This window comes from Emys orbicularis, chromosome 3 (genome assembly GCF_028017835.1).
Source record: "Emys orbicularis isolate rEmyOrb1 chromosome 3, rEmyOrb1.hap1, whole genome shotgun sequence".
In the NCBI taxonomy this organism is placed as follows: Eukaryota; Metazoa; Chordata; order Testudines; family Emydidae; genus Emys; species Emys orbicularis.
This window is the reverse complement of record NC_088685.1, coordinates 20,014,819-20,158,398: the sequence shown is the minus strand read 5'-3', so window position 1 is coordinate 20,158,398 and position 143,580 is coordinate 20,014,819. Positions and strand designations below refer to the sequence as shown.

Here is a 143,580-nt window from a genome sequence, read left to right as displayed (position 1 = left end):
TGCCATTTTGTTGCTCAGTCACCCAGTTTTGTGAGATCCCTTTGTAATTCTTCACAGTCAGCTTTGGACTTAACTATCTTGAGTAGTTTTGTATCATCTGCAAATTTTGCCACCTCACTGTTTACCCCTTTTTCCAGATCATTTATGAATATGTTAAATAGGAGTGGGCCCAGTACAGATCCCTGGGGGACACCACTATTTACCTCTCTCCATTCTGAAAACTGATAATTTATTCCTACCCTTTGTTTCCTATCTTTTAACTAGTTACCAATCCATGAGAGGACCTTTCTCCTTATCCCATGACTGCTTATGTTGCTCAAGAGCCTTTGGTAAGGGACCTTGTCAAAGGCTTTCTGAAACTCCAGGTACACTATATCAATTGGATTGCCCTTGACCACTTGCTTGTTGACACCCTCAAAGAATCCTAACAGATTGTTGAGGCATGATTTCCCTTTTCAAAAGCCAAGTGTCTGATAATTCTGTTCTTTACGGTAGTTTCAAGCAGTTGGCCATGTACTGAAGTTAGACTTACTGGTCTGTAATTGCCAGGATCACCTCTAGAACCTTTTTTAAAAATCAGCATTACATTAGCTGTCCTCCAGTCATCTGGTACAGAGTCTGATTTAAGTGATAGGTTACAGACTACAGTTAGTACTTTTGCAATTTCACATTTGAATTCCTTCAGAACTCTTGGGTGAATACTATCTGGTTCTGGTGACTTATTACTGTTTAATTTATCAATTTGTTCCTAAACTTCCTCTATTGACACCTTAATCTGAGACTGTTCCTCAGATTTGTCACCCTAAAAGGAATGGTTGCAGTGAAGACAGATGCATATAATTCATTTAGCTTCTCCACAACGCCCTTGTCATCCATTAGGGTCCTTTAGCATCTTGATTGTCCCGTGGCTGCTCTGATTTTTTGGCAGGATTCCTGCTTCTGTTGTGCTTAAAAAAAAAAAAAAAAATTTCTGGTAGGTTTGGTGTCTTTAGCTAGTTGCTGTTCAAATTCTTTTTTGGCCTGCCTGATTATACTTTTACACTTAACTTGCCAGAGTTTATGTTCCTTTCTATTTTCCTCAGTAGGATTTGACTTCCAATTTTTAAATGATGCCCTTTTATCTCGAATTGCCTCTTTTAGTATGCTTTTTAGCCATGGTGGCTTTTTTTGCTCCTTTTACTGTTTTGTTTTTGTTTTTGTTTTATTTGGGATATACATTTAGTTTGAGACTCTATTATGGTATTTTTTTAACAAATTTCTATGCAGCTTGCAGGCATTTAATTCTTGTGTCTGTCTCTTTCAATTTCCGTTTAACTACCGTCCTCATTTTTGTGTAGTTCTCCGTTTTGAAGTTAAATGCTACAGTGGTGGACTTTTTTGGTATTTCCCCCCCTACAAAGATGTTAAATTTAATTACATTATGGTCGCTATTACTTAGTGGTTCGGCTATATTCACCTCTTGGACCAGATTCTGTGCACCACTTAAAACTGAGGGCTTGTCTACAAACCACCACTTAAGTCGATGTAACTTACGTCACTCACAATGTGAAAAAGCCACCCCCACGAGTGACGTAAGTTACGTCGACTTAAAGCGGTGTCTACACTATGTCGGTGCTATGTCGGTGGGAGAGCTTCCGCCTCTCGTTGAGGTGGTGTAATTATGCCGCCAGGAGAGCGTTCTCCTGTTGGCATAGCATGTCTTCACTAGATGTGGTGCTGTGCCGACGTAGCACAGTAGTGCAGATTAGCCCTAAATCAAGAATTGCCTCTCCCCTTGTGGTTTCCAGGACTAGCTGCTCCAAAAAGTCATCATTAATTGTGTCTAGAAATGTTATCTCTGCATCCCGTTCTGAGGTGACATGTTCCCAGTCAATATGTGGATAGTTGAATCCCCCATTATTATTGGGTTCTCTGTTTTTGTAGCCATTCTAATCTCCCTGAGCATTTCACAATCATCATTACCCTCCTGGTCAGGTGGTCGATAGTATATTCCTGCTGCTATTCTCTTATTATTCAAGCATGGAATTTCTACCCATAGAGATTCTATGGTACTGTTTGATTCATTTAAGATTTTTTACTATATTTGACTCTATGCCTTCCTTCACATGTAGTGCCACTCCCCCACCAGCATGACCTACCTGTCATTCCTAAATATTTTGTACTCTGCTATTACTTTGTCTCTTTGACTCTCATAGTTTCACCAAGTTTCTGTGATGCTTATTATATCAATAGCCTCATTTAATACCAGGCTTTTAAGTTCACCCATCTTAGTATTTAGTCTTCTAGCATTGGTATAGAAGCACTTACAAAATTTGTCAATATTTAGTTGTCTGCCTTCATGTGATGTAATTGAATGGGACTCTTTCCTTTGACTGTTTCTTTTCGGTTCCTGCCTATACTTTATCAACTTCTATCCTCTCCTCCTTACTAGAATAAAGAGTATCCCCTTTAATAAATTCTCCCCTACGGGATGTCTGTCTGAACTGTTGTTCCTCTGCACCTGTCGGCTTTCCCTCAATTTTTAAAAAAAATTCTCTATGACCTTTTTAATTTTACATGCCAGGAATCTGATTCCATTTTGGTTTAGGAGGAACCCACTATTTCTGTATAGGTTCCTCTTTCCACAAAAGGTTTCCTGGGTTCCTAATAAGCCTGAATCCCTCCACCAAACACCATCGTCTCATCCACTCATTGAGACACTACAGTTCTGCCAGTCTAACTGCTCCTGTGTATTGAACTGGAAGCATTTCAGAGAATGCTACCATGGAGGTCCTTGACTTTAATCTCTTACCTAGCAGCCTAAATTTGGTCTCCAAGACCTCTCTCCTACCTTTCCCTGTGTCACTGGTGCCTGCGTGTACCTCAGTCACCGGCTTCTCCCCAGCACTGCACATAAGTCTATCTAGATGTCTGGAGAGGACTCCAACCTTCACACCTTGTGGACAATTCACGATGCGGTTCTCCCGGTCATCACAAACCCCACTACCTATATTTCTAATAATTGAATTCCCCATTACTATTACATGTCTGTTCCTAACAACTGGGGCCCGCCCCCGGCGGGATATCCTCACTGCGAGAGGATACTATGACATCATCTGGAAGGCGGGTTCCACTTGTGGAATAATTTCCCTCCGCTCCAGCTTCATGTTCTCCTTCCCTAAGGTTTCCATACTCCTCAACAGCACAGAGGAATGAATGAAGGGAGTGAGGTGACCAGACAAACCGGTTTGAGGAGGATGTTCCAAGCAGAAAGGGCAAAATGGAAGAAGGCATGGAAGCATTTGTGAGAGGAGACAAAAGGGTATCAAGGCAGGTTCCACTGGTGGAGAGGTGATAGCAAGGTGCGTGAAATGAGACCAAGTGATAGATTTAGGCTGGGGCTTCATATTGTAGGACTTTGAAAGCAAGGACAAATATTTGAACCTGATGCATATCAGTGTGCAGCGGCAGTCAAAAAAGCTAACAGAATGTTGGGAATCATTAAGAAAGGGATACATAATAAAACAGAAAATATCATATTGCCTCTATATAAATCCATGGTATGCCCACATCTTGAATACTGTGTGCAGATGTGGTTGCCTCATCTCAAAAAAGATATATTTACTCCTTCTCATAACACAAGAACTAAGGGTCAGCAAATGAAATTAATAGGCAGCAGGTTTAAAACAAACAAAAGGAAGTATTTCTTCACACAACACACAGTCACCCTGTGGAACTCTTTACCAGAGAATGTTGTGAAGGCCAAGACTATAGTAGGGTTCAAAAAAATCTAGATTAATTAATGGAGGCTATTAATCAGGATGGGCAGGGCAGCCTCTGTTTTCTAGAAGCTGGGAATGAGCAACAGGGGATGGATCACTTGATGATTACCTCTGGGGTCCCTGGCATTGGCCACTGTCGGAAGACAGGATGCTGAGCTATATGGACCTTTGGTCTGACCAAGTATGGCCGTTCTTATGTTCATAGTGAAGTCACTCAAAGAGGGGGTGATGTAGCTGAAGTGCTGGGCAGGACAATGAGCCCTTTAGAGGATACCCTTGGCTTCCACTTTTGTCTTCAACTCTTCCATTAATTCCCTACTTCTATGGAAGGCAGACATCCAAGCAAAATGTCTGTAGCCTTGTTCCAGTACTCCAATCAGAGACTCTTTGGAGAGTCCTTCAACCAGCTGGTGGTAGAAGCCTTTGAAAAACGGAAATCTCTTCCCTGGGCTAAAGAAACTGGGGCAAAACTAACAACCAGTACGTCTATAGCAGGGGTCGGCAGCCTTTCAGAAGTGGTGTGCCGAGCCTTCATTTATTCACTCTAATTTAAGGTTTTGCGTGCCAGTAATACATTTTAACCTTTTTAGAAGGTCTCTTTCTAGAAGTCTATAATATATAACTAAACTATTGTTGTATGTAAAGTAAATAAGGTTTTTAAAATGTGTAAGTAGCTTCATTTAAAATTAAATTAAAATGCCGAGCCCCCCGGACTAGTGGCCAGGACCCAGGCAGTGTGAGTGCCACTGAAAATCAGCTTGCGTGCCACCTTTGGCACGCGTGCCATAGGTTGCCTACCCCGGTCTATAGAAATAGACATTATTTTGGCACTACCCTTTACCCAGATACCAGAGGATAGTCAGGTTTCAGAAGAGGAACATGGAATAAGTGCAACAGATGAGAAAAATTCAGGGATGCTTTCAGTGGCTCGGCCTCCATCTTCAGGAAAGAATGTATAATTTATGGCCTCAGCTCTTCAGTGAATTTAAAGTGCTAACACAGTACAGAGGGCCCTAGAGAGACCTCCTGCACTTTGGTGGACATCCTGTTTCCCTTGTTATATATAAACCTTAATGTATTACTCTTTCTTAGTAATGTGTGCCATAAAATAGACAAGATACACAATTTGGAATTTCCTGGCTTGATCTTACAACCTCAGTGTTGCTTTAATGTTAGTTTTCTGCGTTCAGAAATAACGTCACCAAGTACTAAAATGTGGCCATCTCTAAGGTAGAGCACAGCAGAGGTTTAATAGTGCTCAGGAACATCGTACAACTGTAAAAGTAAGGTGGTAGAATTTAATAAGTCAAAGGTATCTTCAGAGCTGACGTCATGACAAACACTGTGGCATATACTGAAACAACTTTGTTACATAGTACAAAATCAACCTACTCATTTGTTCTGAAGGTTACGATAGACCAGGGGTGGGCAAACTTTTTGGCCCGAGGGCCACATCGGGGAATAGAAATTGTATGGTGGGCCATGAATGTTCACAAAATAGGGGTTGGGGTGCGGGAGGGGGTCCAGGCTCTGGGGTGGGGCTGGGGATGAGAGGTTTGGGGTGCACGAGGGTGCTCCGGGCTGGGATCGAGGGCTTTGGAGAGCAGGAGGAGGATCAGGGCTAGGGCAGGGGGTTGGGGCGTGGGGAGAGGCTGAGGGGTGCAGGCTCTGAGCGGGGTTTACCTCAAACGGCTCCCGGAAGCAGTGGCATGTCCCTTCTCCGGCTCCTACATGGAGGCACGGCCAGGCGGTTCTGCATGCTGCCCCATCTGCAGGCACCGCCCCTGCAGCTCCCATTGGAGTGCATAGGAGCCGGAGTGGGGCCATGCCGCGGCTTCCGGGAGCTGCATGGTGTGGCCCCCGACCCTGCGCCCCAGCTGGAGCGCCGGAACGGGGCTGAGCCACGTGGTGCGGCCCGGACCCAGTGCCCTGGCCGGAGTGGGGCCGAGCCACGTGGTGCGGCCCGGACCCAGTGCCCTGGCCGGAGCGGGGCCGAGCCACAGGGTGCGGCCCCGGACCCAGTGCCCTGGCCGGAGCGGGGCCGAGCCACAGGGTGCAGCCCTGACCTAGCGCCCCGGCCGGAGCACCGGAGCGGGGCCAAGCCACGTGGTGTGGCTCGCGGGCCAGCTTAAAATGGCTCGGCCCGCAGACCGTAGTTTGCCCACCCCTGCGATAGACAGTATCACAGGGAGCATCTGACTGTAAAACTGACATTTGTCATCTTCAGTTTGATTATTTGTTATATGCACACATAGGTAAATGTTCTGGCCGCATTTAGAAACTCCTGGGGAGTTTGGTTGGCTGCATTGTAAGAAAACTACCCTTTTAGTGTGTGCTGTGGCTTTTGACATGTTTTAATGCTGTTTCCAGCCCTGTTCAGGAGTGCCTAACATGGGTGGTTCAGAGAACCAATGGTTACTAAAGCTGAAATGTCCAAGGTCCCAGACAGAGTATGACCTGCAGACTCCAGAACAGGTGGGTGACAATTCTTTTCTTCAACCATAGTTTTCACCCTGCTAAACCCTAGAATGGGGCACCTGAAACCAACATCTATAATGGGGTACCCCAGGAGTTTTTACATGTACATGGCTTTGAAGAATATAAATACTAAGGGTGAGATTCTAACGGGTGCAGACTTGTAGAGGGCCAGCACAGAACTTACAGTCTGATCTTGCTACAGTCTGATCTTGAATGGTACATTGGGAATGGACATGGTAAACTAACTAGCATTATATGAATCTTGGCCAAGATCTTCGTAAGCCTGTGTTTCAAAACTGCTGAGTACCCTCAGCTCTCATTGGAGTCAACAGAGTAATGAGGCTTCATTGCAGCCAGAGTCTCTAAGATTAAAGTCTTTAAAGCTTCTGCAGCCAGAGGCTTTTCCATTGTTTTGGTCTTGGAGAGAGACTAGTATTTCCCGAGAGCCTGATTTACAAGAGCCTCATGCTTTTATTTTCTCTCTTAATGAGCTATCCTCCCTATCCATTTCCCTACTGGCTGAATCCTACTGCATTACCTGCACTGAAGGCAACAAATGTGCTCCCTCCCCTGCCCAGGGAGTAGTTTAAGCAGCTCCCGGATCCTAGCCAGCATGGTAGTTCTTTCTTCATGCTCATTGCCAATCAACAGAAGGGTTTCTCTGGTTACATCTGCAGCCTTAGCACCTTGTCTTGTGGAATATCTGGGACGCACCTAGTCAATACTTGGATGGGAGAACTCCAAGGAAAACATAGTGGACCAAATACACTAAAGCTAGAGCAGGAATCTATTTGGCCCAGCATGCTGCAGAAAGTGGTATTGTTGACTGAATCTTCCAGATCAACCAGCACCTTGGCTTGGTGTTGGGGCACTGTGCTGTTGGAAGAGATGTAAAACCGAAAACCCAGCCCTGTATGGACATTAAATATGCTGTGGCCATTTCTGCAGGAATAGGGGTGTTAGCCCTGGGGTCCTGCCAGATTTCAGTTTGGGTAATAAAATTCTGCCTAACTCTATTTGCGGCTGTTTCAGCTTGATAAGGTATTCTAAACTTCCTGTCCTAAACCATTGCTGTGCACTGCTAAACTGGTGCTGCAAGACAATTTGCACAGCGGTGGTTAGTGAAGTGTGTAAGGCACCTTGGGATCCTTTGGGGTGAAAAGTGCTATAGTTATGCCCCAGGTTGTAGAGGAATTGGAGTTTGGTACCTAGGTGGAAGGATGAGCAGTGTGATTTTTGTAAACCAAAACTGTATGCAGACTTTTTCCTTCTGTTAAATCTCTGCAGAGGGCCACCTCATCCCTGGCTAGGAGCAGATCCCCAAGCACTTTTGGCAGAAGTGCTTCTGAAAGGAAAAAAGCTTGTGAAGATTGGCTAACACAGAAGCGTTTTTCTCAAGTGCAGGTAGGACAGAAGCTGTATTTTTGCAGGGATGAGGAAAAAGTAATTAAGTGCAATGTCCTGTAAAATTTCTGCTGTATGGCCAATACGTAGTGGTTTGCCACCTTTGGGAAGAGTAACAAAAAGTTAACAAGTGAGAAGTGTTTTGGGGTGGAAAGGTAACTTACATAGTCAAAGCATCTAGTTTGAAATGGTTCCCTGCAGCCTGAGGCTCTGCACGATTCACTTGGCCCCATCATCATCCTGTGATAGATCCATTCAGTTCCATGCAGTCTCCTGTGTGTGGGTGTTTTGGATAAGACCTTAACAACTGGGGTCTTGTCTGCTTTTTTTAGGCATTTTTTTAATAAGAGACAGGAGTTTTCATAAAAGAAGTTTGTCATCCTTGGGCAACATTTTCCATCCCTTTACTGTTGTACAGTGTGAGTGTTAGTTGCTACCCTCCACACCAGAGGTAGCTGCATTTTAATGGTGCTATATGGCTATAATTAGTATTTGAATTGAAAAGAGCTCTGTAAGATATTGTTAAAGGTGGCCTGCAGTTATATAATACAGGTCTATCAGGTTTAGTGTAACATACTGAATGCCCCAAATAACCAAGGTAAAAGGGCCATTCAGCTTATTATGAAATATAGAGTTCTCCTTCTTTGGTTGCCTGTAGTTGCTGCTCCTTGGCTCTGGCTCCTGCTCCATGCATTGTTCTGCTGATATCACGTCAGTAAGAGAACCCTGCTGAAGCATGACACCCGTCTACAGGGGCGATGCAGATGTCTTTTTAAACTACATAGTGTGGTTTTGCAAAGTGAAAAATAAAGAAACAGATTTATACACATTGGGATATAAAATAATATAGAACTTTGCAGAATCATGGAAGGTGGGAGGCTCTTTCTTTACTTGCATAGGTCAGCTCCAAACACCAGCTGTGTTCCATCAATGATGTGGTACCATCAGCACATTAGGGGTAAACAAACATAACACAGGAAATTCTAAGTTAAGACTAAAACTTCATTCTTAAATGGTGCTATCGAGCATGGGGATTGCAATAGAGTTGGCTTGTGAAATCATCTGCAGTAGCAATGAAAGGCAGGAAGGGGAGTGAAGAATAACATTTCAGCCTCTCTCTGGCTTTGGTCTACACTCAAAGTGTTGTCCTGGAGTAACTACAATGCTTTAAAATTGATCAGGTTATACTGGTGCAAACCCTTAATGTAAATACGTTTAAACCTTGCGTATATCAGGTTAATTTAAGCCTTAAGTAGGTTGGTTTAAGCAAAGTCGATGTAAGTGAGGTTTCAATCAGTTTGTGTGTATCTACACTAGCTGTTTGCATCAATGAAATTGAATTGATTTTAAGTTGAGTTAATTACACTGGGGCAACTTGTCCAGTGTAGGCCAGCCTTTAGTGCCTTACCACAGCTATGGCCCTTACGTACAGAACCCTGTGCAGTTTGGGTCTGAAACTGACCAGTTCACTGAAATGCGAAACATTTATCATAGATTTTTAAAGGTGAAGTTTAAAGTTTGCTGTTAGAATCTTTCCTGTAAAATATAGAATTGCTTTCTCTTTTTAAATTAATTCAGTACTTGTAAAAGGTGATGGAGATTGACAGTCCTGGAGACCAGAGTCCTCTGTCTATCCCATAGCTTCCTCGCCTGTGTGTCTCAACCATGCTCTGGAGGGAGCACCTCTATGAGTGAGAGATTTGTTCAGTCTCTGTTGTGCGTTCATTCCTTGGTCTCAGTGCTGAGACTGCTAATAAGGGTACTTGCAGTGGTTGTGGTACTAGATTAGGCCTTAGGAACTCTTTATTTAAAAACTAGATTGAGAACATCAGTTCAATTGAAGGTTACAAATTTAAACTTTTTTTTTTAAAGTTTCCGGTGTGGTGTAATTGACAATGTGGTGATAACAGCTCCTCCCTGTTCTTATTTTCAAGGCTGTGGATTGAGTTTAGAGATGACGGGTGTTTAGTTGGGAGGTATGGAGGGAACTTTGTGTAAATAAATATTTGGGGTTTACAATACAGAGGGGTTAATAAGCTGGGAAGGGGAAAAGGAAATGCACTGTAAGATTAAATCTTCCTAGGAGGTTTTCTTCTCAGGAGGGAGTTCCCCCATATTCTTTCTCATACTTGAACTGATGCTATCTTTCCTCTTTTATCTTCTTATCTGCTTTTCCTTTCCATGTTCATCTGAGCATCTAAACACAATGCCTAAGAGTGCCCCCAGCCCTTCCATCTTTGCTGATCAAAGAACTTAATCTACTGTACTGATCCTTATTATTTTGAAATCAGAGTTAATTCTAATGACTATTTTTTATTCAGCAGTTTTACTTCCCAGTTTTGCTGGTATTTTGTTAGGCAGTATCTAATGAAGGCCAAGATATTATTGCTGCTATCCAGTCCATCTTGGATAGAGAAAATTATTTTGTAAAGGTAAGGAACATATATTTGTCCTTTTCACCATATCCTGATAACGACACAAGAAAACATGTGGGTGTAAAATCTCTCTGCCCATCAACAGTTGATGGTAAAACGTCAGTTGTTGATAGTAGCATAAGACGAGTTATCACAAGATATGTGACCTTTGAACCAAATTCTGCTCTCAAATATTCCACTGTGAATCAGAGTAAATAGATTTTCATCACTGTAATTTAGACCCCATATCTTTAGTTGAGGCCTTGTGTCTTTCTTTCCTTACTGGAAGAAAAGTGTAACTCATAGTGTCATTTTACCTACAGCTACCTGAGTTTTGATGTTATGACCCATGTCTTCCTCTGTGCTTCTTTCTCTATAGACTGCCAGGTTTTCATTTTTGCTGCTATAGATTTATCTGTCCTCTTGGTCACGCATAGCTCCTGCTGCTATGGTGCCAATCCCTAGCATTCCACAATCATGTTAGTCTCCCGGATCATAAGATTGGCTTAAAAACCATGAGATGTTTTTCACCTGCCCTCTGATTTTTCCACCTTTGGGGTGTGGGATCATTTCAGATTCAACATTTAAACTTAAATATGCATACAGAAATACAAGCCTGCCTTTTCACTGCTCAGAGAGGACTTTGCTCACCCTCCTCTATCCCTTTGGATGTGGGGTGCTGACATTTTATCCCCCAGCCGTAACTAGTCAGGGTGGGCATTCTTCCATGTCCCTGCCCACAGTCCTCCTGTCCCCCACTGAGTCTCTCTGTATTCACTTGCCCCCATATTTCTGGCTTTTCCCTTCTGTGCTACATCACAGTCCCTTGCACCTCATGTTGCCCTGCAGCCCCATACTCCGTGTGGCCTGATGCTCTAGGAAAGAGATTAAAACTTTATGGTAAATTACTGCTGTGCTTAATGCTGAATTTGCTATGGATTCCCAGCCTATTTGGCACCACCCTTTTCCCCTTCTGCTAGGCCACCACACAGGCCTCTGAAAGGAGGATGCACTGAAGATGGGACCCTAAATATGGGCTTACAACCAGTCTCTCGCTTAGAAGATCAACATTTATATTGGGTCTTTCTGTTTGGTCACTTAACTGCCCATTTCCACCTACCCTTCCGTTCACCCCACCACATCTGGACTCTGTTTTCTGTATAAACCTCTGATATCTCTGAAAGATGAGTGCTTAATAGGTTACCTAAATACATTAATATCCTCTGCCTCTCTGTCATGTAGGAGGTGGACAAGTATTTGAGACACAGAGATTTCTTAGAGCTGAGAAAGAAGGAGATCCAGTACAAGAAATGGCTGGAGCGTGTTTCAGAGCCGCTGCTGCAGAAAATTGAGGACAAAGTTGACAGCCAGTCAAGTGAAGAAATAGAGGAAAGGAAACGAAAGCAGCTCTCTCTATATTTAAACTACTGTAATAAGAAGGTATCCATAATGATTTTATAATTGTATGGGTTGCACATTGAGGGCTGCTGGCAAAAGCACCCATTGTTGACCTTTTAATTGATGCACTGTGGCACACCCATGCGATGCATTAGTCTTGTTTGTAACTGATTTTTTTTCTTGCGAACAACATAATTGTGGTTTAAACTAACAGCTATTGTGTTAAGGTAATATGGTAAAAAAAAATATATCTGAATGATTGGATTGTCCAGTGTACCAGATACATATGAAATGGTTCCAAACTGGATTTGCTGTAATGAGAAAATGGCGGGTTTTACTCAGTGGGCTGTGAAACGTTTAGCATGAAAACCATGTGCTAAACAAACCTCCACAGAAGAGGTCAAGGACTGAATGGGTCAACAGAGACTGAACTATACTCTCACCCCTCAAGAGTTTTTCCAGGATGGTTTTGCAGCACATTGTCAGAGCAGCATGGGGAAGCACTCACTTCTGTGTTCTACCTGTCCTGTGAAGCAGCAGGACCACAGGCTGAGGTGGTGCCAATGTAGTATCTTAACAGAATTTTCAAGGTAGAGTGACATTACCAATTACTTCAGGGTTGCACAGGGCTGAAAAAAACACTCAGTGACTTGGGTGCCTTGTTTCCAGTAGTTTAATACTCAAAACTAATTATGCTCAGGGTAGAAAATGTCATTCTTTTGTAAATTTCACACTGCTACTGGGCGCTTTGAACACACAGGACAGCTGCTGCTAGAGTTACACTTGAGTGTCTCTTAATAGAAAACTGCTAAAGCCATTCTCTGGTTCATGAACTGGATGTAATAGATGACAGATTTCTTCACCAAATAGTGACTGAACCAACAGGAAGTGATGCTATTTTAGACTTAATTTTGATAAGGACTGAGGACATCATAGAAGAGTTGGCTGTAGAAAATAACCTTGGATCAAGTGATCACAAATTAAGTCAGTTTAAATTAAAAGGAAGGATCATCAAAAACAGGTCAGTAACTAAGGTTTCTCAAGAGACTTTAAGAAACATAATTAGTAAAGTCAACTGGACTGAAGAGCTCAGGGATTTAAATGTGGAGAAGGCTTGGACTTTCTTAAAGTCAAAGGTGCAAAAACTATTTGGAATTTGAGTCCCAAGCAAGGGGAAAAAACTTGTAGGGCAGCACTCCAGACCTAACTGGATGAATAATCACCTCAAAAAGGATATTAGGAGTAAGCAAAGACCCTAAAAAAAATCGAAGAAAGGATTGATCAAAAAAGAAACTTACCGTATATACTCATTCATTAGCCCGTTTGTTTATAAGCCGACCCCCCAAGATGGTTAGGTAAAAATAGGAAACACTGTATGACCCTTTCATAAGCCAACCCTATATTTCAGAGGTTGGCAAACTTTGGCTCCTGGCCTGTTAGGGTAAGCCTCTAGCGGGCCTGGACGTTTTGTTTACCTGGCGCGTTCACAGGTACGGAGCCCCTCAGCTCCCTCTGGCCATGGTTTGCCGCTCCCATTGGCTGGGAACGGCGAATCACGGCCACAGCGAGCTGAGGGGCTCCATGCCTGCAGACGCTCCAGGTAAACAAAACAACAATGTATTAGATATTCAATTCAATGATTCCATAGAGTTTAAAATCCTCGAATTTTGGTGTAGACCCGTTTATAAGCCGACCCCCGCTCTTTGATGTGTCACTTTTTTTACCAAAAATATTCGGCTTATGAACGAGTATATACGGTATGTCTTGGTGGTCAAAAAGTGAAAGGATAAAGTGAGAATAGCCAAAAAGCAAGCGGAGTTAGAGCTTGCAAAAGGAATTAATACAAATGATGAAAGGTTCTTCGGACATAAAAATGAAAAGAGAACAAGAAAGGAAGAAATGGGCCTCTGTGCAGCGAGGATAGGGTGGAGATTAAGGATAATATACATATGGCACAAAATGATAATATAGAGCATTAGGGTGAAGGTAGAATGGCTGATGGGAATAAGTGTATAGAAATGGAAATTACCACATGAGAGATGAAAGCAAAACTTGTAAGAGTTTACTGCACTCATATCAGAGGAACTGGATAATTTCTATCCCAGAATACTGAAAAAACTGGCACATGAGGTTGCTAGTCGGATAGCAAAGATTTTTAATAAACCTATCAAATCTGGGTTGGTACCATATGACTGGAGAATAGCATATGTAATACGTATATTAAAGAAAGGGCAAAAAGGGACATTGTCAACTATAGACCAGTTAGTCTGACGTCAATAAGTATGCAAGGCATTAGAACAAATTCTGAAGGAAGGAGTAATTAAAGATATGGAGGTAAATGGAAAATGGAATAAAATTCAACATGGTTTTCCCAAAGATAGGATGTGCCACACTAACCAGATGTCTTTCTTGTGTAAGATAAATTATTTTTAAAAGAGCAAGGACATGTAGTAGATCTAATCTGTCTGGTCTTCAGTAAAGCATTTGATGCATACTACAATGGAAATTATTAATTAAAATGGAGAAGATGGGTAAGGAACTGGCTAAAATAAGATAACAATGGGTCGGGCTGAAAGGAGAACATAGGAACAGCCATACTGGGTCAGACCCGAGGTCCATCTACTCAATATCCTGTCTTCTGACAGTGGCCAATGCCAGGTGCCCCAGAGCGAATTAACAGAACAGGTAATCATTAAGTGATCCATCCCCCGTCACCCATTCCCAGCTTCTGGCAAACAGAGGCTGAGACACCATCCCTGTCCATCCTGGCTAATAGGTCCATCAATGGCTATCTTCCATGAACCTATCTAGTTCTTTTTTGAACCCTGTTATAGTCTTGGCCTTCACAACATCCTCTGGCAACATCCACAGACTGTGTTGTGTGGAAAAATACTTCCTTTTGTTTGTTTTAAACCTGCTGCCTATTAATTTCTTTTGGTGACCCCTAGTTCTTGTATTATGAGAAGGAGTAAATAACACTTCCTTATTTACTTTCTCCACACCAGTTATGGTTTTATAGACCTCTATCATATCCCCACTTAATCGTCTCTTTTCCAAGATGAAAAGTCCCAGTCTTATTAATCTTTCCTCATACGGAAGTCGTTCCATACCCCGAATCATTTTTGTTGCCCTTTTCTGAACCTTTTCCAATTCCAATATATCTTTTTTGAGATGGGGGCGATCACATTTGCATACAGTGTTCAAGATGTGCACGTGCCATGGAGAACTATTGGGCTGGAGGGAGGTTACTAGTGGAGTTCCTCAAGCGTCAATGGGTCTTGAGACCGATCTTATTTAATATTTGCTTTAATGACCTTGGCACAAGAAATAGGAGTGCACTAATGAAATTTGCTGATGACACAAAGTTGGGAAGCATTGTCAATACAGAGGAGTATTGCAAAATTGTACAGGAAGAATTGGATGACCTAGAGTAATAGAAATGGGATGAAATTAAAAAGTACAAAGTTCAAGGTAATGCATTTAGAGACTAATAAGCATTTCTGCTGTAAATTGGGGCATCAGTTAGAAACAACAGAGGCAGAGAAAGACCTGAGTGTATTAGTCAGTCACAGGATGACTATGAGCCACCAACATAATGTGGCCATAAGAAAGAGCCGTATTAATGGCATTGAACAAGGCATTGATAAGATCTCATCTGGAATAATGTGTATAGGTCTGGTCACTCATGTTCAAGAAAGATAAATTTAAATAGATGCAGAGAAGGAGTACGAGGATGGTCAGGGGAATGGGGAGCATATTTTATGAGAGCAGACTAAAAGAGATTGGCTTATGTAGACTAGCAAAATGAGGGCTCAGAGGGGATATGATTGTTCTCTATAAATACATCCAGGGGGTAAACGCCAAGGAGGGTAAAGAGCTATTTAAGCTAAAGGACAATGTTGACACAAGAACAAACGGATATAAACTGGCCATGAGTAAATTTAGGCTGGAAATTAGAAGAAGGTGTCTAACCATCAGAGGAGGAAGGTTCTGGTGCAGCCTCCCAGTAGGGGTGGTGGGGGCAAACAATGAGTATTAAGACACAGCTTGAGAAGTTTATGAACAGGATTAAATGACTGGGTTGCTTGCACAGCAGGATACTGGAATTTATGATCTATGGGGTTCCTTCCAGTCATCCTTCATACGTAACTTCGATGCACAAAACAGTTAGAACAGTCACATCATCTACCACTGGTGAAATAATCATTTATGCTTATAAAATGTCTTTTCGGTCAAAGGAAACAAGTCTTTTAGGAGCTCTACCCATACAACATCATGGGAATGTAGCCAGCTGGGTGTGAGAGCTGTAGGCAATAGGCACACTGTGCTATAGTAGTGAAACTTTGGTCATGGAGTTTGAGATGCATATGAAAAGTGACATGGAAGCTTTAAAAGTCCACACAGAGCAAACAGAACCTCAGTTTCTAAGGTTTAATCAGAACATCCCACACAGTAAACAGCATGGAACTCAGTTTATCTATTTTGGAAGGATGAAGGGCTTGGTCAGACTTTTTACTGAAGGCATGGGATTCAGAACCTCTGGGTTCAGGGATATACTGTAGATACCATATTCAGGTCTGCAGCCAGCCAACCTCAGACTGTGATCCAGTAGGATCTCACAAGTTGGGCTGGGTCAGTACTTGGATGGGACGCCTCCAAGGAACACCCAAGTGCTGCAGGAAGTGGTGTTTATTACTTGGTTGCTGGCACTTTTCTCGCTAAGTCATGGTGGCTCCAGTTCCCCATGCTGCTGAATGAGACCCTGGCTACTTGTGATTGTTAAAGATACCATGACCTTTTTCATAAAAACTAGAGTGTCTTAGCCAAATTCCAAGTGAGGTGATTCCACCCTGCCTACCTCTATTCCACCCTACAGTTTCAGCTATGTATAGTATTCTCCGTGCCTATAAACTGTGCTATATAGGGGGCTTCCTGGCAGTGGTGGGTGGAGTGAGGCTTATATAATCTGCTTTACCTTGTGGGGGGGTGTTTCTTGTAAAACACTGAGATCCTTGGAAGGAAAATACCAAGTGTGGTGGAAAAGCTGAGGCCCTGAGCCATTGCTCTGGGTAAGATGATGTAAGTAACCTGCCAACATATCATGACCCCCCAGGCTGGTATCACCATTTCACCACTTCCTGGAGTTCTCAGGGAATCCAGGGCACATTTTCCTCAGTGAAAAGCCCAGCTCCCCTCTTGTATCATGAATTTCGGGGCTTCAGCCTTACCATACAACCTGTGGCTGTGAACCCTCTAAAATCCTCCAATTCTTGGTTCCCTTGGTGCATGGCCATGTGTAGCACCTCCCCCCTCCCCGCCAGTCCATTTGTGAATCATTTTGAAGGACTGAGACATTTCTGTGGCATAGATAAAATCCCTGATGCTGGCTCACCTTAAAGCTTTCTTGTTCTGATATTTTCTCCCTTTTTGTCCATTTCTTTCTTCCTGCCTTTCTCTCCCTGCCATTAGCCTTCCCCTTCTCCTGGCCCCCCTGCCGCCCCACCTCACTGCCCCTCTGTCATCAACCCGATGCCCCTCTCCATCTCCATCCTTCTCCCTCCATTCTCCCGCTTCTTCCTCCAGGCTCCCCCACTCTTTCCCACCCCACTCATGCTTTCTCCCTTCCCTTTCACTCTTCTATCACTCTCCTATTCCCGCACACCATTTGTCCCCCCCTCTTGCCCATTCCATCCCTCTGTTCTCCCTCACTTCTATCAGTCACTCCCTCCCTTCCCCCCTTTCGTCCAGCCTCCCCCTCTCTTCCTCCGGTCTCTCCCCTCCCTGACCTTCCAAGTGCCCCCATCTCAGTCTTTCCCTCTCCCCAGATCTCTGCCGGCTCTCTCCCCACAGCTTCGCTCCTCCCTCCCCCCTCTGGCTCTACCAACGTTTCCCCCTCTCCCTGTCCCTCCACTGGCCCTCCAATCTCCTCCCCTCCTTCCCCCTATCCCATCCCGCCAGACAGCCTTCCCCTGACTTCCATTCTCCCCACTCTCTCACCTCCCCCCTCCCCGCCAGTCCCACAGCCAAGGCCATGGGTAGCAGATGAATGGCGACATGGCCAATCATGGCCCGAAGATAGAAGCGGCTCTGCTTCCATCAGGCCACTGATGGTTGGCTGAAGACAAGGGTCTGCTCAGCTGCACCAGGCCGGTATCAGGTGCTCCGTCTTTTCAAACCTCTCAGCTCTTCAGCAGCAGTGGATGTCACTTCCATCTTCTGCTGAACGGCTGAGCTACGGCCTGTGCGGGAGCTCCGCTGCACTTCATAACAGCGTGGCAGGGACATGGAGGGGACTGTGCACCGATGCTTCAGAGACTAGCATAGCCGTCAAACTATGCCTGTGCTTCCATTTACGCTTGTACGAGGGACTAGCCATGAAAGACTGTAAGCTGTCCAGGGCAGGGATGTAACTGGGTACGTGTTTGTACAGCACCTAGCACAATGCTGAGCCTGATCTGAGGCCTCCGTGCACCACTATGATATAAATATTAATTACAAAAAAAGGGATGGCACTAAACATTGCATGAGACTGCTGCTGAGGAGTTAGAGCTGCGTAAATAACAGACTCCTCCATCCACAGGACACTCTGTAAATGTAAATGTAACCTCTGCTAGCTAGGCCTCAGCACTGCTACCTCCAGTCACTGCATCAGCATCATCAGCCGTGACCTGAGCTATTGCTTGCTTCCCACACAGGGCAAGGTGGTTTTGGAAGATTATGATTCTTCAGAGTATGACCCTCTCTTCCTGAATACACATCCCACCTATTTGAAGGTACGGCTGACTGCCGCTTTTTGGCTTTTAGGTGCACCCTCTGATCAAGAAAAGTCTAATGGCTAATGAGACAGCCAGTGCATGTTGTTACTGATTTGTTGTTCTTAGGGTTAGTGATACTCAAGAAGGTCGTTCAGTTTCCACTAGTTTACAAAACTGAGTCCCAATCTTGCTGCCATTGAAATCAAGGAGAATTTGACAGTTGATTTCAGTGGAAGCAGGAGAGCAGGCCCCTGTTCCTTCCATATTAAACTCAGTAGTCAGCTGGGCTCTCAGCTGGGTGAGCTTAAATATTTCAGAAGAGTTTTTGTTTTACGGTACTCAAATTTACAAAGGTCACCTGGGCTAAAGTCCTTTGACCAGGGCTTGGTGTGTCTCACAGGAGGCCGGGTGTGTTTTGTTCCTAATACTGAATCACGCTGGTTTGGCTGACTTGCTGGGTGAATAATCCTACATTTCATGTGGCTTGTTTTTGGTGGGAATTTAGTTTCCTACAAAAAGCCTGATTGCTCCAGATGTAGTTGACTGTAGCCCACAGATATGGATACTGTTAGTGGGTGCAATAGCAGCACCCCCATGTCTAATGCTTTGGGCAGCCTGTAAAGACTCTGCCAAACTTGTGCAGAACATGGAACATGGGAGAGGTAATGAGAGGGTGCTTAGCGCAGGAGGCTGGGAATCTGACTATATTCTCAATTTACCATAGCATTGCTGGGTTGTTTACCACCTCGGAAAAGTAGGTTATTAACCAGTTTGTGCCTCAGTTTCCCATCCATAAAGTAGAGTTAATGACCCCTCCCTACTCACAGGGTGTTTTAAGATGTAACTTTTGTCTGTGCCATTCCGAACCCCTCAAATTAAGGTGTTTTTCTTGGTGCAAGCATATGAAATATTGTATTTATTATAGGTGTCAACTCCACCTTTACATGATCCGCTGTTAAAAGAGGTACAAGGAAGATTTCTTGAGGGCGGGCTTATCCAGCAATGTGAGACAGGTACTTAATATCATCCATATTCTTCAATTCGCGGAAGCATTTCACACAACAACGAGAGCCATTCTAGCTAGCAATAGTGCTGCTGTTCACATTAGTTACTGTTCACCTCCCCACAGGAAGAATATACTCGGCCAAAGAAATGAATGACCTATATAAGGAAAAGTTGCCATTGCTTCCTTTAGGCCGGCAAAATATGGATGCAGCTGATTGGCTGAAAATACCCCCAGGATATGTAGAAAGTGAGATTCGGCAGAGGAAGAGGTAAAGTCCAACAAATCTGCTGCGTGGCAGTAGATGCACCCCTGGTCCTGTCTGGTCATAGATCAAAGTGCTTGGAAGGGCAAATTCGGATGGTTTTACTGGTGGAGTCTGCTTATTTCTGTACATTTTGTGAGAAGTTAGTGCTGGTGAAAGGGGCTGGATTGCCTCCTGGAGAAGTGAGGGGTGTGTGAATCTATGTAACAAGTGTGGGGTGGGAACAGCATGGTTCTCCGTATGGCCCCACCTGGAATTCCTGTTCCAGTGTCTTAAGGGCAAGGGAGCTCTGAACTAGAGATGGGTTGTGCTGAGTCATTTCTTGCATTGCTCTGGGGCAGGCCTGGAGGCCAACGTGACAATTTAGCCTCTTCAGGATAGGGGAGGATGGATAGTCAGATGAGGATTTCATCTGGATGTGTCTGAAGGCTCTTAAAAGAGCTAGAGTTTTGCTGCTGTCACTAGTGTCAGGCTGTGTGAGCAAAGCAAGGCGTCTGATTTACAGCTGCTCACTCAGCTTGTTTTACATTTGATCATTATGTTGTGACAGTTTTGAGGTTTTTGCTTCTGGCAGCCCCCATCCCCAACCATGCATTGTCCCTTGTGATCCCAGTGACGGTATCCTGCACCAACAGGCTACATCACAGAGCCAGGAGGCTTTAAGAAAATATCACAGGCACTCTAGGAAAAGCATCAATTATGCTTAAAATGCCATAAGCAGGGAGATGGTTTAAAGTTCAGCTGATAAGTATCTGGTAGTGAAAGATGCAAAACAAAGAAAATTATTACAGCTCACCTATAATCTGTTGAAAACTTTGTAATGGGCGTGTGTCCTGGCCAAAGCAAATACTGCTAACCCTGAGCGGGAGGTGTGGAACCTGGGTGTCCTCTAGGATTCTAATTCAGGCTGCAGCTGGGTGTCGAGATACTAGGAGGGGGATGCGAACTTCATCATGCCCTAGTTTAGTGCTCCCAGTCTGTGGGCTGGGAATCAGGACAGAGTGCTCTGTGGGCTGGCAGATCATGTGAGGAGCCTTGTGCCGAAGGGAGTGGATCAGTACAGCTGCTGAGATATGTGGAAAAGGAAGTTTTCAGTAAGGGTTCTGACTCAGTTCTTTAAGCTCCCTGTTGGTGCTGGTTCACCACAGGCCTCTTAAGGAAAAACCTGCCCCTTATGTGCAATGATAGCAAAGCTGAACCAAGTGAGAGGTTTTATTCCTTGTCTCTGTGTGGGTTTGCATGGGCAACCCTTAGGACAATAGCTCCCCCACCCTCTTTGGGCTGGAGCCCCTCCCTGTGCGAGACTCTCATGTAGGCTCAGCCCTTGCTACATCTCACTTGATTGGTTTCTGCGCTGTTTGCTTTCCATTCCTCACTTTTTCTGCCTTCTCCCTTTTTTCCAGTTCTCTGCCACCCATCCCTTCTTCCCTCTTCACTTCCTTGGATTTAGGGACAGTGTCACCCGTCCTCTGGCCATAGAGACTTTGGTACTGGGCAGCACAGCACTTCTCCCATCAGTTCACGCTCTCAGTCATATGGGCTGTTACTGTACCTTTATTCTAGCATCCTGTTGAGAGAGAATTTGTGGGTAGTGGCAGGTTCATTCACTTTATCCAATTTTCCTGTTAAGAGAACATTTGTCAGAATGACTCAGTGCAGTAAATAGCTGGAGCAGAAGCATTGTTGATTTGGAGCAATCATTTGTATGTGACAAAATGTTAATGGCTGTTACCAATCTGATTTCTGTTAAAGGCGAAGAGTGAAGAGAAACCATAACGCTGGCACCCTGGACTTCAAGGCCTGGGCTGACAGCACGTGTCCTCCCACCCTTTGGAAAGAGGAGATGTATATCTACTAGAAAGTTAGATTTGGGATGTGTGCCCAGGACCTTCTGCCAAAGCAACTGACCACTTGCCAGTCATCTTGACAAAATGCAATAAAACCGGCTTGCTAACTAACCATTCCTTTCTGAAGTGCCAATTGCATAACAGTACAAAACCCAAAAAAATGCAAAATACTCTGCGCTACATGGATTTCCAGCCCCAGTAACAATACTGTACAGACTAAAAATCTGAGAAAGTTAAAATGGCAGGAGCTTCATTTAAAAATGTCACTGCATAGAGACAGATTACAATGCTAAAACACTGAAGTTTATCGCAATGCTGTGAAATATTTGTACTGAAAACAGAAATAACTCACCAACATTTTCCCTACTTTCCCAGCCATTATATAGCCTTTTTAACAATCCAGAGACTGCCTAACTAAACAGACAACAAGCAAGACAGGAAAAGGACATTTCTAGAATCTGCACATTACTACATAAGGTGCTCTATTAAGACTCCAGGTCTGATTTACTTCAGATATCAAAACGTGCAGTGAAAACGTGTTAGGGAAAGCAGGTCCCTGGGTTGTCCTTTTCATGACCCTGAAGGAGACCAACATTCACTTACTAGTTCCAGATCTTGTTTATTTTTCAGTAGGCTAGAACTTTGAGGATGGGGCACCTTGAGAATCTCAAAAACAAATCCTCTGTCTGAATAACGAGCAAATCAAAGTGTCTCTGGCCAGCCAACCTCAGTTTGATGGAGGAAGGTAAGTGTAGCTTCTATAGTAGTTAAACAACATTCTCAAGCAACTGTTTGAGCTGGTATTTACTTCACTGTTAAAACTTTGTAAGTGAAAATAAACATATGCGTGTGAAGTATAAAATAAGTTTGCTTACTAATATCATACCACGTTTGAAAGACTTTCTGCTGGAGACTTATAAGGTGCACAAACTGAGATGACTTAACAACAATGGTCCTAGAAAGACTGAGTTACCCCCACCAGGCATGGAAATAGAAGGTGCATATTCCTGGAAGACCAGTACTTACCATTCCAGCTGTATTAACTTCTGCCAATATTCTACAAATTGAATAGTTTCAATACCTTTAAAATATTGGGCCATTACCCCGTCTCACTAGGGGTAGGTTGCAATTAAATACAAAATGCAAAGGTTTGGCAATCACACCTTATTTTCTCACAACAAAATGCTGTCCCCTTAAGATGTATAAAACAAACATGATTCCCATCAATTAGATAGACACAATCTCTCAAAAGCTGCCAAGATATTTTTTTTTATTTAGGACTAGAAAAATTGAACCACAGAAAACTGTTAAAAGTAACAGAGGGTCTGACTTAAGTCCAGCAAAGAAAGGGCCTTCAGGCTGGTAATCAGGTTTGAAACTCTGTTAGGCATTATTAGGTATTGTAGCACCTGTGGGATACAAATTCACTCATTGTCTGGAACTGAATGCAATGCTTAAATGTCCACAAGGCAAATTCAGGATGCAATAACATGGTTACTATTTGTCAAACACTTTGAAAAACAAACCCCCTTTTACCATTCCTGATTTTCATGTGGGGAGGAAGATTTTGCTTGCAACAAATTTCAGTTCTACAAACCCCTACTGCACTAGCAGTTCCCATAGCAAACAAAATTTACATTTTAATAGTCTTTCCTTGAATTTAGTCCTTGTAAGTTACTTCCCGTTATTTCCCATTCACCTGTACAATAAAATATATTTTTTAAAAATCAATATGCATCAGTAAATATATGTAGACAAATTACATTAATAAACTTATATTTTTCACTCTGTATGTACATGTTGGCAATGACAAAGCATAAAGATGCACATCCCACGGAGATCTGCAAAACCAAGTAATTTTACACAAATAATTTAGGAAAATTAAAAGTTGAAAAATATTCTTCCACATTATTGTAGGTTGCACACAGTATTTAAAATAAATCATTTTTTTTACTTACTCTTTTTAACCACATTGTCTCTGCCAGAAATGATTAATACAACCGAACCAGAAAGAAAAATCAAGTTGCAATTTCTTATTCAGTGCAGAACTGTGTCAAGTAAAGAACTGCATTTGATTATTTTTTTTAAAAGAACATACAGCATTTTAGAGCCTCCTCAAGTGCAAAGGCTTCAGCATTTAATCCCTATAATTAACACCCTGAGAAGGGAATATTCCAGTGGATATAACTTTTCAGATTTCAAATGGAATGATTGTAGCCTTCAACTAAACCATTCCTCAGTCTATATGTTAGACTAAGCGGTAACATTATATATACATACATCTGATGCCAAGATACTATTTAATACTTTTTATGGCCCTGAAAACGGAAACATTGGCATCTGAACACAACAAAAATGTCAATATTAATCAACAAAAAGGCACTGAGCTACAGTATCTTATATACAGTATATTTTGCATTTGCATAGATCACCAGCAACTTAGGATGCAGCAAAGAAATCATATACAACGGATAATTAGGAAGATGATGATGCAACAGGAATTCTTGCTCAGTAACTGGCTTGGGCTGATGATTGATTTGTAAAATGCTTTCAGCTCTGGTGGAGGTGGCCAAGCTGTCAGCTTTGTCCTTTGTAAAATAAAAATGTTTTCTTAAAGGAGTGTTTTCTGCTCAAAGAGCTGCAAATCAAAGCGGACCCAAACCTCCCCGGTTGGAACCTCATGCAGCAGTAAATGTTTAGTTGTAGGTCCCTTGCTCTCCTGTTCTGTTCTGATTTTTGCTACTGGAACTTCGGTGCGACCCAAGAAATCTGTTGAACAAATGTAAGTGAACAGCATTAGCTATAAATCTTAGATTTGAAAACCTGAGCAAACAAGGCAAAGCACTAAGATTAGACAAGCATTTAGAACGGCTCAATAGGTCTATGTAATATAAAGATAAATGGACACCTATCACAGATGTCAGAGCTGAGAAAGACTTCTTGGATCATCACCTAGTGCTCAAGAGTTTCTCAAAGTGCCTAGTGCACTTTCCTTGGAATCCCCTAGCCATGACTACGTCCCACAGTAGACTAGATTAGTTTAGATTACCCCATGTTCTGGGAGTTCCTAAGCCTGTGACTGCCAGAAGCTGGGACTGGAAAACAGGGTATGGATCACTTGATAATTGCCCTGTTCTGTTCATTCCCTCTGATGTATCTGGCACTGGCCACTGCTGGAGACAGAATATTGGGCTAGATGGACCATTGGTCTGACCCAGTATGGCCATTCTTACGTTAGGCAATTGAGTTGTTCCAATTACTGTTGATGTATTTATCATACAAGGCTTGAATTTTTATGGGTGTAGTAACTCCCAGTCACAGGAAGTAAGAGAACGATACTAAAGAGTAACACCTCAGCAAGCACAAGTGCTCCTTCTCCAATCTTTACTCCCTGATTCAGACCTGTCCCTGCCTTACTCCTGAACAGGTCAGCCTGCTGCTTAGCCAGTACAATCATCCTGCACAATTGAGAAGACGAAAGGGACTTTTTGCTAGATAGATAGAGCTCTAGAAGCACAGAGCTAAAAAAAATATTAGAAATGATACTTTGCACTAATGTCTTTGATCTAAGGATCTCAAAATGCTTCACAAACATCAGTTCATTTCTGATACCATCCCTTTCAGATACAAATATTCTCATCTTACAGATGGAGACAGAGAAAAGCTAAGTGACTTGCCCAAGTTTTCACAATGAATCAGTTGCCGTGCCAAGAAGAAAACCAAGGGGTTTAACTGCCTTAATTCAGCCACTTTTAATTAGATTTATATATTTTATTCTCTCCATGAGGAATGATGATTCTGAACAACAGTCCGACAGGAGTGCTTACAAGGATACAGCTTTCATCCTGGCAACCTTATGCATACTGCTATATGTATAGCAGTAGTACTGCGTGTATAAAAGTAAGGTTCTACCTTGAAATGTCACTAAAAATGGCATTGGGAGGTCCCCTGTTTATTGTGAGTTAATGGTTTCAATATCAAATGTGCTCAGCTTACAGATAAAAAAATGTTTTTTCCAACTGCCAGCTCTGCCAATGTAACCTGGGATCTGAGACTCAAGCGGAATTCTTTCTCATGCATCACAACCAGCAATGAAGGGAACACATTCTGCCTTCAGTGACACCTCTGCAGCCCCATTTTCCTCCAGGGGCTTAGACAGGTGTAACTGACTGAAAAGAAACAATTCTGTTGTTGATGGACAAGACCGAATAGAATCCAGCTTGATCACCCAGAGCTGTGCTGACTTTGCAGGGCTAACATACCTATTGAGTAAGAAAGTGTCTTTTTCTCGGAGTGGGACCACACGTTAAGCCCTTGTGGCTATTTGGGAGGAAAACATGCAGCATAATCAAAATGATCAAAGAATTCTCCATGTCCTGAAAAAATGTTTACACCTACCATCAGGTGAGAACTGATCCCGGTCAAACATGGTGATACACAGCACATCCTGATAAAGGTCCTTAATGAAGAACTGACAATTGAAGTTCCACTTAGGGTTCAAAGTGTCCTGCAGCGTCCTGGTGGAATAGCTCTGCGACCCCATGCTGATTTCACAATACGGATTGCTTTTCCCTAAGCATAGAACAAACGGTGAAATGCTTTTCCCTAAGCGGATCTAGCACTGAAGAGTCTTTATTAATAGGAACACACAAAAGAGCCAGACCACAACCAAAGCTCTCTCACGTTTCTCTTGTTCTTCATCTTATTCTTCAAAGTAAAAGTCTTCCTCAGAGGCTGGATTTACACAAATGTACAGCCCAATACAAAAACCTCTCTCCTATTGTGACTGCTGTTTGAAGGTGCATTCTGTGCTGCCATCCCAAAAGCTTGGGTTAGGCAACAAGTATTAATGATCTGGAGGATGGCGTGGACTGCACTCTCAGCAAGTTTGCAGATGACACTAAACTGGAAGGAGTGGTAGATACGCTGGAGGGTAGGGATAGGATACAGAAGGACCTAGACAAATTAAAGGATTGGGCCAAAAGAAACCTGATGAGGTTCAACAAGGACAAGTGCAGAGTCCTGCACTTAGGACGGAAGAATCCCGTGTACTGCTACAGACTAGGGACTGAGTGGATAGGCAGCAGTTCTGCAGAAAAGGACCTAGGGGTTACAGTGGACAAGAAGCTGGATATGAGTCAACAGTGTGCCCTTGTTGCCAAGAAGGCTAACGGCATTTGGGGCTATATACGTAGGGGCATTGCCAGCAGATCGAGGGACGTGATCATTCCCCTCTATTCTACATTGGTGAGGCCTCATCTGGAGTACTGTGTCCAGTTTTGGGCCCCACACTACAAGAAGGATGTGGAAAAATTGGAGAGTCCAGCAGAGGGCAACAAAAATGATTAGAGGGCTGGAGCACATGACTTATGAGGAGAGGCTGAGGGAACTGAGACTGTTTAGTCTGCAGAAGAGAAGAATGAGGGGGGATTTGATAGCTGCTTTCAACTACCTGAAAGGGGGTTCCAAAGAGGATGGATCTAGACTGTTCTCAGTGGTACCAGATGACAGAACAAGGGGTAATGGTCTCAAGTTACAGTGGGGGAGGTTTAGGTTGGATATTAGGAAAAACTTTTTCACTAGGAGGGTGGTGAAACACTGGAATGGGTTATCTAGGGAGGTGGTGGAATCTCCTTCCTTAGAGGTTTTTAAGGTCAGGCTTGACAAAGCCCTGGCTGGGATGATTTAGTTGGGGTTGGTTCTGCTTTGAGCAGGGGGTTGGACTAGATGACCTCCTGAGGTCCCTTCCAACCCTGATATTCTATTATTCTATTCACTAGTACAGCAGAGACACGTTACCCCACTGCATCCCTGAGAGCCACCTGCAGAAGCTGTCACTGAAATCTGCACTTTTGCCTGACTCAATGAACTCTTAACCCTCCTCTTAGAATGTTCTAGCCTTCCACCCCTAAATTATTACCATTAGGTTTACAGGCTTTCAACTCTGTGGCTTCAATCACATGTACCATCAAGCGTCCTATTCCTGAGCTCTTCTGTGAGCGTGCTGGAAAAGAAAATCAGAATTAATAAACAGCTTGACAGTACAAATAAAACTGGCAACAATATTACCTTAATTTGTCCCATTTGGAACAGATGATGTAGTCAGTTGATATGTAGAGACCCTTTCTATTAAAATACAAGTTACACACTCAGCCATGCAATAGCACCTACACTCCCAGTCGAGAGTTAATCGTTTAGAAGAGGGACATTAGCTCAACCATCTTGGAAGCTGCTTCCTCAAGAGAAGACCCTGAAATCCTTCCAGGCACACGAGAGCCCTGCACCCTTTTCGGCCAGCGCCCACATTTTGTACCTTGATAAGCTTTTTCCCGTTTCTTCTTCTCGGTTTCGATATACTGCTCCGATGCTCCTTTGATCTTCTGGACCCAGGCCGTCCTGTGAAAATTAATCCCTGCAGAGTCATTTTGGAGCTAAGAATCTTGTCGTTATTCCAGCAACACTTAATAAATCTCTCTGTCTCTAATTCAAGTCAAATTTTTTTGTTCCCTTCTTTTGAGCTAACCTGATCTTAGGTCTCCTTGACCACGAGGGTCCACCCATCATCTATTCATTTGATGTAAAATTATGGCTAACTGTAAATGGATAACCCAGGAACAAAGACTGTAGCCAGTCCTTACAGGAAGGGGGATTCTATCCTGGGAAGCAGCAACTCTGAAAAAGATTTGGGGGTTGTATTGGATAATCAGCTGAACATGAGCTCCCAGTGTGACACTATGGCCGAAAAAGCTCATGTGATTCTGAGATGCATAAACGGGAATCTCAAGCACAAGTAGAGAGGTTATTTTACCTCTGTATTTGGCACTGGTGTGACTGCTGCTGGAATAGTGGTGCCCACAATTCAAGAAGGATGTTGATAAATTGGAGGGGGTTCAGAGAAGAACCATGAGAACGATTATGGGACTGGAAAACCTGCTTCATAGTGATATTCCAATTAGATTGAGCTCTTGGGAGTCTAACAAAGTGAAGGTTAGGATGTGCTCCCCCCTTTATGGGCTTTGTGAAGGTGCCTTTGTAGCCATCTTTGGAGTAAGGGGACCTAGCAGAAGCCTGGTCCATTGCCCCCAACTACCATGGGAAATCGTCAGAAAAATGGTCTCTTGCCTACCCGACCCAGTCCAGAGCAGTGGCACCAGCCACCTCCTTAGCTGGTAACGTGTGCTCTGGTACTGGTATGTGGTGTGAGTAGCGATGAGTGGGGTGAATCTCACACAGGCTGAGAATTTTGCAATCAATTTTATGGAGAACAACATTTTTAGTGTAATTTAAACCTTCTCCAAAGGGTGAATCAATTTTACACAATATGTTGGTCTAGACAAAGAGAAGCCTGTGCTAATTATGTATCAGGAAAAAGACATGAACTAAAAATTAGTCTGGCACATGTGGGTAGCCTATACATGGAATATTACACACAAAACCACTATGTTAAAAAAACATTATTAAGATTGCAAAGTCAAGCACTCAAGAGTTAAGAAATGCCACAATTAGGGATGCCCGTGCACCCTTAGTTCAGTCCCCGTGTGTGTCTACATTAGGATATGGTCTTTAACTACGTGATCACGTACTACTTTTTCCTCAGGACCTCTAACTTTTGAGTGGTTGACATTGCAGCCTTAAAAATGTTCTTTTAACGCAATTTTTTGTGTGTAATTTTCTAGGTTTTCAAAAAAGCAAACTGAAAAAAATGAATTCCACTAGCTGTATCATATTGATACACGGGTCATCAGCAGGATTGAAACCTTTAGATCCACCACACAGACCTCTTCCACTTCAGCTAATGGCGTTACGGATAGCTGTAATAAGTTGTCATCCTCTCTGTGGAACAGCACTAGAGGGAACTGCAGACACACTGCTAGTGGGTTACACATATATTTGCTGACAGCAGAGGTATGGTAAGACATCAGCCTTTCAGCACAGACAAAAATGTAGCTAAGAAGAGCTGATGGCTTATTACAAAGACCCTCCTCCCACACCAGCTTGTAATTCCACTGACTTCAAAGCAGTTCATCCTGATTAAGACCAGCATGATGAGGGCAAAACAGGCTCTCTCTGTGTACCTGCAGGTGAGAAAAGTATTTACAAGTTCCACTGTGTGTTCTGAGTCCAGAAGGAACCCCCCTGAATTGAGAGACAAATTTTTACAGACTTGATAGGGAGCCAGATCTTGGCTGAATGCTCACCATGGGTCTGATCTAACACTCAGTGAGTCAATGGAAAGCTTCCCCATGCCTTCCGCTTGTCCAGGTGTGTCTGAAGTGAGTTCTGCACGGTGTAAGCACTCCCACATTCGTGTACAGAGGAGTAATCTGGTAGAAGTTCTGCTGCCCTTAAACCGCAAAGAGCCACCGGAGTGTCTGGCTTAAATATTATTTTCTTCCATAGGGCTCACCCAGGCCTCAAAAGGCTCAGCATTTCCAGTACTCACCTCTCATTAATATTGTCTGTTTTTAGCGTGTAGACTCTGTCAATGTGGGAGATATGGAAAACTGGCTCATCACTTGAAGGGTCGGTTGGCAATTTCACTAGGACTTCATTAAGGAAAACAGGCTGAAAAACATGCAGGAAAGGCAAACCTCGCTGTGGCAAACTCACCGAGATGATAAGCAGAAACAAAACTATGATATTTAAATATGTCTTCTTTTGCTAAAAAAAGTGAACACCCCTCTCAGGACACCAGAAAAACAGACAGATCAATATTTAAAGATTTTAGCACCTCTTTCTAGGACTAAGAGATAAACCAGCGAATACAGGGCTAAAACACAACCTTACTACCTAAGAAAAGTGCTTTATGAAAGGGGAAGAGCTGTATAAGCAGAGACAGAGCATGGACTAAGGCAAGACTTGGAAACAGGAGTTTCTGCTTTTTACTCCCAACTTTATCACAGACTTAGTGTGTGGCTTTGGGCAAATCACTTAACCTCTCAGCATCTTTGGTTTCCCCATCGGAAAATGGGGCTACTTACCTACCCTCCTCAGGAGCACTGTGAGCACTCATTGGGAAGCATACAGGGGTTGGACACAGAGGCCCACATTTTCAAGAACAGGAGACTAAAGTAAGGGTCCCATGTCAACATTTAGGCTCCTAAGTAAGTGGCCTAATTTTCAAAAACACTGAGCACCATGCAGCTCTCCTTGTCTTCAAAATCAATGAATGAACGAATATTAATGTGGATTTAAGAGCCTCTCCTCAGGTTCCTGTTTCTGACCAGATTGGCCACAGAGTACTGTGGAGGTACTTGACTACGAAGCAGAAGGAGGCGTTTATAAAATCGATGCAAGGAGGGCTCTCTCTTCAGCATACTCACATTCCCTGCATAGGGGTTGTGTATCCACTGAGAGAATATCCCCACACAGTCAACGTTCAGTCCCAAAGACTGATAATGACACCCAATACAGTCGAGACTGTGCAATATTCAGTACAACCGTGACTAATCAAGCAGCACTAGATAATGCATCAACGCAGAGCGAGAGAGAGAACAGGATTCCTATGAAGAGATCAAGAACTACTGATCTGCTTTATAATTCACTCACCATTTTATACATTTTGAACTGAGAGTGGGACTTGGGGCTGAACAGTTTATCTGACCCTGAAGAAACAAACTGCTTGACCATGTAGGTAAGGAGCAGGAAGTCATTGAAGAGGAAGCCGTATAGTTCCTTATTGCTCTTTGTTTTGTAGAGCTTGCCGCTGTGCAGGAGCTTTCGGGGACCCAGGCAGTTTGTAATGGAGTTGAAAATCGGTTGCTAAGAGAGATATAATCAATATATGAGTAGCAGCAGTGCTGGGTATTATGTGCATCATTTCCTGATTGTCTTCAGAGTGATTATTGGTTATGACCCTCAAAATCCTACTCACTTTGTTTAATGCATGTAGAATTCTTGTGTATTTCCCCCAGTAGTTTACAGTACATGGGAAAGAATCCTAGCAAGTCTTAAGAGAAGTCAACTTCCTCATAAGCTGTAGTGGTTTCAGCCCTATTCTCAATGAAAAACATTAGTTTAAGGCTTTAAGACCACAAATGCAGGGGTTTGACTGGGCCAGTGAGCTGAAACGTTTCCCTAGTGGCTGCCATCTTGTGCTCGAGAATTAAGTTTAAAAATAGTTTCTAGACTCTTATTGTTGTGAAGAAAAACTTCAAAAATGTGGACAAAGAGTACTACCACATAGGAACATCTGCCTCAGTCTGCTGGCAGCTTAAGCAAAATCTGAAGAGTGAGAAATTGCTTCAATTAATATTAACTGAAGCTTAATGGTACCAGTTTAAAATGTCAGCAATTTCATTGTTGCTCAAAGCAGGCAAGAAAGGGGAGGGATAATCATATTATGGATATCCCCACAATCTACTGAGTGGCAGCTCCCTTTGAGATCACAAGTGGGTAGAGCTCAGGTAATGCTAGCAGGCAGAACATGCCACTCCCACTTATTTTTTCCTACTTGGTTTCTGTGTAAATTAATTTTAAAGGGCTCTACAATACAGCCCTCTATATACCAGCCACCCAAGCACTAGCTAAGCCAGTTACCTCAGCAAGTCCTTCACACTGTACATGGGACTGTATCCACTCCAGCCTGTCTGAGTTCTCTTTCTCACGCACGCCTTCATTAACTTGAGAACACAGCTCCTCTGCGCGTTCCAAGGCCAGTTTGAGATTACTGTGATCTGGGTGGTTTTCTGGGGTATTCTCCAGAATCTGGTTGGGATCAGAAGGGAGGAAACAGAAACAGACAGAGATAAAAACCCAGGTAAGGATAGGCACCAGATGTGAAACACTTATAAAGAAATCCTTATTACATGACAATGCTTTCTCTGTTTTTGCAACCGCAGTTATACTGCTACAGAAATCAAATTTAAAATGCTACAAGATTCAGAATTTTACAAACCCAGGATACTCACACTCTTTATGAGCAGAGGGTAGCGTGTAATCCTCTGCATAGGCTTCAGCAGGAAGCTGGAGAGCGGCATTCCTTTACAGCGAGGGTCAGAGGCTAGTTTCTATGGTGTAATCCAGAGACATTGCATTACTGATTAAGAAATAAAAGGAACTACTTGCATCGCTGCACTGAACAGTGCCTGATAGAATTAATCTTCCCAGTTACTGCAAGAAATCCTAGAGCTCATATAGGTGAAAAATCACAGTGCATTTACATTTAGAACTAATGGCAAAGAATTAGAGAACTGTCATTCTACCTGTCGAGGGTGAGAAGCCCCGGTGGGCCAGCCTCTATTCCACCCTGGTCCCGAGGCCCGCCGGCGATGTCAGTTGGCGGCTCCTTCATGGGGCCGTGAGCACGGGTGTGTACTTGGCGCAGTTTACCCCTGTCCCTGACACCTGTCCTTTCTGCGGCGTGAGGGAGACCCTGGCTCACATTTACTTAGAGTGTGCCAGGTTGCAGCCCCTACACCGGCTCCTCACCAACATTATGTTGCGTTTTTGGTTACACTTTTCCCCTCACCTTCTCATTTATGCACTCCCTATCCGTGGCCCCACAAAGTCACGGGACCTCCTGGTCAACTTCCTCTTGGCCCTGGCTAAACAGGCCATCTATAAAACCAGGGAGAGGGGGTTGGCCGATGGAGGTTCCTGTGACTGTGGGGCCTGTTTCCGATCCTCTGTCCGTTCGCGTATCCGGGCAGAGTTCCTCTGGGCGGCGACCACTGGCTCCCTTGACACCTTTGAGGAGCAGTGGGCCCTGTCCGGGGTTCTCTGCTCGGTGTCCCCGTCAGGTTCCCTTCTTTTGACCCTTTAATCGCACTCCTGTCCCTGTTTTTACATTAGTTGTCCCCCGTAATCATTTGGGTTTTAGGTCCTGTGGGTCCTCCCCTTAGGCTGGGGGGGGGATCCTTTAGCAGTGGGCGGGCGACCCAATAGGTACTGAGGGTATGTCTACTCTACCCTTCAATTAAAGCCCATGCTAGCTGGTCCTAGGGCTTGGGCTAAGGGGCTCTTTAATTGTGGTGTAGATGTTCGGGCTCGGGCTGGAGCCCAGGCTCTAGGACCATGCGAGGTGGGAGGGTCCCAGAGCTTGGGCTGCAGCCTGAGCCTGAACGTTTACACTGCCGTTAAACAGCCGCATAGCCCCAGTCCCATGAGCCCCAGGCAGCTGCCGCAAGCCAGCCACTGGTGACTAATTTCAGTGTAGACAAACCCTGAGACATTCTGCTGACATAAGCCAGGAAAGTGAAGCTCCTGTAGTCACCAAAAACCCTATCATTTAAAGCGGACTTAGTTTTTATTTTACATAAGGCTCCGGAAAAGTTTGTTAAAAAAAAACCAACCAAACTGTGTGTCAAATGTTTTGGCCTTTTCCCCTTCACAGCTGACTGCCCTTCATCAAAGACATCTCATCACCTGAGCTGCAGCAGCATTTCCTTACTCCTAGTTATTTTATGTAACCTTATGCTCACTGTTAGCCTCATGGCGCATGTCTCGCTTTTGTGAAGTCCTCGCACCTACTGAAATCACACAGTCCAAAACAGCACAATCCAGCAACAGCTCATTGATTTTGCAAGTTATGCAGGGTGTTTAAAACAACAAGCCTTGCAGTCCAAATCAATCAACTCCAACCTCTTTGGTAGCATGAATCTTGAAAGTAAGGCACACACAAGCACTGTAACTTGGAAGGTGCAGCATCTATGCTGGATTAATGTAAAGCAGTGGAATGGAAAATGGAATAAAACACTCGCAAGAGAACAAGACTGAAGAACAGGTTCTACAGCAACTGTCACTGCGTGTTAACACTATCAGCATATCAGATTCATAGGAAAGCAGAGGATTGTATCTATGCAGGAAGGATTCTGAAATCCTGGATTTTTCTGGACAAGTCTACCTTTGGTTGGACAGGCTTTTGAACATGCCCTGCCATCAGGGGAAAGGAGACTGGGATCCAGTATGGAAGCTAGTGAATAGAATACCTTTAAGAAGTCTTTGAACTCTGTTTCTTCATCTGTTTTCTGTTGCAGCAATGCAGCTCCATTGAGTTGGCAACTGCAGAATCTGATATAGGCCTGCATGTGAGAGAGCTCGGCAGCCAGGATGTCCCCAATCATCTGCACAGGCATTTTTTCTCCTCCTGTCTTCTTACGCACACGCAGGGCTCTGCAGAGGAGAGAATTTCACAGTTTGACTCTGTAATTCAGAAGTGGCCTAATCCTGGAGCCTCAGAATGTCCATCTGTCAGACAGGTGGATTCCTGATTCCACTCAGTATCATCGAGTTCCTACAGGAAAAAAACCTCCCTTCCAGCACTGTTAGGCCCCGGATGTATCACAAATCTGACTGAATGCTGGCACCGCGTGCTGTACGGACAGACTTGCTTAACAGATGTAGATTGCTGAGGAAGTGATATCTGAAACAGTGGGAATGCTTCTCCCTCCCCTTCAAGGTGTTTTTGGACAAACAGTGCAACCACTGGCCTCCACAGACTTTAAGGTCAGAAGGGACCATCATAATCATCTAGTCCAGGGGTTCTCAAAAAATATTTTGCTGGGACCCCCTTTAAAAATATTTCAGGCTGTGACGACCCCCCACAAAAAGTGGTGACTTCCCCCGCCTCCTGCCGTAGCATGCCACCTTTGCTTCTGTGCTGCGCCTGGCGGTGGTGCTGCCTTCAGAGCTGGGCGCCCAGCCAGCAGCTGCCACTCTGAAGACCCTTCTACAATAGCCTTGCAATCCCCTTTTAGGTCAGACCTCCAGTTTGAGAAATGCTGATCTAGTCTGATTTAACCCTGTACATGCATATAGCATCATCCCACCTTACAGTAAATAATTAATAGATTTGTCATTGCAAAAATTCACTCTCAGAAAACTCTGAAAAACATGTTTTATATATTTTCCTCACATATTCTTTATTTCTAAGGCCTTCTGTTAAAAGTTCATCTGCTCTCGTTGTTTGTTCCTTTCCCTCTCATAACCCTCTCTTTGTGACATTATACTTAAATGCTTTGAATTGACATAGCAGGATTATCAAGTGGGAAATAATCAGCAGGAACAGAAACACTGAGGGCTTGTCTACACTTAAAATGCTACAGTGGCACAGCTGCGCTGCTGTAGCGCTTCAGTGTAGACACTACCTACGCTGATAGGAGGAATTCTCCCGTCGACGTAGGTACCTCCCCGAGAGGTGGTAGTTAGGTTGATGGAAGAATTCTTCCATTGACCCAGCACCGTCTACACAGGAACTTAGGTCGGCATAACTGTGCCGCTCAGGGTTGTGGATTTTTCACACCCCTGAGTGACGTAGTTATGTCAACCTAATTTTCTAGTGTCGAGCAGGCCTTACAATAAAACCAGTTCCTGCAGAGTGGAGGGGGAGAATAAATTATTTTGGGGAAAGCTTAGACATTAGTGGTCTCTCATTTAGGAGGCACACATGCTAGCTGTACTCACTTATGTAACTTTGTATTAGACATTATGAGCTCCTTCCAGTTAACAAAGATCAATCCCATTTCTTCTTCTGTGAGACAGCCTGATTCAGCCATTCGTTTCTGGAAAACCTACAGTCAGAGAACAGACACGTGAGCAACTTCAAACACAGAGAAAGCAGAACATGGCCAGCTCTCTTTTCTTAAATTATTAATGGTTTGAAACTTAATGCACTGATGCATTCAGAACTTTGTGGTATCCACCCATTCATTTCTCCTGAGAATCACTGCAGACAAGCAAGCTCTTTAATGGAATTTTTTTCCAGATCACTTCCTACAGATGCTTCCTGTGTGTTCCTATGGTTGCCACTTCTTCCAACAGCAGTGTCCCATTCTGACACCAGCATCACCTCTTTGCTAAGTGGTAGCAGGTGTCAGGGCCCTGCAGTTGGGCTTCACCATGGCAAAGAAATCAGAGAGGCAGAGGCGGGGTATACTCAAACATAACTTCTTTTATTTATACATATACAGCCAGTCCTGGAACAGTGTCAGTTAACTAGCATGCAGGTGAAGCCCTTCTTTCAGGAGTCTCAGCCCAACACCAATGCCTGGTTTCCAGAGGGAAACTCTGCCTATCTAGATCTCTCTCTTAGGTACTTATATGGCTCCATATGGTCACACCGGAGGTTTATGGCAGAGCTGGGAACTGAGCCCAGCTTTTCCAAGTCCCAGGCTATCACCCTAACCACAGACCATCCTCGCTTCAAGAATTTAGTCTAATCAGAGCCCAAAGAGCAGAGTACACTCTGTTGGTGCTTGCACAGCTCCTGTCCAAGAACTCACCTGTGACGTTGCAGTCTATATGATTTTATAAAAAATTGACAATAAGTGAATATAATGTAACTGGGATATGTTTAATGCAAAAAGGTCTCTTGTAAGGTATCATTACAAAGCTTATAATCCACTGAGTGTGATCATCTTATTTGTATAAATGTACCACTTTTGTATCTGAAACTAGAAATATGAAATATAACTCTGAGGGCCTATTGTAATTATGCAAAGTGTGCGCCATTAATGGTGGTTTGGAATCTTGATGACTCCCATTAACCAGGACAACTGTCTGCAGATGGGTGTGTTTTACCTGTAAGTCTTCCTGTATACGTGTGTGCTGGCAAGTGGGCAATGAAGTCTTGCAGTGACATGTGATCATGTCACCTGAACTGGAATCCATCTTTAACCTGGTGTCTTTCCATTGAGAAGGAGGGGGTGGAAACCCAAAGAGGGACAAAGGATTCCCGCCTTATGCAAAAGATATATAAAGGGGTGGAACAAAACAAAAGGAGGAGGAGGAGCCATCATGAAGAATCCCCTAGCTACCACCTGAGCTGGAACAAGAGCTGTGCCAGGGGAAAGAATTCTGCCCAGGCCTGGAAGGTGTCCAGTCTGAGGAAAAACATTACTGAAGCAGCTCTGAGGGTGAGATTATCTGCATTCAGTTTGATTAGACATAGATTTGCGCATTTTATTTTATTTTGTTTCGTGACTTACTTTGTTCTGTCTGTTACTACTTGGAACCACTTAAATCCTGCTTTCTGTATTTAATAAAATCACTTTTTACTTATTTATTAACTCAGAGTATGTGTTAATACCTGGGGGAGCAAACAACTGTGCATATCTCTCTATCAGTGTTATAGAGGGCGAACAATTTATGAGTTTACCCTGCATAAGCTTTATACAGGGTACAACGGATTTATTTGGGTTTAGACCCCATTGGGAGTTGGGCATCTGAGTGTTAAAGACAGGAACACTTCTGTTATCTGCTTTCAGTGAAGCCTGCAGCTTTGGGGCAAGTAATTCAGACCCTGGGTCTTTGTTGGAGCAGACGGGAGTGTCTGGCTCAGCAAGACAGGGTGCTGGAGTCCTGAGCTGGCAGGGAAGGCGGGGTAGAAGTAGTCTTGGCACATCGGGTGGCAGCTCCCAAGAGGGTTTCTGTGACCCAACCCATCACACCACCACCTTTACACGAACTTCGCATAGCCCAAACTACCACCACCACAGCATGGCTTCCTAAGACTTAACTTTTGCTCACATGCTAAGAATGTTTAACTGTAATGTTTTTACCCTAAGAATAAATGTGATTGCTCAGAAAGGGCTGTGTGGTAAATTAACTGTGGGTAATTGTGTTGTTTATACCCTCTCAGGAGAAGGTTTGGTGAGCCAGTCTGTCTTGCTGGGCAACTCCCAGGGTAGGCAGGGAACAGTGGATCCTGGAAAAACCCCGGTCAGAAGGGAGGGAGAGACAGCTGGGGAGAAGCAGCCTAAGAGTTGGTGCCCTTGCTGGACCATGGAGGAGGAATACTGGTGCAGTTACCCTGAACTGTGATAGTTTCCCCTGCAGCCATGGGCATGTTGCTCAACCGCTGCTTCAGTTTCCCCCACTTATAAAATGTAGGCATTACTTACCTATCGCATGCTGATAGTATGTGAGAACTAGCTAACATTTATAAAGCACTTTGACCTCTATAGACTATTCTGTTCTATATAGGTACTTATACTGTGCTCATCACCATAATATTTGAGTGTCTCAGACCAACGTTGAAGGTAAAGGGTGATACATAAATACTAAATACTAAGTCAGAAGGTCCTTTAGGAGAAAAGAGTTACTCAAGTGAGAGAATATGCAGTACTTGCAAAAATATTTAAATGGTTTTTTTGCTTTAGGAACCACAACTGAGGGTAATGCCAGAGGGAAAGGGGTGTTTCTCTAGGAGAGGAAGATAAATACTGAAGCAGCAATGTAGTCCGAGAGCAAGCAATTCAGTAACTGGCTTGAATGAAATCTGTAAGGCACTGGGGATAGGCTGGCTTCCTTAAAATAGTCTGAAGGTAGTAGCAAAGGAGAACTTGCAGAGTTATTTAAAAGATGACTACAGACAATAGCTGTCTAAGGGCTTGTCTGTGCGGCATGGCATGCCAGAGAGGTGTGTTATGTAAAGTGCTCTAACTGCCCCACAGGACTACATTAATGTGAACTAGGTGCCTTTTACGCCACGCCGCAGGGTCTATATGGGATGGCTGGTCTAGCGAAAACCCGCTAAATCGATGGCAGAGCACTCTTCGGTCGACCCCGGTACTCCAGCTCTCCAAGCGTACGGGAAGTCAACCGGAGAGCGTCTCCCGTCGACGCAGTGCAGTGAAGACACCAGGGTTGACCTAAGCCACGTTGACTCCAGCTACGTTATTCACATAACTGGAGTAGCGTAACTTAGGTCGACTTACCCCCACAGTGAAGACAAGCCCTCAGACTTCATAGATTTACACAACTCAGCTATAAATCAAATGTCATAATGATCATCTGATAAAGAAGAGACATTGAAGATAAGAGACTTTGCTTTGACAGTTGTTTAAAACACCTTTTGTTTCCAAGTAACTCTCACCTCTAAGACAAGCTGAAGATCATCCATGTACCTCTCTTCAGTCTGGATCAACTCATGAATGTAGCCCTGTCTTTTCCTTTCCATTGGCTGCATAGTATCAAGAGTTTGGAGATCAGCACACCCTAGAAAAGTAAATATTTCAAGTCATTCAGGTCCTATTAAACTTGTAAGGGCTGATGCTCAGTTTATATAAATGGCTACAGTATCATGTACTTCAATGACGCTACAATCATTTACCCCAGCTGAGGCTTTAAGCCCATAATACGTATAAAATGAATGCGGTCAGTAATGCTTACTTTGCTAAACCTAATTACAGACTAGTTTAAACCCTGAAGCATGAGATTTTTATCCCCACCAAAACTCTTTTTTAGCATTAACTATGATAACTCTCTGGATAATCTTGTTATCCATAAAAGCATCCAATCCCTCTCTGAGCCTTACTAAATTCTTTCCCTCAACAACTTCCTGTGGCAATAAGTTTCACAATCTAATTAAGGCTTGAGTGAAAAAGCTTTGTTTATCAGTTTTGAATCGGCCACACTGAACGTCCCCTTGTTCTTATATGGTGAGACAGCTCCCGATCTCCTGTCTCTCTACCATTCATTATCTTATATATTTTTATCATAGCTCTGCTTAGTTGTCTCCTTTCTAAAGTAAACAATCCCAATCTTTTCAATCTCTATGAAGATAGGTTTCCATGTGCCTAATCATTCTTCTTGTCCTTCTTTGAAGCTAGCTAGCTCTGCAATGTTCTTTCTGAGGGCTTGTCCACGTGGGAACATGTCAAAATGCACTATGGAATTTTTATGGCACACTAGAAGAGTCCAGAGGGCCAGTGAGTACACTGCAAGCTAGTGGTCTGCGGATACCCTGGCTTGCCATGCACTAACTTGCCATGTAGACAAACCCTGAGATAGCGTGACCAGTACTGCATACAATATTCTAGATGAGGGTGTATATTTTTCCATCTCCATTCTGTGCCATAAGTGCTTTGCTGAATTGGACCCTTAATGGTTAGTTTACAGAAATAATCAATCTACAGTGAAGCCTCTGAGTTACCAGTACAAATCTGCAAAGTTCTGCTGCATATAGGGTGACCAGATGTCCCGATTTTATAGGGACAGTCCCGATATTTGGGGCTTTTTCTTACATAGGCTCCTATTACCCCCTCGCCCCGTCCTGATTTTTCACACTTGCTGTCTGGTCACCCTAGCTGCATAGTGCTGCAGCCACACGCCTTGGATGTTTGTAACTAATGTCTAAACTGAAAGCAAAGAGTAGAGGTATTTGTTTTTACACTGCAAATGGCTGAATGTCGGAGATGTATAAACAAACACATGAACATTTAGCTCTAGGCAAATAATTGTTAGCCAAAACGTTCTGTACGAACAAGAGTCCATCAAACTAACCCCGACCTTTAATTTTCCTTTTCTTTACAAATTTAATACATGCCATATTGACGGCGGCTTTTGAAAACAATCAAATCAAATCTAATCTAATATTTGCATCAAAAACTACAAGAAAAAAAATAAAGCAAACAGCTTTCCAATTAGATTGGAAAATCTACAGGCTGTTTAGATGGACAAAGAGCGTTTGAAAAGACAAATAGTCCAGACAACTTATGACAAACATCCAGATATCCACAAAAAACTTCTCCACGCACAGTATTTATAACTAAGTTCCGCAGAGTTATTATATAGTATATGTTTGGGGGTGGGGTTGTGAGTCAGCAAGAGAGAGAACGAATACCATTCGGAATAAGCCAGAAGCTCCTAATGTCTATGAGACCAAGAATATTGGAAGCAAGAGAGGAGTCTTCATTTATTGAATTTCCTAAAATCATCTTCAGGTTCCAGTTTTTGGGGATGGAATAATTTTGAATCGACAAACCTCAACTTCATCATAACCAAGCCATAACCAAAGACACATTTTAATAATGCTAATATTTATCTACTGTTCCATCCCTGGGCGTTATGACTTCTGAACAGTTACACAGAACCTGTGCTAACATTTGTTCTCCTGCTGTGGTTCCCCACCCAACAAAGAGGGAGAGGCCCTGCAAGTCAAATACTGCTTCCTGGCAATGTAAGCAGCTCTTATTTCCACGTTCAAAAAATGCTTCACAAGCCCAGTGACAACAGTGAAGGGAAGAAAATAAAAGACTTAGGGCAAAATTGACAAGTCTGATATATTTTCTACGTAAAGAGACAAGATCATGTTAAAACCCATCATTTTAAAAGGCCTATTTCTATATTTATATTGCAAATATTTTAACTTGGGGAGTTTTCAATCTTTTTCATACTGTGGACTCCATCTTTACAGAGAGAGATTGTCTCACAGACCCACCACCGTCATGCAACATCCTCATGACAATTAGAGCAATTACATAGATGAAAAATTAGTACTAGGAAAACAATACATTTTTAGCTTCCTTCAATGCAGTGTAATATATAGGAACAATGAGAAGGGGAATGGGGACAGAAGAGGACTATATCACCAGCCAGTTCTCTGCTGACCACCAGGAAGTTCTCCATGGACCTCAGTTTGGTAACTGATTAAGATAGAAATAAGTTTAAAAAAATCTACTTTGCTATTTACCACTGGTGCTCTTTCCTTTATACATTTTCTCAGCTTGGACAATTAAATTAGAAAAGCTAAATAAGCAGTATTATTATTATTAGCAGTGTTGCCAACTCTTGCCATAGTATTTTTTTTGATAGTCCCAGCTTCTGGAATCATGAGAATCTCAATTTTCATAAAAATCTTCTAGCCCTTGGGGTTGCAGGAAAAAAAGCTACAAAACAAGAACCCTAAAGACTTAACAACCTGAAGGCAAGTAATAAGAATCCAAAAGGTTTTTTTTCCTAAATAACTCACGCTTTTTAAGACAATGTAATGATTTTTTGGGGGCCTGACTTATGATTTTTGAATGCTTCTGGTTGGCAATACTCTATTAGGCTCTGATTTTGCAAACAAGCACATGCTTAATTTTACTTTTCCAATTTACTATGAAATCAATGGGACCTACTCATGGTAGTAAAGTTAAGCACATGCATAAAAGTGTACCAGATTTGGTTTGGCTTTAGCTGTTTGTCAAAGTTACAATCAAGCCAGAATTAAAGAGGAGGTGGAATCAAGATATTCATCAGATCAAAGTGAGTTTTAAAAGATCTGATGTTTCATAACCTACCAGGTCTCTAACTGATTGAAGTCTACCAATCTGAGATTTCAGCTCTTTCTTGTGGTTTGTGACGTTCAGTTCCAGCTCTGATGGGATACGAGATAAAGACCTTAGAGGAGTCAAAGGGTGTTCACACTGGTAGTGCCTTTTTGTCATTTGTCAGGACTTAGTAAGGCCCGGTCTACACTACAAAGTTAGGTCAACATAAGCTGTCTTTTGTCAACCTCGCTGTGCATGTGTCTACACTTAAATCTGTCTCCCACCGACGTGAGCTCTCCATTCCACCGACACAGTAACACCACCTCCCCGAGTGGCACTGAGCCATGGTCGATGTACTGCAGTCAACACAGTGTGAATGTAGTCACTGTGTTACCTATGTTGACCCTAACAGTCCTCCAGCTGTCCCACAATGCCCAACACTGACTGCTCTGGTCACAATTGTGAACTCTGCTGCCCAGGGCTCATGGAAACCAGAAGTCCCTCTCCCTTAAAACACCCTGCAAATTTTTGAAATGCCTTTTCCTGACTGTCCATCTTGGTGAGCACACCTAGCAGTTCTCCACTGTTACGTGGGACTGCCCAGATGACACTGCCGACAACACGCTCCAGATGTGCTCCCATCTGGAGTAGACAGGGATATTGGCTCTCCTGGGCTTGTGGGGAGAAGAAGTTCCGCAAGCACAGCTACAGACCAGCCAAAGAAATGTGGCCATCTACTAGCAGATTGCACGGGGGATGCAGAAGAAGGGGTACAACAGGGATCAGCAGCAGTGCTGAGTGAAAGCAAAGGAATTGCGACAGGCATATCAGAAGGCCGGGGAAGCCAACAGTTGATCTGGTGCCAAGCCACAGACCTGCCCCTTTACAAAGAGCTACATGCCGTACTTGGTGGAGACCCCACCACGCCATACACCACCATGGATACCTCCAAGGAACCCGAGTCACAGCCCCCCTGGCATGAAGAGCGAGGATGAAGAGGAGGATGCGGGACATGTGACTGGGGGGGGGGTTCCAGCTATGCCACAAGCCAGGACCTGTTTGAGACTACACTGCAGTCCAGTCAGTCAAACATGGACAAGCCCGATGCAGGGGAAGGAACCTCAGGTAAGTGTGTAATTGTATTTCCCATTTCGTTGATAGCTGTGTCCTGCTAAGTTGGGGATGCCATCAACTTTTCATTAATTTATTCATACGAGAAGAGGTAGCAGTACAACAAAGAGCGGTAGAATTATCTGCTTTTCATGGCCCTGTAGAGTTGGGCAGGGGAGGCCATGATGAGCAGTTTGTTTATGTTCACAGGGATCCTTGAATCCTCCTGAGAGATCTCAATGAAACTTTCACAGAGGTACATTTCAATTCTCTCCCAAAGGTTTCTGGGGTGGCAGCCTCATTTCTTCCTCCATGGTAGAATAGTTTCCCACACCAGTCGGTGATAACTTTGGCAGGCACCATTGCAATAAACAGACTAGCAGCATACGGGTCCAGGCGGCTTCGGGATGCCAGCAGCATGTATGCTCTCTGTGCCTTTGTTACCTGCAGGAGTGAGATATCAGCTACATTCACCACGGCTTCTGGAAAATGATGCCAGCATTCAGTGCCATTGCCCTATACTAAGAATTTCATATAACTGAGCAATTCCCTCCTCATTTCCCTTGCCCTTGGAGAACCAGTCCCTCCATGGCTGGTGCTGAGAGTGGTACCGTGCACAAGCACTCCAAAGCAGAAGTATTAATAAGCATGTCTTGTTTAAAACTTTAGGGGAGGAAGGGAGTTCTTAATCTTAACTTTGTGACTATACTGACAATGGTACCTCTGTGTGTTTTATCTGTAGCTGCTGCTGTTGCAGCCTTGAGGGGATCCCCCTCCCCACCCATGGAATACCTGAAACAGATAAGGAGGAAAAAGTGCTGCATCAGATGGCGAACTGAGGGCCTGGAGGATGAATGCTGCAGATTGTATGGAGAAGGAAAGAGTGGGCAGGAGAAAAGTGCAGTAAAAGGAGAGGGAGATTCACCAGGACATAATAGGGCATCTCCAGCAGCAAACAGGCTGCAAACTGTTCTGGACCTACAGGTTCAACAATCATGGACTTGCCTCCCTTTGCAGTCAATGGAGAACTCCTTACATCCCGCCCCCACCCCCAATGATCCAGGTGGCATCAGAGGCCACATCCCTTTCCCTACCACTCCACACCAGGGGACATTAAGGACAACCACAATTTCACATACACTTACCTGTAAGAACCACAGTTGATGTTTGTGTAGCTAAAATGGACATGAATGTTCCTACTCCTTCATTAAGCTCTGTTCCATAAATTTATTAAGGTTTTAATGTATTTGCTTTTAACTTGGACAGAATTTTTTTGGAAATGTTTTTGTTACTGAATAAAACTCTACTGTTTGGGAAATAATTCATCTTTATTAATTCCTAATATATGCCGCAGAATGCCTGACAGTAGTGAAAGCATCCACTTTGTTGTTGTTATACACTGTGACACAACTCATACGATCAGTGACAACTAGCATGTAATAACCATAGATGTACAGCAAGCACCACAAAATTAATAGGTGCACCGCCAGTGTTATATTCATAGATGTACACCAAGCACCACACAATTCCTATTGGGGCCCCAAACTGCAGAGACAGGTAGAGCACAGTACACTATAATACATTATTGTGGCTTGCTATTAAAGTACTCTTTCAAAACCTTCCTGAGTCATATAGCTCCGCATTGAGCTCTTCTGATAGCTGTTCAAAATGATCAGACAGCCGCTCCACCTCCGCCCTTCACCCCGGCAGCAACTTTTCCCCCTTCGCTTCACAGGTATTATGCAGGACACAACAGGCAGCTATAACCATTGGGATATTTTTCTCACTGAGATCCAATCTTGTGAGTAAACAACGCCAGCATCCCTTCAATCTACCAAAAGCCCATTCAACTTCATTCTGAGCTGCTGAGCCTGTAGAGGAATCTTCCGTTGATGCTGTCGAGGTAGCCAGTGCATGGCTTCATGAACCAGGGGAGCAAGGGGTAGGCTGGATCCCCCAAGATCACTATTGGCATTTCAATATCACCAATGGTAATCCACTGGTTGAGAACAAAGGCCCCTGCTTGTACCTTTCTGAAAAAGTCCTGTGTTCTTAAAGATGTGAGCTTCATGCTCCTTCCCTGACCAGCCAACACTGATGTTGGTGAAGCATCCCTGGTGATCCACCAGCACTTGCATGACCATAAAAAAATAGCCCTTTCAATTGATGTACTCTGTGGCAACGTGGTCTACTGAAAAAATAGGGATATGCTTGCCGTCTGTCACTCCACTGGCGTTCAGGAACCCCATCACTGAAAATCCATCATGTCCTGAACATGGCTGAGAGTCACAGTCCTGTGTAGCAGGAGACGATTACTGGCCTTGCACACTTGCATGACAGCATCCAAAGTGGATTTTCCAATTCCAAAATGATTTCCCACTCAGTGGTAGCAATCCAGGGCTGCAAGTTTTCACAGTGCAATCTCCACTCATTTCTCCACGGTCAGTGCAGCTCTCTTTTTGGCATTCCTGCACTAGAGGGTTGGAGTGAGCTCAGCACACGGATTCAGGAATGTGTTCTTGCCCATCTGAAAGTTCTGCAGCCACTGCTTGTCATCCCAAGCCTGCATCACAATGTGATCCCACCAGACAGTGCTCATTTCTGGAGTCCAGAAGCAGTGCTCCACCATTTGCCACTGCTCCATGAATGCCACCAGCAATCTTGAATTGGTTCTTGTTATGTCCCACAGCAATCCACTCTCCAGTAAATTGTCATATTCTCCATGGCTCTTCTTGCGGCTCTGCAAATACCAGAGGATCATGTGTCGTGTGCTTGCAGTGCTCATGACAATACTGCAGAGCTGTGCAGGCTCCATGCTTCTGTCAGAGATGGTGGACAGTGACAAGTTCCACGTGGGTTCATGGGATTTTCAAAATAGGAGTGAAAATTATGGGATACAGATGGCATTATGGGGTGGAGAAAGTTGCATAATGGGACCCTGACCCCACAGTTCCAGTCACACCTACACAACTTGTTTCTGCCCCACCGTGCATTGCCAAAACTTCCCCTAAGACAGCGTACTGGACAGTGGTGAGTTGCACTCTTGGATATCTACCCAGGATGCACTGCACATCAAAACAAGAGCTCCTGTTGAGTTGTGCAGCACTGACAAAAGGAGCCAAGTATGCGCAGACAAGCAATATACTAACCAGAGGTAACGTGTCAGTGGGTTGGCGGGCAGCAGAAGGGGCGGGGCCAGGGCCAGAGCAGAAGGGCGGGGCCAAAGCCTCTTCTGGCTGCACTGGGACACTGCTCAGTGCAGCACAGCAACTGCCTGGGAGACCGCCTGGCTGCAGCGCTGGCGGGCTGCTCCCAACCCAGGCTTGGCTTCCGGGGACAGTGGCCGAGCAAAAGCCAGAGCTCCCCCACCCTCCCGGCATGTTCAGTCCTTGTCCCCAGAAGCCACGCCTGGACAGGGAGCAGGCTGCCACTCCTCCCCAGCCAGGCTTTCTCCCAGGCAGCTGGCTAGGCTACACAGAGCAGTGACCAGGAGCGGCTCCATCCCGCTCCCCGCTCGGGCCTGGCTGCCAGGGAGAGCAGCTAAACATGCTGGGGGGCGGGGGGGGGGGCTGGTGCAGCAGGAGGGCAGAGTTCCTCCCCCTCGCAGGTAACATGGGGTGGGGGAAGATGGTGGGGAGAGTGCGAGGGCCCCAAGCTGGGGACGGGGCAGACACACATGGGGAGGTCACATGTCCTCCCCTTTAGCTGGTGCCCCCTCCCTCCCCCCAGTATGGGGAGGCACCAGTCGTCTATGATACTAACTGCGGCGGCTTTATGGCAACGAAACTTGCATTGGCAAAAGCTTGTGGTGTAGACATGCCCTAAGTCCCTGATCTTTGAGCAATGTAATTTTCTGTCCCTGTTGCATGTTATATCCCCTCAACAAGAGAAGCCAATGATTGTATTATCTTAGCTCATGCTGCTGTTTGCTTGTAACTACAATTGGTAGTAAAGTCCACATACTTGCTATGAAACTCAATGGCCAATGGAAGTGTTACTTACTTACGGTAAGATCAACTTTGGAAGGACAACATGTTTTTTTACATTGAATAAAATGTAGACGTAATTTGAAAGATAAACTGAATATTTTCAGATGTAAAACACATTTAGAAAGGGAGTTAACGTAATTGGATATAACATTTAGACTGCATGCTCTTCTAGTCGGGGGTGTCTACTATTGTGTTTATAGAGTGCCTAGTACAATGGGGCCCTGTTCTTGATTGGTCCTTATGCCCTACTCTAAAAAACCTCATTAATAATAGACATGGCAGAAGAATCTTTATAAGCTTTGCTTGAGAGTGCTACACAGAGCAGGAAGTCACAAATTGTTGCATACAAGATAAAAGTTCCAATTCATGAATGAAAAATCACGGAATCAGTTAGATTTCCAATATTTACCTCAAGTTCTGAGGTTTGGGTCAGTTAGCTGCATTAAGGCTCAGTGACAATAATTCACCTCTGATGAGCTAATCGGCCAGCAGACACTAATTGCTAGACCGACAGATACAAAAGATGACAATCCTGATTGCTTGAGAGGTGAGCAATAATAGCTTTATTCTGGACTGTAACTTCATCTCCCCTTTGGAAAGTTAATTCATCCTTTTAAAATTCATAGCCATAATAGATCAACTTATGAAGGAAACAATAAGTAGATACTGATTTCTGTTAAAACGAACATTAAGATTTGTCACTGTTCATACTTTGCTTCAGTAAATATCCACCTCACAAATCAGTGAACCTTGAAGTCAAGAGATCAAAATCTTATTATACTGGAACTTTCTAATGAAGTTTGTTTTACAATGATCAGACTGTTGGACAGATATTGCGTAGCTGGTGCATTCCATAATAGATTAAACAAAGACAAGGACACCAGAGTCAAACAAATTGGAAAGTTTATAAATAGATTTTAAAACGATTCCTTGTCCTCCAATTATCTCCCTTCCTCAAATGCACTTCTACGAGAAATACTGTCCTCTGCTAACACCACAACTAATCCTGTCTTTAAGACTACAGGGTAAGTTTCCCAGTCAAAAAGTCATCTATTCTGCCGTAGATTTGAGAATTGAAGGAGTAAAAGTATATTTCAAATAACTGATTTTTTGAAGCTGGCAGCAACAGTTTCAAAGGGAAGAACGGCACTTTGTAGAGAACAATCCTGCACTTGACTGGATGACAGAAGTCTTGTCCATCTCTAACTTTTGATCTATCTCCATATATTTCACCTCTTTGGGTTTTAAATATGATTGTATATTAATGTTATTTACTTAATGCCAGATGGTCAAAAATTTGTTGTGCTCCTGATGCATATCTGTTTTAGTTAAACAATATTTTCAAAATTCTGGGCAAATAATTAGATTCACAAGCCATTTTCGAAGCAGTTTCAGAGATGTTTGGGTAGGATTAAATGATTTGTTCATCTCCCAAAATTAGAAGAGTGAGTGGAGCTCTGAATACAGTCTGGTAAAGAAAATATTAAAAACAAGATCATGGGCCACTTCCATCTTGGAAAAAGGCAACAACACTCAAGCATGTGCTTAAGTGCTTTCCTGAAGGCCTGTTTGCATACAGCAATCGAATGTGGATAACTGGTTCACCCCCACAATGAGGGCCACTCACAGATTAAGATGCTAAATGTGAGTAAAAGGAGCAGAATCCAGCCTTTTATAAACATGCATTTACCGCACTGATTCCTTTTTTCCAGGTCCACTCTGGCAAAGGAGGACTGCAGGAGAGTATGAACAGTTACTTGACTTTCTCTCATCTTAAGCTTTTTGATTTGCTGAGACAGTACACCATTACAGTTGTAGTTTTAAAAGTTAAGTATGAGCCTGACGTTAATGTAGCATGTGAGCCAGAGCCACTGCATCAGACATTTTATTTTTTCATTTTTCAATCCTTGCTAGCCTGTGCTATGTACATTTCAAATAAGCTCAATCATCCATCACCACATGACTACTTGCAACGAGTAAAGTTTACTCACATGAATAAATGTGGGTTGGGGGTAGTGGGGGGAGGGAATCAGGCCTTTAGCAGAAAACTCTGTGGCAAGTTTAAATCCAACCCTCTCCGATCAAAGCTTTCAGTATACTCCCCTGCACTTTAAACAGAAGTAGGATAGGATTTAGTTTTCCAGATAAGAAAATTAGCTGGCATGGCTTAGCAATCTTTTAACAGAATTTTTTTTACTAGGCTATTTAAACAAAAAACAACACACACAATCTACATCTTTTATGTGTCCCTTTAATAAAATACATTTGCATAGTTATCTTACAGGTTTTTTTAAGAACAAAGATGAACAATTTTCTCATGCCAAGCATATCCTGCATTTGCATGATCTTAATGTGTATCCCCAACTATTAATACTACAGCTTGAAAAGAACAACAAAAATATTTCAAGGCAACACACACCATTATGTAACAGTTTAATGGTTCCATTACATTAAAGTGTCATTATGCTATAGCAGCAGTCAGCCCCGCTATGGGCAAGGGTCTGTCAGCATTCCTATAACAGACTCCTATTTACAAGAGTTTATAACCTCACTGGAAAAGTCACTTTGGGATCCACTTTGGTGAACAAAGCCTTGGGCTCAGGGAAATTATTCACTCATTGCTAGGGACAATTTCAATGTAGCCACTGAGATGCTAACATAGTTGTAAGCATCAAAATTAAACCCACATAAGCAAGGCAATTCACTTTTAAAGCTAAAATCTCTTTAGACTAAGCTGCTCCCATCTATATACCTGTATTGATACAGCAGGGTTCTTTAAAATCCTACCTTAAAATAAGTATTCTGCACAGCCTCTTCTTATCCGCAATCTAAAATGTGTATTAAAAAAATCCTTCTGTACCATTATGTGACCAGACCACATAGTTATCTGGTGCATCATGTCTAACCTGAAAAATCTCTGATATAGAAGATAAACACTGTGAGGGAGGGACTGTGGCCTTTTCCATTTTTTACAGTGCGGAGCTCACTGATGATGCTCAAATAACACTGCTCTATGCAGTGCAGTTGTAGCCGTGTCGGTCCCAGGATATTAGAGAGACAAGGTGGAAGAGGTGATATCTGTTTGTGAGAGAGAGAAGCTTTTGAACTCTTTGTGGCTCAAATGATTGTTTCTCTCACCAACAGAAGTTGGTCCAACAAAAGATATTATCTCACCCACCTTGACTCTCAAATAACACTACAACATTTAATTACAACAGAGAAAGCCCATGGCAGCATGTCTCTGAACTCAGTTCTAGCACCTGTAAGTTCAAACTGAATGCAGCTGTTTGTGTTTTAATTGTGAATGCTTACTTCCAGCTATGGGTTTACATGGGTCAAACCATACAGATATAGAACACTATCCCTAATATTCAACTGCAGCCGTGTATAAGTGGGAAAAGCATTATTTATTGCTGAAAAATACCATAATATTATTTCCCAGCACATACTAGACAGGGCATGACTTTATTTAATTATGTTTCTTTTTACTGAGGTCTTTTAGTAACTTGGCAATCAAGGCAACAATTTTATTGGCTATTAGGGAGTTACATCTGGCCCAAACTCTCTGGGTAAATAGCGCCTTGAATTTTGAATTTTTGAAAGCGGATGGGTCCCAAAGACACCCAGATATTAGCCTACAATAAGTGACAATTTGATATGACTATTGTACCATAGCAGCACACTTCTGCCTGTATTAAACAGATCTGCAAAATCAGAAAATTAAGAGAAGGCAATACAGGGCAATTAGCACATTTTAACAGAAACAGCTTTAGCTAAAAATCTAATTTCAACATGAAAAAGACATTAAGTCAGCTAGAACATTGCTATTTGAGCAATTAATTAGCAGATTCTTTGCCTCTAATTAAAGTTAATTCATTTGATAACAGAATATTAATTGAGATAAAATACAACTGGAATAAAAATCCATTTATAGTTTGATGTAGGCACCTTACTGTAATTTGTATTGCACAAAATATATCTCTCTGACCTAAGGGACACATATACATTACTTGATAAAGTATATTAAATACATAATATTTCACTCCTTTTATAGAACTTTTGGAAGAAGGCTTTTAAATCTCTGCAATTGTATTAACACTTTTTCCTGATAGTACCTCACAACATTCATATATATTGTAAACTTACAGTAGTTTGTAAACAATTTCAGATTGCATAATCCACATGTTTGTTATTTCAATCCCAAATTCAGGACGCAAACTGAATTTAATACTGCATCTACTAGAAATTCTCTTTGTGTTGTATGGATCATAGAACTGTTTTATTAGATGAATGGTCCGCCATTAAATAGACCCTTTCATTTTAAAAGCAACTAAAGGAAATCTATTTACTAGCTTTTTTTCCCTTTTAAAGTAGTCCCTGCTAAACGATGCAAGATTTATAGCTCTGGAGACAGAAGTCCTGATTTTATCCACATAACAGAGAGAGCATGGGCAGTACAAGTTTATCTACAACACTCTGCCACTCTGTCCTTCAAACTCTGACCTGGAAAAGCTACCTCTGAACCAGAAGCGCAGATGGTTCAGTTTCCAAGACCATTTAAATCCTTGGCCTTCCTCTTTCAGCTGACAAGGGTGTCTGTCTACCAGTGACTTTTCTGGTGGTGGCATATATTATTGTGAACACTTGTATAGGAGGAATTTTACTGAGACCACCAATTCATTTTGTAATAGGAACAAAAACAGCTTTCAGATGCCAAAGACTTTCATTCACTATTGACCTGGGCCAGATACGAACTGGTGTCCTAGAGATGAAAGGCTCTGTATCCAATTATCAGTCTTCAGAGCCATTCAGTCCTGTACCAGAACTCTTAATTAAATAAAAAAAAAAAAAAGAGGACAGATTGGTGAGTCTGACAGCACAGAGGCAGCATGGCACCCATTGTAGTAAGACTAGAGGATGCTGTTCACCAAAACTGATGATAAGTGTGTTACAATGGTAAAATGTTTGAGGGAAGGTGGTGGCCAAGGGATAGGACACATCCACCCAAAGCAACTTGCAGGCCAGCTCACAAATTATATTAGCCTAGTTTCCCTTTGCCTTGAGAAAATGCCCAATAGTGCTACTGTGATGAGATGAGAGAAGAAAACAAAATGAAAGCATTCCACCTCTAAACTCCTCTCCTCACAAAAAGGCCATTTGGAAGGCTGGACTGAATCAGACAAAACAGTTCTATGATCTAAAACCTAAACCCCATGGCATACTTGTAGTCACAGTGGCACTCTGTAATGTAGAAAGGTAGGCCAGGTTTTATTTTTTGGATGAATCATATACGTTGGTAATTTAAAAAGCTCACTGTGTACAGGATTAAACTAGTCTATCAGAGCAGTAATCAGCAAACATTTTAATTCTGCAAAGTATGCACAGGTTACAACATTACAAGAAGACATCTGCCCATATAAAACAGCTCAGCTAACTTGTGCAAATAGTGGGTCTTTGTGTGTCTGAAATCCCACCACACAGGGGATACCTTGATATGCATGCTAATGATCTATGATTATCAATAAGAAAAGGAAAAAAACACTAGAGGAAACCAGAGTGGACAGCAGTGAAAGCCACACAAAGACCCACTATCCTTTCTGGTTTTACAAATTATTTGTAACAGTAGATTATAAAATACAAAAAACTAATTCTCGTGTGGATCTAACATTCAAACGAAGCAAATGGATTGTGTCAGATATTTGAGCGGGGCTGTCCACCCTGCCTCCACGCTATAGTCAAACTTGGATAGTGGGTCTCTGAGGTGCTTTCACACTGGAAGACAACATTGGGTCCTAAAAAAAAAAAAAAAAAAAAAATGAAGGATAAAATGAACACAAACACAAATCTGAAGAGTGAAACATGAGTACTAAGGACAAAAGAAGACAGAATAACACTGAAAGGTTAGAAAGGAATGACTAACATTCAACTTTCCTAAAATAAAACATCATACCTTTCTATTCTCTATTATGTAAACATACATCAGCAATTATTTGTGCCTAAAAATAATTTTAACATCAACCAGCCATCACAGATGCTCACCAATACACTGCAGCTAATTCAATCACAAAAAACCCCAAAAACCCTTTCTCATGACAGATTTAAAGGTGCAGTACTAATTAAGATTTGTGGACCTATAACACAATGGGTGAAATCCGGGCTTCAATGAAGTCAATGGCAAAACTCCCACTGACTTCAAGGGAGCCAGGATTTTACCTACAAGATTAATAGCAAGAAATTACTGCTCCACTTTCTAAATGGTTTGGAAAACATTTGCTCAGATTTAGACATGGTTACAAATAAAATTAACTTGCCGATGCTGGTCAGTGGCCCATGTGAAATGAAACTTGGTTGCCTACTGAATACATGTCCATGTCACACAAAGTACCATTTCAATCTGCACAATTGTTGGAAGTCTCATTTTAGAATCCAAGGACTTCATGGGCATAAAGGATGTACTACTCTCACTCCCAGCTGATATGTTAAGCTTCCATGGGGAAATTATGAATTATTTAGTGTAAGAATACTACACACAAGCATGCCATTAAATATTATCATAAACAAAGGGTTGTGAATATTCCTTTAATTGTATCTATAAATACACTTATTTTAACTACATATTGAAAAATCCTCTTTACTGAAAGAAGATTCACTCTTCACCCAATTTAGATCAATTTTGTGCAAATATTAGGATGAGGGCTATTGAAATGTCATCACAATACAAGGAACTCCTCTACCACCACCACAATCGTCCTCAACTTGGCTCTCAAATATTTAATTCTGCAGGTCACTAAGGCCAGGTCTACACTACCGCGGTAGTTCGACAGCTGGCAATCAAACTTCCGGGTTCGATTTATCGCGTCTGGTCTGGACGCGATAAATCGATCCCGGAAGCGCTCGCCGTCGACTGCGGTACTCCAGCTCGGCGAGAAGAGTACCGCGGAGTCGACGGGGAGCCTGCCTGCCGCGTGTGGACCGCGTCTGAACCGCGGTAAGTTCGAATTAAGGTATGTCGACTTCAGCTACGTTATTCACGTAGCTGAAGTTGCGTACCTTAGTTCGAATTTGGGGGTTAGTGTAGACCAGGCCTAAGAATGGATCTGATTAGTAATGGTGGCCCATGGACCACAGTTTGAAAATCAGGGAGATAATACACTAGGATCTTCACCTGCTGCTGTAAAATGTCCTTTGTGTGTGTCAGATTTGCTTACCCACTTTCAAATACCATCACTTTCCACTGACTATAACAGACACCAGGAGAAAAATGAAAGGAAACATGCAGGTTACAATACTTAAGCTGGCAATTCAATTCCTAAATTTGTCTTTAAAATATATACTAGACTTCTCAAGCTGTGTTCACTTCTTTGAGGTTTTAATTTCCAAACAGGTCCTGGGCACACTGCATCAAACAAATTCTGTGGGAAGACTCCCCCACTGATTTCTACAGCACACTTATGCTAGTTTCTGCAGCCGATTTAAATAAGTAGCTTATTTTAAAGAAAGCCAATTATGCAGTTGGTAAATTATATGTATTTAAGACTGTTGTGATTTTCTTCATTTTTAATTCTCCCTCAGTGTTCTTCTTCCAATTACACACTACAGACATCAGGGGGTTGATATAGAATTCCCCTTCTTTGTACAGCCCTATGCAATTTTTATATAATTGAAATAGAACACTAACATGAAAAAAATAGCTGGATTTTCAAAATGAGGTTTGCACATATGCCTGCAAGTGTGTGTGCACTTAAGTTACCCATGCAATACCTGATGTGTGCAGGCACATTTGGTGGGTGCACACATAGCAAGTTAGATGCTTAGCTGACCACGTGTTTAAACACATGATTTGCATGGTCACATCAGGAATGTGTATGCTTAAGTTTAGACACATGATTCTTGACACCAGGGATTGAAATCTGGGTCTTTGCAGACAACCACTCAAGACAGAAAAAAATAAAGAGCGCATCCTAAGCAGGAATTTAGAAGAAGTTTTACCTCTCCTCAAGCCCTACTTCCTGTTTCACTTTCCCTTCCCACTTCACTTGGTTCTTTTTCAGACATTAGCACACTGTCAGGTCTATTTCCTTATGCTACCCGAGCAGGGAGTGTTCTTGTGACTATTGCCCTGCCCGGACATTTTGCACCATCCAGTAGTGGAAGAATTCGGAGATTGAAAGTAAACTTCCTAGTCATGGAGCATATGGATAAGGCTACATATTAGTCACAGGTATTTTTAGTAAAAGGTCACAGGCAGTAAACAAAAATTCACAGCCCGTGACCTGTCCATGACTTCTACTATACACCCCTGACTAAATCTTCAGGGGGGCGCCAGCCCGGGGGTGCCGCGGGTGCTTTGGTGGGGGGAGCAGTGGCGCGCAGCCCGGGACCCCTGCTGGTGCTGGGGTGGGAGTGTTGGCGAGTCCAGCAGGCTCCCTACCTGGCTCCGCGACTCCCCGGAAGCGGCAAGATCCCCCTCACTCAGCTCCTAGGTACAGGCATGGCCAGGCAGCTCTGCACACTGCCTCCACCCAGAGCTCCACGCAGCTCTCATTGGTAGGGAACCGCGGCCAATGGGAGCTGTGGGGGCAGTGCCTGCAGGCGGAGGCAGTGCGCAGAGCTGCCTGGCCTCACCTCCGCCTAGGAGCTGAGCGAGGGGGATGTCATCGCTTCCGGGGAGCCCTCCAGGTAGAGCACCACCCAGAGCCCACCTCACCCCATCCCGTGCCCCAACCGCCTGCCCCTTTCCACACCCAAACTCCTGCTGCTGGGGAACGGGGGTGCGGTGGCTCAAGACTGCCCCAGCAGCAGCTGGTGAGACTGATGCAGGGGCTGCCTGAGCTGCCACCAGGCCAGGCGCAATGGCCGCTAAAAGAAGTCACGGAGGTCGTGGAAAATTATGGAATCCGTGACCTCCGTGACAAACTCACAGCCTTAATTATGGAAGATGTAGTACATCTACACTTATGTCCACAAAAGTGAGAGTTTATAGTAAATATGATGCTATAACATTAATATTTGTTAAATATGCCCCTTCATGCTTCCCACTAAAAATCCCATTGAAGTTCCATTTCATGCATTTTCCCCTCCTACAAAGTTGGCTATGTCGTGTGGTATATAATGTCCAGCAAGTGGCTGTTACCCAACTCAGCTGAAACACATGAAATCACTTTAGCACCAAAAGACTTTGGCTGTAATTTCTGAACATGTACTTCATTCACTTACAGGATTAAGTTCCTGAACCTCAAAACATCAACAGGATTGCTTCTTGAATCAGAAACTTCTTGATACAGACAACTGGAACAACCAAGCACTAGTGAAAGTGTACACAGCTGATGGTTGCTGACTGCTATTGGTAGACCCTCTCTCATTCACCCACTTCCAAAAGAAAATTTTGTCCACGACTGGCAATTGTTTCTGTGGGGGATGCTGGTACTCAAGATCCACATTTGGGAGGAAGCCAACTTAGCGACATGGCAATGAGCAAAGAAGAACTGCTTATGTGTCTAATTATGACCCAATTTCAGGACTACTATTGTTGAAATTAATAACATGCAAAAAGATCTTGCACTTACTTCAATACACCCCTCCCTCCCAAACCCATACACTCCACTATGCCACCACTGCAGGACAGCCTCCATTGGAATGAAATATAGGAACTGTTGAATAGTACATATCAACACAAAAACACACTGCAGAGACTGGGAAGTAAAAATCAGTTCATAGCTGAAAGGGACATGGAATTCAGGTAGGTCAAAGGCATTTATCTAAACTGAAACATAATCAGGACACTTGGGCTAACATTTCCATCCTTTGGGGAAATTCCTCAGAATTTTTAATGGTCACAAGTGGTCAGGACTTTGGTTTTATACCTGCCCCAAAGTAATTTAGCAAGTAGTTGGGATTCTTTCTGTATCCAAACAAAAAAACTCTCAAAGCACCAGATTAATGCCGAACCTGTATCTATTTAAATCAATTTATACTACATGCTATTAAGATATAGATCCACTCTGAATTCTGAATGCTTTTTCTATGCTGGGACAACTACAAATGGTAGCATTTGCAACACCAGAAGGGAAAGCTTACTTTACTTTTGCCATTTTACAGCAACAGCTGCTGCCCGATCAAGAGAAGAATGGAATTAACCGAAGAACTAGGGCCCGTTATGTAAAAGAGAAATTAAAACCTGTGATGTAGGACCTTCTGGTGCCAACTAGCAAATGGCCTGGAGGGGTGCATAGAGTTTTAGAGATCCTCTTGGTCAGATATCTGCATAACAGTTCTCCAAAGTGTGGCATGCGAAGTCACTACCAAGAGCCAATAGCCCACTGGTCATCATAATCATTCCAAAATGTATGTACAGATAATATTTAAGCAGTTCTGTATCTATACGGGAAATTATGTTCTTAAGGTATTGGAATTAAGGCAGGTCACCAAGAGGTGGCATACTTCAGAAATGTTCCTTTCAGGTAGGAGGCAGCAGATACCTGTCTCGCTGTCTTGTCATTTGTATATTGTATGCCTCACGCTGTAGGCCTATTTGCATACTGCGCCAAAGGAAAAAGAAGAGACTGCAAAATCTACGAGCAAGGAAATTCACAGCATGAAACAAACAGCCTGGGGTGTCCTGTTTATGACTAACGACAAGACTGTAAGGATATATCTGGGGGCACAAGGAAACAAACAAGGTCCTTTGCCTAGGAGGCAAGCTGACAGAGTGTCTGTCTCATGAAAGGAGGGCCACAGCCCACCCTGGCCGTAAATGCGGCAAGGATTTTGGGTGAGCAATACTCTACAAGACATGAGAGTATCTTGTTAAGTAAGTCTAGGCTCTAGAATGCACATTATGATTTTGTTTTACACATAAACCATTTGTTTTCAATACTTCTAGTTGCTGTTACTTGAATCTTTATGCTTTGTTAAATACACTTAGATATGTTTATAGTGAAATCACGTATAAGTGTTATGTGTTCAGTGGAGCAGTGATCTGAGGTGGAACTGGTGAGCTGGAGTTTGCGGTTTCCTCAGAAGCAGTGAATTTGTGAACACAGAATGTCCAGTGGAGCAGGACCTGCACATTCCTCAGAGATACTTGGAGGGCTTAATGGTTGGGAGTATAACAATAGCTAACTGGCAGAGAAACAGCAGAGCCTGCAAGACGTAGAGGAAGTGCTTGTGTTGCTCTTGGCTAGTCGAGTTGGTGAGCTGACCCCCCCCCAACAGACACAGACAAGACTTCCTCACGCTAAGGACAGTGGTAGTAAGGTACCTCCGGAAAGCGTCACAAAGCCATCAAGGTTTGTTCGAAGCCATTAATGCCTTCGTTCCAGATGACAAAACTGATTTCATCATGCTGTCCCTGACCCAGGATGAAAGGCTGAGGGAGTGAAAATTGTAGTAACTTAGCACTGGAATGAGAGGCCAAAGACAGAACTTTTACAGTGCTTGTATGTTTGAAAGAGAACATAACATGTATCCTTCACATTAACTACACAAATTTGTGCTAGAATTCAGTCTCCAGCTTGCCCCCAAATAATCCACATTTGTTGATCTTCAGGACATGCTGCAAAGCCCATCTCTTTCTGAGGATTTTGAAGAAACAGGGATGATTTGAGGATTGGGATGGATATATTGTAGGCTGGGATTCACTGGTTAAGGTGGGGATCTTTTTCTTTCCTTTTTATAGTTTGGGGAAGCTGCTGCGCTTATGTTTATTTTTTTAAGTTGTATGTACTTCTAATGTATTCCAAAGCTGCCTAAAATCTTATGATAGGTGTTTTTCATATTTTGTAGAAATCCAAAGAAAGAAAAATAATAAAATACAGTAGAACAAGTACATCTGCACTGACAGAGACTTATCGCAAATTACCAAATACTGTGAACAATTTAAAAGCAAGGTTAATGCATCACAGGTGTAATGTTTATTTAGGGGCCTCACAGCAGCACTACTGCTACTAAACCTTGGCTGAAAAATGGAGTGACAATATGTGTGTGTAGATTTGTCAAGTGGAAGAGTGAAGTTATGATGTACTTACACACCCATTAGAAGTCCTAGGGCTCTTAGTTCTAAGCACAAAATAGTTCTAACCACAACAATTGACTGTTAAATCTTAGAAATGCAATGCAAAATGCTTTCAAAAATTATTTCTTACACTGTTGGCTTGGATCAGAGTCTGTGGTCATCTTCACATAGTTTGAAGGAAAGAGACCTGTCACACCACTGATTTCTCCTTGCCACCAATCTGCATCATCTTTGCTCAGTACATTAATGATCTGCCCCTTGGAGAAACTGAGCTCATCTTCATTGTTTGCCGCATAATCATACATTGCTATCACTTGACATACTAGGAAGAAAAAGAATATTCACAACAGGGGTTAGCACAACTTCTAGTATAAGGTAAGTCAGTGTTAAGACTGCATAAAGCCCACAGAAAATATCTATGAGACTAAAACCAATTTCAAGGACAAACAAACAAAAAAAACCCAGAAGATTTTATCTTGATGTGGGAGTACAGTTTGACTGCCCTGACTTCCCCTTTTATTAATACTCTGGTCAGTGATAGATTAAATTAACTTTGTTCAATTTCTCTCTCTAGTTCCCAACTTTACAATTCCATCTACTTGGATAGTTAGATGGTTCCCATCACCACAGCACCTGTTCACCTTCCAAATATTCAAACGTAAAAATAAGTGGAACATCTTTCTCCTCCTTTCTGCCCAGCCTGTCAGAGAAACGGATTAATTAGTTTATAGTGGATATTTGTGTGTGAGAAAAAGGTCTGTGTGTACAAAGAATGTATTGAAAGCTAAGTCTCAGAGAGAGGTTTTGATCATGGATGCCTGTGGAGCTCTTGTACCAACACAGCAGAAGGTAGGGAATTTGCACACTTTGAGGAAGTGGAACCAGGGAAAGCTGTTCTCATCAAGACCTACATAGCCAATCAAAAATCCATGTGGAGTCAAGGCTGCATCTGCCCACCCTTAGAAGAAGAATAGCGCACAGTTGTAGGGGTATTGTCAATAACAGCAAAGTTCCCAGAAGTCTTGCTGCCATGTGGAAGCAGGCTCCTCAGAAAGCGGGATATGAACTCTAGGCATAAATCAGGATGTGCAAGATTGCAGTCTACTTTCACTAGTCAGCAAGGCTGAAAACTTCACGGCATTAGGTGAACCTTACAGATTTTTGGACACAGTCTTTCCGCTGTAGGACAGAAACAAAGGGTGTATTCTCAGTGCAATAAGCCATAACATAAGTTGGCACATTCCAGGACAGGAGCCACAGACAGCACTGTTTTGATGAAGTAGTAGTTTGTTAGACTGTATGTTCCTTGGGACAGAGACTGTCCTCTCCTGTGTTTGTTCAGAGCCTGGTACAATGATCCCCAATACTGACTGCATCACAAGGGTAATAGGTAGCAATTAATCAGACTATTACACTATACACAGACTGTTACTTAGAGTAAAGGAAAGAGTTACATAACATTATTCCAAGTTAAATATAAATGAGATTATTTTCCTACCTGAGAGAGCAGCAGGAGTAGTTCTCTCACTGCTTGGACCCAACAATTTAACATGGTTAGCAGGAAACCATCCTTTCTGCCTCTTTTTCCCTCTTGCCTGTACAAAAATATGTTTAAGAATTAAATAGACAACTGACCGGTGCATTGTAATGAGCACCTCACCCGCACAGCTTCTCAACTAAGAGTCACAAAAAAACCTGCCTACAAAGTTATTAAGCACTGAATGGCTCTACAAGACAAAAGTTGGTTTACATTTATTACTAAAAGCATATTTGAGTACGGCTGCACTGTAATTTGCTCAGCTGAGTGAGTGGAAAGTTCACAGTCAAGATTTTCAAAAAGTGATTAATGATTTTGGGTGCTCCACTTGAGACACCTTACAGGGGCCTAATTTTCAAAAAGTGCTGAGCACTTACCTCTGAAAGTAGAGCCTCTATAAAGTGTCTCAGACTGGGCACTCAAAAATGGAGGCATCCGATTTCACTAGTCACTTTTGAAAATCTTGGACTATGAATTTACCACCACTTTCTATCAGATAATAGTGATTGTTATCTAAAAAGCTTGTACAGTGGATTCTTGACTTTTTTTTAAAACCTTCACTTTTTCTGTATAAGACGGGAAAGTTATAGTATGAGCAGAAAACCTCCAAGAGGTAATATTCCTACATTTTGACAGCTTTTCTCACAACATGATGTAAGTGTGTACAAGCAATGATATTATAATACAAAATATGGAAAAATACTCAGTTCCTACAATAAAATATTAAATTCAACCAAGCAAGAATTGACAATTGGCTCTCTCAGTTTTCATCTCTCTTCCTACTCCCTCTGGGGTTCCATCCTGAACCAGAGCCAAAACTCCTTTTCTAATACAATGCAAACTACTACTAATTTCCTATATATTTCCTTGCACAGATTATATATTAATTTTTCCATTGCCAATAGCTCCCAAACCCTGTAGAACAGCTAAATGATGTTAAAATGATACTGTGCTCTTTGAAATTACTACTGTAGGTAGTTTATGAAGTTTGCTTTCAGAACTTTCTGGGTGAAAAACACTCTGTGAATGCAAGGAATTAGAATATACTGCACTAATTTCCCTCCTGCTTTTAAGAGGTCCTACTGTTTCATCAGAGGATTGTTACCATTTAATATTTTAACAAAGTTAGCACTGTTTTATTAGTTAAGTGGTTCTTCTGATGCTAATCGTTACTTTTTATTAACTGCCAATACTGGACCCCTACATTCTGCCAGGGTTACAAAAACTGATTTTCAGTGACAGAAACAGGCCCAGCAATATAAGTTTTAACTTACAGTGTGATGTTCAAGTACAGTTTATATATGGCAAAAAGAACTTAAGAGCTTCTCACTTTTTAAATTAAATCACAAAAATTGCTTCCCTCATTATTCATTCTGTGAAGATTATTTTTTCCTTTAATTACCTGTAACTCTCCTTGCCACCATCCACTAGGGTTTTTCTTCAGAATAAGTATCAGCTGTCCTGGAGCCAGACTAAGCTGTTCTGTCCCTGATGCAGTATACGCTGTAGTCACCTGGGCAATCTCTGAAATAAGAAAAAGACTGGTGAATAATGAACAAATAGAATAAGCTAAAGTTTTGTAAGTTACATCAGACTCACCAGGTTTCTTATTTAGTGCCCCAGTTCTGCCAGCAGTACCAGAACCCTACAATCAAAAGGTACACGATTTTAATTTGCAGTGCTAACAGCAGAATTTACTGCAATTTTCTTTTAATATTCTTCTTTTGCCACAAATAACTTTTATTTTTTATTTTTTTCCCTTTACCAAGCATAATGGTTTGAAAAAAGGCAAATCACTTTCATGACCTAAGCATTTATGCCAGATACACCACCAGAGAGCTACAATTTAATGCCCAAATTTTAGTATGTGAACATACTACCTAGATACAAGACATACAGTGTAACTTCTTGGGTTTTTTTAAGTCCAAATTCTAGCAAAATACAGTAAATGTATACAGACAAAAATAAAACCTTTTTGCTTTAAGTAACAAAACCCAAAACAAAAACTCACATCTTGATCCTTAGGTTTGACATAGTTTGATGGAAAGATTCCAGTTCTGTCAGCAATGCTTCCTGTCCACCATTCTCCATCTTTCTGAGTGACTAGTATTTCTTCTCCTTCAGCAAAAGTCAAATCACCAGGTTCGGAGCTTGTATAGGAATAGAGTGCAACATACTCTGTTCAAACACACACACACAGAAACTGCATTAGTTACAGTGAAAAAGTGTTTCAGCTGTAATCAAGAGAGGCCAAACTAAGTTGAATTTTATCAAAAGCCCAATACAGTAAATATAACAAGAGGCATGCTAGTCACTTTTTAAAAATCTCTCATATAAGGGTTGCTCAAACAACTTCATAGTATGTACCAACCTTCCCTCTCACTTAAATTGCATCGATCTCACCTCCCATTTGCAATTGTGCAGACTCTCTCTCGGATGTGCATGCACATAACATTTCTGTGACAAATGTAGCAACCACAGGTAACTGCTTTCATGGAAAAGTAATATATTTGTAGTGTCTGAATGTGATTTAGCAGATGGAGATTAGGAGAGTTAGTACCATGTGAACAGCGAGCGCTCTATGGATTATCAGTGGTCCACAGACCATAGTTTAAGAATTGTTACATGTGAGAGATTTCAGCTTGGACCCACACTTCAGCACAATCATTTATATTCAGAAAAGCCATAAGAGGAAATACTCCATTCACATGGTGAACTCCATAATATCTGATTATCATGGTAGAGATCAAAAGCCCAAGTGACTTTTCTAAGCACAGTCTACACACATTCTGAATAGTCTGAAAGGGTGGGGAAATGGGTAAATACATATCAAATTTAAAAGTTCAGAGATTGTTTCTCACAAATTATTTTTCCCATTTGAACTTATACTTTCTCCACTTAAATTCATAAAAGGAAAAAACCGATACACTTAAGAATCTAAAAAGCACATGTGACTGTATCAGATCTCTATAACAAACAAACAGTCACAGATCTGATCAAGGTATAATTCTATGCATATCCATTATTAATTTACATGCTATTAAACAGAAATTAGTTTTATAATTTCGTAACTGACATTATAATTGCATGCTTACCCTCTCCAATTGTATAAGATGGTGTACTAGGCTTCTTGTTTACAGCTGCATAAATAGTTTCGGGTCTACAGACATAAAGATCGAAGTGATTTAGTCGGCTGGTTTAACAAAACGTTCAATTAGTGATAAAGATTTAGTATAGTGTAATTTTCGTATTCTTTGAGAGACAAAAAATTGCGGCCAAGCATTATTTCATTCTCAATTGGCAGATATTACTAATGCTGTTGTCCCCATTACATTTTTTAATTAAGCTGTTGCAAGTGGTCACTAACATTACTGCAATATCTCCTAAATATTACATAGGTCATGCTTAAGGAATATCAGAAATACTGCAATAACGTTAATTATTAGCAAAAGCTAAACAGTTAAACATTTATTGGGGATCAAGACAGGTTTACCCTAAGAGCAAAAAATATGACTTCAATTAATCATATGGAAGACTCTTAATTTAAGCTACAGGGTTTGGAAAACATAGTCGCAAATTGTGGTGATCAAGACCTATACAAAATCTTTATTTTAGGTGTAACAACTTGACATTTATTTAAAATTTGCCTTATTCTAGAAGATCACAAAAAACTTTAAGTCATGTATGTGCAAAGATCACTTCAACCACCAACTTGTAATCACCTCTATATTGGAATGAAGCAGCCATTCCATGGCAGCAGCACTACTCAGATTTTCAGCAATTAACTGAACTGTTAGCTTGAATACTAGGACAGTCTGGCACTACTTTTGCCAGCTAGGAAAAACACCACTATTTCTTCAAGATGTGCCACAGGAGTTTATAATGATTAATGGCAAAGACATCTCAATTTTGTACGTCATATAAAAGTTAACACCTCCAGCAGCGGAGTGCCAGCACCATGCTGAGATACTGAATCAAGAGGAAGAAGCATGTCACCTGTTGAATAACCACACACCACTTTTTTCTAGCACTCAGCTTGAAAGATCTCCCATTTACTGAGCAGGCCCAACATTACTTAGCTTGTGAAAGCTGATTAAATTACAGCCCACGATGGCATGGTGCAGGTCATACATGCTATTTAGTCCCCATAATTTAAAGTATCCCCATGTTTTTTACTCTATTTTCAGCTGTTGAATACAAAAATACCAACAGTCTCACTTACTCCTCTCGTTTGTTTTCATTTCCAGGCAAGATCTTGACATAGGATTTAGGAAACCATCCCCTTCCTCCATGTACTTCTCCAAACCACCAGTTTTCCTGCTTCTCCAGCACAGTAATTATATCGTTTTTTGAAAAGTTCAAGTGGTTATCTTTTTTTGCAGTCCAGGAGCAAAGTGCCTGTGCTTTTAAATTCTCCACAGCTTGTCCCTGTTCAAGTAAAAATACAGATGTTAATCAGCTTTAGTACCTATTACTTATGCAGGTTTCAAAAATCGCCTCTTGTACTCTAGGTGTGTTCATTCCTAAATGCCAGTTGAATGACTTGCTGTCTTGACCGCAGCATTTTGCACTGCCATATGTGGTATGTGGACTCCAGAGTGGTCTCTCGACTCTGCTTCCTACTGGCCAATTAAGTTAGAAATGTTGGAGGGCAGGCCCTCATCTAGACGCAGATAAATCGATCCCCGAACGCACTCCCCGTTGACTCCGGAACTCCAGTTTGCAAGAGGCAGAAGCGGAGTCGATGGGGGAGCGGCAGCGGTCGACTTGCCGCCGTCCTCACGGCCAGGTACGTCAACCTAAGATATGCCGACTTCAGCTACGCTATTTGCGTAGCTGAAGTCGGCGTAGCTTAGGTCAACACCCCACCCCACCCCAGTGTAGACCAGGGCTTAGACATGTATCTGGTTCTACAAAACAATGTTGGCTGCAGTGTCAGCACAAATATACCATGCTTCTAAGAGTAGCTCTGGAAGGGCCCACACATTGGTAGTCTTCTGCCTGGAGGTAAAATATACCTTTTGGTAGGAAGAAAGGAAAAGTACATACAAATAGTGGTCCTCAAATGGCTAGGTAGGGAAATCTGAAAGATCATCTTGAGGCCCAAACTGATGAGATAAACACATACTTACCTGTTTGGTTCCTCCACACACTGCAGCTGCTATCCTTACAAAATTCCAAAGTTGAAAGAAATTAACCCAGAGTAACACAATATAGTGAAAGAAAAAAATGGTTACTTACCTTCTCGTAACTCTTGTTTTTCAAGATGTGTTGTTCATGTCCATTCCAATCAGGTGTGTATGCACGTGCACGGGAGCCGGAAGATTTTTCCCCTAGCAGCATCCGTTGAGTCGGCCTGGGTGCTTCCTGGAGTCGTGCCTTCATGGCGCTCAAAATAGAGCCTGCCGACCCGCCACCCCCTCAGCTGCTTCTTGCTGGCTATTCCGACAGCGGGGTAAGTGGGTGGATATTGGAATGGATATGAACAACATATCTCGAAGAACAACAGTTACGAGAAGGTAAGTAACTGTTTTTTCTTCTCTGAGTGTTTGTTCATGTCAATTCCGATCAGGTGACTCTCAAGCCCAAGTTCCGGAGGAGGGGTCAGAGTTCTGATGTCCAGTGTCTGGAGCACTACTCTACCAAAGGCTGCGTTGTCTCTGGCCTGCTGAGACTTTGCTCAGGGCCCGGAACCTTGCTTCCGGAAGGAATGCCCTGGCCTTTGTCTAATCCACTATTGCCCATATAAATTCTATTCACTGAACCAGGGATTTCCCCACGTTCAGAAGGCCCAGTTCGTCTGACAACGTTCTTATGAAGTTGACTTGTGCCTCCACTTGAGCCCTGGAGTGGCCCTTGATCAGCCAGTCATCGAGGTACGGGAATACCTGTACCTGTCCCCTGTGCAGGAACGCGGCCATGACTACCATGTACTTGGTAGATACTCGAGGTGCCACTGACAGGCCGAACAGGAGGACTGTGAACTGGTAGTGGTTTTCGCTCACCACAACCCTGAGATATCTTCTGTGGGATGGTGTGATTGCTATATGAAAGTACGCATCCTTCAAGTCGAGGGTGGCAATACCGGTCCCCTGGTTCCAGGGAAGAGATGATGGAGACCAAAGAGGCCATGCGGAACTTGAGTTTCTTCATAAACTTGTTGCGCTCTTGCAGGTCTAGGATGGGCCTGAGCCCACCTTTGGCTTTTGGTATTAGGAAATACCGGGAATAGAAGCCCTTGCCCTTCAGCTCCTGAAGAACCTCTTCCACTGCCCCTAGCGATAGGAGCGAGTGCACCTCCTGTATAAGGAGTTGCTCGTGAGAGGGGTCCCTGAAGAGGAATGGGGAAGGGAGTGGTGCCGTGGGGAGCTCTGGGGATGGTGAGCACCACGACGTCATAGCCTGCTTTCCCCTTGGGATGGGATGGTGCCGGCGATTTATCCCTCCTCGGAGGGGAAAACGGCGCCGTACCGCGCAACAAGTCCTGTGCTGCCGCGAATGCCTCCGCAGTCAATGGGAGCTGCAGCTGTTGGCTCCTGCGGCCGGCGAGTGGGGAGGATCCGGACTCAACTGCACCACCACCGGGGCAGGAGTCGACGTGACCCTAGTGGGCGAAGGAGCCGAGGTGGTGTGGCCCAACTGGGGTCTAACAGTGGCTGGCTCCTTGGAATTGGCCGGGAGAGAGCGGCCCCTCTCCAGCCTCCTTTTCTTTTGTGGCACCGGCGATTGCGACCGGTGCCTGCCCACAGCCTGTCCATGGGAGGAGCCATGACAGTGCCGAGAGTCTCAAGATGAGTTCTTTCTCGGCACTGGTTCCCCTGTAGATGGTGCTGGGGCGCTCCGCACCGAGGAGGTGATGCTAGATGCGGGATCCCCCAATCCACGGTCTGACTGGGGCCGGAGCGCAGCCTCCATAAAAAGGACTTTAAGACGTTGGTCTCTGTCTTTCAAAGTCCTAGGGCAAAACCCGCGACAGATCTTGCACTGGTCTTCCTGGTGGCTCTCCCCTAGGCACCTTAGGCACGAAGTGTGCGGATCACTTTTAGGCATGCGCTTGCCACAGGTCTCGCAAGTTTTAAAGCCCAGGGACCGCAGCATACCATGGCACTGGGTGCGTTGGGGGGAGGGGAACCCCAAAGAAAACCTAACACTAACTAAATCTACACTACAAGTACTAATAACTAACACTAACGGTATCAAGAACTATATACAACGGACACTGTGAACGGCGCTTGCCAAGACAAGAGCTAAATGACATTCCAGCTAACCGTAACTGGCTGTAAGAAGGAACTGAGGGGCTGGCGGGTCAGCAGAGCTCTATATTGAGCACCATGAAGGTGCGACTCCAGGGGGCGCCCAAGGCTGACCTGACGGATGCTGCTAGGGGAAAAATCTTTCTGCTGTTATGCATGCGCGCCCGCACATACTTGATTGGAATTGACATGAACAAGCCCTCAAAGAAGAAGAAAGAGTTTAAGGACCAGATCCTCAGGTAGTGTAAATTAACATAGTTCCACAGACTGCAGTAGAGGTAAGCCAATTCACACTAACTGGGAATTTGGCTTAGTGTCTAGATCAGGGGTGGGCAAGCTTTTTGGCCTAAGGGCCACATCGGGGAATAGAAATTGTATGGCAGGCCATGAATGCTCACAAAATTGGGGTTGGGGTGCAGGAGAGGGTGAGGGCTCTGGTTGGGGGTACGGGCTCTGGGGTGGGGATGAGAGGTTTGAGGTGCAGGAGGGTGCTCCGGGCTGGGATCGAGGGGTTTGGAGAGCGGGAGGGGGATCAGAGCTGGGGCAGGAGATTGGGGCATGGGGAGAAGCTCAGGGGTGCAGGCTCCGAGTGGCACTTACCTCAAGTGGTTCCCAGAAGCAGTGCCATGTCCCTCCTCTGGCTCGTAGGCCCTCGGAGTGATGCCATGGCGCGGCTTCTGGGAGCTGCATGGTGTGGCCCTCGACCTGGCGCCCCGGTTGGAGTGCCGGAGCGAGGCTGAAACGCATGGTGCGGCCCCGACCCAGCTCCCCACGGGAGCTCATGGGCTGGCTTAAAACGGCTCGCAGGCAGGGCCGCAGTTTGCCCACCCCTGGTCTAGATCACTGCAGTGAATTGTTAGAAAAAGTGTAACTCATCTATACAAAAGTATATCAGTATTGTTAACATGAACTTAAAATACATAAAATTCTCACCAACATACCTGTCCATGAACAGGAGAAACAGATCCTGGGGACACAGTACGAGTAAAAGCGGATTTTTTCTGCCATGTTGTGTTAACAGTTAGGCTTGAGAAAGGTACGTTTTGGTAATCAGTGTCTTCTGCTGATCTACTTGGTGAAAGTGGTCTGCAAATTTAGCACAAGCACAATTTTTCTTAGAAAGTACATTAGCAAGACCTACTACTTCTTACATATGCAAAATGCATGTGCTGCCCTGTGCAACTCAGAAGATCAAAGTTTAACTCGCTGCATTATAGGTCTTCCTCATATAGTCGCTATAATAAATTTTCTGCATTTAATTTACAGTAATCCATAATGCTATTACATAACATACTGTATTTTATCCAAAATTAGAACCGTCAATAAATAAACTTACTCTGGAGGAGCTGAGGTAGTAGACAAAAATACTGTAGGAGGAAGTAAGGCCCTTTTAGGAGATAAAGCTTTTTCATTTTCTGATATTTTTTCTACATAGTTGCATGGAAACCAGCCAAAATGACCTTGAAAGCTCCCATATAGCCAACCAGGCTCTCCCACGGTTTTCTCATCAACCTGGGGGGGGAAAGCAAACCAAAAATATGAGATAAAATATTTGCTGTGTCAGCACATGCTACAATTCTATGGATTTAACTGGAAAAGTTGTGACCACAAGGTCACAACTCAGACCTCATCAACTGCATTGTCATCCCATTTAAAATTTAGCTTTTTTTTTTAAAAAAAAAACTAAGAATCCCATTGCCTAATAACATACTGTCCCAAGCTATATGACAAGGCTATTTGCTCTTATAAAGTGCGTAATTACTTTTTAAATGGGAAAAAGGATAAACTGCTGGTTTTGTATTATAATGCACCCTTAGGGACATATTTACAGTTGTTTTATTTAAAGGCTAAAGAGGACATAACATGCCTCTGAAGTTAGTGGAGCTTGTTGGAAAGTTACTAGGATTACTATCATGATTATTTGTGTTATAGTAAGACCTCAGACCCAAACAACATCAGGATTCCATTGTGCTATGCATGGTAGAAACACAGAGTAAAAAAAAGGGGCTTCAAACAATTTTTTATATACATTAAGTTTCTTCTGGCTAAGATACATAAACAAATGTGTCCATCCAGTGATCACATCTTAAATTAGACACTATGAAGTTTTTTAATCAAAATATTTTATGAGTATCTGAAATTATCCAATAAATAGAGTTGCATATTTCTAAAAGCGGGTATCAAAAGTAAAAGAATGCTCAGCTAGTTATACCTTGAAACTAACACTGCTGGGAGCTGATCGCAAAATGGAGGGTTTGGCCGTGGTTCTGACTGAGCAGGTCGGGATGGAGAGGAAACGATATGGGAGGTTGAATTGACAGAGCAAGGATATCCGAGAACCAACACTGCTTCATCCATGCTGGAGCAACAAGAATGAGCTTGGCCTGATCCACTTTGAGCTTGAGGATGACCTGAGGAATGACCGAAATACATGGAAAGGAGTACAGAAGAGTTGACCGCCAGCTGCAGTGGAAGGTGTCAGAGAGGACTGAGGCCCTCGAGAGCAGAACAGTTGACTTTGTGTTTTCCCTCATCACAAACAGGTTCATTGCAGGGACATCCCATGTTGCAAAGATGACTTGGCAAACACTCTCCTTCAGGGACCATTCATGACTCAGGGAGAAAACCCTACTGAGAGTCCACAAGATGATTTTGAACCCCTGGAAAATGGAATGCTACCAGGGTGATGTCTCCCTCAATGCAGAAGTGCCACAGATTGATCACCTCCAGGCAGAGTAACCTGGAATGTGCCGCCCCCGCCCCCCTTTGCTTCTTCACATAGTACATCACAGTAGCATTGTTGGTGAGTATGTGATGTGGTCTCGGAAGGCACAACATGCATTGTGGATGGCTGGAAGTTCCAACACACTGATATGGAGTAAGGCTTCCTGTTCCAACCACAGGCCCTGCAACCTCAGCGAGTCCAGATGCACTCCCCTCCCATCCACCCAGAAGGGAAGTGCTAGTAACCACTGACTTAGTTGGAGAGGGCCAAACAAAGGGTATCCCTTGGCACGCAATGCGTGGGAACTCCCACCAGCACAAGGAATCCAGGACTGCTGGAAGAAGGCGAACTGACCTGTCCAGAGAATGCAGGGCAGGGCGGTAAACTGTCCTGAGCTGCATCTGAAGAGGGTGAGGGTACAACCTAGTGAACTCGACCACCTATGTGCAAACAGACTTTAGGCACAACAGGTTCAGATACACATGCACTGTCATGGAAGGCTGAGAATTGCAGACTGAGGCAAAACTGTTGAATTGCCTGGAAGCGGTTGGTAGGTAGTAACACCTTCGACCTTATGGAATCTAACAGGGCCCCAAGGAACTTGATTTTTTGAGTGGGAGCCAAGGTTGACTTTGCGGTGTTTAAAACGAGTGCCAACAGTCGAGCAAACTCAACATGGTGTCAATGTGGGTGAGAACCGCCCCTCTAGAGCTGCCCTTCGGCAACCAGTCATTGAGGTAGAGGAAGATGTGGAGTCCCTTCTTCCTGAGATATGCCATAACCACTGCCATGCATTTGGGGAAGACGTGGGGTGCAGAAGAGGGGAGAACTGTATACCGAAAGTGGCGTTCTCCTACCACGAAACGCAGAAACTTCTTGTGGCTCAGCAGAATCACCACATGAAAGTAAGCATCCTGCAGGTCCAGAGCAGTGAACCAGTCATTCTGACACAGGACAGGAAGGATAGCCAATAGAGTGACCATGCGGGATCTCATGACTTGATGAATCTGTAGAGGCTGCAAAGGTTGAGAATGGTTCTCATCCTGCCCTTATATTTCAGTATCAAGAAGCACCGGGAGAAAAGCTGTGACCCCAGTGTTCCAGTGCTCCCAACTACAAATACAGCTCAATGAGCAGTATCTCGTGAGAGGGGTCTCTATAGAGGGATGGAGAAGTGGGATGGGAAGGGGGCGTGGAGAGGAACTGGATTGCGTAGCCAGATCTGACAGTGTCTAGAACCTAGCTGTCAGAGGTAATCGAGATCCAAGCATTGTAAAAGCGGGCCAACCTGTCCCCAAAGGGATGTAGGGGACAGAAGGGATGGAGTAATGACTGGACCACTGCTCAGGACAAAGGACACAAATGGGTGCTTAGCCTGTGCTGATGGAGATCATGTGGACTGTCTGAAGCCCAAGCCCGACTGCTTCCTATTGTGGAGCTGTCCCTCTTTCTAGAGTAGTCCTGCTGTTTCAGGGGGAAAGGCTGCACAAAGGAATGCTGCGGGCGATATTGTTGCTCCTGCTGTGCACCATCGTGGTGCCTTTGCGTGGACAGCATGTACACTTCCAAGGACCGGAAGATAGCCCTGGAATCCTTGAAGGAGTGGAAAGTGCCTTTAGTCTTGTCCGAGAACAAGACTTAGCCATCAAAGGGCAAGTCCTCAATGACTTGCTGGATGTCCAGAATGATCCCAGAGTTTTGCAACCAGGAAGCTTCCTTCATAGTTACTGCCGAGGCCATGACCCTGGCCACAGTGTCTGCAACGTCAAAGACGGACTGCAGGAACATTTTGGCCACCAAGCAGCATTCCACAATGAATGCTCAGAACTCCTCACACAAGACCTCGGGCAGCTGGTCCTCAAATTTAGCCATGGCTGACCAACTGCGAAAATCATACTTGGCCACCAAACCTTGTTGATTTGTGATCTTAAACTGTAAGGACGATGAGGTATAGAACTTCCTGCTCAGAAGATCTAATTGCTTGGAGTCTCTGTCCTTGGGGATAGACTTGAACCAACCCTGCTGGGGCGTTGTTTACCGCTGTTACGTCCAGGGAATTCGGGGCCAGGTGGGAAAAGAACCCCTCAAATCCATCCATGGGAACAAAGAAGCGCTTTTCCATGCACTTAGCCCCTGGCGGTCCCAAGGCTGATGTACTCCACAGGGCTCTCGCTGACTCAAGGATCGCATCACTGACCAGGATGGCCACTCTCTCAGGGATGGCGGGCTGTAAAATATCCACCAGTTTGTGTGTGTTCTCTTGGAGGAACTCTGCCTGGATGCCCAGTGATGCGGGTATATGGCATAAGAAGTCCTGGTACACCTTAAAGTTGTCCAGAATAGAAGGTGAGGATGAACCATTTAGCATGGCATTGTCCGGCGACAAGGTCTCAGCTGAGCCAAAACTGGCCCAAAATGTGACTGATGCTTGGGCTTGCAGTTGATATGAAACCACCGTCGACCATGCGGGTGACTTTGGCTTTGAATGTGATGAAAAGCGGGATCTCTGCTAATAAGGAACAACCCACTGAGTCCAAGGTCACTGATACAGGTAGAGCATTGGTGGCCAGTACAGCCCAGGCCAGAGACCTCCTTCCCAGCCATGGGGTACCCGCCAACCCTGGGAGCCATACTGTTCCATTGGCGGCCCCTGAGGTTCATCAGGTGATGTGGAGTGGGGGTTGATGACTCTGACTCGGAATGAGAGCCCCAAAATCTCGGCAGTATGGGTGGAATGATGCCCAAGGGAGTCAATAGCACTGCTCTACAGCCAAAATGCTTCTGAAATAAATGTAGTCAAACTTTACTAATTCTGGGTCACTGAGAACGAAAATGATGCTTAAAATTGTTGATTGGCTCTAGTTTTCAAGATATGCTATTGGGTCAGTATATACGACCCTTGACTTGGGAATGGCGGAGTTATAAAGGGAAGGGATCTCAATTTAAACCAGAAATGACTAAAATACATCTTTGACTGGATCTATGAATAAATCTGACTGGGTTTGGACAGTACTTGCTTTTTAGGCAAAACAATGAATGATGCAATCTGAAGCTGGTATTGCATCATACATGATATGAATTGCATCATGTTATTCCTAGAAGTCATGGATGATGCAATCATAACGAAGCTTACATCACTCTGCTGAACAAATTGCCCTATATCCACTCTAGAAATCATACAGTGTCGTGCTCTCTTATTTGTCAGTGTTTGATTTTGCAAAGGGACACATTTCTGTTTAGCCAAAGTGAGCAGAGATGCCTCGTATTTGTGTGAACAGTGCAGATAACTTCTGCTATGTTTGTGGTGAAGTGACTTTTGCATCACAAAAGCGCAGTATAACCACTATGGTTAAGAAAGCCTGTCACCTTTATTTTGGCTGCAAAATTGGAGATCAGGACAAGAGGTGTGCTGCAACACTTGTGCAACAAATCTTCGCCAGTGGTTGAACAGGAAAAGGAAATCTATGCCTTTTGCAGTGCCAATGATTTGGAGAGAGCCAACAGATCATACCAGCAATTGTTACTTCTGCATGGTGCCTCCAGTTGGGAAAGGTGTGTCAAAGAAGAAAAAGTGGACTGTGCATTATCCAAACATTCCATCAGCTATACGCCCAATACCCCACGGAGAAGGACTGCCGGTTCCTGATGCACCAGAATCATTCTCACTTGAGGCAGACGAGGAAGAGGATGAAACTTCTGGTCCTGAACCATCAATGTCACAGGACCCACATTTTCTCCCATCCTCCTCCTCTGAACCACACCTCATAACACAAGGTGAACTGAATGACCTTGTCAGGGATTTGGAACTACCCAAGAGTAAGGCAGAGCTGTTGGGCTCCAGACTACAGCAGTGGAATCTCCTGGCAGGTGATGTTAGGGTTTCCATGTTCCGTGACCGTCAAAAGGATCTTGTCCCATTCTTCTTCATGGAAGGTGATCTTGTAGCCTGCAACAACATCGATGGTGTGATGGCAGCCCTCAACATCGTTCACGATCCGGATGAGTGGAGACTGTTCATTGATTCATCGAAGACGAGTGTTAAAGCTGTTTTACTGCATAATGGCAATGTTTTGCCATCAATTCCAGTTGGTCATGCAGTCCATATGAAGGAAATCTATGACAACATGAAACAACTTTTGAGGTGCATAAACTATGACCAACATCAGTGGCAGCTTTGTGGCGATTTGAAGGTTGTTGCTCTCTTGCTTGGTCTGCAGACTGGATACACAAAGTACTGCTGTTTTCTCTGCGAATGGGATAGTCGTGCAAGAGATTCCCACTACATCAAGAAAGATTGGCCACTCCGACAGTCATTGGAGCCTGGGAGGAAAAGTGTTCAGCATCCACCACTTGTTGAATCAAGGAAGATTTTGTTACCACCCTTACACATCAAGCTGGGTCTGATGAAGAACTTTGTCAAGGCCATTGACAAAACACAAGCAGCTTTCAAGTACCTCCGTGGAAAATTTCCAAGGTTAAGTGAAGCTAAGATAAAGGAAGGTGTCTTTGTTGGTCCTCAGATTCGTGAACTTCTTTGAGATGATGCATTTGACCATGCACTGCGTGGCAAGGAAAAGACGGCATGGAAAGCCTTCCAGTTAGTGGCAATAAATTTTCTCGGAAACAACAAGGCAGACAACTACAGGTTGTTGGTGGAAAACCTCCTCAAGGCATACAAAAGCCTGGGTTGCAACATGTCACTAAAGATACATTTTTTGCACTCTCATCTAGATTTTTTTTCCCCCCCCCCACCGAACTGCGGAGCAGTGAGCGACGAGCACGGCGAGCGATTTCACCAGGACATTGCAACAATGGAGAAACGCTATCAGGGCAAATGGAGCCTATCAATGCTTACAGACTGTTGCTGGACAGTGACAAGAGATGCTCCATTTAATGAATACAAGAGACAAGCCAAGAAGCGCCGAGTAGACACTGAATAGGACTAAACTATGTACAGAATAGTTTTTTGCCTTTTGTTTCATAATAAATTTTATTTATATAATCCTTTTGCTGATTTTTAAAGTGTTACATAAACAGGACAGGTGAAATATTATCATGTAAAGCAACCATAAACACACGAAAAGACCTAGGTTTACAATTTATGATTAAAACTCTACTATCTACACAATATACATAGACATAAAATGTAAAAACTTAAATATCTTAGAAACAGTAGCCAATCAGTTGTTTTAATTGTCATATTTGAATTCAGCACATCAAAATACATAATAAATAGCACATTTTATCTCTGAAGCAGACGACTTCTCAAAAATTGTAGACCAGTGTAGGCGGTCCAATTAATTTGTCGCCCAGAACGAAGTTGGAACTGGTATCCCCGATGAACGTGGTCCTGTCTGTACTGAGCATGCCGGTGCCACAGGCAGCGTTGGTCTTGGTGCAAACAGTCGTCCGAAAGTGCCCAAATGTGTCAATGTCAACGGTTGCAGCGTCAAATGCAGTGGGACCAGAAAGGGTCTGGGTCCAAGGTCCCCTGCACCATTTCCAGTACTGGCTCCATCCCCACCACAGTGAGGAGAGTGTCTGGACACGGTGCCAACAGACACGAAGGTTCAGCGTCTCACTCCATCAGAGAGGCCAGGATTGGCACAGCCCTGGGAAAGTCCTGGACCAACAGTGAGGTTGGGAGCGAAAGGCAGAGGAGGTCTGTGGTTTCCTGGTAGACTGACGACATGGACGCAGTCAGTACTGGCATCTCCCTTGTCAGTACCGGACTCAATGGACACCCAAAGGCTGGAACCAGAATCAGTAGTACAGGGTTTCTGTCCTTCCCACTCAGTAGTAGGGAAGGGTCAGACGTACCCACACCATCCCACGTGCCAGAACTGGTCCTGTGCCAGTCTGTGTTGTTCCTGGGGGAAACAGAGGAGTCGCTCTGTGACCTGGAGAAGTCTCAATTGGTCTTATGAGACCTCTTCCTCTGTGCCGACAATGGAGAACGGCTCCTCTGCCTCTTCAGCAAGGCACCTGCCCCAGAACAAGAGGTGGCAGCACTCTCCAAGCCTGAGGGCAATCTTTGACCTGAGGAGGGCCTTGGTACCAGATCAGGCCACATGGCCTGTTCCAGCAGGTGCTACTTGAGACAAAGATCCTGCACCAACTAAGTCCTCTTTTTAAATGATACACACTCTTTAAGGTGGGCCTTGCCGAGGCAAAGCAAGCACTGAGTGTGGGGGGTCGCCTCTCAACAGGAAGGACAGTGTTTAAACTAGGCTAAGACTAAATGCGAGGTTGTGAGACTACAACCGCACAAACCTCTGACTCCAGCCACGGGCAGTGAGAAGGAACTGAGGGGGTTAGAGCAGTGCTGCCTCATATAGCCAAGGGAGGGGCCACAGCCATGAGGTGCGAGAGCCGCCCCTCTATGGGGACTGCTAGGCAAAAGTCTCTGGCCCCGGTGTGCTGGGCACGCACACACCACATCTGCATCTACTCGAAGAATAACCAGGCAGATAACGTAACAGAGAACACTATTCAGATATTTAATTATTTGGGAGAAACCCTCAAACCTATTCAAACCAGGCAGGTCAGGTATTTAATAATTCTAGCACCACGAATAATCTTGTTTTATACACTTTTATCTATGACAATGTTTACTATGTTTGCATTACTACAGGCAATTTTCTTTGCAGTCTTATATGCATACCTGCAAAATGTTGCACTAGAGATGGGAGAGCAGTGATTATTTAGCTTATTCTTGTTATTCATTTCACAAAGTTTATAACAGCAATAATGATTTCCAAGTTGAACATTTCATAGTAGTCAGTACCAGTCCTTGGCCCTCGACTTCTCTATAACACGTCAGTCCTAGAGGTGCATATTGCTTAAATCAATCCCACTACCCCCTCCTAAAAAGAAGCAATTAGTGTAAATTTGAACAGATCTAAAATGTGTTTAAAAAAAAAAACCACATTAATTTTGATGAAGACATATGTCAATGATTCTTGTGGTTAGTTTAGCATGAACTACCAGTCTTACCTGAATTACATCCCCAGAATTAAAACTCATCTCATCATTATTCCTTGCTTCGAATGAGTATAAAGCTCTGTAATTCACCAAGGCAGCTGAATTCCTAGATTCTGAGGCACTAACTACATTACCTGAAAGAAGAAAAAGTATTAGTGGTATTTATTATTTTGGTATTTAAGTAGTGCCAAGAGGCCCCAAACTTGTTCAGGACCCCACTGTGCTAGGCACTATACACTGATATAACAAAAGGATGGTCCCTGCCCTAAAGACCTTAGAGTCTAAGTGAATGGTGAGAGATAACTGGGTACAACAAACAGATGGAAGGAGCAGATCACCACCCAGACTATTATGATTAACGTAATAAACAGGAGTAGCAGTGGACACAGATCTGCTTAGTCAAAATATGAAGGCTTTGTCTTCCTTCCCATCTCTTCTTGTTAAATATCTTCTCCAGAATCAGTGTTTTAATATTTTCTTTCATTTATGTATAGAAGTTTTACATTTCCTTCAAATTGATTAGAAAAGGCTACCTCAACAATGAGTGGCCTGCAACCCAGGTGACATTCTTGTCAAGGAGAAATTTAAAAGCCCAGAACAGCAAAATATTACATATTTCTATTTGATATAGTCTCAGTCTCTAAATTTCTCTAAGTCTAAGTAATACTACTAAACCAGCCACACTAAAGCCATAACAATGGTTAACAATTTGCAAAAAAAGCATTATATAATTCTGCTTCCACTAAGTCAATAGTAAAACTACCATCAAGTTAAATGGGAGCAGAATTAAGCTAACACTAAGCATTTTTCAATATCCTATCCATAATGCCATGCTGACCTCAGTTTTGACCACCATCTAGTAACTGAGGTTATGATACCTATATTTCTCTATAAGTGTTAATCAATGAATCAATGTTACTTTAAGGCTGTACTCATTCTCATTACTGGATTCTTACCTGTTCATTGACTATCAAAAATTGTTTTAAAAGAAATTATGAACATCTCATGCCACAACATGTGGTGAGTATTCTGTTGCATAGACAAAGTGCAGTAAAGCCAAAATGTTACTGCTCCAAGTGTCCAGGATTTGTTAACTGAAAGCATTGAAAGATTTGTGGTCAGATCCTCTGTTGGTGTAAACTGTTATAGCTCAATTGACGTCAACAGATTTACACCAACTGTGGATATGGGCCATGGTCTCCAACATCAATTTTTAAACACATAACCTACAATACTGTCATTATTCTACAATAAAATGTCTAAATATGAAGTAACAATATTCATTCAAGACAACAAGGAACATTTTTAACAAAAAATAAATCAATAGATGAAGTTTACCTTCACTTCTCCACGTAGGCTTAAGATTTCTACCCTCAGTCTGTTTCAACAAGTCTGCAAATTTCTCATTTAAGTTTAATTTTGAAGTGTGTTTCTCTGACTCTTGCAGGTTGGCTGTATCTTTTCTTCTCTTCTCTTCTTCATGCTGTTTACGCCTCTCCTCAGCTTCTTTTGCAATCTGTTCTTGCTTCCTCTTGTCTTCTTCCAGTTGTCTCTGCCTTTGTTGTTCTGTTTCTCTCTGAATCTCAGCTAGCTTGTTCCTCTCCTCCTCATGTTTCTCCTCAGTCAGTTTTTGCAACTGGAACTCCCTCTCTCTCACTTGGGCAGCTGCCTCCTCAGCTTTTTGTTTTTCTTCCTGAATTTTTTCCTTCATTCGCTCTTCCTGTAATCGCTTTTTTTTCTCCTCCTCTTCCTTTCGGACATTTTCCTGCCATAGGTTCTCCTTCCCCTGTTTTGCTTTCCTTAATGAAAAGGGAAAAATAAATACATAAATAAATAAGTGAGAAAGTGTTTATGGGATTAACAATAGGTAGTGACCTGGGAGTCACTGAAGCCACACGCAAGGCTTGGGTGGCAGAGCCATGGCTAGAATTTACACCAGGTGGCCCTAAATGTAAAGTACCACCCCCTCTACACTCTAGAGTACAGTGAGGAAATACTGGTTGACTAACCATAACAACAATATTTTGATGAACTCAAGGTCCCCACCTCGAGAGGAGAGAGAGCAGATCCCTGCTCAGTCCCCAAACCCAGAGTGCAGAGAAGAACTGACACTTGACATAGCAATCTCCTTCCGTTCAACAGCCACATCTCACCTGTGTCTAAAAACAAATGCCAAAAATCCTTCAAAGTGCCTGCACCTTTAGCACTTCAGAGACAATGGTTTGGGATGGTGCTGGGGTATTCGTTTGCTGTTATTAGCATGTGCCAAAAATAATATTTATTTAATCAGCCTCAGCACTATCCTCCTCTTTTTCTTCTCCTCTAGCATTCTCTTTTGCTCTCTGTTCCCCAGTCTCCATATGCCACCCTCTGTCATCCACAGCAGGATCTCTCCCTCCTCTGTTTGGTTTCCCCTTCAATTTCTGTTACCCCTTTACTGCAGGCCAAAAACTCTTGGGATAGGTACCATGTCTTCTCACATGTGCATACAATCCAGCACATTTTAGGCACTAATAAAATACAAATAAGAAAGACTTATGGTCTGAAAACACTGTTCCTTGACCTTTCACGCCTGAGAGCTATTTCTTCAGTGCCTTCACGACCAAAGCTGCTCAACTTGATGTGCAAAGGCAAAGCAGAAAATGGAACATTAATCTATGGTATTTCTCGGGTGCCCATCATTTCAATATCCAAATCCCACATATGAAAAATGAAAAGTTGTTCAGAGTTGGCCATAAAAGACTTTGGTCTTTACCAATACCTGGTTTGGCAAATTTTGCTTATTACTTTTTGTTGTTGTAATTCCTGGTCTTCAGTTATTGTGGGAATTTATTGCAGCATTTATATTCTCTTCATTCCACAGTCTTCAGTGTAGTATCTGGGAATCTGGCAGTATTCACTGAAAATGGCCAGGTTTGGCTCAGTCTTATCTCCATTTAAATCAGGGACTATTATCTTGACACCATCAAATTAGGCCTGAATAAAGACTGGGAATGGATGGGTCACTACAGAAACTAATTTCCCCATACTAATTTCCCCCTACTGTTACTCACACCTTCTTGTCAACTGTTTGAAATGGGCCACCCTGATTACATTGCCCTCATTACCACTACAAAAGTGATTTTTCCTCCCTTGGTATTCTACTGTTGAGAATAGCCCACTTCAACTTTAATTGAATTGTCTCGTTAGCAGTGACTCCCCACTTGGTAAGGCAACTCCCATCTTTTCATGTACTGTGTATATATACCTGTCTACTGTATTTTCCACTCCATGCATCTGATGAAGTGGGGGTTAGCCCACGAAAGCTTATGCTCAAATAAATGTGTTAGTCTCTAAGGTGCCACAAGTACTCCTCGTTGTTTTTGCTATTATCTTGAAGTGTCTCAGCCAATAACTTAGCTCCAATGATACTCTCCCCCCACACACTTTTTTGGGGGGGGAGGGGAGGGAAACGAAGGGTGTCAGCAATCTGTCAACCAACCAGTAACTAAACCACACGGGGCTGTACTCATACAGGGTTAGATTATCAAAAGTGCTCAGCATCCACAATTGAGGCCAGATTTTCAGACGATCTCAGGTCCCATTTAGGCAGCTAAATTTTCACATGCACTCAGTGTCTCAGCTCTTTTGAAAAGGTGGTGCCAAAGTCCAAACCTTAAATTGTAGTAAACAGGAAGCCAGTGCAGTTCCTGGAAAACAGTCATCCACTGGCCTCATTCTAGTCTCATCTACACGAGTATAAATTCCCAATAACTTCACTGTCAACAGTTATACTAGCATAACCCCAGTGTAAATGAGAAGAGTATTTGGTATGAATATGCTCCCCCTACATGTAAGCCTCTGAACAGGTGGGCAGACACATTTTGCACCAGCTGTAGCCTCACATAAAGCTCATTATCGTAATCCAGTGTAAACATCACAAAGGCATATAGTATCGGTGTTTTATGCTTTTCAACCATGTTACCTTGCAGCCTCATCCTCCAGTCGCTTTTTCTGTGCAAGCTCAGCTCTTTTTCTTTCTACAGCTCTTATTTTCTCTTGTTTGATCCTCTGAAGTTGCTCAAGGGCTAAGTGCTGTGTGTTGTAGCTTTCTCTCAGTTCCTAATGAGGAAACACAATGAAATATATCAAAGGACTGACAAGCAAATCCATTTTTCTAGGAAAGTAACTAGGCGTTTTAATGCTTTGTGATCCAAGTTTTAATACAAATGGACAGGACAATCTTAAGTTAATAATGGATGTTGAATCTCATTGGAAAGAAAGAGTTAAACAAACAGGAGCATATAAAAATAGTTGGCAGATCTGCAAACTCTTATGCCGCTTATACTTGCAAAGTGCATCGTCTAGTCATTCAAGTGCTAGAGACTGCAAATATGATGGAGGGAAAAAGAGTGGGAATTTTAAATTAAGTACTTAAACACTGGGTCATCTAAGGACTAGAAGTACAGTGAAGTGTGTCTTCAAATGATCTCTAAACAGTTGCCTGGTGGAGATAGCCCACAGAATCCTTCCTACCAACACTACAAAAAGAAGGATTCTGCATGGACTCCTCCTGAAGGTCGAAACAACAGACTGGACTTCTACATAGATTGCTTCCGCGACGTGCACGGGCTGAAATTGTGGAAAAGCAGCATCACTTGCCCCATAACCTCAGCCGTGCTGAACACGATGCCATCAACAGCCTCAGGAACAACTCTGATATCATAATCAAAAAGGCTGACAAAGGAGGTGCTGTCGTCATCATGAATAAGTTGGAATATGAACAAGAGGCTGCTAGGTTTCAGAGTAGCAGCCGTGTTAGTCTGTATCCGCAAAAAGAACAGGAGTACTTGTGGCACCTTAGAGACTAACAAATTTATTAGAGCATAAGCTTTCGTGGGCTACAACCCACTTCTTCGGATGCATCCGAAGAAGTGGGTTGTAGCCCACGAAAGCTTATGCTCTAATAAATTTGTTAGTCTCTAAGGTGCCACAAGTACTCCTGTTCTTTTTAAGAGGCTGCTAGGCAGCTATCTAACTCCACATTCTACAGGCCGTTATCCTCTGATCCCACTGAGGATTACCAAAAGAAACTACACCATCTGCTCAAGAAATTCCCTGAAAAAGCACAGGAACAGATCTGTACAGACACATGCCTAGAACCCTGACCAGCAGTATTTTATTTGCTACCCAAGATCCATAAACCTGGAAATACTGGGCGCCCCATCATCTCAGGCACTGTCACCCTAACAGCAGGATTGTTTGGCTATGTGGACTCTCTCCTCAGGCCCTACGCTACCAGTACTCCCAGCTATCTTCGAGACACCACTGACTTCCTGAGGAAACTACAATCCATCGGTGATCTTCCAGAAAACACCATCCTGGCCACTATGGATGTAGAAGCCCTCTACACTAACATTCCACACAAAGATGGACTACAAGCTATCAGGAACAGTATCCCCAATAATGTCACGGCAAACCTGGTGGCTGAACTTTGTGACTTTGTCCTCACCCACAACTATTTCACATTTGGGGACAATATATACCTTCAAGTCAGCGGCACTGCTATGGGTACCTGCATGGCTTCACATATGCCAACATTTTTATGGCTGACGTAGAACAACGCTTCCTTAGCTCTCGTCCCCTAACGCCCCTACTCTTCTTGTGCCATGGAAAAGAAACCCTTGAGGAATTCCACCATGATTTCAACAATTTCCATCCCACCATCAACCTCAGCCAAGACCAATCCACACAAGCAGTCCATTTCTTGGACACTACTGTGCTAATAAGTGATGGTCACATAAACACCACCCTATACCGCTACTGACCGCTATACTTACCTACATGCCTCCAGGACACACTACATGACCCACTGTCTACAGCCAAGCTCTAAGATACAATCGTATTTGCTCCAATCCCTCAGACAGAAACAAATACCTACAAGATCTCTATCAAGCATTCTTAAAACTACAATACCCACCTGCTGAAGTGAAAAAACAGATTGACAGAGCCAGAAGAGTACCCAGAAGTCACCTACTACAGGACAGGCCCAACGAAGAAAATAACAGAATGCCACTAGCCATCACCTTCAGCCCCCAACTAAAACCTCTCCAGAGCATCATCGAAGATCTACAACCTATTCTGAAAGATGATCCCTCACTCTCACAGATCTTGGGAGACAGACCAGTCCTCGCTTACAGACAGCCCCCCAACCTGAAGCAAATATTCACCAGCAACCACACACCACACAACAAAAACACTAATCCAGGAACCTATCCTTGCAACAAAGCCCGATGCCAACTCTGTCCACATATTTATTCAAAAGACACCATCATAGGACCTAATCATATTAGCCACGCCATCAGGGGCTCGTTCACCTGCACATCTACCAATGTGATACATGCCATCATGTGCCAGCAATGCCCTTCTGCCATGTACATTGGCCAAACCAGATAGTCTCTATGTAAAAGAATAAATGGACACAAATCTGACATCAGGAATCAGAACATTCAAAAACCAGTAGGAGAACACTTCAACCTCTCTGGTCACTCAGTAACAGACTTAAAGATGGCAATTTTGCAACAGAAAAGCTTCAAAAACAGACTCCAACGAGAAACGGCTGAGCTTGAATTAATATGCAAACTAGATACCATTAACTTGGGTTTGAATAGAGACTGGGAGTGGCTGGGTCATTACACATATTGAATCTATTGCCCCATGTTAAGTATCCTCACACCTTCTTGTCAACTGTCTAAAATGGGCCATCTTGATTATCACTACAAAAGTTTTTTTTCCTCCTGCTGATAATAGCTCATCTTAATTAATTAGCCTCTTACAGTTGGTATGGCTACTTCCACTTTTCCATGTTCTCTGTATGTATATATATCTTCTTCCTATATGTTCCATGCTATGCATCTGATGAAGTGGGCTGTAGCCCACGAAAGCTTATGCTCAAATAAATTTGTTAGTCTCTAAGGTGCCACAAGTACTCCTGTTCTTTTTTTAAACTACAAGTAACACAAAAAAGTATTGGAAATGTTGGGTATTCATCCCTTAAGATGGAGGCTTCCCTTCACTATGCTTTAGTATTTCCTTTATTACCCACTACTTAATTTAACAGAAGGTCACTACAAAAAGAAGAAAAATACATATAAAAATCTGCTAATTATGGGTGAAATATATAATCTTTTCTATAATTATGACTGAAAGAATTTTTTTTTTAAATAACAAATAAACCCAATAACTAAGACATAACATAGTCATGTGTAAAGTAAAGTTCAGACCACAGCGTTTCCTCTAACTAGGCTCAGACCAAAGGCTGAAATAATTGGCATGGAGCTTTGGATAACAGGCCCAAATTGGAATCTGATGCACTGGTGAAAATAATGCAATAGTTTCATCACTGTTGGAAACCATAAACACCCAGATATTAGCTTCTGGCTACATAAGGCGGTATGTCTTTTAAAGCTTTTAACAGTATTTTGTTTAAAATGTAACACACTCCCATCCCTCACTTTCTAATTCCCTCGTGTCTTTTTATAATGAATTTTTCCCACACCAGAGCATTTAAAATTGCTTGGTTAATTAAAATTACAAAAAGAAACACATCAGCAATAATTATCTAGTATATACTTTAACAGGTCATTAATATATTTGTAGGGCACTACAATTAATCTTTTTTAAGAATCACATTGTATTAGATACACATCCTGATGAATAGGTGGAACATGGCCTTTCCTATCAGATTATTTATCAAAAGAGAGTAATTAGGAATGGTGCATTCCCATTGCAAAATCTGACACATTTCCTAAGAAGTCTTATTGTCAATGTAATGTAATTAATAAGAAAAAGATAATACAATAAAACCTCCATTGCACAGTGAGTTTCTGCAGCAACAAACTAATCCTCATTACCTATAACCGGCAAATTATTCAATAGAATTGCACTGACATAGGTGGGGAACAGTTTTTCTTCTCATTTTAAACAGAGTTTGAGGATCACTGTGAAAAATAGTATCATTTGGTTCCAAAATTGAATGGTCCATTAAATAGTTCAGAGAGTAAATTACAAAGAAAGGGGAGGATATGAAATTTAAAATGGATGGTTGGCTGAAATACAATAAGCAAACGAGTTCTGTGACCACAGCATAGAATTTCCATTGTGTTAAGGAGAAGAGGTATGAAAGCTGTAGTACTAAACTAAAGCTGGTGGTTTCGCAGCATCGTATTACAGAATTATGCAGGTTAACCTTAGGGTTGCCAGGCGTCCAGTTTTTGACCGGAACGCCCAGTCGAAAACGGACCCTGACAGCTCTGGTCAGCACCGCTGACCGGGCTGTTAAAAGTCTTATCAGCGGCGCAGCAGGGCTAAGGCAGGCTCCCTGCCTGCCCTGGCTCCACGCGGCTCCCGGAAGCGGCCAGCATGTCCCTGGGGCCCTTAGGTGCAGGGGCGATCAGAGAGACTCTGTACGCTGCCCCTACCCCGAGCGCCGACTCTGCAGCTCCCATTGATCAGGAACCACGGGCCAATGGGAGCTGCAGGGGCAGTGCTTGCAGGCGTGGGCAGCGTGCAGAGCCCCCTGGCCCCTCCGCTTACGAGCTGGACATGCTGACTGCTTCCGGGAGCCACCTGAGGTAAGCACCACCCGACCGGAGCCTGCACCCCGAGCCCTCTCCCACGCCCCAACCCCAGCCCTGAGCCCCCTCCCAAACTCCTTCCCAGAGCCCACACCCCCTCCCATACCCCAATCCCATGACCCAGCCTGGAGCACTCTCCTGCACCCCAAACCCCTCATTCCCAGCCCCACCTCAGAGCCTGCACGCCTAGCTGGAGCCCTCACCCCCTCCTGCACCCGAACCCCCTGCCCCATCTCTGAACCCCCTCCTGCATCCAAACTCCCTCCCGGAGCCCACACCCCAACTCCCTGGCCCAGCCCTCAGCCCCCTCCCACACTCCTAACCCCTCGGTCCCAGCCCAGAGCCCCCTCCTTCACCCCAAACCCCTCATCCCCGGCCTCACCCCAGGGCCCACACCCCCAGCCAGAGCCCTCACCCTCACCCCAAACCCCTGCCCCAGCCTGGCGAAAATGGGTGAGGGCGGGGGAGAGTGAGCGAGGCAGGAAGCGGGGTTGGAATGAGCAGGGCGGGGCCTTGGAGAAGGGGCAGGGCAAGAGTGTTCGTTTTTCTGCAATCAGGAAGTTGGCTACCCTAGTTAACCTGGGCACTGATGCAATTTCAGGACTCTTTTGAACCCAGACCAAATAAGTCACGGAATTGACTCATAGCTGACAGGGGTGTGGGTGTGGGTGTGTGTGAGAGAGAGAGAGGCAAATGCATAGGAAGAAACTGTAAATGTTTCTATCAAAAAGGAAAGACTTTTTTGGTGGATATTACCTTACCTGAAAAGAAAAAACAGTACCTAGGTAATAAAGCTAATTGAATATGTTAATATATCAGTCCATTAACAAACAAGATACACATCAGTATTTTCTGGCATTGCTTTATAAGCAAGTAAGTTTAAGCCGTTAGATAGCAGAAGGATTTAAAAGCAAGCAGAAAAGAAAAGAATATTCATTCTGTTTTTGAAAAGTTTTATTTTTAAATAAAGATTTTCAGCTGATTGCTAAAGAGATAATATACCCAAAAAGAAAGGGAAAACAGAAAAACTGTGAAATAATTAAAAGCAAAAGAGCCAAAGATTAGAAAATAACCTTAAGTAAGAGGAAGAGGTTGTTGAGACAGCTTAGCAGAGACAAAAGGCACTGAAGAACAGAATCATCCATATTCTCACACTGTAAGATAAGGCAGATAAAAAGCCAATTAAACTTTATAATGATTTAAAAAATATATTGTAGGGAAGACTACATTAACCAGCAAGCCATGCAGCACACATATGATTAAATGCAAGCACCAATATTGTGGGTGATGTATTCTTTATTTAAAAAAAAAAAAAAAAAAAAAAGTTCTGAGAGTTTTTTCCCTTAAGCTCTCTTCAACAGATGCAGTTTGGTTCTTCCTCTAGCCAGAAGGGAAATCATACAATTTATTCTAAAATTCACATCAATGCCACTATGAATAAGCCAGCAAACAGAGCAGAGTGACAACACCCTCGTCAGAAAGTTGCATTCATCTGTCCGATAAACTGACAATATATAAATCACACAGCCTCCTTCAATTACCCTCTGCACATTCTCTCTCCTAGTTAAAGGAATACAAGCATCCATGTGTATTGCCAAAAGTGAATATCCCATGTGCTGTGCTGGCAGATTTCGTATTTTCTTCCAATAAAAATTAAGCAATTAGGATACTCCATTTACAATCTGCAAAATGGTAGCCATACAACCTTACTGCCATAGAGACAGAACCTGCAAGGTGCTCAGCACCTTCAACTCAAGTTCCCTCTAAGCTCCGCTAAGTTCCACTCAGGGCTCTGGCAGGGAGAGGCGCACCTCCCCGGGCCCCAACCCATCCCGGCCCAACAGTACTGGATTTATAATGGCGGCAGGCCCACACTCAGCAGGGGCCCCGCCGGCCTGGCACTCCACTTCACTTGCGCTGTGGCCAGGCAGTCGCAGCACTGGCTCCTCTCCTCTCCGGCCCTTTCCCTGCACTCCTCTAGGCCCTCCGGCCCAGGGCTTCTCCTCCGCCCAGCCCACTCACTCCTCTCAGCTGGCCGGCTGAGAGCTCTTCTCTCCGCCCCTGCCCTCCATCACCAGGCAGCAGGAGTGGAGGAGAGGAGCGGAAAGGAGCCCACAGCTGCTGCTGCTCCTCTGGGCTGCCAGTGACAGATGGTCTGCCGTTTCAGGCTCCCCTGGGGAGCCCAAAGCTGCGGACCATTACCAGTGGGCCGGACTGCGTACCCACCAAGCCTGTCCCCGACTTGCCGTGGCCAGGAGAGAGGTGCCCCTCTCCTGGCCCCAACCCAGCCCAGCCCTGGACCTGCCGCGGCAGGAAGAGGCGCCTCTCCCCCGCCAGCCCAGGTGCTGCTGCAGGGGGAGAGAACTGGGTGGAGTTCTCTCTCCCTGCCGTAGCCCCGGGGCAGCCTGCACCCCAAACCCTTCATCCCCAACCCAGAGCCTGCACCTCTAGCCAAAGCCCTCACCCTCCCACACACACATCCCAACCCTCTGCCCCAGCCTTGAGTCCCTCATCCTCAGCCCCACTCTAGAGCATGCACCCCCAGCTAGAGCCCTCATCCCACCTGCACCCCAGCCCTCTGCCCCAGCCCTGAGCCCCCGCCCACACTCCGAACCCCTCGGCCCCACCCCCACCACATGAATTTCGTTACGTGCACCAATATAATTTCGTTACACACATCACCTCCATATTGGTGCACATAACAAAATTCATTCTGCACATGTGTGGGAAAAATTAAAGGGAACACTGCCCTCAACTCTCATTTACTTTATGTATTTTAGGACCTGTGTTGAGTAAGGCCTGGTCTAGACGGGGGGGGGGGGGGGAGGGTGAGCTAAGTCGGTCTAAGTTACGCAACTTCAGCTACGAAAATAGCATAGCTGAAGTCAACGTACTCAGAGCTACTTACCGCGGTGTCTTCACTGCGGTATGTCGACTGCTGATACTCCCCCATTGACTCCACCTATGCTTCTTGCTCCGGTGGAGTACCGGAGTCGACAGGAGAGCGCTCAACGGTCAATTTATCGCATCTTCACTAGACGCGATAAATTGACCCCCCACTGGATCGATCGCTCGGGAGGTAAGTGTAGACCTAAGAGTGAGCAATGAGTATGCGCTTGAAAGGCATTGTAACATGATGAATGCAGAGGAGTGGTAAGCAAGAGGGAGGGAGTGTTAATATCTAATTACACAAATGATAGTTTTTAATTAGTTTCTAATTGCCCATTTGCTAGAAGATATTTGGCAATGCTGATTTTGATATTATAAAATTGGCAGAGACTTTCAGAAAAGGCATGGCATAGGGGGACAGCAAATAAAAGTTTGGTGACTGGATGAGGAGGAAAAGACTGCTTATTACTAAAGACAATATATTGCAGACTGCGTGTACCTTGAGCTGATTGTTAAAGGTATCCATTTCAGAGAGTTTGGAAGCAGTTTCCTTTTCTAGGGCATTTAATTGCTCCCGAAGTCTTTGGCATAATTCTTCCTTTTCTAGGAACTTCTTGTTCACTGAACTGATTCCTGTATCTGCATAAGAAAGATCAAGTACTTTTACAATGATTTCTATTTGTGTTAACATGCTTTTCAATAACCATTTTTTTAAAATTTACATTCACTCCCACTTCAGAAACCACTTGCTTATACCACTTCTTGTAGTACGTTCTCATACAGCTTCTAGCACAATTGGGCCTTGATTCCTGATTGAGGCATCCAGGCACTACTGTAACTCATATAATAAAGTTTGTATGATATCTACTCTATATTGTATTAGTCTGATTAGATGCAACTCCTGTGGGCAGACACTTCAGCCCACATTTGCTGCTCACTTAACAGTAGTGTAAAACTTCCATCAATTCCTTTGATTTAAATGGAGTTACTCCTGATTTTACACGACTGTAAGCAAAAGGAAAATCTGGGCAGCAAGGACCATAATTCCTCCCTGTACTAGAGACTGTATTGTCTATGTTTAAAGCTGTAGCCTTCTTTTCTTATCAAAACATATTTCTCCCCACAGTTGTTAGATGTAGGAAATGGTAGAAAGTAGGTCCAACAAACAGTTCTGAGTATTCATTGGGACTTGCTGAATCTATGGTAACTATGAAGGGATGGTTAATAACAACACAGACAGTAGCCTTCCCAGTGAGTAAAGAAAAGCTAGTATATAGAGCAAAGTGTTTATTTGAAGACACTTACTAGGAGTGTTGTCCAGCTGCATGTGTTTTATTCTCTCATTTAATAACTGCTTTTCAGGAACTAAATGGACTAGTTTATTCTGATATTCCTATAGATATATGAGAAAGAGGTACAATGTATTTTTAACAAAGGTTAATATCTGTTTACATGGCACCAACCACAGACAAACAATTTTTCAACATCACATGAAGTAAGTAAACTGTATGATGGTGCATTGGTACAATTTTTTCCCCATAACAGGGGAAAAAACTCACTATTCTATGATCACTATCTATCTATCTAGTTATTATTAAAAACGAAGTATTCTTCAACACACACATTTAAAACAGTTTGAATGAACAAATGTAAAGCATATTAGTGTAACATTTGTGTATTATGGTAGAATGTGAATTTCCAAAGAAATCCAAGCGTTCTTTGAAACTGGCCATAGGTTTCAGTTTCTGATAAACAAAACAAAAACAAGTTATTATACTGTGTGCTTTAGTTTAGCATATGGAATTTCTAATACTTGAAATCATTCATCAATTTTAACACTTTGCGAGGGATTTGCCCGAACAGTCAATTGCTAGAAATCAGTGTAGCTGCACCAGTGCTAACCCCGTGTGTAGACAAGAGAAGGATCAATACACAATGAAGAAATAACAATTATTACTAACTGCAACTGTGTGTTTTGGGAACAGGTGAGCTTAAATCTTTTAAAAAAAAGTGAGATGAAATAATGCAAACGCAGTTTTAGGATTTTTCACATTAAAAGTCAAACCCTAGGATTTTAAAATTAACACCCTCCCCCCCAAAAAATTTGTATCAATTAATGAAAAACATAGAGCTGATTTCTGAATTACATCAATTAATTGTATGGAATGAATTGATGAACATCAGCTGTTGCATCTTCCATACATGTTCCATCATGTTGCTTAATTCAGTGATCTGAAAACATCTGAGATATTGTAGACAGAGCGCTGCACAGGTCTACTACCTTCACTGGAAAGGTGAGAGCAAGAAAACACTTTTGGGAGTTTTACTTCTTTTTAGAAATATCAAATGTAGATGAAGAAGCAGAAACCAGGTAGGAATCTTATAGAACCCTGCAAAATATCTTCCTATATAATCACTGGTAAATTAGCACATGCTACTGAAATTATGGTCAAAACCTCACTTCTTGCCTTGTAAAATTAATATCAATAATCATGAATGTACATATTGGTTTCCCTAATGCTATAAATAATTTTAATAGGCATTGTGCAACCATATTCATTGGCCATTTCTACTTAGTTTTCTTTTCTGCACCATAACCATTCAATTCCTTGACGCTATTGCACAAATCTTTCCTATAAGGACACACTACTGATGCCACCACAACTGTTAAAGAGAAGTGAAAAGAGAAATGAAAGATCTTTAGGTTTAACAGGAAATCACATACCTGAAGTTGTTGTTGTAGCTGTTTGATTTCTACAATTCCCAAATCACATTTTTTATCTAGAGCTTCCAGCTCACTTTTCTGAATTTGTTTTCTGCTTCGAACATCTTGTAGTCTGCCTGTGATCTGCTGATGTTTGCCACTCTACAGAAAAACAAAAAAGATTAAATCACATGTTGTAAAAAAACAAAACAAAACAACAAAAAGTTTCTCTATCAAACTTCTCTGAAAAGATCATTTCTGCCTAAAGGTACCTTAAGAACAATTCTTAGAAAAAAAACCTGCTTTGATTTCTGAGCCAATACTAAGTTAATTTCCTGATCAAGAAAACGTATTCAGCACTTTAATGTGCATTTTAAGATTCTTGTAGTGTTTTAAAATACTGTATATCACTCAAATACATTTAATATCATGTGTGCCTCACCAGGGCTTCTAATTCAAGATTAAGGCTCTTCTTTTTAGAGGTCAACTTGACAATTTCTTCTTGTTCCCTGTTTCTCTGATTAAGAAGATCTTGGCGTCGAATTCTCTCCCATTCCAGCCGTCGCTGGCGCTCGAGTTCCTGCTTTGCTGCCTACAGATAACAAGTTATATCACTGTAAGCTTACAATACCCTTTAGAAACTCTAAAGCCAACTAGAAGTTTTACAGTGTTGATATCTAGACATACATTCTGTAGCTAAATTAAGCTAAGATTAAATATTTCCAGTTTAATAAAAAGTAAGTGTTTGATGTACAGACAAATGAAAGCTATATATGTATTTTCACACTTAGCAATATCTACATAGTTTGCCATTTAATGAACAAAATCCACACTTTGAATCCTAAATGATATCATTAAAGGGGACACTACAAAGACTGGCAGGTCTTAAATTAGACCTAGACCTTGCACGTTCAGGTTTGCTTACCCTCTTGTGCAAAGTAATCTGCCATTCTGTTCTACTTGTGAGTAGCACAGTAGTAAAGCATATAAGAATTCTGCTCTTAAAGCACAATCTTATATATTTCAAATATCATATATGATCACAAGAATGGAAGATCTTATCCTGCAAGGTTCTGAATGTCTCAACTTCCACTGGAGGGGAAACTACCAGAATAATCAACTGTGGAGAAAGATAACTGGGTATAATGTAATGTATAATTCAGATACAAATTTGGTTTCACTCTAATAGTCTTGCCTCTATCTGAGAACAGTGCTGGGAACTGATAATGACTCAGGAAGCCCTTAGCATGACTGGTCACAGAGTGGATGCAATTTTAAATGGGATTGTGGACAAACCAAGTAGACCCAGATTTGTTATAGGATCAAAAGTAAAATAATGTCAATTTCAAGCTTCAGTCGAGCCTAGTTTTGGGTTACAGTTGTTGGGGGTTTTTTTGGTTTAAAAAGAGAACTGTAAAAGAAAATGTGGTTCAGAATACGAAAGAGTCTTGAGAACCTGATTTTAGCAACTTTTAGGGGTTATATGTAACCATAGTAGGCACAACATTTCTGACAAAAATGATGGTGCCCCTCCAAAATGACTTGCAATAGTCACACAAGGAGTGCATGCCCAAGCCATGATTCAACGAGTGCCTGGCTCCCAGTCCTATGTTCAAACTACTAGACCAAGACTGCTTGTCTAGAGGTAATGCAAGTTCAAAGGCACACAAAAATTACAAGTTCCCAAATGGACAAGGGAATAGATTAACCAACTGTGTTCATTGAGTGTGGGTGCGTACTACTTTAAGCATTAAAAGTAAATAAAATTAAGAAAACAACCTCCCGCCTTTCTATTTCTTTTCTCCTCTCTTCCTCCCTTTGTCTTTCCAGCTCTCGTTGTTTCTCAAAATGCCTTTCCAGTTCAAGCTGCTTTTTCCGCTCCTGCTCCTGCAGTTCCCTCTCTCTTCGCTCCTGTTCTTCTCTTTCTTTCTGAGCCTTACGTTCCGCCTCTCTCTGCTGCTGCTCCAGTAGGACTTGACGTCGTTTCTCCAGTTCCATGTTTCCTTTCTCATAGTTTGCTTTCCTCTTGTCCTCAAATGTAACTAAAATAAAGCACAGAAGTTAGTACTGTTTTACACAGAACAATAGTCCAAAGCCAGTTCCTCTCTTACAGTGCTAATGCCTACCATGTTTTCTTATTGGCTAGCTCAGAACATCACACCACGGATAATTTAAGCACCTTAAATCAAGCATTGTTAAAGTATCAATCTTCTTTTCACAAACACGGACATTCTTATTGTTTTCACAACTTGGCACAACGGCAACATTTCATAACTCCTGACAGCAAAAAGAAATTTTCTGTGGTAAAACTTATTGACCTCCCACAAAAAACTGTGGCTAGGTAGGATTGGTGGTTTAAAGCTGAGTACAATTTAACATTAATAGACATAAAATTATTCTAACCGTCTAGGACATAAACAAAATTTTACAAGCTATTGGAGGGTTGCTTTCTTGGATACTGACATTGGATAGGAAAATGGCAGAGTTACACAGCTCATCTTTTTAAACCGTTCTTCACTGTACAGCACATATGTCAGCACAAATAAGGGGTTCTTCAAAAGGCAGGTTATCTTTAGTTTTTGTTAGACTCAAACTGTTAAAACAGCAGCAAACAAACCATCATCAGGGTCAATAACTGCAACATGGAATTTAAAAAAAAAAAAAAGTGTGGGGGGAATAGTTTAGGGGCCTCTGCGATTACCTTCTCAAAATGGAAATAAGCCTTGCCCATACTCTACCACCAAGAGGGAGCCTTTATTACTCCCTCCTGGCAGCAGCAGTCATACAGGAGTAGAGTCTGAAACTATAGGTCACGGTAAACTACATGTTGCTTGCAGATATTGTGGCAAGATCAAGCTACCTCAAGTTCAAAATTCTGCACTAATATGGAGACAAGGCAAGCGCCAGTAACTTTCAATTACATGGAATTTTGCAGTGGTGTTCCAATGTTTCGACCATGAAGCTTTCCAAGACTTTCATTAATAATAATGTCACTGATACTTCCTACCCCTGAAAAACAGCCCCTCACCCTTACATTCATGATGTTTTCTTAACTGCCCTTAGATGACATCATCAGGGCAACCTTCCCTCTGTCCAAGGTAACAGAAGTGCAGCTCCTGAAATAGTAATGCTGTACTTCCTTATCCCCTTTTTAGTTTCTAAAAGATGTAATATTCTTCAAAGAAGAGTGTTACACACTATCACAAAACTCAAAATCTCATTCTTACCTGGCTGTTTTTTCTGGGGCTCCTCTTCTTGCATTCGCTGGCAAGATGGCAGAGTTCCATTAACATTTTCGGCATATTTTCCACCTCTAGGAGAGAAGTTATTTTGGGGGGAGTTAAATTCAGACTATTCAATATTCTATATATTACCTCTGGATTTAGGTCATGTCTCCCTGTGCTGGGCACTTTACCTGAAAGGAGGAGGTACCAATTCAGGAGGCAGGGTCAATGGCAGAGGCTGCCCAGCTTTGGCCATATCAGTTAGATGCATGGCTAACACAAACTCATCTGCTTTCAGCTGTCCATCTCCATCAATGTCAGATAGTGACCTAAATAAAATGGGAGAATGTTGTCGTCAGTGCAATTGAAAATCATTTGGAAGGGATAACTGAAATTAATTATTATAGAACAATTTCTTAAGGCATAGACCTTGTAGGGTGAACTGGTAAACAATCCCTCATCTTAGTAAAAATAATAGTGGATGAAAGAAAACTTTATTATTTAATTTTACAGTTTAAATAAGAATTGGCTTCTATACAGCATACGTTGTCAAATGATTGCAAAGGCACTTCGCAAACATTAATTAGGTCAACATCACTATGCAGTACGTAAGTAAGTGGGGAAAATGAGGATGAGAAAGGCTAAGTGACTTGCCCAAGGTAACATGACAAGTGAACAGCAGAACTGGAAACAAAACCCTGTTCCATGTTCAAGCCACTCTCAAGATCACAGCACCCATTTTACTCTGCCTCAGTTCTTTTCTCAGGAGATAAAGCATTATCTAAATTTATGCCGTGATACTACAAAAGGGATCTTCATACAGGGCTCCTTCCTCCCTTGTGACCCCTAACCTAGGATTCTTTCTCAACACCCCAGACAGTTCAGCTGATATTGATAAAAAGGTGATTTTTCTTCTATTTATTGACCAGCTCCGCCTATGGGCAATATTAAAAATGACTCTCTCCTTAATACCAAAATAAAAGATTGATAATTACTGACTTTGGGATAAATTGAGACTTGGACTGCATATCTGCAAAGAGGACCTAATTGGATGCTACATGGCTACAGCTGCTCTGAATTCTCCACACCAAAGAGGAGGTTAATAGCACTTTTGCTGCACCCCCATAATGCACCACACAACTGTGAGGCATACTACAAATTTGCTGCTGATGTGGGCCAGAAACAAATGACTACCTCCTGGACAAAGGGGAAGCAGGGAGGGAACAGTGCTTCAGCAGGTTGTCTAATGCTAATCTAATCCACAAAGCTTTTGTGGATTCCTATGAGAAGTTGAAGTTTATATATCACCCCGTACTCACAGCTGTTTTGAAAGGCAAGATCCAGCCCATAATGTACAGGAATTCAAAAACGTATTACCTAAGTCTTCAGAAGATTGTAATTGTTTCCAACACCATAACAACAACAAGCTCTAATCAACTGCAATGTACAACTATCTGTATACAACTGTCACAAACCACTAATGGACTGAAGGAACGCTCTTTTTTTTGTTTGTTTAATGTAAATTTAGATTCAAATTTAAACTGACAAAGTTTTGAAAAAATCTCTGGGATTTGTTTGTTTTGATATTCTAATGAGAACTTATTTTTACCTAAAATGTTGTTTCTCAACAAATAAACCTTCTTCTTCCGTGTTTGCAATCCAAACAATGAAGCATTGAACCCGAAAGCAAAACTGACTTTGCTGATTTACATAGTCCAGTATAAATAATAAATGGCAAACTGGACTTTTAAAACAGTGCGGTTTTAATCAATTATTAGCAAAATGGGTAAATAAAGTTTACTGGGTTTTAGAGTGTACGATTTTTAAATGGACCTTGTCCTTTAATACTTCTTGATGGCAGAGAGCAGATTACATTCCCCACCACAATTGTGTAAGCCTCTCATCAATCAGTGAGTAAACTTACCAAATGGTAGCCAGCTGAGTCTGAGAAAGGTTTGACTGCAGAAGGGCGTTCCTTGCTTGAAATCCTTAGTGAAATACAGATTAAACTATTAAGAATTTTCATATATAAATCTATTTAGAACAAAAGACAGATATTATGTGATGCGTTGTACACTGGGGCAACCCATGTTTATTCTTACTTTGACTTCATCAGTTTGTGATGACGGTTTATTAATGCTGGTAGTCTGTATACTGTATTATTTCTGTCTACTTTTAAAAACACAAACCACAGACACAATGATCACAAGTAGAGTAAAGAAATATCATTAGTGTCCTTGACCAACTTTTCTCATTCAGAAAATCCCACCACAGATTAACATAACAGTTTATGGTGATCTTCACAGCTATATGTAGAATGTAGCTGACTATTTGCAAAGAGTTAACACTGTTAATGTGAGGGCTACTTTCCTTCCCCTGCTAACAAACTATATAGATTGCTGGGAAGAAACCCTCAGTCTATAGGAAAAATGATAGTAAACACTTAGCACTTTTCACACTTAGATCCAAGTCCCTTAAAAAAGTGGAGAGGAGTTGTTCCCATTTTATAGACAGAGAAACTGAGAGACAGTCAGATGAAATGACTTGGTCAAGGTGATACAGTAAGTCAGTAGCAATGCCACAAACTGAACCCCAGGTTTACTGACTTCTTGTCCACTTCTGTATCCACTGGACCACAATAATCCTTTGGTGATCTACTAAATAGATATTTTATGGAACTCCATTCTTTTAGTAACTTTGAGTGGAACTTTTCAATAGCATTGAAGTGATTCAGGAGCACAACTCCCATTGAAAGTAAATGGGACTTGTGCTCCTAAGTCATGTAGGCACGTATGAAAAACTCATCCTTTAGCATCTGTGGGAGTGAGGCACATTGCTCGTATTGTTTACAAACAAAACAAAGAAAATAAAAAGCAGGCATTTGAGCAATTTCTCCTGTGTGTACACAGTACAGTACATGGCACAAAAAGCATTTTGCAGGTGTCCTTTATTTCACAAGTCATTTTTAAAATACATTCAGCCTTAGATGGGGTGCCTGCAGAGCCTTTGCTGCTGTCGTGAGTGTTAAAATGAATGAATCAAGAACCATACAATAATTTACCTCACGTTTTCACTACCCGCTCCCTTCTTTTCTCCCCGCCTCTAGCCCTCCTTTCCCATAAGTGTTTCTGGAATGCAACACTTAAGTCAAATTTTCAAACCCACAGCATGCATGTGATTATAAATTTAAACAAGTTACTGCCACTATTGCTAGGCTAGATTTTTAGGAAGGTAAGGTGGGGAGAGATTTATTTATTCCCCAATACATATCATATGCAACCCATTAGCTAGTGTTTTTTATTTAATGTAATCACCCTTAGGGCAAACTGTTTTAAATTACAGTGGGAAAAAAGTGAGAAGACATGCTAGTCTGTAGAACCCAAGCAGTTTGAGAGATTTGTAAAACCTCAAACTCCATAAGATCTGTGCCCTCTTATTATTTTTCCAGTAAGGATGGCAGGCTAAATGATATATAAATACTGGGATTATCCCTTAACCATTTTTTAAGTCCTACAACACTGACTATCCTCCAGGTATTCACAAGTGTGGCTGTATTTAATAATAAATAGCATATTTTTGTTATTCAGTTACTTCTGCCTTTTGGCCCTTCAAAACGCTAAAGTGAATGCTATCCATGGCTGCAACTTTAGGTAATAAACAATGTTCTCTCTAATTTTTTATATCCAGGTGCAGAATGAATTTTATTATGTGCACCAATATGGAGGTGATGTGGGGCAGGAGTGGGGCCGAGGGGTTTGGAGTGTGGGAGGAGACTCAGGGCTGGGGCAGAGGGTTGGAGTGGGTGTGTGGGGGTGAGGGCTCTGGCTTGGGTTGTGGGCTCTGGGGTGGGCCAGAATTAAGGGTTTGGGGTGCGGGAGGGGGCTCAGGGCTGGGGAAGAGGGTTGTGGTACGGGGTGGGGGGTGAGGGGTTCAGGATGTGGGAGGGGGGCTGAAGGGCTGGGGCAGAGTGTTGGAGTGCGGGGGGGGGGGGGGGGTGAGGGCTCCAGCTGGGGGTGTGGACTCTGGGGTGGGGCTGGGGATGAGGAGTTTGGGGTGCAGGCTGCCCTGGGGCTGGAGCCAGAGGACTCCCCACAGCCCTCTCCACACTGGCAGCAGCGAGCTCCAGGGGAGGGGCCCTCCTCTCCCCGTCATCAGCACGGAGCTCCGGGGGAGAGGGCCTCCTCCCCCCATGCCAGCACCTGCAGCTCCAGGGCTGGGGGAGAGGCCCGCAGCAGCCCTGCACGCCCCAAATTGCTCCCCTCCCCAGTCCCCGTCCACCCCCTACCTCTCTTCTATCCAGGCCCCTGAAGCTGCCAAGCCCTTTATAGCCTGCTGCGCAGCTGCACAGTTTAGAGGGAACTTAGGTCATAAATCTGCGTTCCATGCAGGCTGACCGTTACACCCAAACAGTCTTGCTGAAGCTGATGTAAGTTTCTTGAGCTGTTTGATTCCTTTTTAGGACCCTTCTCCCTCTTCGATATTGCTCAGTAACCTCAAGTAATGAAAGCAAGGCACTTAGGGTTGCCAATTTTGGTTGGATGTATTCCTGGAGATTTCATCACATGACATAATCCTGGAGGGTTGGCAACCCTAAAGGCACTATGGAAATATGAACTGCTTGTTTCTCCATAATCCAGTGTGATGACTAAGGCCTTGTCTACTCTACACAGTTTTGTCAGCAAAAGGCAGCTTTTGCTAACAAAACAATGAAGTATCAGAGGGGTAGCCGTGTTAGTCTGGATCTGTAAAAAGCAACAAAGAGTCCTGTGGCACCTTATAGGCTAACAGACGTATTGGAGCATAAGCTTTCGTGGGTGAATACCCACTTCGTCAGACGCATGTGGTGGAAATTTCCAGAGGCAGGTATAAATATGCAGGCCAGAATCAGTCTGGCGATAACGAGGTCAGTTCAATCAGGGAGGCTGAGGCCCTCTTCTAGTAGTTGAGGTGTGAAAACCAAGGGAGGAGAAACTGCTTTTGTAGTTGGCTAGCCATTCACAGTCTTTGTTTAATCCTAAACTGATGGTGTCAGATTTGCAAATGAACTGAAGTTCGGCAGTTTCTCTTTGGAGTCTGGTCCTGAAGTTTTTTTGCTGCAGGATGGCTACCTTTAAATCTGCTACTGTGTGTCCAGGGAGGTTGAAGTGTTCTCCTACAGGTTTTTGTATATTGCAATTCCTAATATCTGAGGATTAATGGACACAAGTCAGATATTAGGAACTGCAATATACAAAAACCTGTAGGAGAACACTTCAACCTCCCTGGACACACAGTAGCAGATTTAAAGGTAGCCATCCTGCAGCAAAAAAACTTCAGGACCAGACTCCAAAGAGAAACTGCCGAACTTCAGTTCATTTGCAAATCTGACACCATCAGTTTAGGATTAAACAAAGACTGTGAATGGCTAGCCAACTACAAAAGCAGTTTCTCCTCCCTTGGTTTTCACACCTCAACTACTAGAAGAGGGCCTCAGCCTCCCTGATTGAACTGACCTCGTTATCGCCAGACTGATTCTGGCCTGCATATTTATACCTGCCTCTGGAAATTTCCACCACATGCGTCTGACGAAGTGGGTATTCACCCACGAAAGCTTATGCTCCAATACGTCTGTTAGCCTATAAGGTGCCACAGGACTCTTTGTTGCTTAAAACAATGAAGGTGTACACACTACAAAGCTACTTTTGGTGACAAAATAAAACCACCTTGATGAGAGGAATAAAGGTTTTTGAGGAAAAGTTAAAGTGAGTGACAAAGCATCAATGTAGATGCTGCCGTTCGTTATGTTGACATAACTGGCCTCCCCCAGTATCCCACAATGCCCACCGTGACTAGGGTGACCAGACAGCAAATGTGAAAAACTGGGACGGGGGTGGGGGGGTAATAAGAGCCTATATAAGAAAAAGACCCCAAAATTGGGACTGTCCCTATAAAATCGGGACATCTGGTCACCCTAACCGTGACTGCTCTGCTCACTGTTTTGAACTCAGCTGCCCTCTAGGCATGCGCCCCTCCCCTTTCAAAGCTCTGGAAAGCTTTGACATTCCTCAGTGTGGAGAGCTAACAGAGCTGCTGAGGATGCTGCTCCCAGTAGCTGAGGAGGCAGTGGGAGAACTTGGAGGGAATCACCGAACCATTAATGTGGAATCAGCAGGCAGGCAGAGCGGGCTGCTGCTGTAGGGGAGAGGCTGCTGTGCTGTGCAGAGCCAGGGGCATTCCCCTCCCCCAGGATTAGTTGCTCAGGCTGCTGTCTGAACTTAAAGAGACCGCATGTCTGAATTTAAAGAGACATTCTTCCCCAACACACACAGTGTTTCTGTCTCTCCCCCAGCCCCTCCCCACATACTCCCTGTCACACACTCTCCCCCACACATACACTTCAGTTGAAAAGCAGCTGGCAATCTAGTAGGATGCCCATGGAATGATAGGATTGAGAAACCTGCATCATGTGATGCTGTACCTGCCCCATGAGGCACTGCAAATCCTACACAAAGCACCCTGCGGCCTGTTGCACAGTGGGATAGCTACCCACAGTGCACTGCTCTCTGTGTTGATACAAGAGCTGCTAGTGTGGATGAGCTCTGCTGACCCAAGGGGCTAGTGTGGACATGCAACAGCGGTTTAATTAAAGCGGCATAACTTTTGTCGACAAAACTCTGTAGTGTAGACAAGGCCTAAGATGCAATTTAGTTTCTCTGCAATCTCATTCTCGCCCTTGACATCCTAGAGGTCTGTTAAACACACCCACAGGTTTCTTGTTTCATGTGTCTTTTCTTATTCTAAATAAGTATTTTTTAAAAATTAATGTCCTCATTTGGGAACTTTTTTGCCTTCAAATTTCTTCTTAGCCCTCATTCTCTAACTTATATTTGCCTTCCAAAGTTTGTATTGCATACTTTATTAACATCAACTGGGTTTCAGGTGCGCTATGGGATTTTTTAAAAGATTTCCCCCCCCCAAATACATTCCTATACCTAGCTGTTTAGTCATATTCTGCCCCCAGCCTGACCCTTCTCAGCTTTTTTGTTTCCTTATGAATACCTCTGTGACTCCAATATACTTTTTTATTGAATGTTCTCCACCAAGTTTCTATGAATTCTAACATATCTTTTGCTTTCATATCCAATATAAATTTATTCTAGCATTGATCTATACACCCTCTCCTTTTAATATGACAGAATGAATCAGCAAAAGGTAGCGTTGTAGACATGTTGGACCAGGATATATGAGAGAAAAGGTGCATAAGGTAATATCCTTTATTGGACCAACTTCTGTTGGTGATCTGTGAAGCTCAAAAGCTTGTCTCTTTCACCAAAAGAAGTTGATCCAATAGAAGAGATTATCTCACCCACCTTGTCTCTCAGCAAAAGGTACACAGGCTGAGCTCTACTCAGTGCAATGGAGCAAGATAATCAGTACATTGTTGCCAACAGTTTCAGCCCATTTTCTTCTTTGTTAGGAAGATTCTTCCTTATAACAAAGATTGTAGCATAGCTTTCATTCTTGATTAACAGAAGCACAGATGCAAGGTGAAGCAAAAATTGAATCAGACTGAAAACTGCTACACAGAAGAGTTTTTGGTTAAATGACAGGTCTCATCTTTTCTGTACCATTAAAGGAGTTTAAAGGGGTTAGCATCTAAACCCCAAGAGTGCTTAATATATAGGCTATAGCATGTCTGATAAACTTTTAGGGAGGACTGCTAAAACTCTAAAAGAAAAGTATTATTTATTCATCCCCCAACAGATACTTACCTACCCACCCACCCCCCAAAAAAACAACAAAAAACAGCCTTTCAGGTCAAAGAGATGTTAACACAATTCTGCCCTTTAAACATTTGCTCTTGGCTCATTGTATGAAATTGCATTCAAGAACAAGATTAGGTTTGCAATACTATATTTGATGGTATTGGCGTCACTTGAAATGTTGTTAAAAAAAAGTTTTAGTTGACTGGGGGAGTTTTGAAAAATATCCCCCAAAACAACAAAGCAGAGTAAAGATAAGGCCAGCTGGTTAGGAGAATCTGAAGCACAAACTTTGAAACCAGCAAAGTTCAAATTTAGTGCAGACCTGCAGGACATACCCAAACTTTTGTTTACTGATTAGTAAAGTGAGATTGTCTTGTGTAGCATAATATAGGAATTCTTTAAATTTAACACACACATAAAAGCTAAACAAGAAGTTATCCCATATAGTGACACTTTTATAAGCCAGTTGTGTGTCTCGGTAAGACTCAGACCAAAAGATTAGAAAAATGTATGGTTACTTAGGATGAAATCCAGGCTCCATTGAAGTCAGTTGTAAAATTCAGATTAACTTCAAAGGATTTCACCATTAATCTTTTAGGTTCTATTAATTAGAAAACTGTTTTTTTTCCCCAGTCCAAATGCTATACTAACCTGATAGGTATCCACTCATGCTTTTATCAAGGCTATTAAATTTCTGCCTGTATTTTAATCTGGAGGCCTGAGGAACTGCCCAGTCTGAGGATCCAGTCTTAGGTGAATTCCCAGTTAGTGAAGTGGTGGAGGAAGAATTTGAACTGCAATATAAATGTTAAAAAGACAAAAATACATTATTCAAAATTCCATTGTTTAATAAACAAGCTTTAGATGGTATGCTCCCTGGAACAGGGGCTATCTCCCCTTATTGGTTTGTTCAGCACTCAGCACAATGAAGCCCCAATCCTGTCTCTGCTCTCTATCGTAACGGAAACATCATAGAATTTTAAAACCCTGTTTTTCATCTCTACCATGCAACTAAAAAAGAGGAATTACATGCGTATTACATGCAGCACACAATGTTTATTTAGAGCATTGAAATGAAAACTTGAACAGACTGAAAAACACTCTTTTCATTCAAGTAATGTGTCTACAAACAACATGTTGAAGAACTTGTATGGAGTAGTATTTAAGAAAAGTATGGGGGGGAAAATCAAGACATATTAATAAAAATCCAGTAGTTATGGAAGGCAGCAGGAACACATCCCAAGACCTGTAAAAGCCTACAGCAGGACTCTGAGGACTAAGGAGAATGACTGAGTAGCAAATTTAAGTAAGGACATGAATTAAATCAAAAAATGAAACCATGAATGTATGAAAAATTCAACCAATGAACTGACTCATCCCCAAAACATAACGTCTGCAGCTTCTAAAGTCACTCCTTGCTGCCAATACCCTAAACCAAAAAGCCTAACCTAAACTATACCTTTTCCCCCTAAAATTCTGCACTGCTGCTACTACTATTGGTTCAGTCATTGAAGGTAGCAAGAGAGAGAGTGCTGATTTATACTAAACCTTTCAAACACTACATTGCATAAACGTGCTCTGAATGCTAGACAACATGATGATTAAAATATCATTAGATGCCTGGAGCCCTGTCTACAGCAGTACTACAGTAGAGCTATCTGGCTGTAGCAATAGTGACGAACTCTAGGGGGGAAAGATAATATAGACACAGCCAAAGAGACCAAACTTTTATTTTAAACACTTTTGGCACAAACATATAAGGAAGGTGATCACAAAGATTTATGATCTCCATTACTTGCAGAATGACCTCAGAGATAAATGTTTGCAATAGATAATCTTTTAGACAACTTTTGTATGCATAACTTCCTCAGAAAAGAACATGCTGCAATATTGACATAGCTTCCATAACACCTAATTCTTGGACTGTATGTTTTGCCTCTGTTTATTTAACACTGCTTCATTCCATTCTTTCTGACAGCGCTTTTTCACATTTGAACCCTCCTCCCACTTTGAGCATGTTTGTTACATTTACTGATAATGTTATTCAACTGCTCATATCCAAACACAAATTAATCTCTTGTCGTAGTTATCTCCTAGGTATGTATCAATGTTCAGAAATATCGTGTCTATATATGCTGTTCACACATCTCCTTATTTTTCTGCTTGTAAATATGAACTGTTATATTGTAACTTTTTAAAAAGGCATTTGTTATTAAAGTCTAAGACATGACATTTTTAAGTCTTAAGTTTCATACCTACTAGATCCTAAATCGATCAGAGACTGTGCCTTCTGTATATTAGTACCACCAAATCCTCCTGCCATGGGACTGAAAGAACCAGGATGAGGCAATGCTGAAACAAAAAAGAAAAATAAATGGATACAAGTTAATAATCTGCACTAAGAATTAGATTAGTGTATTCAAAATTGAATATCTTACTGTGTTGTACTTACTTGAAGAGAAAGACATAGGTAAAGGCTGAAGGAGACTGGATGTTCCATTTGGCAATGATGATGTACTGATAGAAGGTATCAGGGGAGTAGAGATAACCAAGGGAGGAATCGAAGTCACTGAGGTCAATGATGACATGGGAGCTAAAGGTGCAATTGTAGGCACAGATGTTGGGATGGACAGATTTGGCATACTACCCATTCCTAAAGGAGAAATTAAATAACTATTATTAAACATTTAATGCTGCATCAACATCCAGAGGCCTCAACTAAGAATGGATCCATTGTGCCTGGTAAATGCTATACAAACTCCATGTAGGAGACAGTCAACTTGCAGAGATGCCTATACTCTAAAATGTACATTTACATTCGATTATAAGATCTATTTTTCTCCACACTTTCAACAGCTCTAATTCAAGCTTTCCAGCCACAGAGTATGCTGCATGCAGAAGAAAGCACAAGTGAAGAAACAAACAACATGTGCTCAAAATACATTTAGCTAATGTTTCCAATACCCACCCTATAATGACTTATCTATAAGCCTCTTACTTCTAGCCCTTCGGGGACATAAAATAACAGACTTTAAAGTTGTGACAATTTATGTATAGAAAAGCTGTTGCAGGCCTGACTCCTGCTTGTCCTGAGCCTCTGTCCACAGTATTCTTGGAGGAGAAATGCCACATTTGGTAAAAAGAAGGAAACGTCTCTAACTAATGGATTTTTTTTTTCCAAATGAAGCTGTTGGAAGTTACTCAGGGCACTGGCATCATTTATTTAATGAGTACTGGGGAAAATGGATCGAGGGGCAGAATGCTGGGTGAGGTGGTGAACAATGCGTGATAAATTAATTTTTTGCATGGCTCTGCAGTTCATCACGTGGCTATCAACGCTACATATTTACAAGCGTCTATACTTGTGTAAATATACGTACACACACACTTTAGAACTAGTCAGATAATTAAACACAGCTGTGGAATAGATACATGTATACACATACTTTTATAATCTGTATACACCCCTGGATGGATAGGATATATTTTGTAGTCTAGCAGACATTATTTGGTTTATAAATGCTTCACAATACATAGTGTCATGCATACACAGAATCCCAGAATACACTAAGAGAGAGTAAATCATAAGCTAAAGAGAAAATAAATGTTGAAGTAGAGCTGATTGAGTACTATTAATTGAATCATTTGATGAACTTCAAAAATGTTTCAAATAAAACTATTCCTTGAGAGATTTTAAATATTTGCCTAGCTCTAGTTTTAAAGCATAATTCTAAAAGAGCAGACGTTAGCATCTTGGAGAGAGAAGGGAAAAGAGTTCTAGGTCAAGGGGACAGCCTGTAAGTCACACGTAAGAACAGTTTTCATGCATCTTACAAGCCAAAAGTGTAATGATTTAGTCAGGCACTCCTGTGTGAATTACATTGTAGGCAACTAATAAGCAACAAACATCCAAAATTAAAGGATAATTCTTCAACAGCTTCAGAGAAATTTTTTTGCAAAGCTCTTTAGATCAGGGTATCCCTTTTGCAATCATTGTTTCTTTAGTCAAATGATCTGCAATGATCTCCTCTGTTAGATATAAATATGAAATGTACCTCAATACTTTTTTTGTGTTTTTTGGTGAATCTCTCAACACCAGTAAATGTATTAAATATTCATAAGTACCAAAGCGAGCAGAAATTAACGGCGAGAATACTGGAGGTTGCTTCATGATCGGTGGGAGGACCACAGGCAAGTGTTGACCTTGTAATTTTAGTTTGATGAGTTTCATAGCTATGGAGAATTCCTGCTGATCCATCTTCCCATCTTTGTTCAGGTCTGCAAGAGCCCTTAAAAAACAGGGGGGAAGGAAACATTAGCTTTCTCACTCAAAACTGAGTGCTTATATAATTTCATTTATTGCTGCCTTATTCTATTTCCTTGCTATCTTTTGTAGTTTAACCTGATATTGATTTTACAAAAAGTTATGAATGACCTTCCACAACGTGCAAACACTTAGAAAATTGTAGAACTTGACTTTTTTGCACAGAGCACAGTTGTTTTTGTTTACATATGCTAATACAGACCATCTGGCATCTTCTTATGTGACTCAATTTCTAAAATTATCCTACATTAAACACTCAGTGCACAGGAACCTAGTAGACTGTTTGGCAAAGTAGTACGTTCATGCCCTGTGTGCAACATTTATTGCATCAATTATGGCTCAGCACTAGACAAACAGATCACATTAAATGAAGATCTGGCACTACAAGAGATTAATTCAAAAGACTGAAACATGGCACTTACTAAAAATTCTTAATATAGTTACATAGTATATCTACATACTTACGGGTCACTACGTAGAATTCAGTTAGTATGTGAATTTTATTTTTAAATTTTAGCACTCACACACATCTCGCGTGGTACCTTCCCAAACTGAACATTATAAACAGTGAATAAATACAATGGACAGCTCATGCACTGAGAGAATATTCCCAGAAACTTTCACTTTCCTTGGAAGATTACTTCATAGAATCTAATAAATTTTATTGTCAGAAAATTTTCCTGATACTTAAATTTCCCTTTTCTTAATTTAATTCCATTGCTCCTAGTTCCCGTATATCCCAACATACCATGAAAAAATTCCTATCCATTTTTTGTATTTACACCCTTTACATATTTGTAAATGTATCTCATTCGTCATCTAACCAAGATAGAAAGGGGATATATAGGAAACATCATATATATATATATATATATATATATATATATATATATATATATATATATGATGTTTCCTCACAAGTCAGTTCCACTACACCCTTAATTACTTTACAGGTCTCTTCTCTAAACTTCCTTTAGTGTGCCTGCATATTTCCGGCAATGAAATGCCCAGGACAAAACACAATATTCTGGGGTGCACTCAGAAATCACAAAGAGGGATTATTACCTCCCTATTTCATGAGCTGATGTCTCTTCCTATGTCAACTAAAACTGCAGTGGCTTTTTTTTCAGCTGCTACCTTATGTTATAGTAACTCTGCCATAGCCAATCCCAGGCCTGGTTGAAAAAGGAGAAGGGCTGGCATCAGGTTCGAAGCTGGTCATAAAAATTTGCCATAACCTAACACTTTAAGTCCCCAAATGAATGAAAATAAGGGACTGCAGGTTCAGATGATTTGGTCATGTCAAGCACAGTCCTGACAACTATGTAGATAAGAGAGTCCAACAGATCAAGATTAAAGGAAACAGAGAAGCCAATTCAAGAAGAAGGGGTGGGATGTTATAAAGCAGGGGTCTCAAACATGCCCTGGCCCCAGTGAGCGCCGCTGCCACCCCGGAGCTGCTCTAGGTAAGCGGCAGCAGGCTGGAGCTCACACCCTGAACCCCTCCTGCACCCCCAACTCCCTGCCCTGAGCCCCCTGCCACATCCTGCACCCCAACTCCCTGCCCTGAGCCCCCGCCACATCCCGCATCCCAACTCCCTGCCCTGAGCCCCCGCCACATCCCACACCCCAACTCCCTGCCCTGAGCCCCCGCCACATCCCACACCCCAACTCCCTGCCCTGAGCCCCCGCCACATCCCGCACCCCCAACTCCCTGCCCTGAGCCCCCTGCCACATCCTGCACCCCAACTCCCTGCCCTGAGCCCCCGCCACATCCCACACCCCAACTCCCTGCCCTGAGCCCCCTGCCACATCCTGCACCCCCAACTCCCTGCCCTGAGCCCCCACCACATCCCACACCCCAACTCCCTGCCCTGAGCCCCCGCCACATCCCACACCTCTCCTGCACTCCCTGCCCTGAGCCACCTGCTGCACCCTGCACCCCGACCCCCTGCCGCACCCCTCTTGTACCCCACACACCAACTCCCTGCCCTGAGCACCCTGCATACCTCCTGCACCTCAACTCCCTGCCCTCAGCCCCCGCTGCACCCTGCACCCTTTCTGCACCCCCTGGGGGCAGCGTTGGGGTGGGGACTTCAGGGAAGGGGTGGGAAGAGGTGGGGCAGGGGTGGGACCTAATTGGAAGGGGTGGAGTGGGGGCGGGGCCAGAGGCAGCGTGGGGGGGGGGGGGTCAGTGATGCAGCCCTCAGGCCAATGCACTAGTCCTCATGCGGGCCTCAGGGTCATCTGAGTTTGAGACCCCTGTTATAAAGGAAGACACGTTAGCACGTGGTATAATATATGGCATTGAACAGAGCACTTTGGAGGGAGAGGACTTGGAGAGCAGACCCTATTTGATGGCATTAACGCAAGGAAGAAGATATTACATAATAATATTAAATGCAATTTACTATCTATAACCCAACTATACAACTTTAGGATTTATGTCTTCCGAAGTTTCTCCCTGTGTTTGGGCTATTTTCCACTCCCAATTTATTAGCATGCATTTTCCCCCCAAGCTGAGTCTCATTCTATTATTTCTTGTCCATATTTCAAACCTCTCTAGTGACCTCTGATATATCTGTCTCACTGGTCTTTCAAATACCATTCAGTTTAGTATCAATCAGGAAATTCATTAACCTATTGTTCTCTTTTTCCATATTATTTAAAAGGTTATGTAAGGCCTAACAATGAATTTTGCGGCACTCTACCAGATGTCTCCCCTAATTTGATATCCTGCTGTTTATCATTACTCTTTGTTTGTGATACTAAAGCCAGTTTTTAATCCATGTGACGGTACTCATGGTTGACCAATTTGAATTTTGTGAGTAGGATAAAATGCTTGACTAAAAAGAAAGTGTGGCCACTATCCTGTAATCAGATCTGCTCAGACAGACCTATTCACCCAAGCACAGCCACATTGAGTCTTAATTGCAGGATCAGGGCCTAAAAGTGTACATGTACTGTATTCCCTTAAACCACTAATTATGTAAGAAATGCAATAAAGGTTGTCTGTCATTATTTGTTTTTTATACCACCACATTCCTTTTTACTCAAGTTCCATTACAGTTTAATTTATTCCACTATTAGAACAGATATTGACACTTAAATATGACAAGTATATATTGAAATAAGTGAGTCCAGGCACCATTCTTGTTTGACTCTTTATATAATGTAATTGGAAAGTGGTCTTTCAATTGGCAACATAAATCAAACCAAAATCTATACAAGTGAGCCAAGCATCTCCAACCCTTTATTAATTATATTATACTATACTATATTATAATTTATTTATTTATGTTTAAAAGCCTTACCATATTTCAGCTAGGACTGATGATGGTAGACCTGACTGCAAGAAAAAGGTACGTGCTTGATCACCTGTGATAAAAGAGGAAAAAAACAAGTCTTGTATTAATACCTTACAATAAAGTCATAGATATTTATTAAAACCAGAACTTTCACAAGAGCTCAGCATGTTGGGTGCTGAGCTCTTTGGAAATTTAGAACTATGTAACAAGCTCGTGGTGATGGCAGTTTGCATGTACTAATAGATTTTGTAATCTTGGCTCCAAGAAGTGGGTTAAATGAGCTGTAAATAGCTGTTTTATATATCACAAATCAACAGCAACCAAGAGCTTACAATGATACAATGTAAACGATGGAGTATTCAGTCTCAGCCTCCTTGACTGCTTTTTTTGTTGGTGGTGGCAGTGGGAGTGAGGGGGAGAACGGTATATATTTTTTATTTCAGTCTAATTTGGTCCACTACTATCTCTTCCATCTACAGGAGAAAACTTTAAAAATAAACCCCGTTCTGTACATAACACACAATTCCAGACAGACAGACTTTTATTACTCAATATTTCCGGGAAGGGATATGATTTGTTATGCAAATCCACACCAAGTTTCACACTCAGTATGGATCACACTGTTAAATACATGCACAGTAAAACAAAAAATTTTGTGTATGCACATTAGTCAGTTTTCAAGGTTTAGCATTCATGTTTATGCAGGAAAAAATAATTTTACATTCACAATGCACCTTTTATCTCAAAGTATGTTACAAACACGTAAACCAGGGGTAGGCAACCTTTCAGAACTGGTGTGCCGAATCTTCATTTATTCACTTTAATTTAAGGTTTCACGTGCCAGTAATACATTTTAACGTTTTTTAGAAGGTCTCTCTCTATAAGTCTATATTATATAAACTAAACTTGTTGTATGTAAAGTAAACAAGGTTTTCAAAATGTTTAAGAAGCTTCATTTAAAATTAAATTAAAATGCTGATCTTACGCTACCAGCCTGGAGTTCTGTTCAACGAGGCCGGCAGCGGGCTGAGCGGGGCCTGCGGCCGGGACGCCAGCTGGCAAGGGGCCGGCAGCCGGGACCCAAGACCTGGGGGGGGGGGGGGGGGGGGGAGTTCAGGGGTCAGGGCAGAAGGCTGGGTGTGTGTGTGGGGGGTTCAGAGGTCAGGGCAGAAGGCAATGGGGGGGGGGGGTTCAGGGGTCCCGGCAGAGGGCTGGGGGGAGTTCAGGAGTCAGGGCAGAGGGCTGAGTGTGGGGGGAGTTCAGGGCAGAAGGCTGGGTGTGTGTGGGGGGGTCAGGGCAGAGGGCTGGGGGGGGTGCAGGGCAGAAGGCTGGGGGGGTGGGGAGGGTTCAGGGGTCAGGGCAGAGGGCAGTCGGGGTGGGGGGGTTCAGGGGTCAGGGCAGAGGGCTGAGGTGCTCGGCTCGTGGGGGTGCTCCCAGCCCCCTGCCCTGAGCGGCTCAAGGCAGGGGGCTGGAAGGGATATGCCCTGTTCCACCCCCTTCCCCAAGGCCCCGTTCCTACCTCTTCTCTGCCTCCTCTACGGGGCAGCGAGCACACTGCCACTCCTCCCCCTCGCAAGGGCCATCAACTGATCGGCGCAGGGAAGGAGAGGACGACGGCAAGAAAGCACCACGCTGGGGGAAGAAGCGGGGGAGGGGGGGAAGCTTGGCTGCCGCAGAACCAAGCTTCTGCCTCCTGCCCCCACAGGGGAGAGCGGTGGGCGCTGAGTGGGGATGGGGGCCGGGACCGTGGCAGGCAGCAGCATGCCACTCAAAATCGGCTTGTGTGCCTTGTTTGGCACACGTGCCGTAGGTTGCCGACCCCTGCGTAAGCGATCCTTCACCACTGAATTCCAGCCTTCTCTGGGATGGAACACAGAAGATTTTTAACAATGAACAGTAACACTACCAACATTTTAGCAGAAGAAAATGTTCAATGCAACTGAAAATCCCAGAAGAGCATAGGTAAGCAGAATGCAATTACCCAAGTTGGAATTGGGGAAGGCACAGAGGTTAATACTCAGTTACTTGTGATAAATTCCATAGGCTCTTTAATGAACACAAGTTGTCAGGACCTTAATTTTACATCTCATACGAAAGCATTAGAACTCCAGCAACAGTGTCCCTCAACACCATTCAGAGGGAAGACTGCTACTTCCTCAATCACCAATGTCATCTGCTGTAGCAACTTCAAAAAAATTTCCTTGGCAGCCTCCCATCCAAGCACTGACCTGGCCTGACTCTACTTAGCTTATGGAACTGGAAGGGACGACATCAAAAGGTGGTTGGCTGCATTAGTGCAGAGGTTAATAAGAAGGATATCCCCTTTTGCAGAGATATTCTATGCCAGATTTCAGATGAAACTAAGTTTATAAACCTGTGACTGAAAGAGTTTATAATAAAAACGTGTGCTTTATGGTCAAACAGCATGGTTATCAGTCACACAGCAAACAAACAGCTGAACAAGGATGAAGGTTTTCAAACCGTTTTACACAGGTACTTTAATGCACACAGAAGTTAATGTATACCACAAACTAACCTGTAATATATCCTCCTATTGGTTTAAGGCTCTCAAACTGCTTGTCATGCTTTGCTCGCTCTTCAGAGGTGATAGCCCACATGTTTGGGCCTCCTAAAAAAATAATACATTGAAAATATTATTTAAAAATAAAGTCTGTCAATTGGGAAATTAAACCTTTGTTTTTAAGAGACAAAATTAGATCAAGAACTTCAATGACACACCCTGCTCTCTTTGGCAAGAATACTTCTGAAACACAAACTTTCTTCCCAGATGTATAAGTTTTAGCTGAATCAGTTCACCATCTGGCTTGTCTTATGCCCTGCTTTGAAACAAGCTATGCTGTTTTTTTGAAAGCTGGTACGCAGCAGCTTCCTTCCACTGCTGATTGTTCACAGCTTATGCAGGAAGTATGTTGCTCATGCTACTTTGTGTGAACCAAATATTTCCTTGATTCAATGGTAAATAAATAATGTTGTTTAAAGGCTCTCAGAAGGCTAATGCATTGCAGCTGCCAACTGCAGGACTTTTGCTTCTTCTCCCCAACACTGTAAAATCAAAATTGTTGCTTTAAAACAAAAACCACTTTTGTTCTACAAAGTGGTGAAATTGTGTATCACCTTTTCAACTTGATAGCATATAATTTCACTTAACCTTGAAAAAAATTACATATAAAACGCCATCCCAAACTGACAATTACCCCTTCGGTTACTCTATACATTTGTCATAATTCTAACACCTGTTCTTTGTGTTGTGTTATACAGATGAAAACAAGAGGGTGGATTTTCACAGCACCTAATTCCACCCTAACAGGAACGGGATATGCATATGGGAGGGATAAGCAATGGTTAGAAGTTACTGAGCAGGACGCAGATATTAAAATTAAAATTTATTTTTAAAAACATGGCCAAGTGTGGGGTAATCTTTTATTTGGCGGAAACTTTTCATTCAATCTCAATTTTCATTCAACCAAACTGAAACCTGGCCAAAATTCTCAAGGAAAAAACCAAAAGCATCACCAAAGGTAATGAAAAAATCCTAAAAATTAGCTTATAATTCACTATCAAGGTTTCCATAAAACTATTCAATTGTCCCTCAAATAATTCCTGCTGCCCACTGAAAAACAAGTTTGAAAAAATAATTCCTTTAGTAGAACACTCAGCAAGTTGCTTTGAAAATCTATACAATACTTCCAGTGCTTTGAAATTTTGTAAGTACTGCTCCAATTTCAAAATTGGGAATGTATTTAATTCTTTGGACTCTTTTAAACCTCTGTGACAGGACCCCCCCTCCCAGGGTGCCACCTGATATACTGGGGTCCCACTGAGCCTGCCCGTTCCACCAGCCTGGGCTCCCACACCCTGTCCTGCTGTGCCAGGCCCTCAAGCCTTCTCCAGTGTGCGTGCGCACACACACACACACGCAGGGACACACCCAGCTGCAGAAAGATACACAGACACTGAGATCAGCTGTGTGTGGGAAGACTCAGCTCCGGGACTGCCCAGCACTCAAGTGCATACCTCCTTTGGGATGCAAACCCAAAATTATATTGTCTTGCACTGCATAAAAATCTATACAGCATAAGCTCATGAAATCCGCCCCCTCCCTCAATGTGGAGAAAGATATGCTCAGCTTTTTGCCTCCCCCTCCACCCCTCAGTTATGAATGACACAAACGTTTTTTATTCTAAAACCAAAGTTTATTAACTACAAAAGGTAGATTTTAAGTGATTATTATGGATAGCACACACATCAAAGCAGATTACTGAGCAAATGAAACAAAACACGCAACCTAAACTTAATACACTAAATCAACTGGTTAATAGTAGCAAATTATCACCCTAAATGTTGTTTTATGCAGGTCGCAGAGTTTCTTGAAGGTAAACTGCATTGCCTGCAGCTTAAATCTCCGGGTATTCCATTCACAGGCTAGACCTTTCTTGCCTGGGCTCAGCCCCTGGCCGCCCCAGCTTAGTTCCTTTGTTTCTTCAGGTGTTTTCAGCAGTCTTCCTTCTTGGGCAGGGAGCCAGTGGAGAAGAACCAAGATTAGCTCACTTCCCAGCCTTAAATAGGATTTGCATATGATAGGAATCCTTTGTTTCCCAGTTTGACCCCCACCCCCTCAATGAAAAAACACTGGAACCCCAAGATGGTGTCCAGTACCAGGTGACATGATCACCTGACCCTGCAGTGCCAAAGCAGCATCCCAGAAAACTTCTCAGGAAGGAGGGAGATTAGCATCTTCAAAGACCTATTGTTCCGCTTAATGACCCATTCAGGCTGTTTGCATACTGTCTGGTGGGCCTTCCCCAGGTGAAAACACAGCTGTAATTGTTAGAGTCAATATTCCTAACTTCAGATACAGAAATGATACATGCCTAAAAATAGGATAATCATATTCAGTAAATCATAACCTTTCCAATGATACCTCACGTGACCCATCTTGCATAAAACATTTCTTAGTTATGCCATATTCATATCATAAGCATATCTCTGAAGAATATGGGGCACGAGGTCACAACCTCTATCACTTTTGTTTTCCAAAAAGCCCTCCCAGTTTCCAGGGCTCACACCAAAATCAATAAGCACCAGGTTAACCTTTAGTTCAAGATCCGCTACCTCCTAACAGCGCAATTCACCTGTTGTCCCAGGAAACCGTACTCTGCTTGTGTGTATAAACAAGGAGAGTTGGTCCTTTTTGACAACATCATCTTGTTAGGAACACAACTGTCTTGGTCTATTACATTAAATTCTTTACTTCTGCTGCTTAATATGGAGAGAGTTATAGCTAACCAAATAGAAGGATACTGAGATACTGGAGAGAGAGTGTACAAACCACAACAATTCCTGCTGACCGCAGCAAAAATTATAGAAGCAATCATTACAGGTTCTAAATATATAGGAGTGTGAAACATACACAAGTAGTATGTAGTGTGTATTGTGCTTGCAGCAGTTTATTAGCCTGGCCAATACAGATCTGTGTTCCTAAAGGCTCTGACAGTAAAGCACCATAAAAACTGCATGGTAGAGTGGTTAGAGGTACAGAAAATGACTGTAAAAGCAACATCCCAAACCTTTTCCCTTATACCAATATGTTTTAATTATCTTCTGAAGCAGGCTGCCTAGCAACAGAAAAAGGGCTCTCTTTTCTATGGGCTTGACTGAGAATCAACAATAAAATGGTTCAGACCAACCCAAACACATTCACAAGTAGAGTCCTGCAAATCTGCAGATATCCACTTTATATCCACGGACCATGTTTGCAGATCGTGGACTGGATGCGGATACAAATTTTTTTATCTGCGCAGAGCTCTATTCACAAGTTCACTGGCGAGAGGAGACAATGAAATTGGTCTGTTTAGCCTAACCCAGTGGTTCTCAACAAGGGGTACGTGTACCACTGGGGGTATGCAGAGGTCTTCCAGGCGGTACATCAACTCATCTAGATATTTGCCTAGCTTTACAACAGGCTACATAAAAAGCACTACCAAAGTCAGTACAAACTAAAATTTCATAGAGACAGTGACTTGTCTATACACTGAAATGTAAGTACAATATTTATATTCCAATTTATTTATTTTATAATTATATGGTAAAATGAGAAAGGAAGCAATTTTTCAGTAATAGTGTGCTGTGACACTTTTGTATTTTTATGTCCGATTTTGTAAGCAAGTAGTTTTTAAGTGAGGTGAAATTTGGAGGTATGCAAGACAAATCAGACTCCTGAAAGGGGTAGAGTACTCTGGAAAGGTTGAGAGCCACTGGCCTAACCCAAAGAAGGCTGAGGAGAGATATGACTGCTCTCTATAAATACATCAGAGGCATAAACACCAGGGAGGACTTATAGGGTGGATAAAAATCAATGATTTTTTTTTTAAATAAAAAAAATTGGATTTTTTTATTTAAATCGGATTAGATAAAATGCTTTTTGAGGAAAAAACCTATCTAAAGATAGTTTTAATTAAGATACATTATAACTCAAAGATATCTCATCATGGAATATGGATTATAAATTCTAATTCTATAGTATGAGACAATATATTCATGTAATGTTTAAGTTTTGTAAATGAGTTCCAATAGTTTATGGATTAGGGACCCAATTTTATGGGTTCCAGGAGCTTCTGTATAGATTATTTAGGTTAATCTTTCTATCTACCCAATGGGACTCAGTGCTCAGTCTAGAAGATACCATCAGAGATGCTTAGTTTTGCAGTTCTCAAACTGGATTTGTGTCTCTTGCAGTTCTCAAACTGTGGATTTGTGTCTCCATAAATAAATAATATATAGAGGTGAAAAATAACAGACCGCAACTCTATTGTCCCTTTGCAAAATCAATCCTTTACCTCTCTCTAAAAGTGCAAATTTTCAAAAAGTTCAATGAACAGAAGATTGTTGGGGGCGGAATAGATCTGAACAAGGAGAAGAAGTCTGGAGATAAATGTGAGAAGCGAGGGGACATATGCTTGTTTTGTTTTGTTAAAATATTACATGTTTACGGTTGAAGAAAAAAGTCCAGAATACTTAACGTTGTGGTTTTAGTTAAATAAAACAATTTAAATGTCTGCCTGGTGATGTTCCTCCTAGTACAGCATGGCAAGAAAATCCTCCAAATATTAATGATTAACCTGTTGAATTGGAGATAGTTCACCTCCCAATGACTTCATAAATATCTGCTTCAATTACCTTTGGTAAATGAAATAACCAATCATTCATTTTCTGATATAGGTGTAAAACTAATCTGAAAAGTTTTCAAAATAAATCACTGTTTAAAAATGTAGTGTGTACCTTCTAAAAATGAAACCTACATCTCTCTCTGAGTTGTGAAGAATATGTATTAAGGTTATAACAACCAACAAGAATGCACTTTTTATGTAGAAAACCATGATTAAATCGAGTCTTCCTGACTAGTGATTTAAATCAATTTGATTTAAATTAAATCCACCCTAAAGAATAATCATGACTGCAGAAGAAATTGGGAGCCTAGCAGCAAAGAGTCTTGAAAATGTAAAATGCCTCTCATTGGTAGCCAGCTACTTCCCTGGAGGAGGAGTAGCTACACAGCAGCCTGTACTGGTGGCAACAGGGTCACAGCATTTGCCTTTCCATTTGAGAAAAGTCTTCATATTTCTCAGACTTTCAGAAGAGTGATTTCTTTGTTGATGGTAAGATGTTGTTTTTTGCCACTCAGCTCTATTTATAATTAAAACTATACTCCAGCAAGCTACGAATTTAATTAATTCCCCAGACATAATAATTCTAAATTGGAGGTGAATTCCTGGTCCACGTGAGTCATGATAATCAGTAATTATAGAATGCTTTTTAACTTCAAAAAGCATACCATTAAGCCTCACAATACCCCAATGAAGTTAATTAACTAAATATTATCCCCATTTTACAGATGGAGAAACTTCAGTACAGAGAGACTCAGTGTCTTGTCGGAAGCCACACAACGGGTATGTCTACATTCCACAGTTAGCTTGGACAATTGGCATCCCGGACTGAACATTTGCGTTAGTCTAGCCTTAGTATGAGCATTCCCACAGCAAAGTCCTACCTGTGTCCTCACTATTTCCGCACTCGCCCACGTGTGTCAGGGGGCATAACCCATGGTTCTTTGTGCTGAGACATTCTAGGATTCTTTCCCAAGCAATTGTGACAATTGCAGAAGAACTTGTCTGTCTCTCAAAGGGCATTGTGGGAAGGGCATTGGAGGACTATCAGCACTCAAATGATCTTGCCTGCATCCTCACTGCAAAGTGGGTGGGTTCTAGTCTGAGCAAAAGCACAGTCCAAGCTTTTACCGGATTCCCCCTCCCCCCAGCCAAGTAAACAAGTATAGGTTCAAGGCACAAATATGCATGTGCCTTGAGGGTTGTGTGTGTGGATACTAGGGGGCTTTCGTTAGGCAAAAACACATGTAAGAGAATGGGCTGAGGCATGGTCTACACTTAAAACTTAAGTTGACATAGCTATGGTGGTCAGGGATGTGAAAAAAATCCACCCCCCTGAATACAATAGTTATGTTGACCTAACCCCCGGCATAGATTCTGATAAGGCAACAGAAGAATGCTCAGGGAAGTGGAGTTCCTATAGTGGCAGAAAAACCCCTTCCGTCGCTGTAGTCTGTGTCTACATTACAGGGTTACAGCAGCATAGGTACGGCACCATAACTATGCCACTGTACTGTAGACATAGTCTCTGACTATAGTATAGACATGCCCAATGAATGAGATCCTAACTTCCAGTCCCCTGCTTCAACTACCTGACCGCACTGCCTTGTCCTGTCTACTGACTCCAGAGATTATTATTTATATTACCACAGCACCAAGGAGCCCTTTATGGTAGGTGCTGTACAAACAGAGAACAAAAATATGGTCCCTCAAAGAGCTTACAATCTGAGTAATTTATTATACCACAGAGAAAGACTAGCTAGGTCTTTCCCATCTACGGCTCCATGAGCTAAAGGGACAAACCTATTAGTTCCAAACTTTCCCTCATCTGTGTTTGTAACCTCTCTTACCACAGAATTCTCTAATACAAATTTAGTGCTGTCTAATTAAAGCATGCCTATAATTGGAATGCAGAAGTTGTAGATGTTGTTCTCTTTCCTGACTTGGGCAAAAGAACTAAATGTCTTGATAGCAACAGTTCTGTTCCACCTTGTATTTAGCTGTGACAGTCTGAGTTAGTTTCCCAGATTTGAAGGAGAGCTCTGTGTAAGCTTGAAAGCTTGTCTTTCACCAACAGAAGTTGATCTACCTTGGCACTCACCTTGTCTCTTTGACAGCAACAGAACATTTACTGTTATTCTGAGAAATATGCACTTTTCATTAGCCTTTTGCCATTTTCAACATGCAACTCTCCCCCCTTTCTTTTCCCCATTCTTAAAACTGATTACATAATGGTGTGCTCAACCAATGGCAAGCACTTATTTAATTAAAGAACCACAGAATTAGAGAAATGAAGGACTGGAAGGCACCTGGAGAGGCCATCTAGTCCAGCCCCCTGTGTTGAGGCAGGACCAAGTAAGCCTAGACCATCCTTGACAGATGCTCATGTAATCCCTGTTCTTAAAAACCTCCAGTAACTGGGATCCCACAACCTTCCTTGGTAACCTATTCCAGTATTTAACTATCCCTATAGTAAGAAAGTTTTTCCTAATATCTCCTATTTAACCTAAATCTCCCTTGCTGCAGACTAAGCCGATTACTTCTTATCCTATCTTCAGGGGACATGGAGAACAATTGATCACCATCCTGTTTATAACAGCCCTTAACATATTTGAAGACTGGTATGAAGTCCCCCTTCCCTCATCTTTTCTCAAGATTAAATATGCCCTTTTTTTTTTAAACCTTTCCTCATAGGTGAGGTTTTTCTAAACCTTATCATTTTTGTTGCTCTCCTCTGGACTCTCTCCAATTTATCCACATCTTTCCTATAGTGTGGCCCCGAAAACTGGACACAGTACTCCAGCTGAGACCTCATCAGTGCCAAGTAGAGTGGAACAATTACCTCCTATGTCTTACATACAACACCCCTGTTAATACACACCAGATTAGCCTTTTTCACAACTGCATCACATAGTTGACTCGTATTGAATTTGTGATCCACTCTAACTCTCTGATCCTTTTCTCCAGTACAGTATACTGCCTAGCTAGTTATTCCCCATTTTGCAGTTGTGCATGTGATTTTTCTTTTTTAAGTCTAGTACTTTGCAATTGTCTTTACCGAATTTCATCTTGTTGATTTCAGACCAATGTTCCAATTTGCGAAGGTTGTTTTGAATCCTAATCCTGTCCTCCAAAGTGCTTGCAACCCCTTCCAGCTTGGTGTCATCTGCAAATTTTATAAGCAAATTCTCTACTCGATTATCTAAATCATTAATGAAAATATTGAATAGTACCAGACAAAGGACAGTCTTCTGAGGGATGCCACCAGGTATGTTCCCCTCAGTTTAACAGCAAAATATTGATAATTACTCTGAGTATAGTTTTTTAACCAATTGTGCACCCAGATTACAGTAATTTCATCTATTCTAGACCACATTTCCCTAGTTTGTTTATGGGAATGTCATGTGGGATTGCATTAAAAGCCTCACTGAAATCAAGATACACCTCTACCCTGATATAACGCTGTCCTCAGGAGCCAAAAAATCTTACCACGTTATAGGTGAAACCGCGTTATATCGAACTTGCTTTGATCCACCGGAGTGCGCAGCCCCGCCCCCCCCAGAGCGCTGCTTTACTGCGTTATATCCGAATTCGTGTTATATCGGGGTAGAGGTGTATATCACATCTACTCCATCCCCCCTAAGTTCCCGTTAGGCTGCGCAGCCGCCTATTAAGCTCTGCGCAGGGGCTCCGGACTGCGGCGGGGAGCGATGCCTCCTCCCAACACGGACCTGCCGCAGCGCCTCTCCCCACCAGCCCCAGCATGGACCTGCCCCGGACTCGCCACGGCCAGGGGACAGGCGCCTCTCCCCCCCAGGCCAGGTGCTGCTGCAAGGAGAGAGAGCTGAGGGGAGTCCTCTCTCCCTGCTGCAGCTCCCGGGCAGCCTGTACCTCAAACCCCTCATCCACACACACCCCCAAGCCCACACCTCCAACCATAGCCCTCACCCCTCCTGCACCCCAACTCCCTGCCCCAGCCCAGAGCCTCCTCCTGCACCCAAAATCCCCCATCCCTGGATCCCTGGGCCCACTCCAGAGCCCGCACCCCCAGCCAGAGTCCTCACCCCCCCCACCAACCCTCTGCCCCAACCCTGAGCCCCCCCCCCCACACACACACACACTCCGAATCCCTCGGTCCTGCCCCTGCCACATGAATTTTGTTATGTGCACCAATATGGAGGTGTGTCACACATCACCTCCATATTGGTGCACATAACAAAATTCATTCTGCACATGTGTGGGAAAAATTAGAGGGAACACTGGCCAGTACCCTGTCAAAGAAGGAAACTGGTATGGCGTGACACAATTTGTTCTTGACAAATCCAAGTTGGTTCTTATTTATCACTAATTTATTACTTTTTATCTATAGGGCAGAACACAATTTCTATTGTGGTGGCGGCCTGCAGCTAGGGCCCCCATTGTGGCACTGTATAAACACAGAGCAAAGAGATGATCTCTTTCCCAAAGAGTTTATAATCCAACTAATTTTTTTTTTTTTTTGCTTTTTATGTAACTGCATTCACATTTTTATTGAATTAGTGTTTTGTTTTTCCATTCTCTTGTAGCAACAAGAACATCTATAAAACTGTCACCATTAGAACCTTGTTCATTTTCTTCCATTTCTCACATACACCACTACCCCGATATAACGCTGTCCTCGGGAGCCAAAAAATCTTACCGCGTTATAGGTGAAACCGCGTTATATTGAACTTGCTTTGATCCGCCCCCCAAGGGCGCTGCTTTACTGCGTTATATCCGAATTCGTGTTATATCGGATCGCTTTATAGCGGGGTAGAGGTGTATATTGGTAATAAATAACTTGAAAACTCATTCCACACTGTTTTATGAAAGCCCATTCTGAACCAAGAAACAGTATTTGTCCTTGGAAAGCTGTAGTTATTATTCTAGTCTACAATGCTTACAAACCAAGACTATTCTGAAATCAAATTTAACTTTTTCTGTTCCTTGTCTCTTGCCTCAATATATTGGTACACATACCAGGTTGAACCTAACGTCTTTCAGTCTCTGGACTTCGAACACAAGCACACATAAGAAAATCAGGTGGATCTACAGACAAACTTAAGTATCTTTTTCTCAGCTTTGGAAAGCAACAGCTATTATCCACTATTGAGAGAGAATAATTCCCATTTAGGGCAAATGCAGCAGATGATTCTAAACAGATTGACATGCCTCGGCTAGTCTCCAGGACACCCAAGTAAGGCTAACATTATTAGACTGAACTCTATTTTCAATTAGTAAAATCCAATTCAAGTCATGGGGTTGGACAAGTGTGGAAAATGAATGAGTTATGTGTATTTTATGAATATCAGATGCAGCTCAGTTTATCTGTGTGATATTATCCTCCCTGACTGTAAGGAGTTAAATCAAAGGAGGCTGTTGGAGGAAAACAAACAGGAAAGGAAACAACAATAAGATAAGGTAGTGGTTCTCAATCCCAGGTCCAGGGCTCCTTAGGGGTCCGCTAGCATAATCAAGGGGGTCTGTGAACTGATTGGTCCCTCCCAAAGGCGACGCGGGGGGAAGAGGGGGAGAACCATGCAAGACCACATGCCCCCTTCTCCCACCCCCGTTTTCTACCTTCTGAGGAGACTAGGGTTGCCAACCTTCCAATCTCACAAAACCGGACACCCTTGCCCTGCCTCCTTCCCCCGAGGCCCTGTCCAGGCTGCACTTACCTCAGGTGGCTCCCGGAAGCAGCTGGCATGCCCCTCCGGCTCTTAGGCGCAGAGGCGGCCAGGGGGCTCTGCACGCTTGCAGGTGCCACCTCCTCAACTCCGATTGGCCGCAGTTCCCGGCCAATGGGAGCTGAGGAGCCGGCGCACCGAGTGCGGGCAGTGCGCAGAGCCCCCCTGGCTGCCCCTGCACCTAAGGACCGCAGGGACATGCCACGCAGAGCTGGGGCAGAGAGGGAGCCTGCTTAACCCTGCTGCGCCGCCGACTGGACTTTCAGTGGCCCAGTCAGCGATGCTGACCAGAGCTGCCAAGGTCCCTTATTGACCGTGTATGCCGATTGAAAACCAGATGCCTGGCAACTCTAGAGGAGACCCATCCAGTGGGGCTTCCGCAAACTCTGCCCCACAGAGCAGTGGGGGTGGGCAAGGCCTCAGGACGCCTCCTGCCAGGACGCCAAGCAGTGAGGAGGCAGCAGCTCCCCCGGCGGCTGCACTCACCACGTGTCTGTGCAGCGCGGGGAGGGAGGAAGCAGCAGGATGGCTGGCTGTGGGATGAGGCCCCCAACCCCGCTACATGGAACTAGTTCTCCTTCCCTGCTGCTGCAGTCCCAGCACTTCCCAGCTTTGCAGAACACCCACTGAAGTGAATCAGGGGTTGAAGGAGGTGCTTCCTCCCCGAGTCCTGCCATGCAAGGCTGGCCTAGCCCCCATTATCCTCTCCAGTTGCCCCTGGTCCCTCCCCTGCAGCCATAGCTGCTGGATCCTGCCCACCCAGGCCCATCAGGTAAGTGGAGACGTCAAGCTCCTCGTGGGGCCTCAGAGCCTGGCTGGGCCAGGGGAGGGGGAGAGGCCTGCAGGGAGGCACTGATGGGCTGGTGCTGTGTCCCAAACCTGCACGAGCCGGGCTGGCACCATGACAGGGAATGCAACACTGCCTCCCACCTCGAGTGAGAGGCTGCAGGTACCCCCTTCCAGCATCCCTCTAATACCCCTCCCAGTACACACTTACCACTCCAGCACCCCCTAAATACCCCTCCCAGTACATGCACTCCTCCAGCCCTCCCCCAAATACCCTCTGCCAGTAAACATACACCCCTCTAATACTCCCATATATCACCTAGCAATGCTGTAATTTATCATTAGTATCAGGTAAACTGTCAGTATTTTAATTTGCTGTGTTTTTTGTTGATCTGTTCACATAATAATAATTTCTCTATAGTAATATTTGTGATAACTACTAAAATAACGTGAAAGAAACAAATAATGAGAAACAAAATAATGAAGGGGGATCTGCAGGTTTGTCTATTTAAGTTTAGGGCTCCCTGGTTAAAAAAAGGCTGAGAACCATTGAGGTAAGGTACAGGCCAAGAGAATACCAAGTGTCCCTGAGGAAACAATGGGGAAGCTATTAATTGGGGAATAACCCTTGCCTGGCTCCAGCTAGGCTGGGAAGGTTTATTCTTCCTAGATCAAAACCCAGGATGGCTGTGTTTACACTGCCACTTTCAGTGTTAAAACTTTAAGTTTTAGTGCTGAAAAGCACCAGTACAGACAGCGCTTTATCGCCGGGAGCTACCACCACTCGTTTGGGGTGGTTTTGGGGTTTTTTTAATTGCCGGGAGAACTCTCCCCTGGCAATAAAGCGTGTCTGCGCTATAACATGGGCAGCGTAGACATACCCGATCAAAAGAGATACTAAAACCTTAAAGATTCTGCCCTAGGGAAGAAAGGGTTTGAATGGGCAGCAGTTGGTGGAGATGGCTCTCTGACAGAGAGAATCACAGAAGATGTGCTACAACACAGCAGTCTGCTTCTCCCAGGCCAGAGACTGAGACAACTGGGCTGAATGAAACTTACCAAACCTTGCAAAGAAAAATTAAGGGTTAGGTAAGGAGAAATAGGAGTTAAATATGTTTTAACCCTTGTCTCTAACTGCTATGTATCTTTGGGTGAATGAATACATAATTCTTCGTTTTGAAGAAGTTGCTTTTGAATCACATTAATCAGCCACTGTCACAGGCTCCCAGAGGAAAAGGGCTTATAGGTGCCAAACAGCTGAGCCAATTGGGTTAACGCAGATGGTAAATGGGGGTTTGCCGCTCAGAGATTCAGTCTAAGAGTGGTAGGACTGCGCAGTTCCACCAGAGAGGAGTGAAGGCAGAGAAACATGTCCCCAAAGGTATAGACTTGAGAGGGACTAAACAGGGACTAAAGTTCAGCTCACCCTGTAATTGTGACGATAAGTATAAACAACAGGATTTGGCTTTCAGCCTTCCATCATAAAACTCTCTCTCTTCATTGGGGGAACATTTGAGAAGAACAAGCTTCATATTCTGTATTTCTCAAGACTACGTATGGGCTTCATCAATGCCTTCCTCTTTTAACAGTCATTTTAAAACTAGATTTGCCTCCATCCTATGCAAATAAGTAGCAAAATAAAAGCCAATTAAAGTCATAGAGTGCTGTAAAATTTTGCTTGAAGAGTCACCAATCGCACACAGGAAAATGAGAGAGACATTCTGCTATGTAATACAAATAATAATACTTAGAGAAAATTATCTGGATTTCTTTTGTTACTACTAGTAAAGGGTATTTGCATAAAAATGGAACATTTGTTGCTTGCTGGCTCATGTGCTTCTGGATTCTTATTGGCTCAGTTGTGTGACGCAGACCGGAGCTTATGACAAACTCTCAGCTATTTGGATATTGTGATATAGCCTAAGTATGGCTCTGTTTAGGTGTTTCTACTTACTGAGAAGTTACACACACACACACGCGCGCACATGTGCACGCACACACACACACACAGTATTGCTTCTCATCTATAGATCTCAAAGCATTTTGCAGAAGTGTGTATCATTATCCCCATTTTACAGATTTCAAACTGTAGACAGGAAGGATGATTGGAGTCTGTGGGCGCTACCCCAATACAAATAATAAGTAACTTGCCTATGTTTCACAGAGAGTGAATGACAGAGCTGAGAATACAACCCTGGTCTCCAACTCACAGTCCAAGAGTTTATCCAATGGACCTCACTATTTGCCCAGAACAGACATTCACCACTATGTGGTGATCTGTGTGATATAAATTCCAAAACACACAATACCTTACATATGTCATGCACCTTTAACTAGTTCACCTGCACCTCTCCCTCTAATCTATTTCTACCAAGACTACTTGTAACAGTCTAAACTTCTGAATTATTTTCATATAGCAGCCATTTTTGTGTGTAACTGAGATTTTATTGGCACTCATCTGGGATGAACTGCATAATACAAATTACTTCAATTGAAGAATAAATGGTAGAAGCAGATAATCCTGTTTTAATGGAAATAGCATTAGTAATTTTAAAACAGGGAAGAAGAATACAGACTACATAAACAGAATAGTTTCTACAGAAAAGGTTGTTCAATGTTTACCATGAAATCTCAGTAGGATTTTAAACCTCTCTCTACCTAACTTGTTTCAACTGCACTTAATTTTGATTATTCATTCATATTGTTTAACTACATGCACTCAGATGTGTTTCACAAGGAAGTGGTTTAACTAAAGGCACAGACTTCACATAGCAGACTGCAAACTCTCTGAGGTGAATCTCCTTAAGTTTACTTGGCATTGTTCCTCCTTTGAGAGCAGGGGAGAGGGCGCAAAGTTTGCTGTGGTACAGATTGAGAAGCTGTTCAGCTCCCCAAACCAGCAATTTTTTGAGATCCAGAGGCTCTGTGCCTGAGTGCTGCTTCTCTGCCCCCTACAGCCTTCTCCCAGTGCCCAAATGGACTGAAGGGGTGGGGGTGGTGTGTGAAGACAAAGCACAAGACTGCATTAACTTTAGGCAGAGATTCACCATAGGGGACAGCAAAGGGACAATGACTGGAGATAAACTAGCCCTGAATCACAAGAACGGTTTCCATGGGATTTGGGGTGGGGAATACTGCCAAAGAATCAGCACTTTAAAAATAAAAAACAAAAACAAAAAAGCCCAACAATAGGAAAAATAAAACAGGACTCCACTAAGTTTCTGTCCCATCTGTCCAATGAAGTGGAAAAGACAATGTGGTACTCATCTTGTTTTGCCTAAGAATTCAGGTATGCAATACATGGATTTATTTTGTTCCAACTTCTACTATTATACTAATTTTTAAAGCAATACTGAAACATTATTTCTGGATTCTGCTATAGTTGCCATTTACAGTATAACAGTGTGTTGGTGAATAGCACCATAATGGTTGCTATTCACCAGTATAATGGTTTTACACATTTTATTGAAAACATCCATAACATGGCTATATAACTAAATTAGCTACCAGAAACTCCTAGTCTTTCTTATATTTATCTCCTCAAACAACAAACCAGACAAATTGCAGATTTTTTACCCAACTGTCAGATTTTCCCCCACTTGGCAGACAGAGTGTGTTTTACCTCTAACCATTCTTTTTCATTTTTGGGTAGCTTCAATTATAGCAATGAAGTCACCAGGTAAAATAGCATAAAAACTTCCAATTTCTCAGCAGATTTAGCAATGTGTTTCTTTAAGGCAGACTATTCCCTTTAGAAACAGAGTGATCCAACTGACTAACACATAGTCAGAAGTTGCATAGCATCTTTTAAAGTTTTATCTGGAGTATGTCTTTGAAAGGAAACTGAAAAAAACATGAGCTTCTGCATTATTTTGCATGACAACAACGTAAAATCAAGAGGGAAAATATTTAAGATTTATCTGCATATTTTGAGCACATTCTGTATTGATTGTGAATAATCAATTAATTGAAATATTTTAGTTTAAACTAAATAATATTTACCATATCTAAATTAAAACATATCAAAATCCTATGCCATATTATACAAACTCAAATACCTATTCTGTTAATTAATGGTTACTTAGATTATTCCTCATCTGAAGTCATTCAGTATTCAAAATACAGTCATGTATCGGCATGTAACAACCCCTTAAATTAACTAAAATTACTAGATGCTCCAGGCATATGTGCACTCTTAATTATACTACAGGACAAACTTGTGCTGAATTCCTAGAGTATAGACTATACATCAGAAGTCATAAGCAACAGTAAATATGCTACAGCAAGTTGACAAAAACATTGAGGCATATGTTGCAATCAGTTAATTACTAATATTATTGATATTACATATAAAAACAAAAAAGCACTCTCCGACCCCACATAAATGAACCCAGACCAAGCTACTTACCATTCATGGCTGTGGGAAACTGAGCCATCATGGTCCTGAATGTGCTTTGCTAGCTCTTAGCCATCTGCAACATAAAAACATTGTCCCATTAATAATGCAACAAGGGCAGAACACAGCTTAGTGCTCCTGCCGAGCAGAGGGAATGTCTGTCCTCTTCAGCTCACACTTCCGGAAGCAAACAATGCAGGGCTTCAAGCTGCTACCGAACATACTGAATTTGCATTTGGAAGTAGGTGGGAGATTTCTGTAGGTGGGAGATTTTTATTTGGTATGCAGTGCAGTCTTGAACCTAGAATCACATTCTTAAAGGAAAACGGCATTCATTGTACTGTGTGTACTGCATAAGACACACACACACACTGGAACATATACTGTACAGAACAATCCTTCACTGGAAGGAGGATGGACTAGACAACCTAACAGATGTTATTCAGCCCGAACTTCCATGATTTACTTGAATATTTATCAAAATTAAAATTATAGTTGACATACTTGAAAATAATACTTCTGTTAATAAAAGAAAGAACAATATTGAAATTCAATAGTTCAAATATTGGATAAATAACTTTCCACAGAACTTACAAAAGCATGATTAGTGGAAATGACCCTGCATACTTCATTCTGTAAAATAACTAGCTCTAATCAAATCATGCAGCAGTCTATTTTCCAGCATATAAAACTGAATATTGTTATAAAGGCAATTATTTTTGTTATATTATCAAAAACAAAAAGTATCATCATCAGAGCGGTTCTTAATATAACATACTTTCAGAATAAGAAATGTTAAAATGCTGCCTGTCACATTTTGTTTTGCTAGTCTGGTCCCATTTCAAGAGTATTTAACATTTTATTTATTAGCTCTTTATATTTGCAAAACATTAACTAATTCTCAAAACATTCCTCAAACTTAGGCACTTTCCCCGTTTTACAGATAGGGAACACCCATAAAGAATTAAGACAACATACACACGGTATTGCTTCAGATAAAATCATTTCATTTTGACTACTGTTCACTAAGGAGCCACAAAAGCTTTAAATCTGGAAACAATTTTGTAGTAATGGTATGTGATGTGAAATTCTGCATAGCAAAGTGACAATTTTATTAGGTTAAAATATGAAAAAACACAATAAAAAAATTAAGAATGGGGCGGGGGAGGGGGAGGCAGGAAAGAATCTACTCACGAAACAGCACTAGCCAACAATAGCAGAATCCTGCAGTGCAATTACTCATCCCAGGGTTCAGATGCTTCTAATATTCTAATTTCTGTATCACATTTCAGATAACTATTATGCCCCCCCTTCAGTGATTAAATACCTGTTCAAATACATTTTCAAAAATATTAAAGGTACAGAAACATTTTTTTCTGTATGGTGTTGCTTATTCTGGCATATCTGATTGTTTTATTGGTTGCAAAAAACATGCAGTTGCTTCCAGAAGCATTCAAAAAATTTCCTTGAAGAGTATAGAGTATTTACTACACACTTATGCACTAAATGGAAAATGTTAGGAATCACTCTGTACCAGTACTCTACAGGTATATTCTATACACAATATTTATAATGTAGGCTATACAATGGGCTAATTTTAGATCAAGAATTTGCCTTCATTGGTTGGTTTGTGCATTGCATAGCCACATGTTGACTGTGATATATCATCCATCCCCAAATGAGTGAAAACCAAAGTTAACCCATTATATACTGCTTATATAACTGCCTAGTGAAGAAAGAATTACACAGTACAACTGTTTTTATATAACTCTCTTCACAGTAGTATCACAAGACCCTTTACATTTTTTTTTAATATAAAAATGGAAATGGATGGTGAATCCATTGATCTATCAAGTGTGATACCAGGGATCAATTGAAGAAAGAACAGAGGGAGGCAAAAGAAAGGCTGAAAACTTTTCCAAGAGGATGAGAAAATTAAAATGAATTTGTATATTTTTAGGTTGCCTCCAACGTCTCTTCCTATGTACTAAAAATGAAATAACAAAGGACAATTCCTCCCTATTTATAACTTTCCAGCTGAACATAAAGTTCTATAAAAGCTGTACTTTTAAGAACTGCCAGAAAAGAACTCTAGGCTGAAATACTGCAATAGGATGAGAATGAAGAACCCACCTGAAATCAATGGGGTAAAAGTCAATAGGGCTGTGCATGGACACCAGGGTTGATCTGTATGGATCTTATTGCAGGATTGGGGTATAAAATTTTAACTGATTAAACCCATACTCTTGAACTATTCATTTTGTTCTCTCCTTTGCAGATCACTTTTTATTTTTAAAATGGGGGGCGGGGAGGGGAATGCCTGACATTCCACCTACCCAATACTACCAAAAAATCTTTTTGGCTTGTTTTTTAACCTTAGGGTTATGAAGAACATCAAACTATAAAATAAATCCCTCAAACAACCCTTGAGAAAAAAGCCTAAACAAACAGCTAGGCCTTGGAAATGCTGCATAAGTCTAACAACCTCGGGCTTTTTGGAGAGGACGTGTGCCTGGGGAAAGCAAAAGCAATTTCCAAACTAGAGGGCCCTCCAGCCTCCATATACAAAAGTCAAGCTATTGTCAACTCAAGCACCCCACCTGTTCTCAACTGCCAGGTTAAAAACCATGAGGCGAGAGGCAGTCTCTAAGATCCCATCTAACTGCAGAAAGCTAGTGAGTTTTGCGTCCCCGTTACAACATGGTACTGCCAAACAAGGCTATAGCTGTGTGCATTACAAGACCATACCATGTTTCAGCCATGCCTCATACTATTGTATTGTATCTAGATCCTATCACACAGCAGCTTTCTGAAATGTAAGACCTAAAATGCACCAAATCTAAACCCTTAAGTGATAATCCAGGTAGGGAAGTGCTCCATGCCTGAAAGTCCTGAGTATGTGGGAGAAATTGCACCTCACACAGAAGCAACCAGACTTCAGAATGCAGACATGTAAAGGGATCCAGATAGAGTTCTTATGTCTCGGCATCAGCTCTTGGGCCCTATGCCACCTCTTGTGTAGCACAGTTCCATTAGAGCCAGGCTGCCAGAGTCTTACCAGCCATAAAGATTTCTGAACCCAAAAGCATGGGAGGGGGGAAGGGTCTCCCACAATATGAAAGGACAAGCCAGCAAACAGCTGTTTGGCGGCGCTTAGGACTTTCTGGGAGGGAGGGGGAGGAGTGGAGACGTGGCGCTTCCCCGCTTCTTCCCAGCGCTTCATGCTTAGGACTTTCTGGGAGGGAGGGAGAGGAGCGGAGACACGGCGCTTCCCCGCTCATCCCCCTCCCTCCCAGCGCTTCCCTGCCACCAAATAGCTGTTTGGCAATGCTTAGGACTTTCTGGGATGGAGGGGAAGGAGCGGAGAGGCGGCGCTTCCCCGCTCTGAGAGGGAGGGGGAAAGCGCTGGGAGGGAGGGGGAGGAGGCGGAGAAGAGGAACTTGTGCAATGCTCCTTTGTAAAGTCGCTGCTCTCCCACAGAATCTTACAAGCTGCAGACAGAGCAGGCAGCCAAACAGACGTTATAAGGGAGCATTGCACAACTTTAAACGAGCATGTTCCCTAATTGAGCAGCGATGTAACTTTGAAACAACGTTAAGCGGGAGGACGTTAAGTGAGGAGTTACTGTATTTATTTGCCTGTATTATTGCAGTGCCTAGAGGCGCCCAGTCCCCCTCATGAATTTGGGTGGGTAAAGGGGTAATTCAGTGCAGCCCAAATAGTTCTACTATCCCCACATTTCCAACCAGGCCACTCACCGACCCAAATTCCTCAGATACAAACCCCCACAAAACTGTTTCCATGGGACTGAGGGTAAGAAACATGCTTGCCACTAAGAAAGAACTCCGACTCTATGCAGTCACAGTGTCCCTAAGGTTTGGATATTACTCAGAAATCAAAGTGGATATTAGTTTATTTTCACAAATTCCAAGTATGGTAATCCATTAGTCACCATATAACTACATCCTAGCATCCTTCATAATGCAGTAGTTCCTCTTATTCTCAGTTGATGGTGCAATTTCAGTGAAAGATACTAGATCTACACTGGACTTTCTAGATTAGAAATGACTCTAGATAACTTTTAAATTACAACAAAACTTGGAAATTTCTAAAGAACATTTTACGTAACACCACAGAGGGACACACTGCTGTGTAATAAAGTATGCCAAACAAAGAAAAGAATCCCTAATCAGAAGAGATTATAATCAAGTAACAAGCAGGTTACAACAAACATAGAATAGAAAATTACCTTTACAACTGGAATATTCCACACAAAGTTGGATTTGCTTGAAGTGTTTTGGAAGAAGGAATTTTGTTTGGCGAACATTAACTGTTAAGGTGTTCCAAGCATAGGGCATAAAATATGAAGCTGGTAAAGGAGATGTCTTAACAAAAAGTCATCAGCAAAAAACAAATTAACGGTGTGGATCAAATGAGAGCCTAAACGCAAGCCAAGCAACAGGAACCAATTACATACACACAACGAAAGTATATGAAGTGATACGGTTAGTTTGCCTGCCAGTAGGTATAGTGACGGCATTTTTCACTAGCTTAACTATTCTTGGCTTATCCTTACAAGCAGACAGAGCTAGCTCAAAGAAAAACATTTAGGTTTAGTCTACACTACAAAGTTTTATTGACATAGCTAGGTCAGTTAGTAGTGTGGAAAAAAAAAAATCACACCTCTAGTCAACACTGCTATGCCAGCAATACCCCCAGTGTAGATGCAATTATGCCACCAGAAAAGTGGCATAGAGCTGGTTTAGCTATGCTGGCAGAAAAACCTCCTTCTGATGATATATGCCATTTCTATGCTAGAGGGCTGTGTTGGCATAGCTACACTAGTATGGCTATACCGGCAAAGTATTTGTAGAATAGACAAGCCCTTATTTGAAATCTCGGATTTTGTTGTTTTTCCCTATTCTATTGCCAGAATCTTTATTCTGAATCTTCTATTCTGGACATATCTCTTGGAAGCCTAACCATGTACAAAAATCTCCTTCTATTCTTTCTCACAAGCACAAATTAACACTGGAAAGCCCACCATAAAGCAAGAGAGATATCTGTCTTCCTGATAATGCAGCAAATACCATGGAGTACACTACAGCATTATTTTCTCTTCAGGATGCAACAGATCTGCTCTTCGACTTGTTGTTCCAACACTTGTCCAAGAAAAAGAGTTCAAAATATACAGTCTGTGGATCAAAGGAGCTTAGTGCAGTTAAGCAGAAAAAGATACAAGACACATGAGAAATATATAGAGGGTAGTCTTCTATGCCCAACATCTCAAAAGAATAATCTGAATATGCTGTTTATAAAATTCTTGAAGCATTTTTAGGGGAGGGGGGAGAATTATTTAAATCTGGATTCACATCTAAAGTTAGAAGAACTGATGCTAATTTTTTTAATACCAATATAAAATACACCATGTTCACATCAGTAGCTAGCTATAACTGTTATTGGCAGGTTTAGTACGGTTTAACTGACCAGCACAGGCAGGTATTTTTGTCTAAAAAGGAAGCTGTACATCACCCAGGAAGTAAGACTGTAGTGCTTTGCTTTTTAAAAGAACAACATATTTCTAACAGTCTACAGTTAAGAATCTCAATCCACAGTGTGATAGAGGCCTACTACCAAAACTGTTTTTAAATACAACTGTAAATTAGCATGACTGGGGTCTTAGTGTGACTAGGGAGCACATTTGCAGGTGTACATGCCTGAAGATATTAGGGTGCCTTAAGAAAAATAACTAAAAATCTTACATGTGAAAAGTAAAATACCCATAAAATACCTAACCTGCAGTATTATGATTTTATCTGCTTCTTAACAATTTTATTTTAATTTTCAGAGTCCTCTGGGTTATTCAGATGCAGAAGGGTGATGGAAACCATAGACAACACATTACTAGGGCACAATGGAGAAAACAGATGGGGCATTCAACTGGAATTTCTCCTTTCAACTTTAAACACCAAGTACCAGGTTATACAATATACTAACACTTAAACCATTAGAAACAACAGCAAATGTATATAAGGCTTTGTAATGGATTAGGTGCCACTTTATCTTGTACTGCAGTCTTAAGTACACTAAATGATACCTAACTTGTCCTTGGACCAAGAGCACACATCCAGTAGAATGGTAATCGTATGACCTTAATTCATAATTGGCTACACTAAATTATTTTTGTGTGTATGTGTTTTAAGTGAGGGGTAGTTTGTAATATCTTTATATAAATTATTTTAAATGATCACGATTCTTGGCTTTCAAAATATTGTGCTAAAGGCAGTGTATCAAAAAAATCAGAGGCAGTTTGTAATGTCATAATATGCTGATAGTCATAATGGGAAATGTTTTGCCCTGCAATAGTCATATTTTTAGAATTGATGGGGATGTTTCAGAAGAGAATGACACCCATCTCCTGTTGTCCACCACTATTACTTCACTTTGTAAGATTACAATATTGTTGAATCACTTAACTACATATAGATAACATGAGTCATGGTTAATGCCAAACACCTCATAAGTGTCATTTGCAGGTAAGTGGGTGGCAACATCAATAGAATTACAACTAACAACAAACACCTCATAAGCTTCATCGGCAGACAAGTGGGTGGCAAGAGCAACACCAATAGAATTACCAACTAACATATTTTAGCTACTACTTCTAACAGCTGAAATATTACTAAGATCCATACCAAAACACTACAAGCCAAGTTCACTGCTATTGTATGTAGGCCATTGTTTCATTTGCACCCACATACGCAGCAATGTTTTTGACCCTATTTAAAGCTGCACAAAATGAAAAGCTAATTTTCCAGTAAATGTTCTTTTTAATTTCGCCATTACACAATTCCAATGTGTTGTGCTGCTACTGTCACCACCTTGCTTCATTTGAATTCCATGTGGTATTCTGAAAAGCATGTACAAAGCTGTTCTCAGCTATTCACTAATAAACAAGTCTCATCTATTATTTCTTCATTCATCTACAGGAGACAGACAATTAACTTATACATGCTAAATTGTATTATTGCTGGGGATGGTTTTAGATATTTCTAAGTGATAAAAATACGAACTGTGTATATTTTTACAATATGTGAACCGGATACTATATTTATGATACATCTTTTATTGCACTCTCGGTCTGAACAACGCAGAGCTATTTATTGGTGGTCTCCTCACAGGCCTTTTAATCTTGTACAAACTGCTCACCCAACAGCACTAACAGAAAGATGTTACCATGTTTGCTTTCTAAATAACTATGAAATGTGAACTACAGCAAAACATGTATTTTTATAGAAAGAATCAAATATTCATAAAGAAATAAAATCAACAAATTTGTTTGTGTTTGAACACAAATAGTACACAGAGATAAAGTAACACAATAGAGGACATGGCATAAAAATGCACTGACTAACTTTTAACCCTCAGAGCTGAAGCATTAATAAAAATTAACATCCATACAGCACTTTTCATCTCCAAAGCGCTTTAACAAACATTGACAAACTAAGCCTCAAGACAATTCTCTATCCTAATTTTCCAGCTAAAAAAAATGACAACATATCTAAACCTTTACAGAAAAATACACCATAATGCACTATTTTACTCACTGAAAATGTTTCTGAATCCACTTTTTAACAGTGCACTTTATTGTTTTAGCAGTGAAACATTTGTTTTCAGAAAGATTAAAAGTCACTTCTCTCTCTTTCCAGTGCTATCTAACTAAACAAGCACTAAACAAGCACTTCCAATGCCCATTAAAATCAATAGAAGCCTTTCCACTGACTTCCATAAGCATTACTTTCAGTCCCATATCTCCGTGACACTGTTTACTTTTTAACATACATCACCTGAAGAATGAGCAGCTACAGAAAAACAGCAGCAGCAAATAACAGAGTATTATTATTATTAATCATTTGTAATACTGTAGCACTAGGGCCCTAGACGCAGACATACGAGATGTTGTAGAAACACAGAACAAAAAGATGGTCCCTGATCCAGGAGGGTTACAATCTAGATCAGGGCTGGGGAATCTACGGCCCGCGATCCAGATCCAGGCCACTGCTTAATTTCATCCAGCCCCCCGGCAAGTCTTGGTATCCCCCCCGCGGGGCTGGCGCCGCAAGTGCTGGCTCGCCCCACCATAGGCGGGAAGCCCCAAGCCTCGGCGCCCCCCGTCCCCCTGGCAGCTGAGTTGAACGTTTTATATTTCTCTCTCTAAAAAAACCCCCTAAATTAAGTTGCTTTTTACTTGTGTGTTGCCCATGACTGATTATTTCTGTGGGTTAATGGCCCGTGATAGAAGAAAGGTTCCCCACCCCTGATCTAGATGAATAAATGAAAGACATACATAGATAAGATGTTAGTAAATAAGATACTGAACATTTTTTAAAAAGAAAATTTGGATTGGACTGGCATTCAAGCAGTATCATATAGAAGACTGGGATTTATTACTTGAAATAGGTCCCTAAGTTCCATGCTTAGGGGGACTTAGGGAGAGATTTTCAAAGGTACTGAGGCACTCAAAGATGCCTAATAAGATTTTCAAAGCACCTGGGAAGGCTAGGTGCCTAATTCCCGTTGGGAAATCAATCTAGCTTTCAAAGCACAGCAAAAGCCGCATGCTCAGCCAAGGTGGAATAGGTCTGTTGCATCACCTGTCACAAGGCTGGGGCACAGGGAAAACCTGGTCTCCAAGAGCTTTCAAAAATACACTGGATGAGGCTAATGTTGAACGAAGTTGATAGTATGTGTTTACAGTTTTAAAAAATAGGTAACTACTGTTTCATTTTATAGCCAGAGGTTATCACAATACATAATCCAAACATTACTGCTTTATTGACAAATACATATACAACCTGAGAGGACCTTTGCATACTATATAAAATAAACTACAGTCATAAATAAAAAGGGTCAACTAATCAGTCATCTTCTTAGTAAGGTATTGGGGGCATTAAACCCCCAGCACCACTCAGCCACATAAAACAAGACAGTGTAAAACGTTAAAAAGGAGGAATAGGTCCTTCACATACTCGGCTGCTCAACATCATTAGAATTTTTCCAAAATAGTCTATGCTCATCACCACTTATTCCTTCTGAAACAGAAGGGCCATCATCTAGATTCTAGAAGCTATGGAGAAAGATGTTGTATGCTGAAGCTGAAAAGTGGTTAAAAGAAAGTTAAAAGAAATAATCTGAAAACAGAAAATGATTACAAATAGAAAATACTGAGGCTAAATAGAAACAAAAATAGAAAAAGCAAGATCTAAACAAATATCAGAAAAAAGTATTAAATGTTTCATAAAAGTAAAATAAATAACAGTTAAAATCAAAATGAAAAAAATTGAAATAGGAAGGAGTAAAAATACTTACAAGGGAAATAAGATAGGAATAACACTTCTAAAAAAATCAAGACACTTACGTATGGAGTGAAATGAAAAGTGGGGACTCGTTAGGAGTCAAATTATGTTTTTAAAAGTCTAATATTGTGCCCTTTCCCCATCCCATTTGCCCCTATCCTGCAAAGTGATCTAAATGAGAACATTCTTCAGCAAGATCAAGGCTCTTGTAAATTGTCAATTAAAGCGTGATCTCTCCAAGGCAGAGCCCATGCCCACGATTTGCAAGAGCAAATAATAATTCTAAATAAGTCAGTTTTGGGGTGTTCAACTTCAGTCCCCTTACTTAAAGGGGCCTAATTTTAAGAGGCTGGGTGCTCATTTCTGGTGTCACAAGCTGAACACCAAAAGTCACTAGAAACTTTTGACATCTTGGCCCTTATTTTTTTCCATTTGCCTGAATGGCACCTAGTATACTTTTGAGTGCTCAGTGAATGAATACATAAATAATAATGCAAGATAAATAGCTGAGTAAAAAATTATTATAGCAAACAGGACTAGAACTTCATATTCAGTAGTTTATATCTTACTATGAAAATAAACTTAATTCACATAATAGTAATATGACAGCACTATAAATAAATAATATTTGAAAACTAATCTAGGTATTTGCATAGGCCCCATTCGGGTAATATCCAAAACTCACAAAAGCCTTCTTATTAACCATGTTCAAAATCAATAACAGCCCTCTTCTACTTTGGTTTATTTGACCTTGCCCACATTGAGGGGAAAAAATCAGTTCCCATAATTCATCACTGGTGCACTCCTCTGTGGGTAGATTAGATTACATGGCGATAAACATTCATAAACCCTATCTACAGTAAGCGTCCACTTTTGCTATCACTAGAACCGATTATTTGTATTACTGTAGCACCTAGGAACCCTAATAAAGCATCAAGACCCCTTTGTCCTGGATGCAGTACAGCCAGAAAACAAAGAACACAGTCACTGTCCCAGAGAGGTTACAACCTAAGTGCCAGTCAGGATACGACAGGTGGACTAACCAGACAAACAGGGTGCAGGACTGTAGAAACAAAATGATCAGAGTTTACCAGAAAAATGGAAGCCTCAGCTTGCCACTTGCCTAACCAATGCCAGCTGGCAGTGTATATAAGCATTACAGCAGCACCAGTGAAGAATTAAGGGTCCAAATATTGCATGTGTAGATGCAGTCTTGGAGTCTGACTTGCATCTTGGGGCAGCAGTCATTCAAAAGTCTCTAGAGAGACAAGCATGATCTAGTGGTCTGAACACAGAAAAAAGAGCCAAGAACTCCTGAGTTTCAATCCCAGCTCTATCACTGACTCCCTGCATAGATTTAGCTAAATTATTCTTTGTGCCTCAATTTCCTCCTCTATAAAATGAGAGTGACACTTATGGCTTAACATAGGTTTTATGAAGACTGATTATTTGATGTTTGTAAAGGACTTTTTACATGAAGTGCTAAGTGTTATTAAAATTAAAATCTACTTTCAAATTTTGCAACGTGTGACTGGTGTCACACTCTAGTTGCAAATTCTAATCCAAATTATATTAGTGCCTAAAGGACACAACCAGGTCTCCTAGATGGCGGCCACATTTTATTTTCTGATAGAAAATTACAGTGCCAAAAAAAATGGACAAAAAAAAAAAAAAAGATACCATTTACCAAGGCATTAACCATGGAAGTTAGTTTTCATCAGCTCTTAATTTCTTCAAACTACTGGTTTTCACAATAGCTTAAGAAGCAAACCAATTATTATAATAATCTTCATTATTCCATTCTCTGAGATTCCCAGTATAGTCCATCTACCTAACCTTCCCAGTGAGCTTATAGATTGTAAGCTTTCCAAGCACAGATGTTCTGTATTTTGTCTCTTGTGGAGGCCTGAACCTGTTGTTGGTGCTTAATACCATTAATGTTAATCATTGCTACCATTTTCATTTCTTTAGACTACCACACATACACACAGATTATAGGGTTTACCAGCCACTCTTTACTACTGAAATTATGAAACCAGCTCCTAGGAACAGAAAATTAGTTCCCATAGAAACATGTAGAAGTGCTCTAGCATCAATAATTTTACTCCTCCATCTTCCAAATCAGAGAGAACATGTGTGGGGGAGATTTGTAAACAATCCTCACTCATTTCTGACAGCTTTTAAAATTTAAGGGTAAAACCAACAGAAGTTGAACCCAGCATCCATCAGCTGTGTTCAAGAGGACATAGGGATAAAATGCTGCATTACCCCAAGAGCTTTGATGGTTACAAAAAAATCACTTTCATAAAAGAGAAAAGTGCATATAAAACTTTACTGTTTTAAAAAAGGAAAAACTTGTAATGCAAAAGAAATGTCTGCTCAGCCTAATAAAAGCCACAAACCTGAAACATTTCCCCATCCGCTGCCCATTCTGTTGCCAAAGTTCTATTTCAGTTATTGTGGTTTTAAACTTTCGTGCTGCACCCGGCTGCACACTGTGATGTGAGCTAAATAAAATGAACAAAGAGAGAGATTTTCTCCTTTGCTATACTGTGCAAGAGGTGCTTACACTGGAGAAGATCGAATCCTAGTCCCATTCCCCAGAGAAAATTTAAAAGAAGGGGGGAGGGAATCTCTCTCTCCTAGTCTTGTTAGGGATCCAAGCTAACAAATGAACTAGACTACAGAGACCAGATCAGATATGGGACTGATGGGCTGGATCATATTGGGGCTCCCCATCCTCAAGCAACCTCCTGCCCCTTAAATCCTTCACAAGCCCCCTCCAGCCCTTCCTCACCAAACACCTCAAATCCCAGTCGTGTGTTCCCCAGGCCATTCCCCACTTCCCAAAGGTCACTGCTCACAACAGCCCCCAAACCACTCCCTCGAGTCCCTCTCCAGCCCCCCCAACCAAGGGCACCCCCTACCTGCTCCCTCCCCATCCCCCTCAACTAAGAACCCCCTACTGCTCCCTCCCTTGGCTCCCCCACCCCCGAAGCAAGGTCACACCCTACCTGCTCTCTCCCCAGATCCCCCCAACCTGCTCCCTCCCCGGACCCCCAACACAGTCATGGCCCTGCTCCCCAGATCGTGCCTCCCCAGACCCCCACAGGAACACTCCTCTAGCCCAGGGACCCCCACCCTCCTCACCAGACCCCGCCACCCACTCAGCCTGCCCCGGCGCGGGGCTGCCCAGCCTCGTCCCCCGCCGCGCTCCTCCCGCGGGGGCCAGGGCTCCGCTCACCCAGCCGGCGGGCAGCCGCCTCTGTTCCCTCGGACCCCCCCGGCTCCAACCCACAGGCCGAGGCCGGGCAGCAGCGCGGAAGCCGCCAGGCCACCCCTGGGCCTGCGGACGGTACCTGTTGCTCTGCTCCGGGCTGGCCCCTTCCCTCCGCCTCCTCCTCCTGCTGCGGCGCAGCGGCGGCGGCGTCAGCCCGACAACATGGCGGCGGACGGGGCGAGCTGCGGCAGGAGGGGGAGGGAACAGGAGCTGCCCGCAGACACGGGCCAATGTGGGTGCGGGGCCAGGTCCGAGACACGAGCCCGCAGGGCCCCGGGGGGGGGCCGCACCGAGGCCCCGGATATTAGCCAGCGGGGTCCCTGGGACCAGTGTTTAGCATCCCGGGTGCTGGGCCAGCTCTGAAACACAGGCCAACAGCACCTCTGAGGGTGGGACCAAAGCATATGGCCTAACCGCACCCTAGGGTGCAGGTCCCAGGCTTAAGACATGGGCTAACAGCACCCATGAGGGTAGGACTAAGGTTAACAGGGCCCCTCGGTGCCAAGCCAAGATACATGACCCAAGAACTTCTCAGTGCCAATTGGCAGAGGGCACTGGGGTTTTACAGGGATCCCCTGAGTAGGAAATATTCATAATTCACCAAGGGGTGGCATGGGAGGTCCCTACCGAGAATCAGTAGCTCACTGGTCATCATAATCATAATAAGTACGGATAATATTTAAGGAGTTATGTATCTATACTGAAAATGATTTTTTTAAGGGATTTAAGGCAGGTCACGAGAAGGGGACATACCTTGGGCATGTTCTTTTCAGAGAGGAGGTAGCAGAGGCTCGTCTCTGTCTGGTCATGTGTGTATTGTGCACTCTGTGTTTTGCAATGGATGTCTATTTGCAGAGTAAGCCAGATACCAGGTATAAGATTGCAAAATCTACAAGAGAGAAAATCTACAGGAAAAAACAATCTGCGTGGGTGTGTCCTGTTCATGACTAAAATCAAAGGATTAGTATGGTATATCAGGTAATGCAGGGAAACACATAGACTCTTCCATCAAAGGGGTAAGCCAACAGTGTGACTTGTCTCGTGAATGAAAAATCAAAGCCAAGGGTGGCTGTAAAATGCCAGAAGGACTTTGGATGAGTATTGCTCTATAAGGCTACATCTACACTACACTGAAGCTTTGAGATCGATCCACCGGCAGTCGATTTAGTGGGTCTAGCAGCAGGACCACTCTCCTGTCGACCCCTGTACTAGGCTACCCCCAACGAGAAGAGTAAGTTAAGTCGACGGGAGAGTTTCTTCCGTTGAGCCCCCGCAGTGTAGACCCCGCGATAACTCGACCTAAGGTACGTCGACTCCAGTTACGTTATTCACGTAGCTGAAGTTGCATAGCGTAGGTCAACTTACCGCAGTAGTGTAGACATAGCCTAAGACATAAAAGTATCTAGTTAAATAAGTCTAGGTTCTAGAATGTGTGTTATGATTTTATTTGATATGTAACCATCTGCTTCTAATAATTCTTGCTCTTACTAGACTCTCAATCCTTTGTTAAATAAACTTATGTTTCTTTTTACTATTATCTTATATAAGCACTGTGTGTTAAATGGAGCCGTTACCTAAGGTGTAACTAGTAAGCTGGGGTGTACTGTTCCTTTGGGAGCAGTGAATACTGTGAGTGTCCAGTGGAGTAGGGACTGGACACTTCATGGAGATGCTCAGAGGGTGGAGAGAGAGAATGAGTGTGTGTGTGTGTGTGTGTGTATCTGTCTATTGCTAACCTGTAAAGAGACAGTGGGAGCTGCATAGGCCTAGAGGAGTTGTGTTGCCCGTTGCCGGTGGAGTTGGGGAGCTGACCCCAGCAAGCACAAACACACTAAAGGTAGGTGGTAATGAGATGCATTACAGCCCTGGGTACCCCCCAGAAAGCATCACATTGTATACAGGCTAACAGTGCCCCAGGTTTGGTGCCAAGCCATAGTGGCTAACAGGGACCTGAGGTGCGGAGCTAAGGCACAGAGGCTAATAATGCCCCTGGGTGTAGGACCAATGCCCGAGGCTTGGGCTAACTGATCTAGGATGCAGGACCAAGGCATTCAGGCTAACAGTGACCTGGGACATGAGGCTGAGGTTCAAGACTCTGGCCAAAAGGGCCCTGGTGTGTGGAGCCAAGGCCCAAGATGCTGACCCAGAGGCCT

General features: G+C 42.6%; 1 protein-coding gene across 1 annotated transcript; it reads right to left on the bottom strand.

The window, feature by feature from the left end:
• Window positions 1–23,936: 23,936 nt before the first annotated feature.
• On the bottom strand, window positions 23,937–141,562 carry ITSN2 (intersectin 2). The gene is made up of 39 exons (XM_065401027.1): window positions 141,507–141,562; window positions 128,804–128,867; window positions 113,257–113,349; window positions 110,727–110,790; window positions 107,214–107,377; window positions 105,541–105,741; window positions 105,344–105,440; window positions 103,740–103,882; window positions 97,268–97,331; window positions 95,535–95,672; window positions 95,347–95,432; window positions 93,899–94,161; window positions 92,562–92,711; window positions 92,141–92,281; window positions 90,721–90,808; window positions 89,915–90,054; window positions 81,876–82,012; window positions 79,250–79,710; window positions 77,924–78,045; window positions 69,539–69,714; window positions 69,144–69,288; window positions 65,172–65,377; window positions 64,045–64,109; window positions 62,961–63,127; window positions 62,549–62,594; window positions 62,352–62,473; window positions 60,911–61,007; window positions 59,543–59,734; window positions 39,141–39,262; window positions 35,729–35,835; window positions 34,255–34,438; window positions 32,236–32,334; window positions 31,865–32,032; window positions 30,875–31,087; window positions 29,769–29,890; window positions 27,639–27,721; window positions 27,246–27,329; window positions 25,724–25,897; window positions 23,937–24,094 (listed from the first exon to the last, which is right to left on the bottom strand). Exons 2-39 carry the CDS (start codon window positions 128,832–128,834, stop codon window positions 23,937–23,939), a joined length of 5,313 nt encoding a protein of 1,770 aa, XP_065257099.1. The 5' UTR covers window positions 128,835–128,867; window positions 141,507–141,562.
• Between the last annotated feature and the right edge of the window lie 2,018 nt (window positions 141,563–143,580).

Excerpts from the sequence above, each read along its gene's own strand:
- ITSN2 (XM_065401027.1), bottom strand. The coding sequence starts at position 128,834 with ATGATGGCTCAGTTTCCCACAGCCATGAATG. Across the intron at positions 105,441-105,540 it reads ACCTATGTCTTTCTCTTCAA|CATTGCCTCATCCTGGTTCT; the intron begins GTAAGTACAACA and ends TTTTTGTTTCAG. Across the intron at positions 61,008-62,351 it reads GGTGGCAAGGAGAGTTACAG|GCAAGAGGGAAAAAGAGGCA; the intron begins GTAATTAAAGGA and ends ATTTTTGTACAG.